We start from the raw sequence: 126,868 nt of genomic DNA, 5'->3' as shown, positions 1-126,868 counted from the left end.
CTAGCAGGGTGAGTTGTGACACTCTGGTTCATCCTAGAATGGTGGTTTCTGACACTCTGGTTCATCCTAGAATGGTGATTTCTGACACTCTGGTTCATCATAGAATGGTGGGTTGTGACACTGTATTTCATCCTAGCAGGGTGGGCTGTGACACTAGTTCATCCTAGCAGGGTGGATTGTGACACTCTGGTTCATCCTAGCAGGGTGGGTTATGACACTCTGGTTCATCCTAGCAGGGTGGGTTTTGACACTAGTTCATCCTAGCAGGGTGGGTTATGCCACTCTAGTTCATCCTAGCAGGGTGGGTTGTGACACTCTGGTTCATCCTAGCAGGGTGGGTTGTGACACTCTGGTTCATCCTAGCAGGGTGGGTTGTGACACTCTGGTTCATCCTAGCAGGGTGGGTTGTGACACTCTGGTTCATCCTAGCAGGGTGGGTTGTGACACTCTGGTTCATCCTAGAAAGGTGGGTTGTGACACTCTGGTTCATCCTAGCAGGGTGGGCTGTGACACTCTAGTTCATCCTAGCAGGGTGGGTTTTGACACTCTAGTTCATCCTAGCAGGGTGGGTTATGGCACTCTGGTTCATCCTAGCAGGGTGGGTTGTGACACTCTAGTTCATCCTAGCAGGGTGGGCTATGACACTCTAGTTCATCCGAGAAGGGTGGGCTATGCCACTCAAGTTCATCCTAGCAGGGTGGGTTATGGAACTCTGGTTAATCCTAGCAGGGTGGGTTGTGGTTCTCTGGTTCATCCTAGAAGGGTGGGTTGTGACACTGTATTTCATCCTAGCAGGGTGGGTTATGAGACTCTAGTCCATCCTAGCAGGGTGGGTTGTGACACTCTGGTTCATCCTAGCAGGGTGGGTTGAGGCACTCTGGTTCATCCTAGCAAGGTGGGTTGTGACAGTCTGGTTCATCCTAGCCGGGTGGGTTGTGACACTCTGGTTCATCCTAGCAGGTTTTTTTGAGACACTCTGGTTCATCCTAGCAGGGTGGGCTGTGACACACTGGTTCATCCTAGCAGGGTGGGCTGTGACAGTCTAGTTCATCCTAGCGGGGTGGGTTGTGACACTGTATTTCATCCTAGCAGGGTGGGTTATGAGACTCTAGTCCATCCTAGCAGGGTGGGTTGTGACACTCTGGTTCATCCTAGCAGGGTGGGTTGAGGCACTCTGGTTCATCCTAGCAAGGTGGGTTGTGACAGTCTGGTTCATCCTAGCAGGGTGGGTTGTGACACTCTGGTTCATCCTAGCAGGTTTTTTTGAGACACTCTGGTTCATCCTAGCAGGGTGGGTTGTGACACTCTGGTTCATCCTAGCAGGGTGGGTTATGCCACTCTAGTTCATCCTAGCAGGGTGGGTTGTGACGCTCTGGTTCATCCTAGCAGGATGGGCTGTGACACTCTGGTTCATCCTAGCAGGGTGGGTTGTGACACTCTAGTTCATCCTAGCAGGGTGGGTTGTGACACTCTAGTTCATCCTAGAAGGGTGGTTTGAGACACTCTGGTTCATCCTAGCAAGGTGGGTTGTGACACTCTGGTTCATCCTAGCAGGGTGGGTTGTGATACTCTGGTTAATCCTAGAAGGGTGGTTTGAGACACTCTGGTTCATCCTAGCAAGGTGGGTTGTGACACTCTGGTTCATCCTAGCAGGGTGGGTTGTGATACTCTGGTTCATCCTAGCAGGGTGGGTTGTGATACTCTAGTTCATCCTAGCAGGGTGGGTTGTGACGCTCTGGTTCATCCTAGCAGGATGGGCTGTGACACTCTGGTTCATCCTAGCAGGGTGGGTTGTGACACTCTAGTTCATCCTAGCAGGGTGGGTTATGGCACACTGGTTCATCCTAGCAGGGTGGGTTGAGACACTCTGGTTCATCCTAGCAGGGTGGGTTGTGACACTCTGGCTCATCCTATAGGGTGGGTTGTGGTTCTTTGGTTCATCCTAGAAGGGTGGGTTGTGACACTGTATTTCATCCTAGCAGGGTGGGTTGTGACACTCTAGTTCATCCTAGCAGGGTGGGTTGTGAAACTCTGGTTCATACTAGTAGGGTGGGTTGTGACACTCTGGTTCATCCTAGCAACGTGGGTTGTGACACTCTAGTTCATCCTAGCAGGGTGGGTTATGCCACTCTAGTTCATCCTAGCAGGGTGGGTTGTGCCACTATAGTTCATCCTAGCAGGGTGGGTTGAGACACTCTGGTTCATCTTAGCAGGGTGGATTGACGTTCTCTGGTTCATCCTAGCAGGGTGGGTTGTGACACTCTGGTTCATCCTAGCAGGGTGGGTTATGGCACTCTGGTTCATCCTAGCAGGGTGGGTTGTGACACTCTGGTTCATCCTAGCAGGGTGGGTTGACGTTCTCTGGTTCATCCTAGAATGGTGGGTTGTGACACTGTATTTCATCCTAGCAGGGTGGGTTATGAGACTCTAATCCATCCTAGCAGGGTGGGTTGTGACACTCTGGTTCATCCTAGCAGGGTGGGTTGAGGCATTCTGGTTCATCCTAGCAAGGTGGGTTGTGACAGTCTGGTTCATCCTAGCAGGGTGGGTTGTGACACTCTGGTTCATCCTAGCAGGCTGGTTTGTGACACTCTTGTTCATCCTAGCAGGGTGGGTTATGGCACACTGGTTCATCCTAGCAGGGTGGGTTGAGACACTCTGGTTCATCCTAGCAGGGTGGGTTGTGACACTCTGGTTCATCCTAGCAGGGTGGGTTGTGACACTCTGGTTCATCCTAGCAGGGTGGGTTGTGACACTCTGGTTCATCCTAGCAGGGTGGGTTGTGACACTCTGGTTCATCCTAGAATGATGGGTTGTGACACTCTGGTTCATACTAGCATGGCTGGTTGTGACACTCTGGTTCATCCTAGCAGGGTGGGTTGTGATACTCTGGTTCATCCTAGCATGGTGGGTTGTGACACTCTGGTTCATCCTAGAATGGTGGGTTGTGACACTCTGGTTCATCCTAGCAGGGTGAGTTGTGACACTCTGGTTCATCCTAGAATGGTGGTTTCTGACACTCTGGTTCATCCTAGAATGGTGATTTCTGACACTCTGGTTCATCATAGAATGGTGGGTTGTGACACTGTATTTCATCCTAGCAGGGTGGGCTGTGACACTAGTTCATCCTAGCAGGGTGGATTGTGACACTCTGGTTCATCCTAGCAGGGTGGGTTATGACACTCTGGTTCATCCTAGCAGGGTGGGTTTTGACACTAGTTCATCCTAGCAGGGTGGGTTATGCCACTCTAGTTCATCCTAGCAGGGTGGGTTGTGACACTCTGGTTCATCCTAGCAGGGTGGGTTGTGACACTCTGGTTCATCCTAGCAGGGTGGGTTGTGACACTCTGGTTCATCCTAGCAGGGTGGGTTGTGACACTCTGGTTCATCCTAGCAGGGTGGGTTGTGACACTCTGGTTCATCCTAGAAAGGTGGGTTGTGACACTCTGGTTCATCCTAGCAGGGTGGGCTGTGACACTCTAGTTCATCCTAGCAGGGTGGGTTTTGACACTCTAGTTCATCCTAGCAGGGTGGGTTATGGCACTCTGGTTCATCCTAGCAGGGTGGGTTGTGACACTCTAGTTCATCCTAGCAGGGTGGGCTATGACACTCTAGTTCATCCGAGAAGGGTGGGCTATGCCACTCAAGTTCATCCTAGCAGGGTGGGTTATGGAACTCTGGTTAATCCTAGCAGGGTGGGTTGTGGTTCTCTGGTTCATCCTAGAAGGGTGGGTTGTGACACTGTATTTCATCCTAGCAGGGTGGGTTATGAGACTCTAGTCCATCCTAGCAGGGTGGGTTGTGACACTCTGGTTCATCCTAGCAGGGTGGGTTGAGGCACTCTGGTTCATCCTAGCAAGGTGGGTTGTGACAGTCTGGTTCATCCTAGCAGGGTGGGTTGTGACACTCTGGTTCATCCTAGCAGGTTTTTTTGAGACACTCTGGTTCATCCTAGCAGGGTGGGCTGTGACACACTGGTTCATCCTAGCAGGGTGGGCTGTGACAGTCTAGTTCATCCTAGCGGGGTGGGTTGTGACACTGTATTTCATCCTAGCATGGTGGGTTGTGACACTCTTGTTCATCCTAGCAGGGTGGGTTCTGACACTCTGGTTCATCCTAGCAGGGTGGGTTATGGAACTCTGGTTCATCCTAGCAGGGTGGGTTGAGACACTCTGGTTCATCCTAGCAGGGTGGGTTGTGACACTCTGGTTCATCGTAGCAGGGTGGGTTGTGGTTCTCTGGTTCATCCTAGCAGGGTGGGTTATGTAACTCTAGTTCATCCTAGCAGGGTGGGTTGTGACACTCTGGTTCATCCTAGCAGGGTGGGTTGTGACACACTTGTTCATGCTAGCAGGGTGGGTTGAGACACTCTGATTCACCTTGCAAGGTGGGTTGTGACACTCTGGTTCATCCTAGCAGGGTGGGTTGTGATACTCTGGTTCATCCTAGCAGGGTGGGTTGTGACACTCTAGTTCATCCTAGCAGGGTGGGTTGTGACACTATTGTTCATCCTAGCTGGGTGGGTTGTGCCACTCTAGTTCATCCTAGCAGGGTGGGTTATGGCACACTGGTTCATCCTAGCAGGGTGGGCTGTGACACTCTAGTTCATCCTAGCAAGGTGGGTTGTGACACTCTAGTTCATCCTAGCAAGGTGGATTGTGACACTCTAGTTCATCCTAGCAGGGTGGGTTGAGACACTCTGGTTCATCCTAGCAGGGTGGGTTGTGACACTGTATTTCATCCTAGCAGGGTGGGTTATGGCACTCTGGTTCATCCTAGCAGGGTGGGTTGAGACACTCTGGTTCATCCTAGCAGGGTGGGTTGTGACACTCTGGTTCATCCTAGCAGGGTGGTTTGAGACACTCTGGTTCATCCTAGCAGGGTGGGTTGTGACACTCTGGTTCATCCTAGCAGGGTGGGTTATGCCACTCTAGTTCATCCTAGCAGGGTGGGTTGTGACGCTCTGGTTCATCCTAGCAGGATGGGCTGTGACACTCTGGTTCATCCTAGCAGGGTGGGTTGTGACACTCTAGTTCATCCTAGCAGGGTGGGTTGTGACACTCTAGTTCATCCTAGAAGGGTGGTGTGAGACACTCTGGTTCATCCTAGCAAGGTGGGTTGTGACACTCTGGTTCATCCTAGCAGGGTGGGTTGTGATACTCTGGTTCATCCTAGAAGGGTGGTTTGAGACACTCTGGTTCATCCTAGCAAGGTGGGTTGTGACACTCTGGTTCATCCTAGCAGGGTGGGTTGTGATACTCTGGTTCATCGTAGCAGGGTGGGTTGTGATACTCTAGTTCATCCTAGCAGGGTGGGTTGTGACGCTCTGGTTCATCCTTGCAGGATGGGCTGTGACACTCTGGTTCATCCTAGCAGGGTGGGTTGTGACACTCTAGTTCATCCTAGCAGGGTGGGTTATGGCACACTGGTTCATCCAAGCAGGGTGGGTTGTGACACTCTGGCTCATCCTATAGGGTGGGTTGTGGTTCTTTGGTTCATCCTAGAAGGGTGGGTTGTGACACTGTATTTCATCCTAGCAGGGTGGGTTGTGACACTCTAGTTCATCCTAGCAGGGTGGGTTGTGAAACTCTGGTTCATACTAGTAGGGTGGGTTGTGACACTCTGGTTCATCCTAGCAACGTGGGTTGTGACACTCTAGTTCATCCTAGCAGGGTGGGTTATGCCACTCTAGTTCATCCTAGCAGGGTGGGTTGTGCCACTATAGTTCATCCTAGCAGGGTGGGTTGAGACACTCTGGTTCATCTTAGCAGGGTGGGTTGACGTTCTCTGGTTCATCCTAGCAGGGTGGTTTGAGACACTCTGGTTCATCCTAGCAGGGTGGGTTGTGACACTCTGGTTCATCCTAGCAGGGTGGGTTATGGCACTCTGGTTCATCCTAGCAGGGTGGGTTGTGACACTCTGGTTCATCCTAGCAGGGTGGGTTGACGTTCTCTGGTTCATCCTAGAATGGTGGGTTGTGACACTCTAGTCCATCCTAGCAGGGTGGGTTGTGACACTCTGGTTCATCCTAGCAGGGTGGGTTGAGGCATTCTGGTTCATCCTAGCAAGGTGGGTTGTGACAGTCTGGTTCATCCTAGCAGGGTGGGTTGTGACACTCTGGTTCATCCTAGCAGGCTGGTTTGTGACACTCTTGTTCATCCTAGCAGGGTGGGTTATGGCACACTGGTTCATCCTAGCAGGGTGGGTTGAGACACTCTGGTTCATCCTAGCAGGGTGGGTTGTGACACTCTGGTTCATCCTAGCAGGGTGGGTTGTGACACTCTGGTTCATCCTAGCAGGGTGGGTTGTGACACTCTGGTTCATCCTAGCAGGGTGGGTTGTGACACTCTGGTTCATCCTAGAATGGTGGGTTGTGACACTCTGGTTCATACTAGCATGGCTGGTTGTGACACTCTGGTTCATCCTAGCAGGGTGGGTTGTGATACTCTGGTTCATCCTAGCATGGTGGGTTGTGACACTCTGGTTCATCCTAGCAGGGTGGGTTGTGACACTCTGGTTCATCCTAGCAGGGTGGGTTGTGACACTCTGGTTCATCCTAGCAGGGTGGGTTGTGACACTCTGGTTCAGCCTAGCAGGGTGGGTTATGCCACTCTAGTTCATCCTAGCAGGGTGGGATGTGCCGCTCTAGTTCATCCTAGCAGGGTGGGTTATGACACTCTGGTTCATCCTAGCAGGGTTGCTTGTGACACTCTAATTCATCCTAGCAGGGTGGTTTGTGACACTCTGGTTCATCCTAGCAGGGTGGGTTGAGCCACTCTAGTTCATCCTAGCAGGGTGGGTTATGGCACACTGGTTCATCCTAGCAGGGGGGGTTGTGACACTCTGGTTCATCCTAGCAGGGTGGGTTGTGACACTCTGGTTCATCCTAGCAGGGTTGCTTGTGACACTCTAATTCATCCTAGCAGGGTGGTTTGTGACACTCTGGTTCATCCTAGCAGGGTGGGTTGTGACACTCTGGTTCATCCTATAATGGTGGGTTTTGACACTCTAATTCATCCTAGCAGGGTGGATGTGACACTCTGGTTCATCCTAGCAGGGTGGGTTGTGACACTCTAATTCATCCTAGCAGGGTGGTTTGTGACACTCTGGTTCATCCTAGCAGGGTTGCTTGTGACACTCTAATTCATCCTAGCAGGGTGGTTTGTGACACTCTGGTTCATCCTAGCAGGGTGGGTTGTGAAACTCTGGTTCATACTAGTAGGGTGGGTTGTGACACTCTGGTTCATCCTAGCAACGTGGGTTGTGACACTCTAGTTCATCCTAGCAGGGTGGGTTATGCCACTCTAGTTCATCCTAGCAGGGTGGGTTGTGCCACTATAGTTCATCCTAGCAGGGTGGGTTGAGACACTCTGGTTCATCTTAGCAGGGTGGGTTGACGTTCTCTGGTTCATCCTAGCAGGGTGGTTTGAGACACTCTGGTTCATCCTAGCAGGGTGGGTTGTGACACTCTGGTTCATCCTAGCAGGGTGGGTTATGGCACTCTGGTTCATCCTAGCAGGGTGGGTTGTGACACTCTGGTTCATCCTAGCAGGGTGGGTTGACGTTCTCTGGTTCATCCTAGAATGGTGGGTTGTGACACTCTAGTCCATCCTAGCAGGGTGGGTTGTGACACTCTGGTTCATCCTAGCAGGGTGGGTTGAGGCATTCTGGTTCATCCTAGCAAGGTGGGTTGTGACAGTCTGGTTCATCCTAGCAGGGTGGGTTGTGACACTCTGGTTCATCCTAGCAGGCTGGTTTGTGACACTCTTGTTCATCCTAGCAGGGTGGGTTATGGCACACTGGTTCATCCTAGCAGGGTGGGTTGAGACACTCTGGTTCATCCTAGCAGGGTGGGTTGTGACACTCTGGTTCATCCTAGCAGGGTGGGTTGTGACACTCTGGTTCATCCTAGCAGGGTGGGTTGTGACACTCTGGTTCATCCTAGCAGGGTGGGTTGTGACACTCTGGTTCATCCTAGAATGGTGGGTTGTGACACTCTGGTTCATACTAGCATGGCTGGTTGTGACACTCTGGTTCATCCTAGCAGGGTGGGTTGTGATACTCTGGTTCATCCTAGCATGGTGGGTTGTGACACTCTGGTTCATCCTAGCAGGGTGGGTTGTGACACTCTGGTTCATCCTAGCAGGGTGGGTTGTGACACTCTGGTTCATCCTAGCAGGGTGGGTTGTGACACTCTGGTTCAGCCTAGCAGGGTGGGTTATGCCACTCTAGTTCATCCTAGCAGGGTGGGATGTGCCGCTCTAGTTCATCCTAGCAGGGTGGGTTATGACACTCTGGTTCATCCTAGCAGGGTTGCTTGTGACACTCTAATTCATCCTAGCAGGGTGGTTTGTGACACTCTGGTTCATCCTAGCAGGGTGGGTTGAGCCACTCTAGTTCATCCTAGCAGGGTGGGTTATGGCACACTGGTTCATCCTAGCAGGGGGGGTTGTGACACTCTGGTTCATCCTAGCAGGGTGGGTTGTGACACTCTGGTTCATCCTAGCAGGGTTGCTTGTGACACTCTAATTCATCCTAGCAGGGTGGTTTGTGACACTCTGGTTCATCCTAGCAGGGTGGGTTGTGACACTCTGGTTCATCCTATAATGGTGGGTTTTGACACTCTAATTCATCCTAGCAGGGTGGATGTGACACTCTGGTTCATCCTAGCAGGGTGGGTTGTGACACTCTAATTCATCCTAGCAGGGTGGTTTGTGACACTCTGGTTCATCCTAGCAGGGTTGCTTGTGACACTCTAATTCATCCTAGCAGGGTGGTTTGTGACACTCTGGTTCATCCTAGCAGGGTGGGTTGTGACACTCTGGTTCATCCTAGCATGGTGGGTTATGCCACTCTAGTTCATCCTAGCAGGGTGGGTTGTGCCACTCTAGTTCATCCTAGCAGGGTGGGTTATGGCACTCTGGTTCATCCTAGCAGGGTGGGCTGTGACACTCTAATTCATCCTAGCAGGGTGGGTTGAGACACTCTGGTTCATCCAAGCATGGTGGGTTGTGACACTCTGGTTCATCCTAGCAGGGTGGGTTATGCCACTCTGGTTCATCCTAGTAGGGTGGGTTGTGACACTCTGGTTCATCCTAGGAGGGTGGGTTGAGACACTCTGGTTCTTCCTAGCAGGGTGGGTTGTGGCACTCTGGTTCATCCTAGTAGGGTGGGTTGTGACACTCTGGTTCATCCTAGGAGGGTGGGTTGAGACACTCTGGTTCTTCCTAGCAGGGTGGGTTGTGGCACTCTGGTTCTTCCTAGCAGGGTGGGTTGAGACACTCTGGTTCATCCTAGCAGGGTGGGTTGTGACACTCTGGTTCATCCTAGCAGGGTGGGTTATGACACTGGTTCATCCTAGCAAGGTGGGTTGTGACACTCTGGTTCATCCTAGCAGGGTGGGTTGTGACACTCTGGTTCATCCTAGCAGGGTGGGTTATGCCACTCTAGTTCATCCTAGCAGGGTGGGTTGTGCCACTCTAGTTCATCCTAGCAGGGTGGGTTATGGCACACTGGTTCATCCTAGCAGGGGGGGTTGAGACACTCTGGTTCATCTTAGCAGGGTGGGTTGTGACACTCTGGTTCATCCTAGCAGGGTGGGTTGACGTTCTCTGGTTCATCCTAGAATGGTGGGTTGTGACACTCTGGTTCATCCTAGCAGGGTGGTTTGTGACACTGGTTCATCCTAGCAGGGTGGGTTTTGACACTCTGGTTATTCATAGCAGGGTGGTTAATGCCACTCTAGTTCATCCTAGCAGGGTGGGTTGTGACACTCTGGTTCATCCTAGCAGGGTGGGTTGTGACACTCTCGTTCATCCTAGCAGGGTGGGTTGTGACACTCTGGTTCATCCTAGCAGGGTGGGTTGTGACAATCTGGTTCATCCTAGCAGGGTGGGTTATGACACTGGTTCATCCTAGAAGGGTGGGTTGTGACAGTCTGGTTCATCCTAGCAGGGTGGGTTGTGACACTCTGGTTCATCCTAGCAGGGTTGCTTGTGACACTGTATTTCATCCTAGCAGGGTGGGTTATGACACTCTGGTTCATCCTAGCAGGGTGGGTTTTGACACTCTGGTTCATCCTAGCAGGGTGGGTTGTGACACTCTGGTTCATCCTAGCAGGGTGGGTTGACGTTCTCTGGTTCATCCTAGAATGGTGGGTTGTGACACTCTGGTTCATCCTAGCAGGGCGGGTTATGACACTCTGGTTCATCCTAGCAGGGTGGGTTGTGACACAAATTAGTCCTAGCAGGGTGGATTGAGACACTCTAGTTCATCCTAGCAGGGTGGGTTGTGACACTCTGGTTCATCCTAGCAGGGTGGGTTGTGACACTCTGGTTCATCCTAGCAGGGTTGCTTGTGACACTCTAATTCATCCTAGCAGGGTGGTTTGTGACACTCTGGTTCATCCTAGCAGGGTGGGTTGTGACACTCTGGTTCATCCTAGCAGGGTGGGTTGAGACACTCTGGTTCATCCTAACATGGTGGGTTGTGACACTCTGGTTCATCCTAGCAGGGTGGGTTATGCCACTCTGGTTCATCCTTGTAGGGTGGGTTGTGACACTCTGGTTCATCCTAGCAGGGTGGGTTGTGACACTCTGGTTCATCCTAGCAGGGTGGGTTATGACACTGGTTCATCCTAGCAAGGTGGGTTGTGACACTCTGGTTCATCCTAGCAGGGTGGGTTGACGTTCTCTGGTTCATACTAGAATGGTGGGTTGTGACACTGTGGTTCATCCTAGCAGGGTGGTTTGTGACACTGGTTCATCCTAGCAGGGTGGGTTTTGACACTCTGGTTCATCCTAGCAGGGTGGGTTATGACACTCTGGTTCATCCTAGCAGGGTGGGTTGTGACACTCTAGTTCATCCTAGCAGGGTGGATTGTGACACTCTGGTTCATCCTAGCAGGGTGGGTTGTGACACTGTATTTCATCCTAGCAGGGTGGGTTTTGACACTCTAGTTCATCCTAGCAGGGTGGGTTGTGACACTCTGGTTCATCCTAGCAGGGTGGGTTATGCCACTCTGGTACATCCTAGCAGGGTGGGTTGTGACACTAGTTCATCCTAGCAGGGTGGATTGAGACACTCTAGTTCATCCTAGCAGGGCGGGTTGTGACACTCTAGTTCATCCTAGCAGGGTGGGTGGTGACACTCTTGTTCATCCTAGCAGGGTGGGTTATGGCACACTGGTTCATCCTAGCAGGGTGGGTTGAGACACTCTGGTTCATCCTAGCAGGGTGGGTTGTGACACTCTGGCTCATCCTAGCAGGGTGGGTTGTGACACTCTGGCTCATCCTAGCAGGGTGGGTTGTGACACTCTGGTTCATCCTAGCAGGGTGGGTTGTGACACTCTGGTTCATCCTAGCATGGTGGCTTGTGACACTCTGGTTCATCCTAGCAGGGTGGGTTATGCCACTCTGGTACATCCTAGCAGGGTGGGTTGTGACACTCTGGTTCATCCTAGCAGGGTGGGTTATGACACTGGTTCATCCTAGCAAGGTGGGTTGTGACACTCTGGTTCATCCTAGCAGGGTGGGTTATGCCACTCTAGTTCATCCTAGCAGGGTGGGTTCTGCCACTCTAGTTCATCCTAGCAGGGTGGGTTATGGCACTGTATTTCATCCTAGCAGGGTGGGTTGTGACACTCTGGTTCATCCTAGCAGGGTGGGTTGTGACACTGGTTCATCCTAGCAAGGTGGGTTGTGACAGTCTGTTTCATCCTAGCAGGGTGGGTTGACGTTCTCTGGTTCATCCTAGAATGGTGGGTTGTGACACTCTAGTTCATCCTAGCAGGGTGGGTTATGGCACACTGGTTCATCCTAGCAGGGTGGGTTGTGACACTCTGGTTCATCTTAGCAGGGTGGGTTGTGACACTCTGTTTCATCCTAGCAGGGTGGGTTGACGTTCTCTGGTTCATCCTAGAATGGTGGGTTGTGACACTCTGGTTCATCCTAGCAGGGTGGGTTGTGACACTCTGGTTCATCCTAGCAGGGTGGGTTGTGACACTCTGGTTCATCCTAGCAGGGTGGGTTGTGACACTCTAGTTCATCCTAGCAGGGTGGATTGTGACACTCTAGTTCATCCTAGCAGGGTGGGTTGTGACACTGTATTTCATCCTAGCAGGGTGGGTTGTGACACTCTGGTTCATCCTAGCAGGGTGGATTGTGACACTCTAGTTCATCCTAGCAGGGTGGGTTGTGACACTGTATTTCATCCTAGCAGGGTGGGTTTTGACACTGTATTTCATCCTAGCAGGGTGGGTTGTGACACTAGTTCATCCTAGCAGGGTGGGTTGTGACACTGTATTTCATCCTATCAGGGTGGGTTGTGACACTCTGGTTCATCCTAGCAGGGTGGGTTGTGACACTGTATTTCATCCTAGCAGGGTGGGTTGTGACACTCTAGTTCATCCTAGCAGGGTGGATTGTGACACTCTAGTTCATCCTAGCAGGGTGGGTTGTGACACTGTATTTCATCCTAGCAGGGTGGGTTGTGACACTCTAGTTCATCCTAGCAGGGTGGGTTGTGACACTCTAGTTCATCCTAGCAGGGTGGATTGAGACAGTCTGGTTCATCCTAGCAGGGGTGGGTTGTGACACTCTGGTTCATCCTAGCAAGGGTGGGTTGTGACACTCTGGTTCATCCTAGCAGGGTCGGTTATGACACTCTGGTTCATCCTAGCAGGGTGGGTTGTGACACTCTGGTTCATCCTAGCAGGGTGGGTTATGCCACTCTGGTTCATCCTAGTAGGGTGGGTTGTGACACTCTGGTTCATCCTAGGAGGGTGGGTTGAGACACTCTGGTTCATCCTAGCAGGGTGGGTTATGGCACTCTAGTTCATCCTAGCAGGGTGGGTTATGACACTGGTTCATCCTAGCAAGGTGGGTTGTGACACTCTGGTTCATCCTAGCAGGGTGGGTTATGGCACTCTGGTTCATCCTAGCAGGGTGGGTTGTGACACTCTGGTTCATCCTAGCAGGGTGGGTTATGACACTGGTTCATCCTAGCAAGGTGGGTTGTGACACTCTGGTTCATCCTAGCAGGGTGGGTTGTGACACTCTGGTTCATCCTAGCAGGGTGGGTTATGCCACTCTCGTTCATCCTAGCAGGGTGGGTTGTGCCACTCTAGTTCATCCTAGCAGGGTGGGTTATGGCACACTGGTTCATCCTAGCAGGGGGGGTTGAGACACTCTGGTTCATCTTAGCAGGGTGGGTTGTGACACTCTGGTTCATCTTAGCAGGGTGGGTTGTGACACTCTGGTTCATCCTAGCAGGGTGGGTTGACGTTCTCTGGTTCATCCTAGAATGGTGGGTTGTGACACTCTGGTTCATCCTAGCAGGGATGTTTGTGACACTGGTTCATCCTAGCAGGGTGGGTTTTGACACTCTGGTTATTCCTAGCAGGGTGGTTAATGCCACTCTAGTTCATCCTAGCAGGGTGGGTTGTGATACTCTGGTTCATCCTAGCAGGGTGGGTTGTGACACTCTGGTTCATCCTAGCAAGGTGGGTTGTGACACACTGGTTCATCCTAGCAGGGTGGGTTGTGACAATCTGGTTCATCCTAGCAGGGTGGGTTATGAAACTGGTTCATCCTAGAAGGGTGGGTTGTGACAGTCTGGTTCATCCTAGCAGGGTGGGTTGTGACACTCTGGTTCATCCTAGCAGGGTGGGTTTTGACTCTCTGGTTCATCCTAGCAGGGTGGGTTGTGACACTCTGGTTCATCCTAGCAGGGTGGGTTGACGTTCTCTGGTTCATCCTAGAATGGTGGGTTGTGACACTCTGGTTCATCCTAGCAGGGCGGGTTATGACACTCTGGTTCATCCTAGCAGGGTGGGTTGTGACACAAATTAATCCTAGCAGGGTGGATTGAGACACTCTAGTTCATCCTAGCAGGGTGGGTTGTGACACTCTGGTTCATCCTAGCAGAGTGGGTTGTGACACTCTAGTTCATCCTAGCAGGGCGGGTTGTGACACTCTAGTTCATCCTAGCAGGGTGGGTGGTGACACTCTTCTTCATCCTAGCAGGGTGGGTTATGGCACACTGGTTCATCCTAGCAGGGTGGGTTGAGACACTCTGGTTCATCCTAGCAGGGTGGGTTGTGACACTCTGGCTCATCCTAGCAGGGTGGGTTGTGACACTCTGGTTCATCCTAGCAGGGTTGCTTGTGACACTCTAATTCATCCTAGCAGGGTGGTTTGTGACACTCTGGTTCATCCTAGCAGGGTGGGTTGAGACACTCTGGTTCATCCTAACATGGTGGGTTGTGACACTCTGGTTCATCCTAGCAGGGTGGGTTATGCCTCTCTGGTTCATCCTTGTAGGGTGGGTTGTGACACTCTGGTTCATCCTAGCAGGGTGGGTTGTGACACTCTGGTTCATCCTAGCAGGGTGGGTTATGACACTGGTTCATCCTAGCAAGGTGGGTTGTGACACTCTGGTTCATCCTAGCAGGGTGGGTTGTGACACTCTGGTTCATCCTAGCAGGGTGGGTTATGCCACTCTAGTTCATCCTAGCAGGGTGGGTTGTGCCACTCTAGTTCATCCTAGCAGGGTGGGTTATGGCACACTGGTTCATCCTAGCAGGATGGGGTGAGACACTCTGGTTCATCTTAGCAGGGTGGGTTGTGACACTCTGGTTCATCCTAGCAGGGTGGGTTGACGTTCTCTGGTTCATCCTAGAATGGTGGGTTGTGACACTCTGGTTCATCCTAGCAGGGTGGTTTGTGACACTGGTTCATCCTAGCAGGGTGGGTTTTGACCCTCTGGTTCATCCTAGCAGGGTGGTTAATGCCACTCTAGGTCATCCTAGCAGGGTGGGTTGTGACACTCTGGTTCATCCTAGCAGGGTGGGTTGTGACACTCTGGTTCATCCTAGCAGGGTGGGTTGTGACACTCTGGTTCATCCTAGCAGGGTGGGTTGTGACACTGTATTTCATCCTAGCAGGGTGGGTTTTGACACTCTAGTTCATCCTAGAAGGGTGGGTTGTGACACTCTGGTTCATCCTAGAAGGGTGGATTGAGACACTCTAGTTCATCCTAGCAGGGTGGGTTGTGACACTCTGGTTCATCCTAGCAGGGTGGATTGTGACACTCTAGTTCATCCTAGCAGGGTGGGTTGTGACACTGTATTTCATCCTAGCAGGGTGGATTGTGACACTCTAGTTCATCCTAGCAGGGTGGGTTGTGACACTGTATTTCATCCTAGCAGGGTGGGTTGTGACACTCTAGTTCATCCTAGCAGGGTGGATTGTGACACTCTAGTTCATCCTAGCAGGGTGGGTTGTGACACTCTAGTTCATCCTAGCAGGGTGGATTGTGACACTCTAGTTCATCCTAGCAGGGTGGGTTGTGACACTGTATTTCATCCTAGCAGGGTGGGTTTTGACACTCTAGTTCATCCTAGCAGGGTGGGTTGTGACACTCTGGTTCATCCTAGCAGGGTGGATTGTGACACTCTAGTTCATCCTAGCAGGGTGGGTTGTGACACTGTATTTCATCCTAGCAGGGTGGGTTTTGACACTCTAGTTCATCCTAGCAGGGTGGATTGAGACACTCTAGTTCATCCTAGCAGGTTGGGTTATGACACTCTAGTTCATCCTAGCAGGGTGGGATATGCGCTGTGTTGTAGGGGGAGCTGGAGTGAATGGTGTATCTTCTCATGCGTGGAATGGCTTTCACAAGAGCTGTGAAGGTCATTGTTCCCTTACTTTTTATATAAAACTGCACAGATAGAGACTTTACTCTACAGTAAATCACTGGCAAACTGTCATTTTCACTGTTTCAATATCTCGAAAGCATCTTGATGAGTTAAACGTAATACTCCACTCTTGCGTTGTTTCTGACTAAGACTTTGCTGTCAATATGGCTCTATATGTCGTTACATATCAAGGAAATGGGCCAAGCAGCAGTTCAATATTCTCCGGTTTACATGGCTATTGAGTCAATCACTACGAAAGATCAATGAGGTTCAAAGGTCACTGCGGACCTTGGCTGCACCCAGAGGCCTGCTAATCCCTATAATGATGCTGTAGTCTAAGAGGCTCAGGCACCTCACTGGCCACGTCAGGTCATTTCACTATACCAGTCTGGTACAAATACTCTTAAAGGGGCAGTGCAGTCAAAACGTGGTTTCCTGTGTTTTATATCTATTTACACACTATGAGGTAAGAATAATACTGTGAAATTACGAAAATTATGATAATTCCGTTTTAGTGTAAGAGGTGTTTGAAAAGACTGCCTGAAATGTCTGCTTGTTTTGCATGGGTGGGGTTTTGGACCTGGTATAAGTTCATAGACCTATAACATAGAGAGTTTGCTCTCCTCTGCTAATAACAGCTAGATCTTTTTTTTGTTTTTTTGTTACAAGTCCTTCGCGTTAGGTTTCTCCAATTAGGCCCGCCACTCAACCACTGTCACGTTCCTGACCTGTTTTCTCTTGTTTTATATGTCTTTATTGGTCAGGGCGTGAGTGTTGGGTGGGAAGTCTATGTTTTCTATTTCTATGTGGGGTTTTGTGTTCGGCCTGGTATGATTCTCAATTAGAGACAGGTGTGTATCGTTTGTCTCTGATTGAGAGTCATACTAAGGCAGCCAGGGTTTCACTGGTGTTTTGTGGGTGTTTGTTTCCTGTGTTAGCATTTGGGCCACACAGGACTGTTGCAGGTTAGTCACGTTTGTTGTTTTGTTAATTTGTAGTGTTTGTTGGTTTGCCATTAAAATCATGAATACCTCCTACTCCACATCTTGGTCCGATCCATGCTCCTCCTCGTCTGAGGAGGAGAACGACATTGACAGCCGTTACAACCACTCCCAGACAGTCCTAGCAAGATTCTTACTTGAGAAAATTGCTTTTAGTTAAGAAGTTATTTCTGTTTATTTTTGACAATCTTTAATGAAAACAGAGTAAGGTACTTCATTGTTACCCAGAAAAAAGGTACTTGAGATAAAAAGAAACAAGGAAAATCTAAATACCCCGTAACATCAGAGATCCACCATATGTGACAGTAGTTTTCTGCATATGCTTTCACATTGACATCAAAGCATGATTCCCTCAAAAGTTCAAGTTATGCATGTAGTACAGCACTGTCTGCAATGAGGCCATATAAGCCCATCTTCACTGTTTCTATTCATATATACAGTATATATGTATGTTTAACATAATATGCCCCTCCTTCCTCCCTCTAGTCCCTGGGCCTCCAGCGGGGGTTAAGAGTGCAGCTGCCACCAGCTCCGTGGTGTTTGTGTCCTGGCTCCCTCCTCTCAAACTCAACGGCATCATCAGGAAGTACATTGTCTTCTGTTCCAACCTTCACCCCCCGGTACGGAGCTCTATTATTATTAACACAGCTCTCACAGCAGCCTTGAATGCTCATTACAACACTGCCTCCAGTTCTCCCATTCTGGGCTGTATTAGAAAGTCCTGTAGGGAGAGAGAAAGCTCATGAAGATTACTCCCCTGTTCAAGTTGTATGATAAATACGTAGACGTGTAACCCCCTTCCCTTTCTCCTTCCCTCTCTTCAGGTGATGAGTGAGTTTGAGGCTTCTCCTGATGTGTATTTCTACAGAGTGCCAAACCTGGCCCGCAACAGGAAGTACAGCATCTGGGTGGTTGCCGTGACAGCTGCTGGGCGAGGCAACAGCAGTGAGACCATCACAGTGGAACCTCGGGCCAAAGGTACGGGCTGCCTGTGTAACAGTGTAACTATTGAACGTTGGGAATCAAAACTGATGTTTCTGAAATATTCGTGATTGCAGTATGATGTTGATTGATATGATATCTAGGATATTGCTTGCATTCTGTTATTATTCATCATTGTTATCCATTGGAATAGAATGGTAAAGTCACAGGGATGCATGTGTGTAACCCCCCTAGCTCCTGCCAGGATCCTGACGTTCAACGGAACAGTGACTACACCCTGGATGAAGGACATCATTCTGCCTTGCAAGGCGGTCGGAGATCCACCCCCCACCATCAAGTGGCTGAAGGGAAAGTAAGTCACGCCATAGAGCTGTATAGAGATCACAACGTTGTATCTACCATTATGGCATCTGTGACAGCGCTATTGAGGCTATCTACATTTTAAAGGAGTCCATTTTATTATTCTTTTGATGTTTGAAAAAAGTGTCAAGCTAATATTGGTAACTTACCGCCATTGGCAATGCTGGAGTCTTGAACCAAATATTGTCATTCATTTGTTGTGGCCACTAGATGGCAGTTAAGCCATTTACAAACTAGGAAAACCAATTTGAAGAAGACAATGCTCTGATCATTGACTAATTGCTCTCAACTCATAGGAATCTCCACCCAGTTGACTACTTTAAAATGATGAAAGCCCTCAATGGCAATGTCTATGCAAAACCAGGTAATTTCCAAGTAATGATCTCTATACATCTCTATGGTCAAGGCCTATCTGTCACATGATTCAACACAATGTAGGTATGTCAAAATCGTAATCATGGTTTTACTATGATAACATTCTCTCAACAGCAATGGTACCCTGCCACTGTTCTGATTGATGGACGCTGCAGTGGCCAAAGCAACGGCAGCTTCATCTGGATAATGAAATCAGAGGACTCTCGGAACTTAAGCTGTGTGGCCAGCAACAACTGGGGCTCTGCAGGTTCAAGGTGAGACAGAGAGAGAGATGTCCAAGGATATTTGTCCAAAACTGTCCAATACCAATTGGTACTAACTAGAGCTGTGGAGGTCATGAAATTTTGTCAGTCGGTGATTGTCAAGCAAATAACTGCCGGTCTCACGGTAATTGATTGTTAATGAACATGAACACATTTAGCATCTCCCGGCTTCCATTAGCCTACAAGCCACTGATGCAGACCTTTGGAATGTCTAAAATGTAAAAAGTGTAATAAATCCATGTAATATAGTCTAAACCACCACAATAAATCCATGATTTATTTTAGACAGGTCTAAAGAAACATGATATGAAGAAAATGTAGTCTATTTCAGAAGAACAGAATTACATACTCTGAGTTGTTCTTATATTAGACCCTGATCTGGCTATGCCACATGGCTGTGGGCTACACTAGTTCATTTAGCCGACAAGAATTCCATAGGTATTATTTTACATTATGAAGAATACAATTGAACAAAGCTGAATAAAATAGAAAGGATATTTTCTCCAAACAATTTCTGAATGAGTGCGCACACGCACTCAAATCTGTGAGCGGTTCACAAAAAAACAGCTCCTACTATATGCTTAATTTGGAGTTATTTATGCAACTTTAGTCGTGACTCAAACGTTGGGCTATACAATGGATTTGGAAAGCATTCAGACCCCTTCACTTTTTCCAAATATTCTTACGTTACAACCTTATTCTAAAGTTGATTAAATCGTTTCCCCCCTCATCAATCTACACACAATACCCCATAATGTTAAAGCAAAAACAGTAAAAGAAAAAACGGAAATATGACATTTACATAAGTATTCAGACCCTTTATTGAGTACTTTGCTGAATCACCTATGGCAGCGATTACAGCCTTGAGTCTTCTTGGGTGTGACGCAACAAGCTTGGCACACCTGTGTTTGTGGAGTTTCTCCCATTATCTGCAGATCCTCTCAAGCTCTGTCAGGTTGGATGGGGAGCGGCGCTGCACAGCTATTTTCAGGTCTCTCTAGAGATGTTTGATCGGGTTCAAGTCCGGGCTCTGGCTGGGCCATTCAAGGACATTTAGAGACTTGTCCCAAAGCCACTCCTGCATTGACTTGGCTGTGTGCTTAGGGTCGTTGTCCTGTTGGAAGGTGAACCTTCGCCCCATTCCGAGGTCCTAAGTGCTCTGTAGCAAGTTTTCATCAATGATCTCTCTGTACTTTGTCTGTTCATCTTTCCCTCAATTCTGACTAGTCTCCCAGTCCCTGCTGCTGAAGAACATCCCCACCGCATGATGCTGCCACCACCATGCTTCACCGTAGGGATGGTATTGGCCAGGTGATGAACGGTGCCTGGTTTTCACCAGATGTGACGCTTGGCATTCAGGCCAAAGAGAATCTTGTTACTCATGGTCTGAGTCCTTTAGATGCCTTTTGGCAAACTCCAAGCGGGCTGTCATGTGCCTTTTACTGAGGAGTGGCTTCCATCTGGCCACTCTAACATAAAGGCTTGATTGGTGGAGTGCTGCAGAGATGGTTGTCCTTCTGGAAGTGTCTCCAGAAGGGGTTCATGCTCACCTCCCTGACCCTTCTCCCCCGATTATACAGTTTGGCCGGGCAGCCAGGTCTAGCAAGAGTCTTGGTGGTTCCAAACTTCTTCCATTTAAGGATGGAGGCCACTGTGTTCTTGGGGACCTTCAATGCTGCAGAAATATTTTCGTACCCTTCCCCAGATCTGTGCATCAACACAATCCTGTCTCGGAGCTCTACTGACAATTCCTTCAGCCTCATGGCTTGGTTGTTGCTCTGATATGCACTGTCAACTGTGGGACCTTATATTAGACAGGCGTGTGCCTTTCAAAATCATTTCCAATCAATTTAATTAACCACAGGTGGTCTCCAATGAAGTTGTAGAAACATCTCAAGGATGATCAATGGAAACAGGATGCACCTGAGCTCAATTTCGAGTCTCATAGCAAAAGGTATGAATACTTAGGGAATTAAGGTATTTGTGTTTTTATTTTTAATACATTTAGGAAAAACCATGATGTGACTATAATGATGATTTGAAAGAAGTTGCATGAAAGGCATGAGCTCTGTCTAGTTTCTTGCACAGGCTGCACACACTTCATCAGTCTCTCATTGACATTTTGACAAGCACTTACTGCCTTGAATTATGCCTCGAATTTCCCAGCAGCATCCACCTTATGTGACTGTAACCCCCCTTGAAAATCCATGCCTTTTGCGGCCAGTGGCTTTTATGCCCTGGGCTGAATATAATAACTATTATTCCCTTCTACCGGCTGCATGCTCTGAAGCAGCTCTCACTCACATGGCTCTCTCAGATATATACATTCTTATTAGCCAATGCCCGTCATGTGATCTGGTCCTCCTCACAGCCATCTCCGCTCTGAAGTAGGCTATAAGTGAAGACAGACACAGCGTGTCCTTATCAAATTCCGAGGCGCATATTGAAGATGTTAGAAGAACTGTCCACATTTACTTTTCGTCAGCCAACAAGATGAGTAGGCCTAACAAACAGCAAAAGCACTAGCCTATGTCAATCTACTATCCCCCATAGTACAAAAATTGACCTATTCTATTGTTCAACTTGTCCTACTGTACGAGAAATAAATACTCCATACATAGTCTGGGACAGTTGTGGGATGCGATAGATCCCAAATTAATACAACCACTCGCATCCCCAAAAATATTTTAAAAGCAACGAGGCTAAAGTTCAGCTTCAGCTTAAGTTCCGAGAGTCCTCCTCTTAAACAGAAAATTTAGCTTAAAATGTTTATGAACTATTTGTCAATTTCTTCACATTATACATACAGCAATGGGAACATGGCAGTCGGCTATAAGCACAATTGTTCCAAAATGCAATCAATTAGAAAACCATTCTCAAAAGTGACCGCAAATGCGCTATGCATGTAATGCTATATTATGATGCATTATAAAGGTGCATTTTAATGCTGAAAATGATCTTCCCCAAACTTGAAACTCACACACTGCCTACGTATGCCAGTTAGGCTCTACACATGTAGTAAAGAAGATTAATGGAATTCATTTTAAGAAGTTATTTCACGACTTTAGTTGTGATACAAACATTATCAAAACATATAGGCCTATGGGCCAGGCTACATGAGGTGTGCGACTATGATATGAAAAATGTGATGTTTCTTGCCTTACTGCACACAAGCTGGGCATCATTCCCTTGTGATAATAGGCTAATATTCTCACCCATCAGACTATTCTTGATTTAATCTTGTCTTTACATAGGCTATACTAAATAATATATGTGAAATTAGTTTTGATTTATGATGGACCATTATCATGCACCTGTCACGGAACAGTGGCAGGGGATAAAAATACATGTAGTCTATGTATTTAAATAGTGAATGGAGGATGCTTTTCCCTGGTTCATTTCCATGTCAGCCAGGTAGCCTATACTCCTGTTGTAAAGCAAAGCAATGAGCTTAATATTAGGAGAGTTGAGAAATAAATATAGTAGGCCTAGCCTATACTATACTGTAGAAAGCTGATGGAATCCCCCTCTCTTTAATAGAGGCCATCAAACTCTGTTTTTTCACTCTATTGCATAGCCTATAGAAATGTTGTGCAACATGAGGTCATCGGCTCTCATGAAGTGTTTATTATAATTTGTTTTATTACACTTGCATTGATGTAAGAGTGATTAGAGGGACAATAGAGTGCTGAGTACCAGGCAGTTAGTTTGGTAGGCTACTAATGACCATCAGCAGCATCAGAGCTTGGAGAAGTCCATTTACCGTGACAAAACAGTCAAGTGGAATTTGACTGCGGTCATGACTAGTGACTGCCGTTGTGGCAATATGGTCACCCTAACAACCCTACTCATGCTTCCTTATTTCAACTCCAAACCCATCACTGGTGTGCGTGGCCAAAGATTTCTACATGTATGTTCATGTCATCTGACCAAAGCACTGGTTCCAATATAAGTGAATATGCAGTTTAGCAAACTCTAGGTGTTTACATTTGTTGTATGAAATGACAATATAGCTTTTTGGCCACACCCAGCAGTGGTGGGTTTGGCATCGAAATAAAGATGCATAAGCAGAAAAGAACCCCATACCTATTTTGGGGGTGGATCTTTGATGTTATGGGGCTATTTTGCTTCCACTGGTCCTGGGGCCTTTGTTAAAGTCAACGGCATCATGAACTCTACCCAGTACCAGGAAGTGTTTGCCAAAAAGCTGCTTACCTCTGCCAGGAGGCTGAAACTTGGCTGCAAGTGGATCTTCCAGCAAGACAATAATTCCAAGGATACATTAAAATCCACAAAGAAATGGTTAATTGACCACAAAATCCCAATTTTTGCATTGGCCATCTCAGTCTCTGGAAGTGAACCCAATTGAAGTCCTGTGGTTTGAATTGAAGAGGGCAGTTCATAAGCTCAGACGAAGGATATCAAGGATCTGGAAACATTCTGTATGGAGGAATAGTCTAAGATCCCTCCCAATGTGTTCTCGAATCTCATCAAACATTTTAGAAAAAGGCTCAGTGTCATTAACCTCGCAAGATGAGGCATTGAAAACTGAGTTGTCAATAATTTTGACCCTTATGTTTTTGAGATTTGTTTTACTATGTTAAACAAAATCTCTTTCTCTGAGCTTTTGCATTAGTACAACATTATATAAGTTCCCAATTGTTTCAGCATACAATATACAGTGGCTTGCGAAAGTATTCACCCCCTTTGGCATTTTTCCTATTTTGTTGCCTTACAACCTGGAATTAAAATAGATTTTTGGGGGGTTTGCATAATTTGATTTACACAACATGCCTACCACTTTGAAGATGCAAAATATTTTTTATTGTGATACAAACAAGAAATAAGACAAAAAAATTGAAAACTTGAGCATGCATAACTTTTCACCTATAAGCTTGGCACATCTAGCCACTGGGATTTTTGCCCATTCTTCAAGGCAAAACTGCTGCAGCTCCTTCAATTTGGATGGGTTCCATTGTGTTTCCCCTTAAACCACTTGAGTGTTGCTTTAGCAGTATGCTTAGGGTCATTGCCCTGCTGGAAGGTGAACCTCCGTACCAGTCTCAAATCTCTGTAAGACTGAAACAGGTTTTTCTCAAGAATTTCCCTGTATTTAGCATAATTTCTTAAATTCTGACCAGTTTCCCAGTCCCTGCTGATGAAATACATCCCCACAGCATGATGCTGCCACCACCATGCTTCATTGTGGGGATGTATTCTCGGGGTGATGAGAGGTGTTAGGTTTGCGCCAGACATAGCGTTTTCCTTGATGCTCAAAAAGCTCAATTTTAGTCTTATCTGACCAGAGTACCTTCTTCCATATGTTTGGGGAGTCTCCCACATGCCTTTTGGTGAGCACCAAATGTGTTTGCTTATTTTTTTCTGGCCACTCTTCCGTAAAACCCAGCTCTCTGGAGTGTGCGGCTTAAAGTGGTCCTATAGACAGATACTCCAATCTCCGCTGTGGAGCTTTGCAGCTCCTTCAGCGTTATCTTTGGTCTCTTTGTTGCCTCTCTGATTAATGCCCTCCTTGCCTGGTCTGTGAGTTTTGGTGGGCGGCTCTCTCGGCAGGTTTGTTGTGGTGCCATTATCTTTCCATTTTTTAATAATGGATTTAATGGTGCTCCGTGGGATGTTCAAAGTTTCGGATATTTTTTTTGTAATCCAACCCCGATCTGTAATTCTCCACAACTTTGTCCTTGACCTGTTTGGAGCGCTCCTTGTGTGTAGTGCCGCTTGCCTGGTAGTGTTGCAGACTCTGGGGCCTTTCAGAACAGGTGTATATATACTGAGATCATGTGACACTTAGATTGCACACAGGTGGACTTTATTTAACTAATTATGTGACTTCTGAAGGTAATTGGTTGCACCAGATCTTATTTAGGGGCTTCATAGCAAAGGGGGTGAATACATATGTGCGCACCACTTTTCCGTATTTATTTTAAAAAATAAATAATTTGAAACAAGTCTTTTTCATTTCACTTCACCAATTTGGATTATTTTGTGTATGTCCATTACATGAAGGCACTGTATCTCAGTAAGGCACTGTATCTCAGTATTTGTATTATTTATTTTATAGTCTTTTTTGCTCATCTTTATCAAGGGATCCAATAATTCTGGACCTGATTCACTGTTTCCAACTAGCTAAATTATTGGGATTTGGAAGGCAGCGTAGCGATGACCCTTCTAAAACATTCAATAGCCAATCAAATATTAATCACAGTGTTCAGGGAAAAGCTCCCAGTTAGTTACGGATTAAGCAAATTGTTTGCAAGTAAGGAGAGCTCTAACAACCATGAGTAAGGAGGAGGACGGAATTGAATAAGGATAATTAATAAATTAGGATTATTGCTCATTGGGATGGTAACACTGTAGAGGGGAGGGAAGGCAACATAGGAGTGGTGCACCTCATTCTGAAGAATATGCAATTTTTTTGAGTTCCAGAGGGATATGACCGAGTCCCCATGCTACCCTGCAGGGCTATGCTAATGCCATCCATCAAAGATAGTCTAGTGCAGGGGTGTCAAACTCATTCCACGGAGGGCCTAGTGTCTGCAGGTTTTTGGTTTTTCCTTTCAATAAAGCCCTACACAACCAGGTGTGGGGAGTTCCTAACTAATTAGTGATGTTAATTCATCAATCAAGTACAAGGGAGGAGCAAAAACCTGCAGACACTCGCCCCCCCCCCCCCCCCCCCCCCCCCCGTGGAATGAGTTTGACACCTGTGGTCTAGTGGCTTACAATAACAACATGCCATGCTTGATACATACCTGCAGGTAATTTACCCGCTTTCTAATATTTTGACATATGCACTTGTCCGCACAGAATGTTTATTTAAATTCAATGTACATTGTTACACAGTAGATCATAGCCTGAGGGTGCCATGCAGATAAGAAAAATGCATTTATATTATAATGTGGTGAAATCATCTTCTATTCTACATGGAGAAACCCTGATAAATACAGAAGGGACGGTGGAGGTAAAAAGCAGAATAAATACATTAATACATTCCTTAACACATTACACAAGCTACACACCATGGATGGACAAAATGGCGGGACAGAAAACCGATCTTCAGAACTTTGCAATTTATTGGTACATCAATCAAATAATAGGTTACGTATGCAGTTTCAGAGACATGTCAGTGATCGACAGGCTTCTGCCTTTCTTTTTCCCCCCCGACCCCACCCCTTGAGTTCGTATGGTATGAATATGTATACATGCAAATGACACCACGCCAAGCCACCCCTGCCAGGTCTCCACAGCTACAGGGAAACCCTGCGGTCACTATGACTTGTCGTCAGTCTTCTTCTTAGTCTGAAACTTCCGGAACTGTGATTGGATGGCGACGGCCGCCTTCTCAGTCTCCGGGGCGTCCATGTCGATGTCAAAGTCCTCTGCTGGGACTTCCTGGGACTTCTTGGATGCATCTGGAGGAAGAGGAAATGAGGCTTGTGACTCACTGGGCTCCACAGAGTGGTGCTCCACTAGTACTCTGGGTTCCTGCAACTGGGAGACCCGCTGTATACACAATACATTATACAAGATACACACGTACAGTAGAATCCTACGTTTAGTTTTTTTGCCCTAGTACTACACAGCTGATGAAAAAAATCTACTCATCATCAAGCTTTTCATTTTTATTTGAATCAGCTGTGTAGTGCTAGGGCAAAAAACTAAACGTGCACCCAGGCGGGGCCCCAAGACCGAGTTTGGGAAACCCTGATCTAAAGCACAATAATGCATACCAAAAGAAAGGGTACCACAATTGTTTTCATTGAAAACAACATGGTCCAGAAGATTATAATTTCCCCTGTAGCTCTCAGGCCTTCATTATGGAAAGGATGGCCATGCAATTCCAGGGGCTGAACAAACAGTGGTTTTCCATGCCTGAGGAGAAGGAACACATTGATCTGCTGTAGCTAATCCCCAGTTCTCTCTATAGACAGACTCAGCTCACACTTCTAACCAGTGGTGTGAGCCAATCATCTCACAACAGGAAATGTTAAAATGGACCTCGACATCCGGTTTGGAGCGAGCGGTCGCATTTGCATTTGCTCTGCAGGTAATATAACTTTTCATTACATTTCATTACATTTCATTATAGTACAACGGTTTAATTTGTCCAACCTTAGCAATTTCTTCTTAGCTAGCTACATAGCCGTCTGTGTATCAAAGATAATTGCGTAATTATCGTATTTCGTCGTCTATCGTAGTCCACACTGCTATCTGCCCAGCAGCTAGCCAGCTAGCAAACGTCCACCGTCTACCGAATAGTAGTATAACTTTTCATTACATTTCATTATAGTACAACGGTCTGATTTTCATTTTCATTACAACGGTTTGATTTGTTTGATCTTAGCTAGCTACATAGCCGTCTTTGTATCAAACATAATTGTGTAGTTATTGAGGTTCGCTAGCCAGCTATTTTCGTCCTAACGTAACGCAACGTAGCCAACACTGCTAGCTAGCCAGCTTGCCACCGAATAGCAGCATTGTAGAAACGAGTGCATTACAACGGAACGACTTGATCAGTGTAGTGTTAGCTGGCTACACAGTTGTCTTTGCTATCTTTGATTTGTTTGATCTTAGCTAGCTACTTAGCTGGCTACATAGCCGTCTTTGTATCAAAGATAATTGTGTAGTTATCGAGGTTCACTGAGGTTCGCTAGCCAGGTATTCTCGTCCTAACGTAACGTAACGTAACGTAGTCAACCCTGCTAGCTAGCCAGCTAGCCACCGATTAGCAGCACTGTAGAAACGATTACATTACAACGGAACGACTTGATTTGTGTAGTGTTAGCTAGCTACATAGTTTTCTTTGCTATCTTTGTATCTAAGATAATTGTGTAGCTTTGAGTAATTATCGGTTAGCTAGCCAGCTATTTTCGCCTGCCGCGCTGCCGTCCTCCTACCTAGCCAACACTGCTAGCTAACACTGCTAGCTAGCCAACTTCTACCGAATAGCAGCACTGTAGAAACTTACATTACAACGGAACGACTTGATTAGCGTAGTGTTAGCTAGTTGTCTTTGCTGTCCTTGTATCCATGATAATTGTGTAGTTTAGAGAAATTTAGAGAAATTGTCGAGGTCACCTAGCCAGCTTCACTTTCAACAACGCAGCCACTGCTAGCCAGGCTACTTCACCAGCCAGCAGTACTATATCATTTTAGTCAATCAGATCAGATTTTTTTGCAACGTAAGCTTAACTTTCTGAACATTCGAGACGTGTAGCCCACTTGTCATTCTAATCTCCTTTGCTTTAGCGTAGCCTCTTCTGTAGCCTGTCAACTATGTGTCTGTCTATCCCTGTTCTCTCCTCTCTGCACAGACCATACAAACGCTTCACACCGCGTGGCCGCGCCCACCCTAACCTGGTGGTCCCAGCCCGCACGACCCACGTGGAGTTCCAGGTCTCCGGTAGCCTCTGGAACTGCCAATCCGCGGCCAACAAGGCAGAGCTCATCTCAGCCTATGCGTCCCTCCAGTCCCTCGACTTCTTGGCACTGACGGAAACATGGCTCACCACAGATAACACTGCTACTCCTACTGCTCTCTCTTCGTCTGCCCACGTGTTCTCGCACACCCCGAGAGCTTCTGGTCAGCGGGGTGGTGGCACCGGGATCCTCATCTCTCCCAAGTGGTCATTCTCTCTTTCTCCCCTTACCCATCTGTCTATCGCCTCCTTTGAATTCCATGCTGTCACAGTTACCAGCCCTTTCAAGCTTAACATCCTTATCATTTATCGCCCTCCAGGTTCCCTTGGAGAGTTCATCAATGAGCTTGATGCCTTGATAAGCTCCTTTCCTGAGGACGGCTCACCTCTCACAGTTCTGGGTGACTTTAACCTCCCCATGTCTACCTTTGACTCATTCCTCTCTGCCTCCTTCTTTCCACTCCTCTCCTCTTTTGACCTCACCCTCTCACCTTCCCCCCCTACTCACAAGGCAGGCAATACGCTTGACCTCATCTTTACTAGATGCTGTTCTTCCACTAACCTCATTGCAACTCCCCTCCAAGTCTCCGACCACTACCTTGTATCCTTTTCCCTCTCGCTCTCATCCAACACTTCCCACACTGCCCCTACTCGGATGGTATCGCGCCGTCCCAACCTTCGCTCTCTCTCCCCCGCTACTCTCTCCTCTTCCATCCTATCATCTCTTCCCTCTGCCCAAACCTTCTCCAACCTATCTCCTGATTCTGCCTCCTCAACCCTCCTCTCCTCCCTTTCTGCATCCTTTGACTCTCTATGTCCCCTATCCTCCAGGCCGGCTCGGTCCTCCCCTCCCGCTCCGTGGCTCGACGACTCATTGCGAGCTCACAGAACAGGGCTCCGGGCAGCCGAGCGGAAATGGAGGAAAACTCCCCTCCCTGCGGACCTGGCATCCTTTCGCTCCCTCCTCTCTACATTTTCCTCTTCTGTCTCTGCTGCTAAAGCCACTTTCTACCACTCTAAATTCCAAGCATCTGCCTCTAACCCTAGGAAGCTCTTTGCCACCTTCTCCTCCCTCCTGAATCCTCCTCCCCCTCCCCCCTCCTCCTCCCTCTCTGCAGACGACTTCGTCAACCATTTTGAAAAGAAGGTCGACGGCATCCGATCCTCGTTTGCTAAGTCAAACGACACCGCTGGTTCTGCTCACACTGCCCTACCCTGTGCTTTGACCTCTTTCTCCCCTCTCTCTCCAGATGAAATCTCGCGTCTTGTGACGGCCGGCCGCCCAACAACCTGCCCGCTTGACCCTATCCCCTCCTCTCTTCTCCAGACCATTTCCGGAGACCTTCTCCCTTACCTCACCTCGCTCATCAACTCATCCTTGACCGCTGGCTACGTCCCTTCCGTCTTCAAGAGAGCGAGAGTTGCACCCCTTCTGAAAAAACCTACACTCGATCCCTCCGATGTCAACAACTACAGACCAGTATCCCTTCTTTCTTTTCTCTCCAAAACTCTTGAACGTGCCGTCCTTGGCCAGCTCTCCTGCTATCTCTCTCAGAATGACCTTCTTGATCCAAATCAGTCAGGTTTCAAGACTAGTCATTCAACTGAGACTGCTCTTCTCTGTATCACGGAGGCACTCCGCACTGCTAAAGCTAACTCTCTCTCCTCTGCTCTCATCCTTCTAGACCTATCGGCTGCCTTCGATACTGTGAACCATCAGATCCTCCTCTCCACCCTCTCCAAGTTGGGCATCTCCGGCGCGGCCCACGCTTGGATTGCGTCCTACCTGACAGGTCGCTCCTACCAGGTGGCGTGGCGAGAATCTGTCTCCTCACCACGCGCTCTCACCACTGGTGTCCCCCAGGGCTCTGTTCTAGGCCCTCTCCTATTCTCGCTATACACCAAGTCACTTGGCTCTGTCATAACCTCACATGGTCTCTCCTATCATTGCTATGCAGACGACACACAATTAATCTTCTCCTTTCCCCCTTCTGATGACCAGGTGGCGAATCGCATCTCTGCATGCCTGGCAGACATATCAGTGTGGATGACGGATCACCACCTCAAGCTGAACCTCGGCAAGACGGAGCTGCTCTTCCTCCCGGGGAAGGACTGCCCGTTTCATGATCTCGCCATCACGGTTGACAACTCCATTGTGTCCTCCTCCCAGAGCGCTAAGAACCTTGGCGTGATCCTGGACAACACCCTGTCGTTCTCAACTAACATCAAGGCGGTGGCCCGTTCCTGTAGGTTCATGCTCTACAACATCCGCAGAGTACGACCCTGCCTCACACAGGAAGCGGCGCAGGTCCTAATCCAGGCACTTGTCATCTCCCGTCTGGATTACTGCAACTCGCTGTTGGCTGGGCTCCCTGCCTGTGCCATTAAACCCCTACAACTCATCCAGAACGCCGCAGCCCGTCTGGTGTTCAACCTTCCCAAGTTCTCTCACGTCACCCCGCTCCTCCGCTCTCTCCACTGGCTTCCAGTTGAAGCTCGCATCCGCTACAAGACCATGGTGCTTGCCTACGGAGCTGTGAGGGGAACGGCACCTCAGTACCTTCAGGCTCTGATCAGGCCCTACACCCAAACAAGGGCACTGCGTTCATCCACCTCTGGCCGGCTCGCCTCCCTACCACTGAGGAAGTACAGTTCCCGCTCAGCCCAGTCAAAACTGTTCGCTGCTCTGGCACCCCAATGGTGGAACAAACTCCCTCACGACGCCAGGACAGCGGAGTCAATCACCACCTTCCGGAGACACCTGAAACCCCACCTCTTCAAGGAATACCTAGGATAGGATAAAGCAATCCTTCTGCCCCCCCCCCCCCCTTAAAAGATTTAGATGCACTATTGTAAAGTGGCTGTTCCACTGGATGTCATAAGGTGAATGCACCAATTTGTAAGTCGCTCTGGATAAGAGCGTCTGCTAAATGACTTAAATGTAAAATGTAAATGTAAATAAGTAGTGACTTTCTGTGCCAAAGTATTGAGCAGTTTATGAATTAAAAGTTTAAATATACAGTACCGTTCAAAAGTTTGAGGTCACTTACAAATGTCCTTGTTTTTAAAAGAAAAGCAATTTTTTTGTCCATTAAAATAACATCAAATTGATCAGAAATACAGTAGACATTGTTAATGTTGTAAATGACTATTGTAGCTGGAAATGGCAGATTTTAAAAGGAATATCTACATAGGCGTACAGAGGCCCATTATCAGCAACCATCACTCCTGTGTTCTAATGGCACATTGTGTTAGCTAATCCAAGTTTATCATTTTAAAAGGCTAATTGACCATTAGAAAACCCTTTTGAAATTATGTTAGCACAGCAGAAAACTGTAGTAAAGAAGCAATAAAACTGGCATTCTTTAGACCAGTTGAGTATCTGGAGCATCAGCATTTGTGGGTTCGATTACAGGCTCAAAATAACCAGAAACAAATAACTTTCTTCTGAAACTCATCAGTCTATTCTTGTTCTGAGAAATGAAGGCTATTCCATGCGAGAAATTGCCAAGAAACTGAAGATCTCGTACAACGCTGTGTACTACTCCCTTCACAAAACAGCACACATTGGCTCTAACCAGAATAGAAAGAGGAGTTGGATTCCCCGGTGCACAACTGAGCAAGAGGACAAGTACATTAGAGTGTCTCGTTTGAGAAACAGACGCCTCACAAGTCCTCAACTGGCATCTTCATTAAATAGTACCCGCAAAACACCAGGCTCAACGTCAACAGTGAAGAGGCGACTCCAGAGTTCCTCTGTCCAGTGTCTGTGTTCTTCTGCCCACCTTAATCTTTTCTTTTTATTGGCCAGTCTGAGATATGTTTTTTCTTTGCAACTCCACCTAGAAGGCCAGTATCCCGGAGTTTCCTCTTCACTGTTGACGTTGAGACTGGTGTTTTGTGGGTACAACAATATGGATTGATTAAGATTTTCTTTGGTGAACAACTTTTTATTTAGTTTGTCATTTTTTCAATGGCCATTACACAGGTATAGGTATAATATTCAGACTAATATCAAATCATATATTCCGTTATCATAATTTCTGTTCATATGTTTCCATATATATTTTTCTACTAATTTTATAATAATACAATACATTCAGGTAACTTGCACCTTCCCATCTGCCACAGCAGACACTGCTAGTACTCAATTACAGTAGCTACTGTGGGTCTCTACTCAGGAAAAAGATTACACACTCTCTAGTCGCCGGCTTCTGGGACTGCCTTGCAGGTGTAGCATAACACCAGGTTAAGCTCATGCGCATTACAGTGGATATACGGTATATCACTTCTGGGCGATTGGCATGGAAATGGGCCTGTACACCAACAACTGCCCTGCTCATGACAGACGCACCATCATAGGCCTGAGCCACACACTGCAGATTCTCAAGGCCATTCTCAAGGCCATTTGACAACAGCATTTGCTCTATTGCTTCAGACTCTGCATCAAAGCCGTTCAGCTTTTTTAGCTCCAGGAAACGTTCCTTTAGTGCAGGGATCGGCAACAGAGTGACTTCTTTGGGCCTCCCAAAGTAATACATTTAGGAAATCTTGTCACAAGGATTCCCATGAATAAAAAAGAGACATACAGTATCATCGTTTCTCAATGAACTTAAGGTATGAAGGTATTTAAGGTATTATTGTTATTTCCATATGCAATCTCTTTTTGGGCTTAGTTGTGTTCAATTTGCAGTGTACAAACGATTATAATTATGTTCCGGCCCCCCAACCATCCAATCCAACAAAAATCGGCCCACGGCCAAAGTCAAATGTCACAACGATCTAAACCGCTCTGGTGACAAACTTTTTGCTGGTCTCCTTTCGCCCACATGGCTATTGGCTGCACTTTGCTTCCACCAAAAATATCGTGAAGATTGCCCATTATTTTGTTTTTTAAAGGACCCAAAAAATGTAGGCAGCGGGAGAACCTATTCATGTAAAAAACATACTTTGTAGGCTAACTCATCTGAGATGCTAGCTAGCTACCGTAATTTCCGGACTATAAGCCGCTACTTTTTTCCCACTCTATGAACCTTGCGGTTTATACAATGACGCGCTAATTTGTGTGTTTTTTTTTTTTTTTAAAGATTCATGCCGCCAAAAAACTGAGCACCGTCACATAATGTGACGTAAGTCGAGCGCGCTCAAACTTGTCATCATTCTGATTACGGTAGTCATTTTGTCACCCTCATCATGGCAAAGACACAGAGAAATGCATATGATGCAGCTTTCAAGTTGAAGGCGATCGATCTGGCTGTTGGAAAAGGAAATAGAGCTGCTGCACAGGAGCTTGGCCTTAATGAGTCAATGATAAGAAGTTGGAACTGTGCAGATCCGACTGAAAGCCATAACAATCGCCACCGCAATGAAGTTTCACTTTCTTGGTAGGCTACTGTTTACTGCTATTTATTTTTGTTACAAGCCGTGTTTCGTTAAAGCCTATTTATTTTTGTTACAAGCCGTGTTTCGTTTAAAAGCCTATTTATTTTTGTTACAAGCCGTGTTTCGTTTAAAGGCTGTGTAAAGTTCATTTGTTTCAATGTACCGGTAGGCACTTGCGGCTTATAGACATGTGCGGTTTATTTATGTACAAAATACATATTTGTAGAAAAATTCAGTGAGTACGGCTTATATTCAGGTGCGCTTAATAGTCCAGCAATTACGGGTAACTAACTTTACACACTGTTTGGCTAAGTGAGGTAAATGTCATCAGATACCTGTTACGGAGTCTAGTTGATAGGTAATCGACTAGTTGGACTGTTCCCCAGACTCCAGGCGTAGGGATTTGTACAATGCTTAACAAGGCTATTGAACTTAACATTGGTGTCTGTCTTTATTCCTTAATCCAATTTATCATACAGAAACATGGTATCAGAAGTGGCTCGGAAAACACACGTTTGTTATTTTTGTAGCTTAGTACAGTATAGGCGCAGTTACGTTCCATATGCGAACACAAGCCGTTTCCTACTCACAACACTGATCAACTCGTTGTTAGCTGGCTAGCTAGCATCACTACCTACCTCCATGACTGAAGGCAAAGAAATCTCCTATTCCATTGCTATGGCAGCGAGCATTCCACCACCAAATCACATGGTTCTCACAGGGGACTGGAATACTAATTGGGACAACTTCAGGGATGAATTCGAGGACTATGCGCTGGCGACCGGTCTACATGAGAAACCCAACGAGGTACAAGCGGCAACTCTGAGGAGTTTAATGGGCAGCGAATGCAGGCATATCTACCGGCACAATCTCACCCTCACGGCACGACAACAGTGTGATGCAAAGGCTATATTGGATGCATTGGAGAATTACTTCAAACCCGCCCGAAACGTAATTTACGAGCGGTTCGTTTTCGGAAGCTGCAAACAGGAAGAGGGTGAGTCAGTACACAACTTTGTAACCCGTCTGAGAGAGAAATCCGCCACTTGTGAATACGGGGGATTGAAAGATGAACTGATTCGTGACAAAATAGTACTGGGAATTGCAAATGAGAATACGCGCCGGCGTCTACTGAGAGAGAGAGGCTTAACATTAGTAACTGCCATCGAAATGTGCCGCACTGCTGAAGTCACTGACATGAGAATGAGAGCAATGGAAACGGAAACCCCACGCTCCGACGTTGATACTGTTCACGCTGTTGCTAGGCAGACATTCAGACAAAACCAATCGGGACGAACGGTGAACACAGAGAGCCCCGTAGCATGTAAATACTGTGGGAATACACACACACGTGGCAAAGAGCACTGCCCGGCCTATGGAAAACCATGCAGAGCTTGTGGAACTAATAATCACTTTGCAAAAGTGTGTCTCAAAAGCAAAAGAAGGGTGAGTGAGGGCAAGATTCACTGTGTTGATGATGTTACTCAATGTTCAGAGCTGAACAGTGAAAGTGACATTTACATGCATGAATCCATTGGGGCTGTACACTCAAGAGGGAAGAAATGGTTTGTGACACTACGATTACACAACAAGCAACAACAATGTCAACTGGATTCGGGTGCTACATGCAACGTAATGAGCTACAAAGACAAAATCAATCTGGCACCTGACACACATCTATTTCCCAGCGATACTAGACTAAAGCTGTACTCAGGAGAACTAATGAGCTCTATGGGCACCTTTGAGACCGAATGTGTTATTCGGGGACGCAAACACAAGCTGGAGTTCGAGATTGTGAAAACCAGTCAAAATCCTCTCCTCTCAGGCTCTACATGCGAACGCCTGGGACTGATGCAGTTCACTGTACCAAATGACCTGCACATTGTGGATCATGTCCAGCATGGACCCCTGTCCAAAGAACAACTACTCAGCAGATATGACGATGTATTCAACATGCCCGTTGAATCAGTGCCTGGGGAGGTACACTTTGAAGTGGATGAGAGCATTACTCCAGTCCAGTGTGCTCCTCGCAATGTGCCCATTGCAATGAAAGTGGCTGTGAAGGCCCAGCTGGACAAGTATGAGGCCGATGGCCACATGACATCTGTGACTGAACCAACTGACTGGATCAGCAATATGGTCATAGTGAAAAAACACTAGAGGATGTCCTCCTATAAGCTTCACAAGGCCAGGATTTTCACCTTGGTGGATGCCCGAGATGCATTCCTTCAATGCAAGCTGGACGAAGAAAGCAGCTTCATGACTACTTTCTGGACCCCCTGGGGTCGGAAACGCTGGCTCAAGCTCCCGTTTGGTGTCTCAGTGGCGCCTTAGGTATACCAACGCAAGCAGCACGAGTTACTGGCTGGGCTCAAGGGCATTGAACCCATCGCCGATGATATCCTGATCGTAGGCTGTGGTGAAACAGACGAAGAAGCAGAACGCGACCACGATGTGAAGCTCCTGGCACTGATGGAGCGCTGCCGATCAGTTAAGCTTCGTCTTGGCCTGAAGAAGCTGCAGTTCAAGGTGAAAGACGTCCACTTCCATGGCCACATTCTCTCGGCAAAAGGCCTGAAGCCGGACCCAGACAAGGTCCAAGCGATCCTCGACATGCCAAACCCGTCTGATGCAAAAGGAGTACAGCGTCTCATCGGCTTTGCAAACTATCTTGCAAAGTTCATGCCACACCTATCAGCAGTCTGTGAGCCTCTGCGCCGGTTGCTGGACAAAGACACACCATGGCACTGGCTACCCAAGCACGAGGCCGCAGTGCAGGAGATGATCTCTGGCTTCATCCATGCCAGTGTTGCGCTACTACGACGTCACAAAGCCTGTCACAATCCAGAGCGACTCTAGCCAAAGGGGACTTGGATGCTGCCTTATGCACGAAGGCCAGCCCGTTGCGTTTGCCTCGAGAGCGCTCACCCCCACCGAACAAAACTATGCACAAATTGAGAAAGAGTGCCTCAGCATCGTCTTCTCCTGCCAGCGATTCCATCACTACTTATATGGTCGAGAGCTGGTCACCACTGAAACTGACCATAAACCACTCATTGCCATATTCAGTAAACCTCTCCTCAACGCGCCCAAGAGGCTTCAAAGTATGCTCCTGACTCTGCAAAACTACAGCCTGAAGGTCATTTACAAGCCAGGACCTGAGATGTACATCAGCGACACACTGAGCAGGGCAACAGCACAATGTACAGGTAGAGGCACTGCCTATCAGCGGCAGGCCATCTGTTCGCTACAGCAGGAACAACAAGATGTTCAACAGATCAATCAGGCAGACTACTTAAACGTGACAGATCACCGCCTAGCCCAGATCAGGCAACATACTGACAAGGACGAACACCTACAGTCACTGAAGTCCATGGCTCTCGCAGGTTGGCCATATCTGAAAGAGGAGACACCTTTCACAGTGAGAGAATACTGGACCTTTCGAGATGAGATCAGTGTGCAAAATGGCGTCTTGTTCAGAGGTCAGAAGGTCATTATTCCCAAATCACTACGTCCAGAGATGCTTACCCGCATACACTCCAGTCACGTTGGAGGTGACGCGTGCTACCGTCAGGCTCGTGAAACATTATACTGGCCAAACATGCAAGCAGAAATTAAAGACTTTGTCAGCAACTGTACCACATGCAACGAGTACGCTCATGAACAGCAAAAGGAAACCATGATGTCACACGAACTGCCCACAAGGGCCTGGCAAATCATCAGCATGGACTTATTCAGCCACAGACAAAAGGACTATCTTCTCCTCGTTGATCATTACTCTGACTTTTGGGAAATTGAACTGCTCCCTGACTTGTCTGCAGAGACGGTCATAAAGCGCTGCAAGGCGCAGTTTGCAAGGCAAGGTCAGCCTGACAAGGTAATCACGGACAATGGCCCACAATTCACTGCACAGTTCAAGCGTTTCGCCTCAGAATGGGAGTTTGACCACGTGACCTCCTCTCCAAGACACCCAAAAGCAAATGGCAAGGCAGAATCAGCTGTCAAGATTGCAAAAAACCTGTTAAGCAGGGCCTTGCGCGACAGCAACGGCCCATGGAAAGCGATCTTACAGTGGAGGAACCCACCCACCGAAAACATGGACAGCAGCCCAGCACAACGCCTTCTGTCCAGACGTCTGAAGACTACTATCCCCGTAGCTAACAAGCTACTTGAGCCCTGCGTCATGGTTGGCGTCACGGACAAACTGCGTCACAGAAAGCAGCTCGCTAAGTGCTTCTACGACCGGACTGCTCGAGACCTACCAGAGCTGGAGGTGGGTGAAACTATAAGGATGAAACCGCTGCCGGGAGACCACACAGGACTTTGGAGGCTGGGCACATGCCTACAGAGAGTTGCACCACGTTCTTACCTGGTGGATGTTGGTGGCTCCCTCTATCGTCGCAATCGGGTGGATCTGCGCGTAGCAGAGCAGACAAACCAGAACATGCCATACACTCACCTAGATGAGCTGGATCACAGTCCAGGCCTAAGGGTAAGGGGTGCAGAATTGAGACATGAGCCAACTGAAGGTGAAGCTTCTACCCCCACCAAACTCTCCAGCTCGTGGCCCTAATCCTACCCCTGTCAGAGCCAATACTTACTCACGGGTGGGTCGGCTGTGCAAGCCACCGGACAGGCTTACTCTGTAAGCAAGAGACTTAACTTGTTGTCTGTTAATTTAAAAAAAATAATAATAAAAAAAAAAAAAAGGAAGATGACAGCTGAAGTAAAAAGAAAATGTCATGCTTTTCAATTGTTATGACTTGACTGTTAAGAACTCAATGTTATGCCGTTATGTTTGCACTTTCTATTGAAAAGGATGATGTTACGGAGTCTAGTTGATAGGTAATCGACTAGTTGGACTGTTCCCCAGACTCCAGGCGTAGGGATTTGTACAATGCTTAACAAGGCTATTGAACTTAACATTGGTGTCTGTCTTTATTCCTTAATCCAACTTATCATACAGAAACAATACCTAGCTAATAAGAAGTTAGCTATCTTAATGTAATCATTGTAAATTAAAAACAGTCTCTAAATGCATTCATAGATAACAGCCATGGAAGAGGGTGTGGGTCACCTAAATCATCTTCTTCCCTACCAGTTGCCACTGGCTGCTGCTGTTCTAAGTGCTCCACTGGCCTGCAGTTTTCATCTGTCCTCCTATTTGGCTCATCTGTAAGGTAGCAAGGTCGAGGTGCAACATGTAATTAGTTCATTTTAAAGTTACTGTATATTGACACGACCAGGGTAACTCAACTGTAATGAAAAATGCAAGTGTGCATAACAGAGCGACACAACTCCAAACATGAAAGATGTGAGACTTTTAGATTACATAACATTTGAGGACACATAACGTAAAGGACAATTCCACCACTTTAAACTGTTATTATGCTGTTAGTATATTAGAATACCATAAACTATCAAAATAAAGAAAGTCGCACACTCCATGTGTAATCTCCCAGCAATTTAATGGGTATTTACCAACGTTTCAGCATCACTGTTTTTTATTTTTATTTCACCTTTATTTAACCAGGTAAGCTAGTTCAGAACATGTTCTCATTTACAACTGCGACCTGGCCAAGATAAAGCAAAGCAGTGTGACAGAAACAACAACACAGAGTTACATGGAATAAAAAAGCGTACAGTCAACACAATAGAAAAAAAGAAAGTCTATACACAGTGTGTGCAAATGGCATGAGGAGGTATGGCAATAAATAGGCCATAGTAGCAAAGTAATTACAATTTAGCAGATTAACACTGGAGTGATAGATGAGCAGATGATGATGAACAGATGATGGTGTGTAAGTAGTGATACTGGTGTGCAAAAGAGCAGCAAAGTAAATAAAAACAATATTTGGATGAGGTAGGTAGATTGGGTGGGCTATTTACAGGTAGACTATGTACAGCTGAAGCGATCGGTTAGCTGCTCAGATAGCTGATGTTTAAAGTTAGTGAGGGAAATGTAAGTCTCCAGCTTCAGCGATTTTTGCAATTCGTTCCAGGCACTGGCAGCAGAGAACTGGAAGGAAAGGCGGCCAAAGTAGGTGTTGGCTTTGGGGATGACCAGTGAGATATACCTGCTGGAGCGCGTGCTACGGGTGGGTGTTGTAATCGTGACCAGTGAGCTGAGATAAGGTGGAGCTTTACCTAACATAGACTTGTAGATGACCTGAAGCCAGTGGGTCTGGCGACAAATACGTAGCGAGGGCCAGCCGACTAGAGCATACAGGTTGCAGTGGTGGGTGGTATAAGGCGCTTTGGTAACAAAACGGATGGCACTGTGATAGACTGCATCCAATTTGCTGAGTAGAGTATAAGAAGCTATTTTGTAGATGACATCGCCGAAGTCGAGGATCAGTAGGATAGTCAGTTTTACTAGGGTAAGTTTCGCGGCGTGAGTGAAGGAGGCTTTGTTGTGAAATAGAAAGCCAATTCTAGATTTGATTTTGGATTGGAGATGTTTGATATGAGTCTGGAAGGAAAGTTTACAGTCTAGCCAGACACCTAGGTATTTGTAGTTGTCCACGTATTCTAGGTCAGAACCGTCCAGAGTAGTGATGCTAGTCGGGCGGGCGGGTGGGGGCAGCAAACGGTTGAAAAGCATGCATTTGGTTTTGCTAGAGTTTAAGAACAGTTGGAGGCCGCGGAAGGAGTGTTGTATGGCATTGAAGCTCATTTGGAGATTAGTTAACACAGTGTCCAAAAAAGGGCCAGATGTATACAGAATGGTGTCGTCTGCGTAGAGGTGGATCAGGGAATCACCCGCAGCAAGAGCGACATCGTTGATATATACAGAGAAAAGAGTCGGCATGAGAATTGAACCCTGTGGTACCCCCATTGAGACCGCCAGAGATCCGGACAACAGGCCCTCCGATTTGACACACTGAACTCTATCTGCGAAGTAGTTGGTGAACCAGGCGAGGCAGTCATTTGAGAAACCAAGGCTATTGAGTCTGCCAATAGGAGTACGGTGATTGACAGAGTCGAAAGCCTTGGCCAGGTCGATGAAGACAGTTGCACAGTACTGTCTTTTATCGATGGCGGTTATGATATCGTTTAATACCTTGAGCGTGGCTGAGGTGTACCCGTGACCAGCTCGGAAACCGGTTTGCACAGCGGAGAAGGTACGGTGGGATTCGAAATGGTCAGTGATCTGTTTATTAACTTGGCTTTCAAAGACATTAGAAAGGCAGGGCAGGATGGATATAGGTCTGTAACAGTTTGGGTCTAGAGTGTCACCCCCTTTGAAGAGGGGGATGACCGTGGCAGCTTTCCAATCTTTAGGGATCTCGGACAAATGAAAGAGAGGTTGAACAGACTGGTAATAGGGGTTGCAACAATGGCCGCGGATAATTTTAGAAAGAGAGGGTCCAGATTGTCTAGCCCAGCTGATTTGTACGGGTCCAGGTTTTGCAGCTCTTTCAGAACATTTGCGATCTGGATTTGGGTGAAGGAGAAGCTGGAGAGGCTCGGGCACGTAGCTGCGAGGGGTGCGGAGCTGTTGGCTGGGGTTGGGGTAGCCAGGAGGAAAGGATGGCCAGCCGTAGAGAAATGCTTATTGACATTTTCGATTATCATGGATTTATCGGTGGTGACCGTGTCGCCTAACCTCAGTGCAGTGGGCAGCTGGGAGGAGGTGCTCTTGTTCTCCATGGACTTTAGAGTGTCCCAAAACTTTTTGGAGTTAGAGCTACAGGATGCAAATTTCTGTTTGAAAAAGCTAGCCTTTGCTTTCCTGACTGACTGTGTGTATTGGTTCCTGACTTCCCTGAACAGTTGCATATCGCGGGGACTATTCGATGCTAATGCAGTCCGCCACAGGATGTTTTTGTGCTGGTCAAGGGCAGTCAGGTCTGGAGTGAACTAAGGGCTATATCTGTTCTTAGTTCTACATTTATTAAATGGTGCATGCTTATTTAAGATGGTGAGGAAAGCACTTTTAAAGAACGACCAGGCATCCTCGACTGACGGGATGAGGTCAATATCCTTCCAGGATACCTGGGCCAGGTCGATTAGAAAGGTCTGCTCACAGAAGTGTTTTAGGGAGCGTTTGACAGTGATGAGGGGTGGTCGTTTGACCGCGGACCCATAGCGGATGCAGGCAATGAGGCAGTGATCGCTAAGATCCTGATTGAAAACAGCAGAGGTGTATTTGGAGGGCAAGTTGGTCAGGATAATATCTATGAGGGTGCCCATGTTTACGGATTTAGGGTTGTACCTGGTGGTTTCCTTGAAAATTTGTGTGAGATTGAGGGCATCTATCTTAGATTGTAGGACTGCTGGGGTGTTAAGCATATCCCAGTTTAGGTCACCTAACAGAACGAACTCTGAAGATAGATGGGGGGCAATCAATTCACATATGGTGTCCAGAGCTGGGAGCTGAGGGGGGTCGATAACAGGCGGCAACAGTGAGAGACTTATTTCTGGAGAGATCCATTTTTAGAATTAGAAGCTCGAACTGTTTGGGCATAGACCTGGAAAGTATGACAGAACTTTGCAAGCTATCTCTGCAGTAGATTGCAACTCCTCCCTTTTTGGCAGTTCTATCTTGACGGAAAATGTTGTAGTTGGGTATGGAAATCTCAGAATTTTTGGTGGCCTTCCTAAGCCAGGATTCAGACATGGCAAGGACATTGGGGTTGGCGGAGTGTGCTAAAGCAGTGAGTAAAACAACCTTAGGGAGGAGGCTTCTGATGTTAACATGCATGAAACCAAGGCTACTTCGATTACAGAAGTCAACAAATGAGAGTGCCTGGGGACACGCAGGACCTCGGTTAGCCTCCACATCACCCAAGGAACAGAGGAGGAGTAGGATGAGGGTACGGCTAAAGGCTAGCAAAACTGGTCATCTGGTGCGTTGGGGACAGATAATAAAAGGAGCAGATTTCTGGGCGTGGTAGAATAGATTCAGGGCATAATGTGCAGACAGGGGTATGGTGGAGTGCGGGTACAGTGGAGGTAAGCCCAGGCACTGAGTGATGATAAGAGAGGTTGCATCTCTGGACATGCTGGTTATACTGCGTGAGGTCACCGCATGTGTGGGAGGTGGGACAAAGGAGGTATCTAAGGCATGTACAGTGGGACTAGGGGCTCCGCAGTAAACTAAAACAATGATAATTATCCTAAACAACAGTATACAAGACCTATTAACATTTGAGAGAGACATAAAGCGAGGCATAAAGCAATCAAAGTGTTGATTGGGAGAGCTAGCTAAGTCAACAACGGGTAAGACAACAACAGCTAATCAGCTAAGTCAACAACAACAGGTAAAATGGCGATGAATGGGCAGAGAGGGTTGGTTAACTACACACAGGGCCTGAGTTCGGGGCTAGGGCCGACAGATAAACAAAGGTAAACAAAGTGGAGTACCGTGATATATGAACAGTCCAGCAGGCATCATCCATGTAGCCAAGTGATCATAGGGTCTAGTGTACAGCAATAGATGAAACAGGGAAGCAGCTAGGTAGTCGTTACTACGCTAGCACACGGGAGACACGACGTTTAAAGTTAGCAGTCCGGGTTAAGTAGAAGCGTCTGCTCCGTAGTCCGGCAAAGGCCGGTTGAAGGCACAGCTGATGGAATTACGTCTGCGGACCAGTCGTGGTGGTACGGCGGGGCCAGATGGCGAAAGAGGTATTGTAGTTGTGAGAGCTTCATTTGCTAGCCGGGAGATGCGCCTGGCTCAGGGCTAGCTTCGGGGCTGGGTCACTCAGTTGAAGATAGCTAGCTGTGATGATCAATGGTCGGCAGGAATCTGGCGTTGTAGTGGAGAAAAACAGTCTGAGGCTGGCAGGTATAATCCAGGCAAAAAAAACGGCTGGTGCCTGAGCAGAGGGTAAAGGCCACTAGCAGTGGTTAACAATGACTAAATGTCTAGTAACTTAGCTAATTAGCTGGCTACCTTCTGATGAAAGTTTTAGCTATAGGGTCTAAAAAAATTGCGGATCCGTGTCACATTGAGTGAGGCAGGTTACCGGAAGGTATATTTCATTTAAAAATGGAAAAAGAGATGTGCCTTCCTCAGACTTTCTTTATTTTAATAGTTTTTAGTTTATTCGCCATTAGTCAGCACCTCCACACAAACTATTATTCTGGGTGTGTCAGCTCATGTTTTTTTTAATCTACTAGTATATTAGAATACAAAATTTATTAGGAAATTTACAGGCAAATCACTACGGAATCCTCGTCTCTCATGATTGAAGCCTGCTCTATCTTTGGTGCTAACATTAGCAAAGAATAACAGCCAAATACAGCCTTAGCAACTGTTCAAGCAACCATTCAAAAACACTGTAGGCCTATTGGAACTAATAAGTTTTAAAAAATGGCTATTTGGAAAGGGTGCAATAGCTGCCGGAGCTGTAAATTCGACAGTGATTGTGGGAGTGGTTTTGGCGAATGGAATCATGGCAGTTTAAGCCTTGAAAAACTATAAATATAAATCTATAGGTTTTTGAGCGTCTATTTAAAATATTTACAGATGTATTAGACAAAGACAACCAGAGCAACATTTAGCAGGGAGTTCCAATATGATCTGAAAAGTTATCACTAAATACTTCATAACAACAACCCAAATGTTAAAAGTGACGGAGTTGCCCTTTAAGGGCCTATGTATTATCCATGTTTGGTTCAACTACAATCTAACCACAAAGCTGGCCATCTATTGCACTCTCTTTCTGTCTGCCCTCCCCCTTTCCTTCTAAGGTCAAGAGGAGTGCACAGTGCTATGAAATGCTTACTTGCAGGTTCACCTCTTGACAATGCAACAACAATAGAAAAAGAGTAATAAAAACAAAAAGGTCAATTAAATATATTCACAGATTTAATAATGGGCAGTTATTTTTACAAAGTTACATAACCTATATGGAAATAACAGACATAAGCCAATCGTGTTTACCTGTAGAATGGAATAGGATATAAGACCTCTATGATTCATTTCGTCACTTCTAACACCTCAACATTGCCAATTTTAAACAGGGTTAAATATCTAGTTGTACTAAAGTTCAGCTTCAGTCTACAGGGGTGCACTGTGTCACTGTCAGAAGATGTGTGCTTAAGTTAGAAAAACATTCTCTCATCTCTTCGGTCTCAGCTAGCTAGCCAGCTACTAGTAGCTACTGAGGTATACACTTTTCCTAATATCATGACTTATATCAACATCCTTAGCTTGCCCATACACTAAATATACTGTTAAATAACTCTGGCGGACAATCAATAGCTTGTGGATGCTGAGCGCTAACACTAGCTTATTAGCATTAGCCAACCCTTATGCTGAGGGACACTAGATAGCTAGCTAGTTAGCTACCATCAACCCTGCACAAACCTGAGACTAACTCGTGCTGCTGCTGCACATTGACTTTCTGGCTGTTCTGCCCTCTCCACCTCATTCACTGTTGCCTGCTTGTGTTCAATCTGCTCACTTTTTTTACCTCTCTTTCAGAAGAAGTTCTGAATATCCATATTTGCTCTTTGAAATGCTGCAGGCTCGTTTTGCTGAGTGATGACTTCAAAGACAGTACAGTAGGAAGATAGACAGAAACTGCTTCTACAATAGAAATCCAAGATCACACTTGTAGGCGATGTCAAGATCATGCGCAGAAACACGTCAGAAGTCTAACGTTCGGCTCAAGCAGAACTGAGCATTGTACAGGCTGTCAAATCAAAGGCACTTCGATATGAAGTTGTTTTTGACAAAAATTAAAACCTGTCAGTTTGTCTCTTTTACGAGGTTGGAGTAATAAAATGTTCAACTACTTAAGTCATTGGCTCGAATCTAGGTTGTACATTTAGATTTTGAGAAAATGAACAACTAAGGAAGCACTTCAATCAATGACTTCTCAAACCCCAAACCCCCGAGTGGTCTGCTTGGTCTGTTTTGCAAGCGTTCCCGGAAGTCACTCTGTGATGACTTGACATCTAACCGGCACTGTAGAGGTGGGGGAGGGGTCAAGGGATGTGAGTGGTCCACTGCGTTGTGAAATCTCGACCAATCACACCAGGCACCGGCGCATCACTCCAGGTGCTTCTTGCTATTGCCTAGCGCAGTATATTGTATTGTTTATTTTTTCATCAAAATGTGTCAATAAAAAAGAAATACAAAAATACTGCATAGTGCAAGTGATGTGGGGTTATGGAAACTCATGTCAGACATACAGCTTGAAATAAAAACATTTATAAAATAAATCATCAAAAGGTTTGGGGCTGGACCAAAAACACAGAGGCCTATCATCGTCACTGGCTTCAACCCCTGCATTAACTGGTATTGAATTTTCCTAAGCTCTAATATGTGCTGTATTCATCTCCCAGCATTAGTCATTGAACGGCGCCCTCCCCGGTTTCGACAACGAGATATATTGATAAGCTTTGTGCTTTGAAGGACAGAGAGGTGTTACCAACCACAACGCCTTCATTTCAGGACTCAAGGCTGATGGGCTAAGTTTGATACCTTATTACAACCTCATTATCTAAACTAGAAATGTCTATATTCAAAATGTTTAAATAAGAGTTGAGGTTCTTGCATGGTAGTTTTTGGGGGATTCTTCATCAAGCTGAAAAATAAATATTTATGGCCCGAATGACAATGATGGATCATGTTCCCTGGGGTAACTTTAGGAGTCATCTTTTCACCATACAGGACAAATGATCTAAATTATTACTCGTGGCACCACTTTCAACGGCCATGTCCTTGCTTTTATGTGAATGTAATGCCTGGTGTCAGGGTGACACTCTGAATAGTCTTTAGAATACTTTTGCCGCAGGATGTTTTTTTTTACAGTATATGTTTATGGCAGCTGGATGGTGGTAACAACTGTTATCAAAGACTATGACATCATGCCACAGTGAATTGATTCACCCTGTCTCAACGCATGGGTTCCTTGGGCCGACTTCAACATACTGTACTGTGACAAAATGGAGCTAGATGGATTTTTGCCATATAACAAATAGTATTTTCCAAAATCTGAAATGGTTCTTCATAAAAGAGGAAGGACAAAAACACGATTGTAGACCTCAAGCAATGAACCCAGGTCCCATTACCTGAACAATATGTGCTCAATGCACAGGCAATAAAATGTACATTTCATTATTACCTACACATGTTACCATCACAAAAGCCTCGCTCCCAATATAATAACAAATTGACAGGTGTGTCTGTGGACTTCCTATTCTCATTCCCATAGGACCATAACTTGGAAAGGAAAAGACAGCCTATCAAAGCAAATCAGGGGGCCTTCTCTCACTCCTCTTTAATCAGAGGAAGTGTGTGTGTGTGTGTGTGTGTGTGTGTGTGTGTGTGTGTGTGTGTGTGTGTGTGTGTGTGTGTGTGTGTGTGTGTGTGTGTGTGTGTGTGTGTGTGTGTGTGTGTGTGTGTGTGTGTGTGTGTGTGTGTGTGTCACATGGGGCTTTACGTGGCTGTGTGTGTGAAGGTCAGGTAAATACAACTAACGCTAGCTCCACCTCTGCGTCTCCACCAGCCACCTGAGGTCCCCGCAAAATCAATAGGTTGGGGCCTTATTGATTGCTTGCCTTTTGTGTTTTAGTATGTATGTATACATACAGAGACATGTCATAGAGACAGGTAAAGTGAACTTCAATATCAATGGAGGCTGCTGAGGGGAGGACAGCTCATAATAATGGCTGGAACGGAACTAATGGAATGGCATCAACATGGAAACCATGTGTTTGATATATTTGATACTGCTTCAGCCATTACCATGAGCCCGTCCTCCCCAATTAAGGTGCCAACAACCCCCTGTGTTCAATATGTACGTTTATTACTCTTTTTGTTTTTAAACAACCATTATTTGTGGCTTTTATTGTTTTGTATTTGTATGTATATTTAACAGAACAAGGTGAATTTATTCTGGGTATAATTGAGTGCAGTAGTGCTAATTATGAGAACATAAGAAAATGGGTCATCAGGCCTCACAATGAAAGCTAGTCCATAGCTAATTATAGTACATGATGACTTTGATCTCAAAGGTGAGGGTGTTGGATTATGCTGTGCCTCATTTGAATACAAATGTATCTGCATAGTTCTCCACTTGGGGATACCTCACACATTTTTATGAACTGTTATAAAATATGTGAAGTATAAACTCTGTGAACTATGTAATTTGTACATGATATGTCTTTTATACATGATCTAACCATGCCATCTCTCACCCCCAGCTGTTTCTATGAGAGGGACAGTCTATGTGATGAGTAGGACTTCATACAGCCAGGGAACATATGGTCTCAGTGTATGACAGCTGGGATTCAATCAACCACTCTGTCCAAACTCATATTACAGATTAACTGTAAATGTTTTAGGTAGATATATTAATATTGTGGTTATGTGAATGAGAAATTCCATTCCATCTCTCCGTAGAGACAGTTATCAGGCAAAGAGCCTTGGCTTCGACAACAATGTTCTTCAGAAATGCAGAGTACAGAATGAATAGGGTGTACCAGTTAATATGAATACATATCTCTCGATCTGTTGGTGTCCTTGGTTTCTGAAAGGCCTTCCTCTATTGGCTAGGTATGACGAGTGGGGGACAGAGTCAATAGCACCGTTGGACTATCTCCTCTGCAGCCTAAGAGCTTTGCCTATGTATTGAGTGGGGATCCAGGATGCTGGGGAAGCATTTTTGAATGGTCAAGGTCAGACAACAAAGGCATTTCAGTATTTTGTGTTGTTGTGTCCGTGTGTTTGTGTGTGTGTGTGTGTGTTTGTGTGTTTTCCATCACTTTCTTTAATTAAGTGAACAAAGACAGCAGGCCTGAATCGTAAAGCACAATAACATTGTTTGCCTGTATACTGTACCAAGTCGCTTTTTCTTCTCAATCAAGAGCCGGAGGTGATTTGGATTTCAGTAATTGCAAGTGTTGAATAATGTATGACAGCCTTTTATAGCAGGGTTTCTCTTTACATTCCACCATACATCGTTGGACCACAGAAAAGGGTTGAATTGATAAGTTCATATCACCTCTTATGAGAGGTCTTATGTCTTTTCAACTCCCACTGTTGATCTCTACACTGTCACTTCACCAATCATGACCTGTAAGTGTATTTTTCATGCTCTCACCTTTGCTTGTTATAATTGTGTCACTAATTCCTCATTATGGACGTTGTATTTCTTCGCTGCACTTTTGTAAAGCAGGGCTACCTTGCAAAAGAGACATTGTTCTCAATGGGACTTCCTTGTAGAAATAAAGTTTAAATCAAGTAATCATGTAATAGATCTGCATTCTACTGATAGATCACTCATAATTCCAGTATCAACACATATCAACATATTTGGCTTCAGTTTGAAGACCACTCATTTTCACTTCCATTTCCCAAGTTTCTGTACTTACTTCACCAGTGAACTTAGCGAACACTAATAATATCTGTGGTCATCTGTTAAGCCATCTGAATTAAGCACATCCCATGCTTATCTGATGAAATAGGGACAGCTTATTCCCTATGATATCATCCTGGATCTAATGTCTTGTCAGCTGGACATGTCCTCCACGTGTGATAGTTTTATAAGCTCCCTATGAGAATTCAGAAAGGCACGTTTCAGGGTTCCCATCAAATCCCTTGGATGACGGGCAGCGGGAGAAATTAGTTTTCCCTGCTAAAGCCGTTATTTCCCCCAGGATTGGACTGAAACAGACCATACATTTATATATCTCTGGTTCAAACAGACAGTCCTCAGAGCTTTAGGTTTAAAATAATTCTAAGGGTTATCCATTGTCTAAAGGTTTCTTACTTTTATCAAATGGAGTTAGGACATTAAAGTTGAATAGTGTCGCAGAAATCCTGTGTTTTGTTAAAGATAGATTAGGAATATTGAATTGTTGTTGAAATACAGTGTACAGTGCCTTCAGAAAGTATTCACACCCCTTGACCTTTTCAACATTTTGTTGTGTTACAGCCTGAATTGTGTCACTGGCCGACACACAATACCCCGTAATGTCAAAGTGGAATTATGTTTTTCAAAATTTTTACAAATTTATATCAAATGTAAAGCTGAAATGTCTTGAGTCAATAAGTATTCAACACCTTTGTTATGGCAAGCCTAAATAAGTTCAGGAGAAAAAAAATAGCTTAACAAGTTACGGTACATTCGGAAAGTATTCAGACCCCATGACTTTTTCCACATTTTGTTACGTTACAGCCTTATTCTAAAATTGATTAAATAACAAAAAAATCCTCAAATCTAAACACAATACCCCATAATGACAAAGTGAAAAGAGGGTTTTAGAAATTTGTGCAAGTTTTTATTGATTTAAAAGAACTGTATACTTATTTACATAAGTATACTTATTTACATAAGTATTCAGACACTTTGCAATGTGACTCGAAATTAAGCTCAGGTGCATCCTGTTTCCATTGATCATCCTTGAGATGTTTCTACAACTTGATTGGAGTCCACCTGTGGTCAATTCAATTGATTGGACATGATTTTGAAAGGCAAACAACTGTCTATTTCAGGTCCAATAGTTGACAGTGCATGTCACAGCAAAAACCAAGCCATGAGGTCGAAGGATTGTCCATAGAGCTCCGAGACAGCATTGTGCTGATGCACAGATCAGGGGAAAGGTACCCAAAACATTCTGCAGCATTGAAGGTCCCCAAGAACTCAGTGGCCTCTATCATTCTTAAATGGAAGAAGTTTGAAACCACCAAGGCTCTTTCTAGAGCTGGCTGCCCGGCCAAACTGAGCAATTGGGGGAGAAGGGCCTTGGTCAGGGAGGAAGTCACTCCTCAGTAAAAGGCACATGACAGCCCACTTGGAGTTTGCCAAAAGACACCTAAAGACTCTCAGACCATGAGAAACAAGATTCTCTTGTCTGGTAAAACCAAGATTGAACTCTTTGTCCTGAATGCCAAGTGTCACATCTGGAGGAAACCTGGCACCATCCCTACAGCAAAGCATGGAGTTTAGCAGCATCATGCAGTGGTGATTCTTTTTCAGGGGCAGGGACTGGGAGACTAGTCAGGATCAAGAGAAGGATGAACGGAGCAAAGTACTGTCACGACTTCCGCCGAAGTCCGTCCCTCTCCTTGTTCGGGCGGTATTCGTCCCTCATGTCCTTGTCGGAGATTGTTTTGATTGTATGTGATGTGCTATTTAGTGGTGGTGTGCGACGGGTTTTGTACCCACGTTGTTATTTTGTACATTTTGGTTGTTTTGGAGTTCTGACAACATTTATTAAACAACTCCGTTTATACTAAGTTCGTTCTCCTGCGCCTGACTTCCCTGCCACCAACACGCACCCCTTACAAGTACAGATGGATCCTTGATGAAAACCTGCTCCAGAGAACTTAGGACCTCAGAATGGGGCAAAGGTTCACCTTCCAACAGGACAACGACCCTAAGCATACAAGACAACGCAGGAATGGCTTCGGGACAAGTCTCTGAATGTTCTTGAGTGGTCCAGCCAGAGCCCGGACTTAAACCCGATCGAACATCGCTGGAGAGACCTGAAAATAGCTGTGCAGTGACGCTCCCCATCCAACCTGACAGAACTTGAAAGGATCTGCAGAGAAGACTGAGAGAAACTCTCCAAATACAGTTGTGCCAAGTTTGTAGTGTCACACCCAAGAAGACTTGAGGCTGTAATCGTTGTCAAAGCTGCTTCAACAAAGTACTGAGTAAAGGGTCGGAATACTTATGTACATGTGATATTATTATTTTTTATACATTTGCAAAAATGTCTAAAAAACAGTTTTTGCTTTGTGATAATGGGGTATTGTGTGTAGATTGATGAGGGAAAAAACAATTTAATACATTTTAGAAGAAGACAAATGTAACAAAATGTGGAAAAAGTCAAGGGGTATGAATACTTTCCCAATGCACTGAACATAATAAGTTGCATGGACTCACTCTGTGTGCAATAATAGTATTTAACATTTTTGAATGACTCATCTCTGTACCCCACACATACAATTATCTGTAAGGTCCCTCAGTCGAGAGTGAATTTTAAACACAGATTCAACCACAAAGACCAGGGAGGTTTTCCAATGCCTATTAAAGAAGGGCACCTATTGGTAGATGAGTAAAATATATATATATATATATATATATATATATATATATATATATATATATATATATATATATATTGAATATGCCTTTGAGCATGGGGAAGTTATTAATTACACTTTGGATGCTGTATCAATACACCCAGTCACTACAAAGATACAGGCATCCTTCCTAACTCAGTTGCCGGAGAGGATAGAAACCGCTCAGGATTTCACCATGAGGCCAATGGTGGCTTTAAAACAGTTAGAGTTTAATGGCTGTGATAGGAGAAAACGGAGGATGCATCAACAACATTGTATACTGAAAAATATAAACGCAACATGTAAAGTGTTGGTCCCATGTTTTATGAGCTGAAATAAAAGATCCCAGAAATTGTCTACACGCACAAAACGCTTACTTTATCTAAAATGTTGTGCACAAATTTGATTACATTCCTGTTATTGAGCATTTCTCATTTGCCAAGATAATCCATCCACCTGACAGGTGTGGCATATCAAGAAGCTGATTAAATAGCATGATCATTACAGAGGTGCACCTTGTGCTGGGGACAATAAAATACCACTCAAATGTGCTGTTTTGACACACAACACAACGCCACAGATGTCTCAAGTTTTGAGGGAGCATGCAATTGGCACGCTGACTGCAATAATTTCCAACAGAGTTGTTTGCCAGAGAGTTGAATGTTCATTTCTCTACCATAAGCCGCCTCCAACGTCGTTCTAGAGAATTTGGCAGTACGTCCAACCGGCCTCATGTCCAACCGGCCTCACAACTGCAGACCACGTGTAACCATGCCACCCGGACAGCTGGTCTGAGACAGCTGATGAAACTGATGAGTAATTTCTGTCTGTAATAAAGCCCTTTTTTGGTGAAAAACTCATTCTGATTGGCTGGGCCTAGCTCCCCAGTGGGTGGGCATGGCTCCTATGTGGGTGGGCTTATACCCCCCCAGGCCCACACATGGCTGTACCCCTGCCCAGTCATGTGAAATCCATAGATTAGGGCTCTGATTCAGAGGGGTTGGGTTGAATGAGGAAGACACATTTCAGTTGAATACATTCAGTTGGACAACTGACTAGCTATCCCCTTTGCCTAATACATGTATTTCAATTGACTGATTTCCTTATAGGAACTGTAACTGAGTAAAATCGTTGAAATTGTTGCATGTTGCGTTTATATTTTTGCTCAGTAGTTACTCCACAACACTAACCTAAATGACTGTACAAAATAAAATATTCCAAAACATACATCCTGTTTGCAACAAGGCACTAAAGCAATACCGCAAAACATGTGGCAAAGCAATAAACTTTTTTTTCCAAATCCAAATACAACACATTACTGAGTACCATTCTCCATATTTTCAAGCATCGTGGTGGTTGCATCATGTTATGGGTATGCTTGTAATCGTTAAGGATTGGGGAGTTTTTCAGGATAAAAAATAAATGGAATGGAGCTGCCTTCTACAAAGTATTAACTCAGGGTGTGAATACTTATGTTAATGAGATATTTAATTTTCAATAAACATTTCTAAAAACATGTTTTCACTTTGTCATTATAGGGTATTGTGCGTAGATGGATGAGATGGATATGTTTTATTTAATCAATTTTGAATTCAAGCTATAACAACAAAATGTGTAATTAGTCAAGGGGTATGAATACTTTCTGAAGGCATTGAAGAGAATGTTCTACATGTCAAGTCAGCTTTGACATTGGACTTTGAACTCCCTCTGTGACGGTCATAACAGGGTTTGACTGACAGCCCTTTGGCCGCTTCTGTTCCTGTCTACGTGCGTCCTTCAGCCCTCATCACCGTCAACTATATGACATCACCAGGAAGAGAGAGAGGGGCAGAAAGTGGGCCTTTTAAAGCTTGTTTAAGGTGCATTGGGCCAGCGTGTCAGTTATGCTCTACCCACCTCTCTCCCTCTCTGTCCACGTCAGCATGCAGCTCTGGCTGCAACCCTGTGGCCAACAATTTTTTTGCAGAAGGGCACAAAAGTCCATGTTTTAAAATGCTTACCAGGCTCTGGCTTCATTTAGTGGCCATAACGCAGATCCGCAGTGTTTCATTGGGAACTTAGTCCCGTGGGGAAACATTAAGTGACTGAACAAGCAGCACTTTTGCTCTGCTGCTAGTGTTGTTGGTGGTGTGGTGCCTCAGTAAATTACTGGTAAGGAAACTCAATGTGACTTCCTATAACTTTTGTTCTCCATGCAAATGGCCAGATGGAGCATATCTAACCCTAGTAGAAGACTCCTTAAATATCAAAACTTACATGCTGTTGTTGCCAAATTTGTAAAAATAAAAAGAAAATACATAACACTGACAGGTTAAAGGCCTTACAAGGACATATACAGTTGAAGTCGGAAGTTTACATACACTTCGGTTGGGGTCATTAAAACTCGTTTTTCAACCACTCCACAAATTTCTTGTTAACAAACTATAGTTTTGGCAAGCCGGTAATGACATCTACTTTGTGCATGACACAAGTAATTTCTCCAACAATTGTTCACAGACAGAATATTTCACTTATAATTCACTGTTTCACAATTGCAGTGGGTCAGAAGTTGACATACACTAAGTTGACTGTGCCTTTAAACAGCTTGGAAAATTCCAGAAAATTATGTCATGGCTTTAGAAGCTTCTGATAAGCTAATTGACATCATTTGAGTCAATTGGAGGTGTACCTGTGGATGTATTTCAAGGCCTACCTTCAAACTCAGTGCCTCTTTGCTTGACATCGTGGGAAAATCAAAAGAAATCAGCCAAGACATCAGAAAAAAAAATTGCAGACCTCCACAAGTCTGTTTCATCATTGGGAGCAATTTTCAAATGCCAGAAGGTACCACAATCATCTGTACAAAAAATAGTACGCAAGTATAAACACCATGGGACCACGCAGCCGTCATACCACTCAGGAAGGAGACGCGTTCTGTCTCCTAGAGATGAATGTACTTTGGTGTGAAAAGTGCAAATCAATCCCAGAACAACAGCAAAGGACCTTGTGAAGATGCTGGAGGAAACAGGTACAAAAGTATCTATATCCACATTAAAACGAGTCCTATATCGACATAACCTGAAAGGCCGCTCAGAAAGGAAGAAGCCACTGCTCCAAAACCTCCATACAAACCATAATCTGGCTTTTTTAAACTGAACATGGGGACAAACATCATACTTTTTGGAGAAATGTCCTCTGGTCTGATGAAACAAAAATAGAACTGTTCAGCCATAATGACCATTGTTATGTTTGGAGGAAAAAGGGGGAGGCTTGCAAGCTGAATAATCATGTTGTGGGGGTGCTTTGCTGCAGGAGGGACTAGTGCACTTCACAAAATAGATGGCATCATGAGGTAGGAAAATTATGTGGATATATTGAAGCAACATCTCAAGACATCAGTCATGAAGTTAAAGCTTGGTCGCAAATGGGTCTTCCAAATGGACAATGACCCCACGCATACTTCCAAAGTTGTGGCAAAATAGCTTAAGGACAACAAAGTCAAGGTATTGGAGTGGCCATCACAAAGCCCTGACCTCAATCATATAGAAAATTTGTAGGCAGAACTGAAAAATCGTGTGCGAGCAAGGAGGCCTACAAACCTGACTCAGTTACACCAGCTCTGTCAGGAGGAATGGGCCAAAATCCACCCAACTTATTGTGGGAAGCATGTGGAAGGCTACCCGAAACGTTTGACCCAAATTAAACAATTTAAAGGCAATACTACAAATACAAATACTAAATAGTGTATGTAAACTTCTGACCCACTGGGAATGTGATGAAAGAAATAAAAGCTGAAATAAATCATTCTCTACTATTATGCTGACTTTTTTTTATTTCTATAAAGTGGTGATCCTAACTGACCTAAGACAGGGAATTTTTACTAGGATTAAATGTAAGGAACTGTGAAAAACTGAGTTTAAATGTACTTGGCTAAAGTGTATGTAAACTTCCGACTTCCATATTGAACAGTCCTCCGTTCCATATTGCAAGACTTTTAAAGATTTATAATTACTGGTACTTTAAAATTATGTTTCGGTTACCTTGTCCTCCAGATGTTTTGCTGTTTCCGCCCGCTGTACCAGATCCTTGTCTCTGTAAAACACACAATGTACACAAAAAAAATATTAGGTTTAGTACTTCCAATCTGTATTAATAGTATTTTTTTTAGAAGCGTTGTTCAAGGAAAACCCCCTCTAGACTCCATCGGGAAAATGTGACAATTCCCATGATCCTCTGGGTTTACAGACACTACCATCACAGTCCTCTTAAATATCATGGGTACACTATAATTAATGTCTTTCCATATCTGATGCAAAATAACAGTATAAGTCACCTACAGTGTGAAATCACAGCTCATCTTGTCTACATTCTGATGGATGATGCTGATTTTAATCACTTTCTATTCCAAAAGCTCTACCTTTCGTCACATTAACTTGCAAATCAGCTCCATGCTCTGGGGAAATACAGAAGCGGTGTGTAAAAGGTATCTTCATCTGCTCTGATTTGGGTAGCAAGAGCGTTCTGGGTAGCGAGGCGCCACTACGAGGTGAACCGGGTTCAGACACAATGTGCTGTTTGAGCTTCTGCGTGCAGGTACTGTCCAGATCCTACAGATATAGGATCTTAATTTGAGCCCATTTGCTACAGTAGGAAAAGTAATCCTGCAGCAACAGGAAATCTAAATTATTATGTGGATTACAACTAATGGACATTTTTTCATAAGGAAAATCAAGTCAAAATTACAAACGTAAGAAGCCTTTTTCTAAACCTCAAATACACTACATGTTTTACATTTCCTGCATTGCAGGAGCTCAGGTTGATCAAAGTAAGATCCTACATCTGTACACTAAAAGACCCAGGCACGGTAAAATCAGATATTACATTAGAGAGGAGTACAGGAGTGACACTCGCTTTCACAATGGAGAGATTGGGGATGCTATTCTTAGAATCATATTATACTCATCCTTTTAATATGCCGCAGCGGTGCAAGTGAGAGAAGGGATATCACAGGGAATGACAAAGGAGGAGACTCTTACAAACTGTAAGGCATTAGGGTTGTTAACAGCAGCAGGCATGTTCTGGTGAGACGTTTCAAATCATTTCAATGTAAATAAATAGTGTAATTAAAAGTGGCAAATGTTTCTATGAATGATGTGTCACAAGATGTTCTCCAAAGTGTGAATGTTTTCCAAAGTGTGAATGATGGGTGTCTCTCAAGCGAGCAAGATTATACAGTAGCTATGCATCTAACCAACCCAATTTAGCATTCGGTCTGACTAAGGGATGATTACACAGTTTGGGACATTTTCTTAATTTATTGCAATGAAAGGTTAAGCATCAACGGACTGTAAATATATATATATGTTTACAGTATAGTCCACTGAAAAAGATCATGCTGTATTACCAAGGCTCATTTACCACAATGAAGGATGTTAAATGCAACAAGAAAAGGTGATTACATCAGATGATCTTGTCGTTTTCTACTCCACCATATCTAACCATGCTAATTCAACACTAAGCATCTCTCCTGTAATTGATGTCCCTGCACCTGTGCTCAGGACTGTGTTGGTGTCTTCATTTATCTTTAGAGTCACAACAAATAATAGCTAGAGGGATTCAATGGAGCGGAGCACGAAGGAACCAAATTCCAATACTCGGTCACTGCCGCAAACATTACCACACCATTCATTCAATACGTACATCATTTACAAGCAACCACCCTGGAGAAACTTCCCTCTATATAAACTTTCATAAGGACTACAACAACTCCACTGCTCACGGTCAACCACAATTGAATTATTCCAGCTGAAATATTAAAAGGGCTATGCCTATCGTGTATTATATGAGTCCTTGCATTACTACAACATTATCTATTTGAAATGGTTTCTCTCATGAATTAGCTACCCAATGGCGTCATAAAGGTATTTCAGATCTTGCAAAGTCACCTTCCTCATCACCATATATCCCAGTATCCCAGTTTGTCTCCCCTCCGGATGGAGGGGTTGTCAGCTCATGTTTCCCTATGGCTAATCAGGGCTGTCTGATGAAGGGAATTTCTCCTCATGAACATAAGTAGAGAAGGAAGGAGAGGGGGATCGATACCTCCTGCAGTTCCAAGACTAGCACAGACAAACATTGGCAAGGAGAAGATGTGCTCAATTGGGTGGGACTGCAGCATCTATGCTTTCCTCCTCTCTCTGCAGGGTTTTCAACTGATTATCCAGAATCTGAGCCATAATGACAGTGTCTTAAGTTAGCCACTGACTGATATTTGTGCTGGGCATGTTTTAAAGCTTGGTACTGAAAAAACAGTCAAATCTGGATGGATCAATATATATTGTATGATTCTTTGTGTCTCATGAAACATCCATGTGTGTATCCATGAAACATCCATGAAACCTCTGTCACGCCCTGGCCTTAGTTATCTTTGTTTTCTTTATTATTTTAGTTAGGTCAGGGTGTGACATGGGGGATGTGTGTGTGTTTTTGTCTAATCTAGGGTGTTTGTATTGTCTAGGGGGTTTTGTAGAGTTTATGGGGTTGTGTTCAGTGTAGGTGTTTATGTAAGTCTTTGGTTGCCTGGATTGGTTCTCAATTAGAGACAGCTGTCTATCGTTGTCTCTGATTGAGAGCCATATTTAGGCAGCCATAGGCATTAGGTAGGTTGTGGGTAATTGTCTATGTCTTGACGTTAGTTGCTTGTGTCGGCACTTTCGTTTGATAGCGTCAAGGTTGTTTTGTCTAGTTTTTATTAGTGTTCGTTTCATCTTCTATTAAAAATATGTATTTATATCACGCTGCGCCTTGGTCCTCTTTCACCCGAAGACGATCGTGACAACCTCCATGTGTGTATCCATGAAACACCCATGTGTGTATCTATGAAACATTTCATGAGGATTTTTCTTCCCAATTCCAAACAAATCAGAGGAAATGCTTTTGGATGGGGAGTTTACACTGCAACACAAACACAGGAGGAAATTGTTTATGTCGCTATCTTGTATTCTGGACTCTAGGGATTCACCCATAGAGCTATTCTCACCAGTACTTTCACCCCTATAACCCATTCCCTTTCGCCCACAGGTTGCCCATTTGGTCATGTCAGAGAGGCTTCCATGCTTTAATAGCCGAGGAGGTGAGGAGGCACAGTGCTACATGTTCTCCTTCTGCACATCTCTTCCTGCATCAGTAATGGAATGCTTTCAATCAATTTCCAACAGTGTGTGCAGTGCGTTGATGCTGAAGGGAGGGGGTAGTTGGAGTGGAGGGGGTGGGTGGGTGGGAAGGGGGGAGGGGAGAATGGGGGATCGAAACGTCCTTACAAGCCTAACAACCCAGCCTTATGGGGAAGCAGTCTAATTCAAGAAAAGTCTCTTATGCAATTTTGGATTTTATAAGACATTATTATTCTACTGGCTGTGAAATATGCAAATGTGAAATCACTGTTGTTGTTTACCTGTAAAAACACTTCCCAGCTCTCACCCGGGACACAATCTCTCATTACCTTGTCACAATACAAGTAGCTGCAACTCCTGTCTCAAAACAGTTATCATAATAGACGGATAGGCTGATGTTTCTTATGAAGTCAGAGTTGAAAGGCTCCCTCCTGCCTTCCTCCCTGCAGCTCCAAACAATCCCCAGTAGATAGGGAGGCTGTTTTGTTCTCGATGGCTGCTAATCCCAGTTCAAAGGGAAGAGCCGTGTCTCTGCATCAGGGCCCTGTAATGCCCATGAAATGAACTGATGCCTGCCTGACTGCCCTGTCTGTATGCCTGGGCTACGCTAACGTGGCTCCCATCACTAGAATCAGCAGCACTCTGATTAGGAGAAGAGAGCACAGCAAAGGCGCCCACACAACAACAACAAAAAAACACACAAAAAACAGATCAAAAGGCACTGAAGCTGGAGGCAGGAGGCAGCCCTTCAGCTCGACCACAACAGAGTATCTGTGTTATTGGAGCAGTGAGGTTGCAGCAACATTGCAGAATCATTGCAAGAACTTTGGGGTAATCTATGCAGACCCTGTATGACATTTCAGCAACATTGTAGCCATTGTGGTTTCTTAACCAAGACTGTGGAGCAGCACAACGCACCTCCTTTAAACATAGGGATAAATAATGGAGTTATACATCCTCGGACAACACAGCACAGGGCTTCAGATCACTCCAGAGGTGATGAGAGACTAATGCACTGAAAGACAGGGGAGAGGAAATACCATTAGGGCTGAGGCTGAGCCAATTGCAATAACAGCAGCTCGGTGAGTGTGATTACTGATGGGGAAAGGGCTATCCTCAGTCTGCAGATTTACAAAAGTATGCACACACACACAGATTCTAATACACATACACACATGCACAGGGGCAGGGATATCCTCCGTACGATGTCACACACACACACAAAACACACACAAGGCTATACTACAGTTAGAGATATGGGGGAGAGCAAGCTGGGTAGAAACCCATCAAGTGCAAAGAGACACTAATTACATTGCAATGACAGGGAAGAGAGGGATACACAGTGGGCCTTTCATTAGGCGTTTAGAGTTACATACTCACACAAACATTAGGCTGTTACACGTGTCTGCACACAGACACACATCCATACACAAACACATACCCAAACGAACGTGCACACTCACTGCAAATTCCATGGTGGCTGCAGCAGCATTCACACCTCTGGGCTGTCAATTACTTCAAGGAAATAAACGCACACACACACAGAAGGAAACAATTCCCTTGACAGGCAGGTGCAGGAATTAATGTACACATGATCAGAAAAATGTAAATATGTTTCCTCCGACTGGGCTGTGGTCTTTGAAAAGGCAGTCAGAATAGAGCTTTACACAGAGAATCTTTTTACATCATTTCAACCTCCTTTCTGCTGAGAGCTTCCTATTTAGTCGTCCTCTGCAGTAGTGTACGTGTTGCACATTCTTAAAGGTCCTCTACCTTTTCTCAGCTGGACTAGGTCTGGGAATCCCATAGAACCTATTCATTCTGTCACTCTGCTGTTACCTGGTGGTGTAGTGGAAGAGGAGGAGGGCTCTGACTGGGTCCATAATAGCCAGTGAGGAATGTTGTCTAGACTGGTTACACTCCTTCATCACCATTAATTATAATCTTGCCTCAGTCCCACCTCCACAATGCCTCTCCACCTGGCTAACATCTGCTGGACAGTAGCCTCACTTGACCAACACAGACACAGTGGTTGGGAAGTTGAGTTGACATCATTTGGATCAATTGAAGGTGTACCTGTGGATGTATTTCAAGGACTACCTTCGAACTCAATGCCTCTTTACTTGACATCGTGGGAAAATCTAAAGAAATCAGCCAAGACATCAGAATTTTTTTTTTGCAGACCTCCACAAGTCTGTTTCATCATTGGGAGCAATTTCCAAATGCCAGAAGGTACCACATTCATCTGTACAAAAAATAGTACGCAAGTATAAACACCGTGGGACCACGCAGCCGTCATACCACTCAGGAAGGAGACGCGTTCTGTCTCCTAGAGATGAATGTACTTTGGTGTGAAAAGACCTCCACAAGTGGACAGTTATGAGAATGCCAGTATGCTGGTTAAGAGATACAGTTTCAAAAAAGACATACAAAATGTAGCTGTGGAAAGCCAGTTTAATCCTCCAGACACCTTATCCTCCTACCTAACATTTCAGCAATCATCATAGTATGCTACTCCCCGTGTTGGCTGTGAAACGAGAGGGCTTCACACGGGGAGGTTCCTGATTTGTTCATCTCTCTTTGTGAGAGAGGCTGTTACATAAACCATGCTGTCATCATGCCTTTCAGGCATGAGGTGGAACATCATCATGTCAGTAATAGGTCTTCATAATGGTTTTTGGTTCTCTATTTTGTATTCATGCATGTAACCAGAAAGGTAGAACTCTCTGCTCTTACTGGGGCTTGAGCTGAACAAATGATTACCACGAAATGTAATCAGTGTTCATTCATTTCATGCTAGAGAGGCCTCTTGGGAGGTGGTGAATGGAAGGCTGTATCATATCTCCTAATATCAACAAGGCAGGCTGGAGGTTCTTGTAATTAGGTACCCTTTGGGGAGAGGTAGAGCGGGACAGTAAGACAGCGTCTCGCTTAAGTTGAAGGGAGAGTGGCAGATTTGGGTGTCATAAATATCAGCTGTTTGACATTGATTGGCGAAGGCTCAGCCAAGGCGCAGTCTGCAGGCATCCCGGGTGGCGCGCTGCTCAGCTGTGTTCCCTGGGTTCTTCTATTTCATGGTAGTAAAGACTCCTGCCGCATTCTGAAGTGAACTGTTCTGTCAGTCCACGTCAAGAGTAACCCCCCCACTTCTCTCTCTTACATCCACCCACACATATACACATGCCATATCTAAATTTGAGCCAGTTTCACACAGCAAGAAAATAATCCCGCAGCAACAGGAAATGTCAATTGCTATGTGGATTAAAATTAATGGAAATTTTTTGAAGGGGTTGATACATATTTTGTTTGGGAAAATCATGTCTGAAATTAAAGGGGAAATTACAAACTTTTGGAGTCTTTTAAAACCTCTAATACACTACAAATGTGCATTTCCTGCTGTGCATGAACATTTCTGCAACAAAAGGATGATCAAATTAACATACGGCATCTGTACACACAGACAACCTCTTTGGCTGGCTTCGGGTGAAGCCCGAACAACAAGTGATGCACACACTGTAACGGCAGCCTTCCTTCTCTTCGTCTGGAGGTGTAGCAGGGATCGGACCAATACGCAGCGTAGTTAGTGTCCATATTTTAATAATAAACAACTGAACATGAACACAATACAAAATAACAAATCCGGAACAGTCCTATCTGGTGCAATGAACACAAAGACAGAAGACAAAGAACACTTTACAAACTAAACAAAACAATAAACCGACGACCGTGAAGCTATATAAACAATAAGTGCAGACACAGGCAACTTAGACATAGACAATCACGCACGAACTACCTAATGAATATGGCTGCCTAAATATGGTTCCAAATCAGAGACAACGATAGACAGCTGTCTCTAATTGAGAACCAATCTAGGCAACCATAGACATACATACACCTAGACTAGACACTGCCCCATAAACATACAAAACCCCTAGACAATTCAAAACACATACATCCCCCATGTCACACCCTGACCTAACTAAAATAATAAAGAAAACAAAGATAACTAAGGCCATGGCGTGACACACACTTTCAAACAAAGAGCATAGACTTGCATATAACAGCTTAAAAAATGTCCCTTCCTACTTTAAACTGAAGGGAGTTGCAGAATGTTTGTGCAGAAATGATGTGTATTACGCAGCCACAGAGCTCATAAGGGAAAAAGACATAAACAAACACACACACGCTGACTCAGACGTCATACCTTTACTATTTCATACTGATTTAATCTGTTTGTGAATTGTGATGCACAATTTCTAAAGAAACATAATTGGTGAGTACTCGTCACACGTACATGGTCAGGAAAGCCATACAAAGGTAGCTATCCCTTCAAAAAAACATTTGTTTTCTTTCTTACACACAACTGCTACAGTAAGAATGCTTTGATTCACGCCAATTACCATGTGCAGGGAGAGAAAAATCAGGTTAACGCTCTTCTTCAAATGATTTCTTCGAACTTGTGTTTATTACACAGCTTAATGAGCCTTGAAATTGGTGAGATTACTTTTTTGTACGTTTATTTCAATAGCGAGCGTCTCCAGTTTCAGTGGGATTGGTTTCCCCCTGGACGATGATGACTGTATACAGTATGTTGCGTGCGTGCAGCTGCAGATCACGTGAGGGAGCATAGCACTGCAGTGCTACAGAGAGTAAGTAACCACTGGTCTGAGACATAGGTGAGGGATTCCCCCTGATCACAGTGCAGTTGAGGGTGCCATTAGCCATCGGATTTACTTCAGGAGCTACATGTTGCGTTGAAGTCCTGGCAAAAAAGATGGTGTCACTTTGGAGGTGCCACTCAGGTGACTCAGGGTCAGATTACTATTTTCAAGACCTACTACTACGCCTGCAATGCTTGATTCGACTTCTTCAATGAAAACCGTTCCTGGTAAACTATCCTGTCCTTTAGAGATGCTGTTCAGACCGAGACAATGAGGACATTCCCACAGTCCATCACCATGTTTACCACTACAGTATGACAACACAGACGATCTGGAAGCCTCCTGGGCTTACTGGATGTGAAAATCAATAGCCTTTTTCCCCTGCCAGACCCCTTTTAGTTTGCTAATCTGTAATGCCTGATGCATAAACACAGTTGGCATTATGAAGAGATGGATATTTTATGGATGTTTGGCTAATGTTACTGGATCAGCTAACACCCACCACTTTGAGTCGCTTTCAGTCCCAGAGAAGCACTCATTTAGAGTCGGACCGACAGACATTCTGTCACACGTCATCGCCACCAAACTCATGTGACTCTTCCCTCATCCCTCACCGTAACCGGACGACCCAGATAGCGCTCTGCCTGTCTTTGTGGGCCACGCAGCAGGAGAATAGCTTGCAAATTAGCCAAAAATAGCAAGGTGTTAAATTTAGGCCCCTGATTATGTGAAATTATGAATCCGTCCTCCAACATGTGCTGCCCCTTGAAGATGGCTGGACCGGAAGCATCCCACATAGTGTCCCCAGGGGAGAAGATAGCCCTCTCCCTGAACTGAGAATGCTAGAGGAAGAAGATGATCTCATGAATCTACAGCAAAATGTTTACATCCTTCTCAAACTCTTGCAATCCTTGAAAGATGTCGTTTTGTTGTTGTTACTATTTGTCGTGTCTGGGAACAAGATAACTATTTGTCATACTATTGTGGTTATACTAATAATACCTAGTGTATAATGCTAGCAAATTCCAAACCTCAGTGGATGGGCAGAAAATGGCACATCTTTTATCCAAATGCACAGCAAATCTAGTGGCAAGGGTGGAATTACTCAAATAAATAAATAATCCCACACAGCCGTTTGTAGTGCTATTTTAAGGCTTTTGGCAGCTTGAGTGGTCTGAAAGAGTTCCATGCAACACTCAATGTCCATTAAGAATTTAAAGAGGAGATGCAGAACTAGGCCACAGAAAATTCAAGAAGAAAAAACACCAGGCTCGATCGCTTCCTCTCCCTCTTGTTCAGTCTGATGGCTTGTAGATAAAAACTGTCTCTGAGACTGTTGGTATCAGGCTCATGCTCAGATACCATCTGCCCGGCAGTAAGGGAGTGAACAGATCGTGGCTGGGGTGTGTGGAGTCCTTGATGATGCTGCCGGCCTTCCTCAGGCACCATTTCAAGTAGATGTCCTGGATGGGTGAGAGCAATTGATGTACTGGGCCTTGCGGTCGTGGACGGAGCAATTCCCGTACCAGGCCATGAAGCAACCGGTCAGGACGCTCTCGATGGTTCAGTGGTAGTATTTGGAGAGGACCCGGGGCGGGATGCCGCATTTCTTCAGCCGCCTTAAGGTTCTATCAGAGTACCAAACGTGTACGTGTATGCACAGCAGTGTTCTGGAATATTGAACCTTTGGCATTCATACTTTTCAAATTCTCAGCGCAGCTCATGCAATTTCTCCAACTGTCAACACATTCAAATGAACAGACAATGTGTACCAGAGACAAGTTGGTTGGGAATTGTGGGGAGGTGCGTTCCCCGCGGATGGTGGTCTCAGCCGCATAGCTATGTCATAATGGGAAGCCGGACTATCGCGTCTCAGTATCTGTAGACTATTATTTATGCATAAGAAAGTAGAAGCGCTGTTGCGCCCTATCGACAAGAGTGGTGGTGTTGTTGGCCCATATCAAGTCCTCGGTGATGTGGATGCCGAGGAACTTAAAACTGCTGACTCTTCCTACTGCAGTCCTGTTGATGTGGATTGGGGCATGTTCCCTCTGCTTCCTGAAATCAACAATCAACAATCAACTCCCTTGTTTTGCTGATGTTGAGGGAGAAGTTGTTGTCCTGGCACCACAATGCCAGTTCACTTACCTCATGTGAGTCTAGCTGTGGGAAACACCGAGAGAGACAGTCAACTCCACCTCCTGAGCTGGATGGGTAGAGAGCTCAATTAAATTCCCATTGACGCCTACTGTACAAACTCAGAGTGGCAACTACCGTGGAATAAGAAGTTCAGTTCAGCAGGGCTCTTGAAACAAGCCATGAGGGGAAACCTTGGAAACCATAAAGATTGTTTAGGCCACTATAACAAAAACAAATCATCAACTTTCCATACAATGACTTTTTGATGTTTGACAATCTACTTTGTATGTATAGCGTTCTGACAGATCACAATTACTGAGGGGCTTTATAATGCACAAATTGTGTTGAGCTACACTGAGAAAACTAGAAATGTCTCACTCCCATCACTTCCTTTGATTAATGATAAATATGTAGTGTTCCCAAGGTATACAGCTTGTATTAGTATTCACTCCAACTCTCATAGGACTATGTAGCCACCTACAAAATAATGCCTCAAAAGTTTGTATCATTTCTGTGACATCCAGAGAGGACGTTATCAGGCTCCTGGCTCAGATGGTCTATTAATCCCAGGGGGGATCCTGACATCGGCATTTCTCAAAGTGACTATGTCAGAGCAGGATTGCAAGAAAGGTTAGAAAGGACCTTTCCGAAGACAAGAGACAAAGCTGTTCTAAGGATCTAAGGTCCTTGGATTTCCCTGACGCAAATACATCATCACTTCTGAGACTCTAATTTCACTTCTGTTAATCCAAACAGTGGAGTGAGTTATTCTACTTCTTGGAAGAATTCACTTGTCTCCATATGGTGAGCATTACGCTCCCATATGCAACTTTTCAGGGAAGTCAGGAACCAATATATACAGTCAGTTAGGAAAGCAAAGGCTAGCTTCTTCAAACAGAAAATTGCATCCTGCAGCACAAATTCCCAAAAGTTCTGGGACACTAAAGTCCATGGAGAAAAAGATCACCTCCTCCCAGCTGCCCACTGCACTGAGGCTAGGAAACACTGTCACCACCGATAAATCCACGATAATCTAGAATTTCAATAAGCCTTTCTCTACGGCTGGCCATGCTTTCCACCTGGCTACACCAACCCCGGCCAACAACAGCTCTGCACACCCCGCAGCAACTGGCCCAAGCCCCCCCCCCCCCCACACTTCTCCTTCACCCAAATACAGACCGCTGATGTTCTGATAGAGCTGCAAAATCTGGATTCCTACAAATCAGCTGGGCAAGACAATCTGGACCCTATCTTCCTAAATTGATCCGCGCATTTGTTGCAACCCCTATTACCAGTCTGTTTAACCTTTCTTTCATATCGTCTGAGATTCCTAAAGATTGGAAAGCGGCCGCGGTCATCCCCCTCTTCAAAGGGGGAGACACTCTAGACCCAAACTGTTACAGACCTATTTCCATCCTGCCCTGCCTTTCTAAAGTCCTCGAAAGCCAAGTGAACAAACAGATCACCGACCATTTCGAAATCCACCGTACCTTCTCCGGTAAGCAATCCGGTTTCCGAGCTGGTCACGGGTGCACCTCAGCCACGCTCAAGGTCCTAAACAATATCATAACTGCCATCGATAAAAGACAGTACTGTGCAGCCGTCTTCATCGACCTGGTCAAGGCTTTCAACTCTGTCAATCACCGCATTCTTATCGGCAGACTCAACAGCCTTGGTTTCTCTAGTGACTGCCTCGCCAGGTTCACTAACTACTTCTCAGATAGAGTTCAGTGTGTCAAATCGGAGGGCCTGTTGTCCGGACCTCTGGCAGTCTCCATGGGGGTGCCACAGGGTTCAATCCTCGGCCCACTCTTTTCTCTGTATATATCAATGATGTCGCTCTTGCTGCGGGTGATTCTTTGATCCACCTCTACGCAGACGACACCATTCTGTATACATCTGGCCCTTTTTTGTACACTGTGATAACAAACCTCCAAACGAGCTTCAATGCCATACAACACTCCTTCCGTGGACTCCAACTGCTCTTAAATTCTAGTAAAACGAAATGCATGCTCTTCAACCAATCTCTGCCCGACCCGCCCGCCCGACAAGCATCACTACTCTGGACGGTTCTGACTTAGGATATGTGGACAACTATAAATACACTCTACTCAGCAAATTGGAGGCAGTTTATCACATTGCAATCTGTTTTGTCACCAAAGCCGCATATACTACCCACCATTGCGACCTCTATGCTCTCGTTGGCTTGTCCTCGCTACAAATTCGTCGCCAAACCCACTGGCTCCAGGTCATCTATAAGTCTTTGCTAGGTAAAGCTCCGCCTTATCTCAGCTCACTGGTCACCAGTGCAACACGCGCTCCAGCAGGTATATTTCACTGGCTATCCCCAAACCCAAAACCTATTTGGTCGCCTTTCTTTCCAGTTCTCTGCTGCCAATGACTAGAATGAATTGCAAAAATCACTGAAGTTGGAGACTTATATCTCCCTCACTAACTTTAAGCATCAGCTGTCAGAGCAGCTTACCATTGCTGCAGCTGTACACAGCCCATCTGTAAACAGCCCATCCAACCAACTACCTATCTCATCCCCATATTTGTTTTCTGCTCTTTTGCACACCAGTATTTCCACTTGCACATCCATCACTCCAGTGTTAATTGCTAAATTGTAATTACTTTGCCACTATGGCCTATTTATTGCCTTACCTCCATACTTCATTTGCACACACTGCATACAGATTTTTCTATTGTCTTATTGACTGTACGTTTGTTTATCCCATGTGTAACTGTGTTGTTGTTTTTGCTTTGCTTTATCTTGGCCAGGTCGCAGTTGTCAATGAGAACTTGTTCTCAACTGGCCTACCTGGTTAAATAAAGGTAAAATAAAAGTTAGAGAACGTAACAAGTCTGATGCGATCAAAATCACAACAGGGATCTCTTCTGTGCGCATCCAAGAGACAGGTAACTCCCAAATGAATTAAGAGTTGAGAGAGTTTGATTGACAGATGTTGACTGTCAGCAGAAGAGATGATTTATGGCCGCCTGTCAGGCAGTCCCCTGGAACAACACCACAGGAAACGCTTCAAATCTCCAACCACATCGTAGCCTGTGTCTACTCAATCTTCGTCTATCGCTAATTCATCCAGATCATTTCAGTCCTGGCAGCAGATTTCTCTTCCACTTTAATGAGTTAAGAAATGAGCACACCAGTGTTGCTCCATTTACCAGTAATGGGAGTTGAAAATGCCATCAATACTACTAACTCTAGCCACCCAACCAGGCCGGCTGAGAATGTACCAGCGACCGTTTGGAGACATCTCACGCAACTTTCTGTTTCACCTCAGTAACCTTGCCTACTGGTAGTTTTAAGGGAGATGAGAGGCCAATGACCCTCAAGAAAAACAGCGCAATTGCATCACCGATTCCACAGCCGTAGTAGACACCAACATTAACCCTCGCCTGTGCTGCATTTTCCAGCTCTATACCTAATTTCTGTGCTACCCTGATATTGGTGGAAAATTGCCAGTAGATTTAGGGAAGGATTCTAAATCTTCTGAGGGGAAGGTCGGTCTGGAGCTCAAGCTGTGCTCCCTCGTCAGAGTCATTACCAGTCGAGCTCAGATAATTTACCACAACATCCGTTACACCATTTACCAGTGTCTTTAAATTAAGCTGGTTGTCAACTCGCAATCAGAATATAATTAATAAAACCCTATTTAAGATAATCTCTCTGACTTTACACTTAAGTTTTAAAATAACTCAGTAGATGCTTTTTAGGCCACTGAGACACAAACAACCCAATGAAGTTCCACCTCTCTGCTGTCAGATTAAGTTAGCTCGTTTGAATGGAGATTACTCCCCATCCTCCCCATACAACAGCAGAGCATTTATTCTATACAATCCACATTACTCCCCATCCATAAAAAGCAAACAGCAATGCAACTCCATTTAAAATGCACAAATCCTCTCAGGCACATCATTCATCATTGTGAATTCAGTGTTGAGTAACGTCCGTAAAATGGATACAAGATAATTAACAAAACTTAAAATTACATGTTTCCCATAAGAACTATTAGGCTAGCTTCAATCCCTTTCCCTGAAAATACCAAAGCGATACTGGGACATTTTCAAATCTCTTGAACATATTTAGGGAAAATTGAAAAGGTGGGTTACATTAAATTCCCTTGCATTGTTATTGCAATGAGAACTACAGAATTGCAAAAGATGCTAGTCAAGTTTTGTTTCTGCCTTGCAACCTATACTGCTGTTTGGAAGATCTGATAAAAAAAATCATGCACGGCATGTGAAGCAAAGAGAACATCTTGATCTGGGCTTGATGTTTTAACAAAGAATGAAAATACAATTCCTGATACCAGTATATGCACATCCAATTAACAGGAACATATGTATACTCATAATTTACTATTCCCAATCACACCCAAACAGAAGAGTCTTTTAAAATGATTCTTTAAATGTATAGTTTAAATGCCGGCCAGACCTTCTACAGAACTGTACATTATGATGTTCCCGGGTGTTGTTTGTCTCCATTACATATTACATTGGTCCGGAGACCCTTGCAATCCCCGATGTGATGTGTTCTGCCCCAAATCCGTGGCGTGTACTGCTGTAATGAATTCCGGGAGGAAAAAGATGTTGTGTATGGCAAGAACTGTCGCTCTGCTAATTCAGCCCCCCCCCCCCATCGCCACCCACCCACTCATCTTGTGTGGTGAGAGACCAGCATACACAGGGAGGGAAATGCAGTGTTGCTGACACAGCTGAAACGGCTATATGATTCACACGCATGTGGTGAGAAGAAATGACTTTGTGGAATTCCATGATAGCTGTTTTCATTTTGCAGTGTTTCATACTGTCAGATGGATACACACTAGTCAAGCAATCCATTGTTGTCAAACCATTTCAAACCTGTTAGTCCTCACATCTACCATGATTTAGGTTTCACAGTAATTCATGTCACACATACTGTAAAGCACTCACATAAAGCACCAGACTGGAACACCATAACATCATCCGATGGGTGAGACTCAGTGGTGTTCAAGAAAACAAAGTGGTGTTGTTGACCACCAATGCATTTCTCCTAAGCAACAGGCTTAATAAATAAAGACGTCAATTTGTTTTATTGATTTAATTTATCAATAGGCATTTCCTCTGCCAGATGCAGAGTGGCATCCATAAGTCTAAATATTCCTGTTACATTGCACAACCTTCAATGTTATGTCATAATTACGTAAGATTCTGGCAAATTAGTTTGCAATGAGCCAGGCGGCCCAAACTGTTGCATATACTCTGACTCTGCGTGCAATGAACGCAAGAGAAGAAGTGACACAATTTCACCTGGTTAATATTGCCTGCTAACCTGGATTTATTTTAGCTAAATATGCAGGTTTAAAAAGATATACATCTGTGTATTGATTTTAAGAAAGGCATTGATGTTTATGGTTAGGTACACGTTGGAGCAACGACAGTCCTTTTTCGCGAATGCGCACTGCATCGATTATATGCAACGCAGGACACGCTAGATAAACTAGTTGTATCATCAACCATGTGTAGTTATAACTAGTGATTATGATTGATTGATTGTTTTTTATAAGATAAGTAAAATGCTAGCTAGCAACTTAACTTGGCTTCTTACTGCATTCGCGTAACTAAGGTTGCAAGATTGAATCCCTGAGCTGACAAGGTAAAAATCTGTCGTTCTGCCCCTGAACAATGCAGTTAACCCACCGTTCCTAGGCCGTCATTGAAAATAAGAATGTGTTCTTAACTGACTTGCCTAGTTAAATAAAGGTGTAAAAAAATAATAATAATCGGCGTCCAAAATTACCGATTTCCGATTGTTATGAAAACTTGAAATCGGCCCTAATTAAATCGGCCATTCCGATTAATCGGTCGACCTCTAGTCTTAACAGCGTGTTTTGCCAAGGCAAGTTACTTTGAGCGCAGCCCTATCCAGAAATCTGGAAGTGGATTCTGATTCAATTCAATTTTCACAGAACCGCTTGATGCAATTTCGATGAGACTCTCTTGTTCAGATATCGGTAAGTGGACTGGAGGAAGGTCATGAAAGGGATAACGAATCCAGTTGTTTGTATCATCTGTTTCGGGAAAGTACCTGCGTAATTGCGTACCCAACTCACGCAGGTGCTTCGCTATATCACATTTGACATTGTCCGTAAGCTTGAGTTCATTTGTACAAAAAAAAAATCATACAATGAGCGAAAGACCTGTGTGATGTCCTTTTTAATGCAGACAGAGAAGAGCTTCAACTTCTTAATCATAGCCTCAATTTTGTCCGACACATTGAATATAGTTGCAGAGTCCCTGTAATCCTAGATTCAGATCATTCAGGCGAGGAAAACCATCACCCATATAGGCCAGTCATGCGAGAAACTCGTCATCATGCAAGCAGCCAGACAAGTGAAAATTATGGTCAGAAAACTTTAAGCTCGTCTCTCAATTAAAAAAAAAAAAGTCTATATTTTGACCCTTGATAACCAGCACACTTCTGTATGTTGTTAAAGCGGTACATGGTCGCTGCCTATATCACAGGGTTGCAAACTGCTGATGGCCCAAAAGGGTGACTCTTTTTTGTTGTTGCAATGAAACATGCAAAAAATCCCTGCTTGGGGGAAATGTAGGTTTAACTAATTAAACAACAAAGAATATGATCTACATGATCAGTCTCTTAACCATTAAAGTGGTTAATGTGAACCTAACTCACAGCTAAAAAATGTATAGAAAGCAATCCAATGTTATTTGTTGCCTAGACTTAACTGCAAATGACACTCAAGTCTTGAGAAAAAACAATACACTAATATTGCAGTTAGCCATGACAGCCTTTATAATAGAATGCTTGTGACCATGACAGCCTTTATAACAGAACGCTTGTTACCATGACAGCCTTTATAATAGAACGCTTGTGACCACACACATCTAAATATATCTTAAAGTAGAAATAGAATGAAATAAACAGGCATTCTATTTTTGCTCTATTATAGTGGCCACTATAGTAGACATCGATCAAGAGCACAAGGCTACATGTGTGCATAAATAACGTTCACCGAGTAAAAAATGTTATAATCACCCCTCACTCGTGTTACTGTCAAGTTCAACACAACAAAAGCAATATCTTTGGGCTACACTGCACATTATTACAGTGTACACTTTCTGGCTTTGGACATCTGTTCTACAATGTGCCAGCAGAGCATGATACCCTTTGTTGGCATAATTGATCTCTTTCAGGCCGAGAGTACACCTGACATACCCCTTTAATTCCACTGTATTGAAAAAGTGAGAAAGAGGGAAAGTGTATTGTGTTCCTTTCAACTCTATAGTGGCATCCAGCTTAAGCCAGGCCCAGCTCCAGCTACACTTGATCCCTGAATCCACTTGTTTAACAAGTAATGCCTCATTTTCACCTAATTCTCTAATTCTGAAAATGAACCATATACTGTATAGGGAAAACATTAGTTCACAGATAGTACTCTAGTTAGTTCGCTAACTTGTTAACATTTCACACAGATTGCCAGGGTCCAGTAAGCAAAGGCAGCTGTCAATGATCACGTTAGGCTGCGTTTAATTTGATTTTTTTTATGCCGATTTAATCGCGGGGGAGGCACTAGTAATGTCTGCAGTTTTCGGTTTGGCTATTTGTTTCAAGTGTATTAGTCTATAAATAAATATCTTTGCCAAAATTCATCATCTCTCCCATGTCTTATTCGACTAGTAGTTGTTCTGAAATGTTTATTGCTTGCCTACATTGTACTCCCTCCTCTATGTTTAATATAACACACATACATTCATTATTATTAATAATTTTGGTTGCCTATCCTGACGTGAAGTTAATTCTATAGAAAGTTTTTGACTTTGATGTGTGCCACAGAAAGTATTTGACTCCTTGTTCAAATCCAATCAAATCAAATAGTTACAAAATTAAGGAAATTAGAAGGGGGGGATTTCGGCCATTTTCTTGTCTGCCGAAATTCTCCCCCTCACCCTTCTATTTTGGGACTGCAAGGCCTGGCACACTTCATAATCATTTTGGTAGCTAAACTGACACGTGAAGAGCAGAAATCTCAACTAGCAAGCAAGTAGCAACAATGAAGAATTGAGTGTGTGTGCGCTCAAGCGAAAGGGGGTGGAGAATTCTGGCAGGGGGGAGATTTTCGGCACAAGAACGGCAATACCAGTTAATACTATAGCGAAATAGTTAGGTTATTAACGTTAGCTTATCTGATGTAGCTGTCTGACCTTATTAGCCAGCTAATTTTCACACCATCAATTATTTGATCAGTTAAGTTGGCTAATGTTGCTCAACATTTCTCTGGATAGCTAACGGAGTATTCTATTCAGCTACTGTAGCAATATACTTAAAAATGCTAACAATACTTGTTCGACCACACTTTCTCCCTCATCTCAAACTTTCCAAATGGCAGTTGTTTTTCGGTTACAGCTCATGAAGTACGGTTCATGACCTTCTCATCCCTGTCTCCGTAGTCAGGCTTCTCTCCTACCTCTAAATTATCGTTCAGTGGACGTGCTGCTGAAGCTGGTAAACTGCCATTCCACCCTCCGCTCTCTCAGCGCTCGCTGATGCTGTAACTGGCACATTGGTTGTCTCATCTCTCTTCAGTCGCGTGCTTCATTCTAATGTTATGTGAATGATTGGATGAACCTTGGATACAGCCAGTATTGCTCCAAAGGCACACCACTCGTTCGCTTACAGCCAGTAGTCATCCAAAGGCCCTTTTCTCAACGGATCTACAAGAATCACCTAGGTCACCTATTTTGGATTCAAAACATGCGAATTTCACCGAAAGGTGACTAGTTTGCATCCCTGTTATCATTGCATAGTGCAGAAAATACACGAGAGTTCAGGGGCCTTGCTTTAACAAAGTTAACCATTTTCACTGTAGTGTCTATTTTTTAGGTGAATCACATTTTTATTTGATGTACCCAAGACGGCATTGCGTGGCGTACCCCAGTTTGGGAATACCTGGTCTAGATAGTTCATATACTATTTACTAAAAATGCTAAAAAACCCAGATAGTGGAAAAACTACACAAATATTGTTTGCCACTAGGTTTAGAATAAGGCTAAATGTTTCCTGGATACTAACCATCTGTGTCAGTTACATCACCCAATATTTCAACAGTAATAATCCAGGGGTGTTCTGCTTAGCTTCCCCATAAATCATGGTCAGGGTAAAAATGTATTCTTGAGATGTTGCACTTTATCCCGGCAGCAGGACGTTGCCATTTGGACAGGCTAAGCCTATTTAACCTGTGTGTCATTAGAGAAGGAAGATCCCTCAACTTGCTCTGCCTGCCTGTTGTACACACTGTCCCGAGTATCAGTCCGGCAATGTGGGAGGCCACACAATACAACAGCAGAGCATTTATTCTATACAATCCACAAAAGTCCCCATAATCCAGGCCTGCAACAAAAGTATCCCCTAAAGCAGCTTAATATTGTAGAGTAGAGAGAAGCGGCAGCCCTCCAGTCTCTTGAAGGCAATCAATCTGGAGAGATTGAGATGTTCTGCTTATCCTTTAACTGTGGCCTGGTCCATATATGCAGATTTGTACCCTAAAATACAGCCTGTGCTTTGAAGATGAAATAACTGCCTTCTGAACTCTTGGTAAAGCCTTCGACTACCAGCAGTCTCCTACTTGAATCGATTACAGTGCAAACCCTTGAACTAGGATGAAAAGTGTTCAGAGAAAATCTGAAAAAGTGCCTTCAAATCTGATATCCCTGTACTCTGTCCTATCTCAACTCATGGTAATATAGGTAGATGAATGCAAATTATTATTCTCAAATTTCCTTTTCCACACAAAATAATAGCTTTACTGATCACAGCTGAACGTCTCTACACTAACTGAGCCAAACAGACCCATTCGGTACAGACCCCTCCCCCCCAACCCAGTTATTAAAAATGATACATCAAACTGTAGCAGGAAGGTAACAGATTGCAAACTGCAAGACAATTGATCTACAGTAGCTCATGGCAGGATGTGTCCAATCTGATTGCTGCTAGCCTGCTCGGTTGCTCTGCAAGGCCTCTTGAGTAGCATAAAGCAATCCAATCTGGGGAATGGGAGTGCAATGATGTGTGAAGATGCCCCCCCAATTATTGGGGGGCTGTCATAATCAGATTAAAACTCTATGGGTCCTCTGTGATTCTTTCCATACAGAAACTATTCACACCATTTGAATATTTCCACATTTTGTTGTGTTCTAGTCTCAATTTAAAATAGATTACATTTAGATTTGTTGTCACTGGCCTACACACAATACGCAATAATGTCAAAGTGGAACTGTGTTTTTTGACATTTTTACAAATAATAACATATTAAGTCTCGAGTCAAAAAGTACTCGACCCCTATGTTATGGCAAGCCTAAATAAGTTCAGGAGTAAAATGTGCTTAACAAGTCACACAATAAGCTGCATTGCCTCTGTGTGCAATAATAGTGTTTAACATTATTTTTTTTATCTCTGTACCCCACACATACAATTATCTGTAAGGTCCATTAGTCGTGCAGTGAATTTCAAACACAGATTCAACCACAAAAACCAGGGAGGTTTTCCAATGCCTCGCAATGGTATCCTTTTTAGCATGGTGAAGTTATAAATTACACTTTGGATGGTGTATCAATACACCCAGTCACTACAAAGATAAAGACGTCCTTCCTAACTCAGTTGCCAGAGATGAAAGAAACCCCTCAGGGATTTCACCACGAGGCCAATGGTGACACGAGGCCAATGGTGACAAAGTGTTATGTTTGGGGCAAATCCAATACAACACATTACTGAGTACCACTCTCCATATTTGCAAGCATAGTGGTGGCTGCATCATGTTATGGGTATGCTTGTAATCGTTAAAGACTGGTGAATTTTTCAGGATAAAAAAGAAACAGAATGGAGCTAACCACAGGCAAAATCCTAGTGGAAAACCTGGTTCAGTCTGCTTTCCACCAGACACTGGGAGATTAATTCACCTTTCAGCAGATCAATAACCTAAAACACAAGGCCAAATCTACACTGGAGTTGCTTACAAAGAAGACAGTGAATGTTCATGAGTGGCCGAGTTACAGTTTGACTTAAATCTACTTGAAAAACTATGGCAAGACCTGAAAATGGTTGTCTAGCAAGGATCAAAAACCTATTTGAGAGCTTGAAGAATATTGTGAATAATCATGAGAAAATATTGCACAATTCAGCTGTGGAAAGCTCTTAGAGACATACCCAGAAAGACTCACTTCTGTTCTGTTTCTGTATTTCATTTTCAATAGATTTGCACAAATGTTTAAAAACATGTTTTCACTTTGTCATTATGGGGTATTGTGTGTAGATGGGTGAGAAAAAACACAACACAATGTGGAATAAATAAGTCAAGGGGTATGAATACTTTCTGAAGGCACTGTATGAACAGTAATGTGATTTTGGTCATGAATAGATAGGGAGGTGGGTATCTAGATGGGTTCATGAACTGAGTGAAATACTATTTCTCCTCGCTGAAAGATCCTATTTGGCATGTCTGCCATCATGCAAACTGATAGTATCTGCAGAAAGGCAGGATGCTTTGATAGATAAACCTATATAAGTGATTCACTTGTTTTTCAAGCAAAGCCAAGCGATTCTAGTAAACCCGCCACGTCTTCCAGCTAAGGTCTCTTAAATTCAGTCCTAGCCTGGTCACATTGTCTGTAGATTTAGGGGTAGTGAATATCGCACGACACCTCTGTCATCCAAGTTTAAATGTTTTGGGGTTATTGAAGACAAGTGTCAAATTCCTATTGTCCCTTAAAGTGGATTTAAACAGCTTTTTCGATGAATGAACATCAAGGATTCTTGGATTTACTCTGAAATAGGAAATAAGGAGAGGCAAATGCAAATTGGTGGAACACGGCATATGGTCTCTTACTGCAGTCCTCAAAATAATTGGCAGCTTTCTTTAGATATTAAGACCTCTAATACTCCAAGGAGCTGGAACATGTGGTAATGACCTGGCAGGATGGATCTGGGCTGAGCGTATGCTAATTTACTGTCACGTAATTAGCTTCCCTATCCATTCTACAGCTGGGCTGACTTGTTCAAAAGTGTTGCAGGTCGTAAAAATTTGAGGTGAGAAAAACCCCCACATAAGAACACACCCAGTTCCTGCACATACTGTACACTGACTTCAGCATCGAACACGTCTGTGTTGCTGCATTAGGTTACAGCACTGTGATACAAGACCTCTTTGATCTTAATAAGCATATACTAAGATGTTGAGGGGGGGTGCTGCGGTAAGATGAATAAGATCCAAGAATATCCTGCAGTTCATTTGAACGTTTTGTTCCGAATAGGAAATTAGTTGGAACCCTGTATGCAGGAGGATAACACCCATGACCACTGACACTAATGATTTAACAGTAAGATGTTACGATTCATGGTGCTACTGTACATGTATGTTGCAATGATATTGGATTACATGCAAATGTGCATTGACGTCTTAATGTGATTCAAAACGGACGGAAAATGAGTCTAGTAAGAAGTTTATCCTCCCTGAAGTAATGTTGGATTTTTTCTAAAAGAGCTTTGTCATTACACACAAACGAGGAGACGATGGTATCTATCTTCATCATAAAACGGGGGCCACAAAAGATAGGAACATGATTTCTGAGGCCAAACAACAGGTTGTATAGGATGTACAGGTATGATTGATTGGCCAATTGCTTGAGTGGGGCTGTGTGTTGCACATCAACCGACACAGCCATACAGTTTATTTTTTGTGTCAGTAATTTACAGTACACATAGTCTCCACTCTAGGTCAGGATTCCAACCTTGTTCCTGGAGAGCTACCGTCCTGTAGGTTTTTGCTCCAACCCTAATCTAGCGCACCTGATTCTAGTTACAACTGGGTTTGGACTGAAAACCTACAGGAGGGTAGCTCTCCAGGAACAGGGTTGGAGAGCCCTGCTCTAGGTAATGGAAAGACTGGGAGTATCGGGAAAGTAGCTACATCAGCATTTCCCAATAATAGTCCTCCATCACCCCAGAGAATGCTAGTTTTCAGACCAGCTTGTCTTTTCATAATTTCATTATTTTGACAAGTCTAAAGCTCTTGATATTCAGGTTATTCAGCTGAATGTTTAATCCCTGATAAATGAAAAGTAGATTCACTAGACTAAAAGCCTGGCTAAGAAATATATTTTTTGACAGGCTTTCACACGCTGTCAAAATAATAGCCCAGAGTTGTGCACTTTTACAATGTGCTGAGAGGAAGTACGTGTGGACGATGGGAAGGGAGGAGGAGGGGGAGAGAGCAAAGTGCTGCATTACTGACCAGTGCTAGGCTATTCCATCCAGAACGTGCTGGCTGCTCTGCTTCAACTACTGGCTTCATGCCAAACTTGGTGGGGGAGAGGCAGTTGACTTTGATTGAGAACAACTCTGCTCTGCATGAGCCTGACAAAACACATCAACTAAGCAGAAAAACCTCTTTGAATTCTGTACACCAACTGCACTGAACGTATCCTCACCGAAATTACACTTCTCTGAATCAGCGGGAGATGGGAGGCTCAGGTTGCCTTGCATATCTTACAAGGGACGTTTAATTTCCCGTAGTTCAGGGCTGGCAAGCTTCCAATAATTCAAAACCCATTATAATTCCTGTTGTGTAATATAAAAATGTAATTTTCATTGTGGTGAACAAAGATAAATAAACAACTATAGCCTAAGCACAATAAGGCAAATTCCTTTAATTTCCTTTCCAAATCTAAATTCTGAAACCAAACTAACAATAAGAAATTAGAAATGAAGAGCACTAGACTGTAAATAAATATGCACTTGAATAACCTCTGCTTGTTCTCGTGTCAACTTGGAGCAGCTTCCTGTCCCAGGGCATTGTTAGAATGGAAGCCTCCCTTAGCCTGTGTCTTAAGTAGAGGTCGACCGATTAAATCGGAATGGCCGATTAATTAGGGCCGATTTTTACATGGCACATAAGGCATTTTTACTTTCTTCTCCAACACTTTGTTTTTGCATTATTTAAACCAAATTGAACATGATTCATTATTTATTTGAGACTAAATTGATTTTATTGATGTATTATATTAAGTTAAAATAAGTGTTCATTCAGTATTGTTGTAATTGTCATTATTACAAATATATATATAAAAATCGTCGGATTAATCGGTATCGGCTGTGTTTGGTCCTCTAATAATCGGTATCGGTATTGAAAAATCATAAATCGGGTGACCTCTAGTCTTAAGAGAGGATCCACAGTGTCTGGAGAGGTTAACAGTCTGCTGCTGATGCAGATTTTCAGGGATTACAGTGCTCTCAGGCAACCTAAACATGCACACACACATGGCTGGACACACCGGTGGACACACACACAAATACACGGTTGGGCACAGGCGTGCACACACACACACACGGGCACACACGCCCAGCGGGTTTCTTCCACAACTCAGATGGTATTTTCAGCACAAAATGTCCGTAAAGTGACAGTGTCATCCTCGCTTCAGTCTACCCCAGAGTCTATGTGCTACCAGCCTAAATGTGTGAGTAAACTCAAATACTAACTTGTCACTCGTGTTCTGAAGACAGAATGTCACAGTAAGAGCACAAAGCCTGTTAATTCCCTGGGTGGTAGAAAAGCTTTCTTTAATCTTTCACTCTTTATTTTTCCACAATTGTGACAGCAGAATTGAGAGCTGAACATCTGACTTTACAGACAATAACCTGACAGACAATTCATAATACTTGTGCCCCAATTCAAACTAACAAAATGTCAGATACTTGGATGGGATATGGCTATAGCTTACTACAGTATGTAAAGAGTATATCGGTGGACAAAGCATGGAAAACACCATTACAACACGGTTATTCAACATTAGGTCAGCAAATATGTGTATTGCATGCTGTCAGTCAAATTACTTAAAGGCCCAGTGCAGTCAAAAACGTGATTTATCTGTGTTTTATATATATTTACACACTATGAGGTTGGAATAATACTGTGAAATTGTGAAAATTATGATAATGCCCTTTTAATGTAAGGGCTGTTTTCAGCCTTTTTTGGTGGGATGGAGTTTTGACATCACCAGGCAGTAAATTAGTTAACAGACCAATAAGAAAGAGAGTTCCAAGCCTCTCTGCTAGTATTCAGTTTCCCCTGCCCATTCAGACCACTCCCAGACAGTCCTAGCAAAATTATTTATTGAGAAATTGCTCTTGCTAAGAAGCTATTTTGGTTTATTTTTTACCATTTCTGGTGAGCGATTAACCGACATTTCGTTTATTGGGGGTTATCAAACTACTAATTGACCGACATCTGTTCAATTACTTCAATTCCATTAAGTTCTGTTTTTTTGTGAGCTCTAGAGAGAAATCAAATCATTCACGACAGAAATCAAGTCAATAACTATGTGGGACGCTGGACTGAAGGGAGTTTTCATTAAGCAAATATTCAACCTAGTTCAGCTCAGAAACAGTCTCGGACGGAGATTTAGTCTCGGACGGAGATGGATCAGAGAGAAAGAGACAAAACGAGAGCTTTCATTCTCGCCCAAATCTGTCCAAAATAAGCCCAATGCGTTTCTATGGGCTTATTTTGGAACTACATTTGTCGCCTGCCTTCCCGTCTTTGGGACAACGACTCCCATTTTTAGGGCGGAGACATGAGCATCCCATCATTATATACAGATCTCTGGACGGATACACGTTTATGCCTGCTATATTAGGTTAGAAACACACAGACCGCATGAGAGATGAATGTACACAACACAACAACGAGAGGGACAGAGACAGTTCGTGAAAGTATCCCTTCTCTACTTTGAAGAATTAATTCAAAAAAGTACATCTGACAGCTCTGCAGCATAGGCTAATTAGGCAGGCTAGCTAAATAGGATGACTAAAGACAGTGCAGTATGGGGAGCACATAGATAACGTTAGGTTTGGCTGGCAGACTGCTACTGCCTGAACAGAGATGAGATGACTTTAAGGAATTTTTGGATAATAAAGTAATCAAATAAAAATTAAGTAAAATACACAACTGAAATATTGTATTATTTTATAGTATTTTCCTATTGATGTCTACCCAATGTAGACCTAACAGAGACAATGGAATATTTTCAAAGTTTTGGCAATTGAATGCTACCTAAAAAAATATCTATATTTCATGCCTTTGATGTAAAAAAATAAAATGTTATACCGAAATCAAAAACCGTAATTATTTTTGCATAATTCAACCGAAACGACCTCAGAAAGCACTAATCGCTCAACAGTACTGAGCATTTAGTGGTTAGTGCGTTGAACTACTAACCGAAAGGTTGCAAGATCGAATCCCCGAGCTGACAGTGTAAAACACTGTCGTTCTGCCCCTGAACAAGACAGTTAACCCACTGTTCCTAGGCTGTCATTGAAAATAAGAATTTGTTCTTAAACTGACTTGGCTAGTTAAATAAAGGCTAAAACGTGTTTTATTGAAAACAATCACAGTAAGGTACATAATTGTTACCCAGAAATAATTTGATATTGAAATAAAAACAGCTGCATTGGACCTTTAACACTGTAATGTGCACAGTGCCAAAGTTTATGGCATCATGACACTCTATTAACACTAAAGTTTATGACATTGTTACATATAGGCAAGCTATTAACACCATAGCTGCAAAAGCGATTGGTGACCTCGACCAGTGTGAATATTCAATAACGAACTTTTGAAACTCTGCCTGATAAAATGTTCTTGCTCTGACAGCAAAAATGGCTATTAATATCCCCCTCCAACCACTTTGAAATGAATCAAGCCAGAACATCTGTGACTAAGGATCAGAGGCCAGTTAGCTGTGGGAAAACCTAACAGCAGTTTCCCATTCCAAGCTGTAAACCCCTGTGAAGTTGGAAGTGCTCTTGTTGCCTATGACCGTGCTGTATATTGAGTAGCCAGTAACCATCTCAATAATCACCTAACATATAGACTGCCAGTGGTACAGTAGCTTATATGAATTGAGAGGAAAAGATAATTCGTTCTTGAATGAATGATAAGAAACATATTAATGGCAGTCATCAAGTTATTTGTTCCTCAAGGAAATGGTTAAGACATGTTTACATGGTGCTATAGTATATTGGCCATTGCAATTCATGGTGAGGAATCATTGACATTGTATCTTAATAAAAGTTATTCTTCATAAGACATTTTGAACTGTGATATTCTCAATACACTCATTAGCCTAAGACTGGAAATTAATTACTATACTCTAGGCACCCGGAATTCACCTGTCCATGCAACAATTACTTAAAACCTGTTCCAATTGGTACAGTTCCCGCTTATATGTCACATTTAATCGAAAAACAATTAAGCTTCTGACATATCTATTGTAAAGTCATAAACAAGAGTTTCGTGGTCATATTGCAACTCAGTGCCCATGAATGAAGATTAGGCTAAAGTTTTTTAGTCCACTCGTAAACCCATTTAAACCTTTGTAAATGGCAGGTGAGTTGAGAATAGTACAGACTTTTATGGTGCAGCATCCAATTCTGCGTGAATCATGTCTGTTCGCAGCATCAGTGGATTTAAGGTAAATAAACCACATCATTTAGTAGTATTGTAGCAATCTGTCGGTTATGGAGCATGAGGAATATTGAAAGATACCTATCTTATGTATTTCAATTTATTCATAACTAGGCTATTCACACAAGAGCTGTGCTCGTGTGTAAATACTTCTCCATTCTAAAAATGTTCATTCAAAATAAAAAATTATCCTACCTCACTCATGATGTACAGTAGTAATCTCGAGGTTGCTCTCGGTTTCCAACGCTTGAGTTCACCTATTAGGAGTTAACTGTCGTCTTTTTCGCAATGGCTCACCACGGACAGAGAAGCTTTATAAATATTATGCCGAAGTCCTCAGTGTCATCACGTTCCCACTAAACCAATAGGAATGCCGTCGGCAAATTTGTCTCACAAGTCACCACCCAACTTCTTGAAATATTCATAGAGTGTGAAAGCTTTTTTTAAACTATAATTAAAAAAACAGGGCTTCTGATTCTTTCTGATAAACGTTAGGTCATGAATTAAAACAGGGGGAGGCAATTTATGAATGTTTTATTTTTTTACATAGAAGTCATTATTTCATCATTGCGCATCGCATCATATGCAGAGCGCAGGAACGACAATGTATATGACTTGACAAATACAATACCAGTCAAAAGTATGGACACACACTCATTCAAGGGTTTTTCTTTATTTTACTATTTTCTAAATTGTAGAATAATAGTGAAGACATCAACACTATGAAATAACACATATTCAAAGTAGCCACCCTTTGCCTTGATGACACTTTTGATCACTCTTGGCATTCTCTCAACCAGCTTCATGAGGTAGTCAACTGGAATGCTTTTCAAACAGTCTTGAAGGAGTTCCCACATATGCTGAGCACTTGTTGGCTACTTTTCCTTCACTCTGCAGTCCAACTCATCCCAAACCATCTCAATTGGGTTGAGGTTGGGTGATTGTGGAGACCAGGTCATCTGATGCAGCACTCCACCAGGTTCCTTTTTGGTCAAATAGCCCTTACACAGGCTGGAGGTGTGTTTTGGACTCATCAGACCAAAGGACAGATTTCCACCAGTCTAATGTCCATTGCATGTGTTTATTGGCCCAAGCAAGTCTCTTCTTATTATTGGTGTCCTTTAGTAGTGGTTTCTTTGCAGCAATTCGACCTTGTCTTAAAGTAATGATGGACTGTCGTTTCTCTTTGCTTATTTGAGCTGTTCTTTCCATAATATGGACTTGGTCTTTTACCAAATAGGGCTATCTTCTGTATACCAACCCTACCTTGTCACAACACAACTGATTGGCTCAAATGCATTAAAAAGGAAAGAAATTCCACAAATTCACTTTTAACAAGGCACACCTGTTAATTGAAATGCATTCCAGGTGACTTCCTCATGAAGCTGGTTGAGAGAATTAAGAGTGTGCAAAGCTGTCATCAAGGCAAAGGGTGGCTACTTTGAAGAATCTCAAATATATTTTTATTTGTTTAACACTTTTTGGGTTACTACATGATTAAATATGTCTTATTTCATAGTTTTGATGTCTTCACTATTATTCTACAATGTAGAAAATAGTCAAAATAAAGAAAAACCCTGCCATGAGTACATGAGCAGGTGTCCAAACTTTTGACTGGTACTGTATGTAGGCTAGTACTTTTCACACTTTTACTTTGATTTCAAGACTAGGCTATAGGTTGTGTTGAGAGGTTTGAACACTTGCATCAGAGAGCTAATGAGAGTAAATTGTACAAAGTTCCGCATGATCTCACCATGCGTGAGTGTTTGAGTTTTATGGCTTTACAGAATCTCTGAGGTGAACTCAGACATAAAACTGTATTTGCCTTCTTTGTTCAGAATCAATTAGAATTCCTTTGGCATATCCTCAGTCACAGGGTTTAGATTAAATTGGTAGAGTCAGAGTGACAATTGTGTTTAAAGGGATCTTTCTTTAGGACAGTTTTCTTGGTGTTATAAGGATATGGTAATTCATATTATGACGAGCTATATCAACTGTTTGACAATAAGGACATTTCCCCAAACAATTCTGCTAAGGGATTGAAAAACTCAGATGTTATTTGTCATATTATTATGATTATTAGTAGGCTAGTCCTCAACGCCATTGCATGTCATTGCATATAGGCCTATTGGCATGAAAACATCCACTATTACTCCACCCCCCCACCCCCCTTTATAATCATTTAATTTGCTTCAAAGCTGTAAATGTTTATCTCTGAACATAATGGACAGAAATGAAGCAATGGCAAATTCCATTCACTCAATAGGGAAGGAAAGATTTCACCCACATTTAGCATGCTCCCCATTCACACTCATCTCTTTGTATCTTTTTCTTTAACAGAAATAATTTTGGACAAGGAGGAATTGCGGATGAGCGATATTCTCAGTGCCTTTGTAGTTGGTTTTCACTGTAAGGGTGTACAGCAGAGCAGGCTGGTGGGAGGAGCTATAAGAGTATGGGCTCATTGTAATGGCTGGAATGGAATTAAATGGAACCGTATCGAACACATCAAACATATGGAAACCGTGTGTTTGACTCAGTTCCATTAATTCCATTCCAGCCATTACAATGAGTCTGTCCTCCTATAGATACTGTAGCATCCTGAGACCGGGACTATCATCAGAGTGCCAGTGAAGTCTCTGAAGAGTGATGACAGATGGAAGGGAGAATGATTACAACTGTAGCCTAGGCCTCTTGTCTGTGTCCTTCTGATGAGGGCATCACCTCATCTAGAGGAAATATCTATCCATTTCCATCCAGTGAGACCCATATGGGCTCCCGAATGGTGCAGCGGTCTAAGGCACTGCATCTCAGGGCTAGAGGTGTCACTACAGATCCTGGTTTGATTACAGGCTGTATCACAACTGGCTGTGATTGAGAGTCCCATAGGGTGGTACACAATTGTCCCAGCGTCTTTAGGGTTTGGCCGGTGTAGGCTGTCATTGTAAATATGCATATCGTCCTTATTATCATACATGAAAATAGAAGCCAAAGGACATTCATATTCACTATGTGCCAATGAGAAACCCCAGATCTTAAAGGTACTAAATGTCTTGCACCCCACAATGAGTTTATAATGATAATGTAGGAGACTGAGCTCTTCATTAATAACTTTGTATACTTATCTTTCATATCTCACCTTTGTGTTTGTAAACATGAAGTGTGACCTCCATAGTGTCTTTTAAGGGATAGCATTGTATTTGATTGTATTTGCTTCGTTAGTTCTGAGCATTGCTCATCCCTCAGTGGGTTGCATAGAGTGTCTATTTCAGAGGTGTGTGTGTACGTATGTGTGTGTGCGTGTATGCGCGTGTGCGTTGTACGTGCGTGTGAGCACTGCTCCTCTCATTCCCAGGTAAGATAAAAGCATTGGTCCCAAGTCAGGTGCTCCTGGCTCAGAATCAATCTCCTCTTTAATACACGAGCCCGAGGAAGCTATTAGACCATAAATAGACAGCTTCTCTTTTTATCTCCAGCAGAAAGAGCTCACCTTACGCTGCAGAAGAGTGGAGGAACAGAGGAACAAAGACAAGAGCTAACTGAGAGAGGCAGCAGGTAGCCTAGCGGTTAAGCGTGTTGGGTCAGTAACTGAAGAATTGCTGGTTCGAATCTCCGAGCCAACTAAGTATAAATTCTGTCCATATTCCTTTGAGCAAGGAACATATGCCTGAAATGTAACTGCATGCCCTTGTTGACAGTGTGGGATGTTATTGCATAATACAACCTCCTGGTCTAACCAGACTCATGCATGTACAGTATGAGCTGAGTTTAAATACTGTAGAAAACAGTTGAATGAACACCCATATGCTGTTTTATTACTATCGTAATTGGTCATAGCTTCCCTGTCATTACAGCGGCAACCTGTCATTCAGGCTAGGTGGGGCACTTTAGCTAAAAAATATAGATTTTTTAAATTCACATTTTTTCTTCTGTTTTGCAAGTTAATTTAGCATTAATTCGTATCACATATCAGTTAGCGAACGATGTAAAAACACATTTATTGACTGAATAAAGCCGCATACAAACATGGTCTCTTTCTTGCTTTCGTGAGTAAGGCAGCTCCAAAATGACTCAGTGTTTTGTATGGTAGAGAGGCAGCCAGCAGAAAATACAGACCGTAGGCATTGGTCATCTTCTCTAGTTGTGCCGTGATTGGCTCAGTGTTCTGTCACTCATGGGGATACAACGTCACCGCAAAATCTACAGGAAGAGCTAGCCAGTTCAAGCCCCCTTGAGTGCTGCCATAGATTTACATTACAAGTTCCCATCCAAGAAGGCCGAAGGTCATTGGCCACATATAAAATTACGTCAAATAACGTTATATCAACCGTAGCTTTGATTGGACGGATCATGTCAACATACTTTCAAAATCTTAGCTAGCAAGCTAGACAAGCAGTCATCGTTAAAAAAATAAATAATTCACCTTTGTTTAACCAGGTAGGCCAGTTGAGAACAAGTTCTCCTTTCCAACTGCGACCTGGCCAAGATGAAGCAAAGCAGTGAGACAAAAACAACAACAGAGTTATTTAATTATTATTTATTTAACAGAGTTAAATTGGATGCAGTCTATCACAGTGCCATCCGTTTTGTCACCAAAGCCCCATATACTACCCACCACTGCGACCTGTACGCTCTCGTTGGCTGGCCCTCGCTTCATACTCGTCGCCAAACCCACTGGCTCCAGGTCATCTACAAGACCCTGCTAGGTAAAGTCCCGCCTTACCTCTGCTCGCTGGTCACCATAGCTGCACCTACCCGTAGCACGCGTTCCAGCAGGTATATCTCACTTGTCACTGTAACGGCAGCCTTCCTCCTCTTCAAGAGAAGAGAAGGTGTAGCAAGGATCGGACCAACACGCAGCGTAGCCAGTGCTCAACATGTTTAATTACGACGAATAAACGTGAACACTTACAAAACAAAATAACAAACGTGGCAAACCGAAACAGCCCTATCTGGTGCAGAGAAAACACAGAGACAGGAAACAACCACCCACAAAATCCCAACACAAAACAAGCCACCTATATATGATTCCCAATCAGAGACAACACAAAACATCTGCCTCTGATTGAGAACCATATTAGGCCAAACTTAGAAACGGACAAACTAGACACACAACATAGAATGCCCACCCAGCTCACGTCCTGACCAACACTAAAACAAGCACAACACACAAGAACTATGGTCAGAACGTGACAGTCACCCCCAAAGCCAATTTCTCCTTTGGCCGCCTCTCCTTCCAGTTCTCTGCTGCCAATGACTGGAACGAACTACAAAAATCTCTGAAACTGGAAACACTTATCTCCCTCACTAGCTTTAAGCACCAGCTGTCAGAGCAGCTCACAGATCACTGCACCTGTACATAGCCCATCTGTAAATAGCCCAAACAACTACCTCTTCCCCTACTGTATTTATTTATTTATTTTGCTCCTTTGCACCCCAGTATTTCTACTTTGCATACTCATCTACTGTCAAATCTACCATTCCAGTGTTTTAATTGCTATATTGTATTTACTTCGCCACCATGGCCTATTTATTACCTTTACCTCCCTTATCTCACCTCATTTGCTCACATTGTATATAGATTTATTTTTCTACTGTATTATTGACTGTATGTTTGTTTTACTCCATGTGTAACTCTGTGTTGTTATATGTGTCGAACTGCTTTGCTTTATCTTGGCCAGGTTGCAGTTGAAAATGAGAACTTGTTCTCAACTTGCCTACCTGGTTAAATAAAGGTGAAATAAAAAATAAAATAAATTAAACACATGGGATAAACAAATGTACAGTCAATAACACAATAGAAAAATCTTTATACAGTGTGTGCAAATGTAGTAAGATTAGGGAGGTAAGGCAATAAATAGGCCAATGTGGCAAAATAATAACAATTTTGCATTAACACTGGAGTGAAAGATGTGCAGATGATAATGTGCAAGTAGAGATACTGGGGAGCAAAAAAGCAAAAATAAAAAACAATATGGGGATGAGGTAGTTGGGTGGGCTATTTACAGATGGGCTATGGGGATGACCAGTGAAATATACCTGCTGGAGCGCGTGCTACAGGTGGGTGTTGCTATGGTGACCAGTGAGCTGAGATAAGGCGGGGCTTTACCTAGCAAATACTTATAGATGACCTGGAGCCAGTGGGTTTGGCGATGAATATCAAGCGAGGGCCAGCCAACGAGAGCATACAGGTCGCAGTGGTGGGTAGTATATGGGGCTATGGTGACAAAACGGATGGCACTGTGATAGACTACACACAATTTGCTGAGTAGAGTGTTGGAGGCTATTTTGTAAATGACATCACCGAAGTCAAGGATCGGTAGGATAGTCAGTTTCACGAGGGTATGTTTGAATGAGTGAAGGAGGCTTTGTTGCGAAATAGGAAGTCGATTCTAGATTTAATTTTGGATTGGAGATGCTTAATGTGAGTCTGGAAGGAAAGTTTACAGTCTAACCAGACACCTAGGTATTTGTAGTTGTCCACATATTCAAAGTCAGAACCGTCCAGAGTAGTGATGTTAGTCGGGCGGGCAGGTGCAGAAATCGGTTGAGGAGCATGCATTTAGTTTTACTAGCATTTAAGAGCAGTTGGAGACCATGGAAGGAGTGTTGTATGGCATTGAAGCTCATCTGGAGGTTTGTTAACACAGTGTCCAAAGAAGGGCCAGAAGTATTGAGACTGCCAGAGGTCCAGACAACACCCACTCCGATTTGACACACTGAACTCTATCTTAGAAGTAGTTGGTGAACCAGGCGAGGCAGTCATTTGAGAAACCAAAGCTGTTGATTCTGCCGATAAGAATGCGGTGATTGACAGAGTCGAAAGGCCAGGTCGATGAAGATGGCTGCACAGTACTGTCTTCTATCGATGGCAGTTATGATATCGTTTAGGACCTTGAGCATGGCTGAGGTGCACCCATGACCAGCTCGGAAACTAGATTGCATAGCGGAAGCCTTGACCAGGTCGATGAAGACGGCTGCACAGTACTGTCTTTTATCGATGGCAGTTATGATATTGTTTAGGACCTTGAGCGTGGCTGAGGTGCACCCGTGACCAGCTCGGAAACCGGATTGCATACCGGAGAAGGTACGGTGGGTTTCGAAATGGTCGGAGATCTGTTTGTTAACTTGGCTTTCGAAGACTTTAGCAAGGCAGGGCAGGATGGATATAGGTCTGTAACAGTTTGGGTCTAGAGTGTCTCCCCCTTTGAAGAGGGGGATGACCGTGGCAGCTTTCCAATCTTTAGGGATCTCAGACGACATGAAAGAGAGGTTGAAAAGGCTAGTAATAGGGGTTGCAACAATTGCGGCGGGTTAATTTTAGAAAGAGAGGGTCCAGATTGTCTAGCCCAGCTGATTTGTAAGGGTCCAGATTTTGCAGCTCTATCAGAACATCAGCTATCTGGATTTGGGTGAAGGAGAAGCGGTTGGGGCTTGAGCAAGTTGCTGCGGGGGGTGCAGGTCTGTTGACCGGGGTAGGGGTAGCCAGGTGGAAAGCATGGTCACCTGTAGAGAAATGCTTATTGAAATTCTCGATTGTTGTAGATTTATCAGTGGTGACAGTGTTTCCTAGTCTCAGTGCAGTGGGCAGCTGAGAGGAGGTGCTCTTTTTCTCCATGGACTTTACAGTGTCCCAGAACTTTTCGGAATTCGTTCTACAAGATGCAAATTTCTGTTTAAAGAAGCTAGCCTTTGCTTTCCTAACTGACTGTGTATATTGGTTCCTAACTTCCCTGAAAAGTTGCATATCACGGGGTTTTTTCGATGCTAATGCAGTACGCCACAGGATGTTTCTGTGCTGGTCAAGGGTAGTCAAGTTTGGAGTGAACCAAGGGCTATATCTGTTCTTAGTTCTACATTTATTAAATGGTGCATGCTTATTTAAGATGGTGAGGAAAGCACTTTTAAAGAATAACCAGGCATCCTCTACTGACGGGATGAGGTCAATATCCTTCCAGGATACCCGGGCCAGGTTGATTAGAAAGGCCTGCTCGCTGAAGTGTTTTAGGGAGCGTTTGACAGTGATGAGGGGTGGTCGTTTGACAGCGGACACATTACGGACCCATCATAATGAATCACGTCGACAATCTACTGGCAAATCCTTGTCAATCCTTGTCATATGAAGAGAAATTATAGATAAAACGTATCGGTGCTCATCGGCCAATAGACATAAATATTACACAACAAGTTGGAAATCGCAAATTCAACATTGAGTGGTTTGGAAGGAGTCAGCGGCTAACTGGAAGAGTTGCAAAGCAATCACTATTTTGCTTCCCCTACCTGCTATTCGGTGGAGAGGATGTGTGGTCCAAGTCTGGTTTTAAGGATTTAAAACATCTGTCTGAAAGGGTCTATTTTCCAAGGTTAAATGAATAAACATTTATATGCAACACCATGGGCCAGAAAAGGTTGAATACATTGGCCATGCTGTCAATCCAGCATGACGTTCTGCCACGTTCAAAACAACTGGAAACTCGGAACTAGGAAATCTCAGACTTCAGTGAGTTCAAGACAACTGGGAACTCGGAAAAACAAGCTCTGACTGTGAAAATGAGTTTTGAACGATCATCCAACTCAGAATTCGAAGTCCGGAACTCGGGCCTCTTTCTAGAACTCCGACCTGAAGATCACTGACATAATGATTCGACCTTGTTTTTTTCCGAGTTCCCAGTTGTCTTGAAAGCACCATAAATCCAGAAAATTCCAGACTTTGATGACACTAGTTTGATCCGCCACGTTCATGTGAGCACAGCACAACAACGGTGAGTCCAAAAAGGTCTTGTATGCTGCTGCATAAATTATGTAATATGCCAGTGAGATATGTATACTGTAGCTAAGAAAGTAATACTAAGTGTATGTTGTGTTGTAAGCTGTTACTATCCCAAGTGCCTCACCATATTAATTTGGTTCTGATCCCCCTCTGAAATTAGCCTACTGTTCTGACTTGGTGGTGCACATGTAGCCTATAGTCTGTTTTAGAAAAATGTCATCATCAAATATTGTAAGGGCTTACTTTGTCTGCTTATATGCCCCCTTTATTTATCCTACGGTTCAATGGACATTTTTGTAGGGAATGATACATTTTTCATATGCGAAAATCAAGTCTGAAATTTCATGTGGAAATTACAAACTTCAGAAGGCTTTTCAAACCTCAAATACACCACACGTTTTCGATTTCCTGCATTTCAGAAAATGTATCCTGCAACAGGCTGATCAAATTAAGATCCTACGTATGTAGTTATTGACAGAAGAGAGTTTAATCAGTGACATCATTAGGGGAATGCTCTTGGCTTTTCTCACAGATAAATACTTGTCTTTGATTAACCAAAATTAACCACTAATGTTATCTTCCTTTAATTCATTCGTTTAGATTAGTTTATCATGGAAATGTATCTCCACTGCAAATATGGTGGGGACATTTGGTCTATAGCAATGAAATTACCTAGCTCAATCATCGATCGTGGAATGGATCTTAATGGTTTGTTGTTGTTTTTCTCATCATAATGAGAGTTTAATTTGTTGGCTTAATCGCTTTGGTTTTACTTATATGGTAATATTCAATGTTCATTCTAGATCTAATGTAATGCTGATGTTTAAAGGTCAAGGGGTAGATTAGTTACTGCTACATGCAAATATTTATTTCATTGATAATTTAACATCACATTTAAATGCTTTTTTGTTGTTGTACCTAAATGATTTTAATAACATTTTTATTTAACCTTTATTTAACTAGGCAAGTCAGTTAAGAACAAATTCTTATTTACAATGATGGCCTACCCCAGCCAAACCCTAACCCGGACGATGCTGGGCCAATTGTGCGCCGCCCTGTGGGACTCCCAATCACGTCCGGTTGTGATACAGCCTGGGATCAAACCAGGGTCTGTGGTGACTTCTCCAGCACTGAGATGCAGTGCCTTAGAACACTGATTGATAAAATTCTGAACATTGAAGGAAAAACATCTCCATATGGATTGACACACAGTGATGTACACAGTCCAGGCCTTATTGCTATCTCTGTCGTCCTCAATATCGGGACAGTTAGACCGGTATTAGCTGAGCATGGTAATATGTCCATGCACTTTCTCTCCATGCCTTCCACATAACCTTGAGGATGGTATGTGGCTGTTTGTGTGCGTTTATGTGCACGTGTCTGTGCATGTCTTGTGTGTGTGTGCCTTAACCTTTACCCTCCCTACATATCCTCTCTCCTCTCTGTATACTGCCCTGCATCCAGAGATCCTACATCCAACACTGGTGTGCCTATCTGTGCACTCTCCAAGTAAACAATGTGACCAAAAAGCCTGGGGACATTCTTAGTGTTTTCATGACTATGGCAGGAAACTTAATTTAATCCTGTGAGCATGGGCACTGCCAGCAACCCCGAGACAGCATAATGAAACCTAATGAAACCTCACACAGGGAAAGCCTGACAGCCCTCCCTGGGCCATGCTGGGCCCAGAACTATTTTAAGGCTCTGTGGGCTGTCTGCTGTCTCTGTCGTTCGCTCTTCCTCTGCCTCCCTTCATCCTAGCCTGTTGCGTCCCCTAATTGCTAGTCGTGTCCTTCACTGTTGTTCAGTCAGATAGACCCCGTTTGGTCAGTGAAGCCCAAGTGTTTTTTGGGCGAAGCTCCTTCTCTGGAGAAACCTCTTCATCAGAATGTGCACAGTGATTGGCTTAACAACTGTTGTTTGGCGCTCTAAGTGGATGGGTGCATCTGCTCCTATTACCTCAAAGCTCATTGAAGGAAAAGTAGGGTGGCTTTAATGCAATGCAATTTGTCTTCCCTCCTGAGTTCATGATCAATACCAATTGTATCACAAGTGGAGCAGTGCCAAGCTTATTTGCACTGTCATCAGTTGTGTATTGATTGATGTGTCCAGAAATATTGGCATAAGCTGTGTATTTCCCCCATCCAAATGGCAGCTGTCATTCCATGCAAAACCCCTCAAATTGTAATTGGATCCATTTCATGTCGGTTTCATTCAGGAAATGCATCGATATCAGTGATTATTGTTGTGTGTGTCACGCCTGCTCCTGGTCCCCCTCCCTGGCGCTCGAAGGAGCCAGTCTCCCCAGCATTACGCACTCCTGCCACCATCATTACGCACAGGTTCCGTCGCCCGTCATGCGCATCAGCAATTATTGGACTCACCTGGACTCAATCACCTGTGTCATTACCTCTCCTATATCTGTCTATTCCCAAGCTCTGTTCCCTGCTTCAGGATTAACGTTCGTATGCCGTTATGTTTCCCGGTGCTGACGCTGTTCCTGTCCTGTTTGATGTCTGTTCTACATTAAATGTTCAACTCCATGTACCTGCTTCTCTTCTCCAGCGTCGGTCCTTACAGTGTGTATGTCTTGCGGATTGTTAACGGGGTCAATAGACATTTTCTGATTGCATTTGAGTGATGATATTGAATTGCCTGATACATCCAATGAGACCTCAGTTCAACAAAAACCCGAACAAAAGCATGCAAACAACAATTTAGAGAGACATGATATCTAACACAGAAAGTCAAAACATATCTTGAAGATATTTCAGAATCTGAATGCAGCTCGACCCACAGGGCACACCCTGGTTGAATCAATGTTGTTTCCACGTCATTTCAATTAGCAACGCGCATACCCCGCCCACCTGAGGATCTGTCTTTTTCAGACATCTATTTCCTGTGTTTGAGGGGTAAAAAAAATCTACTTGTCACTTAAATCTCGCTGGATTGATTGCTTTCATTTTACACCTGCAACTCTCAAACTCTTGCTCGCTTGTCGTTTTTTCAAGTTAACGTTCCAACCACGGAAATGTTGGTAATGACAAAAGTATCGCAATAGTATCTATAAGCCAGAATGTTCAATACAATTATATTTGACATTACTTACATTACCGGTTGTACATGATGTTGGTCCTTTTGGCTTTAGGAGGTGGAGATAGGGTATCCACAGGAAAGTGTTGTTTACCCAACTTTTTGTGGCACTTGTAGTTTCTGTCGCATGTATTTTTTTAATCTCTTCTTGACTCATTGCATGTGATGCACAATGCCGAATGTAACCGAACTTAGTCCACCAAAACAAGCTTCCTTGCAATCAGCTGGATGTGTTTGCCTTTTGGTCTGGTTAGGCCATATTGTGCAAGTGTATGTCACATGCAAATTGCATCAGCATTGAAAATAAAAACCGGAAGTACGATATACAGACCAGCTGTCACGTTCTGACCCTAGTTCTTTTGTTATTTCTTTGTTTTAGTATGGTCAGGGCGTGAGTTGGGTGGGTTGTCTATGTTCCGTTTTCTATGTTGTGTTTTGCGTTTGGCCTGGTATGGTATGGTTCTCAATCAGAGGCAGGTGTCGTTAGTTGTCTCTGATTGAGAATCATACTTAGGTAGCCTTTTTCCACCTGTGTTTCGTGGGTGTTTATTTTCTGTCTTTGTGTAATTCACCAGACAGGACTGTTTCGTGTCATTCTCGTTTATCGTTAGTTTTGTTGTTTTGTTCGAGTATTCGTTTTCATTAAAAGGCATAATGAATACTTACCACGCTGCACCTTGGTCCTCTCTTTCTACCAACGACGATCGTTACACCAGCATAGTGAAAGTCGGGTTAATAACACTACTCTGTGGAAATTTGGTCTAAGTTTGAGCAGCAGAAGGACAAATCACACAGACAAACGGTAGAGCAAGTTTAAATGTAATTTTATTCAACATTCTGGCTTGTAAGGAACATTTACATAATTTTGCACACAAATGTCTCAGGCTGGACAGTATATATCAATTCATTGTGTATTAGAACTTGATTAATCAGACAAGGCTCAATGGAATACATTGTCTGTCCTTTGAATCTATAAGAACACTAAAGCTTCATCAGAAATGTAATGCACCGTCTCCACACTTACAGTACCAGTCAAAGTTTTGGACACACACACTCATTCAAGGGTTTTTCTTTATTTTTACTATTTTCTATATTGTAGAATAATAGTGAAGACATCAAACTATGAAATTGTAACAATCGTCGTAATCCTCCTCGTCTGAGGAGGAGCAAGGATCAGACCAATATGCAGCGTGGTATGTATCCATATTTATTAGAATACTTTTCTAGACGAACAAAACAATAAACAAAACGAAACCAACGACGCTACAGTCCTGAACATGTGAATCTACAAAACAAAGAACGCAACGAACAGGAACAATCACCCACAAACAAACAGTGAACACAGCCTACCTAAATATGGTTCCCAATCAGAGACAACGTAAAACACCTGCCTCTGATTGAGAACCGTATCAGGCTAATTAGACAACCCTAAACCAAACATAGAAACACATAACATAGTGTAAGGGCTGTTGTCCTCCTCTTCCTCGGACGAGGAGAGGAGAGAAGGATCAGTGGACCAATACGCAGCAGTAGGGAAATAAGCCATCTCTTTATTTGATTACGACGGCAAAATGAAAACCAAAACACTTACAAAATTACAAAATAAGAAAACGACGTAGACGAAACCTGAACATGAACTTACATAACTAAACGAAGAACTCACGGACAGGAACAGACTACATCAAAACGAACGAACAGCCAAACAGTCCCGTATGGTACAGACATGGACGAAACAGGAGACAATCACCCACCAACAAACAGTGAGAACACCCTACCTAAATATGACTCTCAATTAGAGGAAAACGCAAAACACCTGCCTCTAATTAAGAGCCATACCAGGCAACCCAAAACCAACATAGAAACAGAAAACATAGACTGCCCACCCAAAACTCACGCCCTGACCATTATACACATACAAAAACAACAGAAAACAGGTCAGGAACGTAACAGAACCCCCCCCCCTCAAGGTGCGAACGCCGGGCGCACCAGCACAAAGTCCAGGGGAGGGTCTGGGTGGGCAGTTGACCACGGTGGTGGCTCAGGCCCCGGACGCTGTCCCCACACCACCATAGTCACTCCCCGCTTCTGTATTCCCCTCCCAATGACCACCCTCAAACTAAACCCCCCTAAATGAACGGCCAGCACCGGGACAAGGGGCAGCACCGGGACAAGGGGCAGCACCGGGACAAGGGGCAGCACCGGGACAAGGGGCAGCACCGGGACAAGGGGCAGCACCGGGACAAGGGGCGGCAGGTCCCGGCTGAGGGACTCTGGCAGGTCCCGGCTGGACGGACTCTGGCGGGTCCCGGCTGGACGGACTCTGGCGGGTCCCGGCTGGACGGACTCTGGCGGGTCCCGGCTGGACGGACTCTGGCGGGTCCCGGCTGGACGGACTCTGGCGGGTCCCGGCTGGACGGCTCTGGCGGGTCCCGGCAGGACGGCTCTGGCTGGTCCCGGCAGGACGGCTCTGCCTCTGGCTGGTCATGGCAGGACGGCTCTGGCTGGTCATGGCAGGACGGCTCTGTAGGGAGGAGATGGAGAGACAGCCTGGTGCGTGGTATAGGCACTGGCTGCTCTGGAGAGGAGGAAACAGCTGGAGAGAGAACCCGGAGAGACAGCCTGGTACGGGGGGCTGCCACCGGAGGACTGGTACATGGAGGTGGCACCGGGTATACCGGACCGTGAAGGAGGACACGTGCTCTTGAGCATCGAGCCTGCCCAACCTTACCAGGTTGAATGGTGCCCGTAGCCCTGCCAGTGCGGCAAGGTGGAATAGCCCGCACTGAGCTAAGCACGCGTACTGGGGACACCATTCGTAAGGCTGGTGCCATGAATGCCGGCCCTAGGAGACGCACTGGTGGCCAGATGCGTTGGGCCGGCTTCATGACATCCGGCTCGATGCCCAACTTAGCCCTCCCAGTGCGGCAAGGTGGAATAGCCCGCACTGGGCTAAGCACGCGTACTGGGGACACCGTGCACTTTACCGCATAACACGGTGTCTTACCAGTACGACGCCCTCTCACTCCACGGTAAGCACGGGGAGTTGGCTCAGGTATCCTACCCGGCTTTGCCACACTCCTCGTGTGCCCCCCCCAAGAAATTTTTGGGTCTGACTCACGGGCTCCCAACCGCGACGCCGCGCTGCCTCCTCATACCAGCGCCTCTCTGCCTTCGCTGCTTCCAACTCCGCCTTGGGACGGCGATATTCCCCTGGCTGAGCCCAGGGTCCTCTACCGTCCAGGATCTCCTCCCAAGTCCAGGAGTCCTGGTTGCTCTGTTGAGCTTTCCCTTGCCGCTTGGTCCTAGTTTGGTGGGTGATTCTGTAAGGGCTGTTGTCCTCCTCTTCCTCGGACGAGGAGAGGAGAGAAGGATCAGTGGACCAATACGCAGCAGTAGGGAAATAAGCCATCTCTTTATTTGATTACGACGGCAAAACCAAAACCAAAACAATTACAAAATTACAAAATAAGAAAACGACGTAGACGAAACCTGAACATGAACTTACATAACTAAACGAAGAACTCACGGACAGGAACAGACTACATCAAAACGAACGAACAGCCAAACAGTCCCGTATGGTACAGACATGGACGAAACAGGAGACAATTACCCACCAACAAACAGTGAGAACACCCTACCTAAATATGACTCTCAATTAGAGGAAAACGCAAAACACCTGCCTCTAATTAAGAGCCATACCAGGCAACCCAAAACCAACATAGAAACAGAAAACATAGACTGCCCACCCAAAACTCACGCCCTGACCATTATACACATACAAAAACAACAGAAAACAGGTCAGGAACGTAACACATAGAATGCCCACCCAGCACACGTCCTGACCAACTAAACAAAGACTGAACAAAGGAAATAAGATCAGAAACGTGACAGAAATAACACATATGGTATGGACTCATGTAGTAACCAAAATAGTCTTAAACAATTTAAAAAAACATAGATTTGAGATTTTTCAAAAGTAGCCACCCTTTGGCTTGATGACAGCTTTGCACATTCTTGGCATTCTCTCAACCAGCTTCATGAGGAAGTCACCTGGAATGCTTTTCCAACAGTCTTGAAGGACTTCCCACATATGCGTACGACGTAAGTTGAGACGCCTTGAGGTAAGTGGGTGATAGTGCTGGTTGGTTAAAGTTTAATTCATAGAATAGGGGTGTGGTATATTGTATATCTTAAATGTATGTCTACATTCAGATATAGATATCTCTGTTAAATATCACTTATCCTTCCATTTCCTGACCAGTTGTCTGAGACAGGGATGCTGTTTCAATGTGCCAATTTATAAGCAAATTCTCTGCATTTGAGGCTACTAAGCCCATGAAACTAGTCTGCAAAAATCTTGATACAGTTGAAGTCGGATGTTTACATACACCTTAGCCAAATACATTTAAACTCAGTTTTTCACAATTCCTGACATGCAATCTTTGTCCCCATGTGCAGTTGCAAACCGTAGTCTGGCTTTTTTATGGAGGTTTTGGAGCAGTGGCTTCGTCCTTGCTGAGTGGCCTTTCAGGTTATGTCGATATAGGACTCGTTATACTATGGATATAGATACTTTTGTACCCGTTTCTTCCAGCATCTTCACAAGGTCATTTGCTGTTGTTCTGGGATTGATTTGCACTTTTCGCATGAAAGTACGTTCATCGGAGACAGAACGCGTCTCCTTCCTGAGCGGTATGATGGCTGCGTGGTCCCATGGTATTTATACTTGCATACTATTGTTTGCACAGATGAACATGATACCTTCAGGTGTTTGGAAATTGCTCCCAAGGATGAACCAGACTTGTTGAGGTCTACAATTTTTTTTCAGAGGTCTTGGCTGATTTCTTTTGATTTTCCCATGATGTCAAGCGAAGAGGCACTGAGTTTGAAGGTAGGCCTGAAATACATCCACAGGTACACCTCCAATTGACTCAAATGATGTCAATTAGCCTACCAGAGGCTTCTAAAGCCATGACATCATGTTCTGGAATCTTCCAAGCTGTTTAAAGGCACAGTCAACTTAGTGTATGTAAACTTCTGACCCACTGGAATTGTGATACAGTGAATTATAAGTGAAATAATCTGTCTGTAAACAATTTTTGGAAAAATGACTTGTGTCATGCACAAAGTAGATGTCCTAACTGACTTGTCAACACTATAGTTTGTTAACAAGAAATTTGTGGAGTGGTTGAAAAACGAGTTTTAATGACTCCAAGTGTATGTAAACGTCCGACTTCAACTGTATATTTAGCAAGCCCAGACTCCATGTCATCATATAAGACCTTATGTGCCTTGGTACTCTATTATAGCCTCTCTTTCACACAGGTACATGTTCATTTTTGTCAATGTACCTCTTCAGTGTCATTCTGTCCATTTTTTCATCCCTTCCTGCTGCTCGAATGGACTTCTTCATTTCTCTAACGTCCTTGGCTGCTCTCTCAAGAACATTAAGGGGGGCTTGACCCCTGCTTCTTTTACGTTTGTATACACTGGGCATGATTAAGTCTACTTTGTAACAATAAAAATAAAATATAAAAATGCACTATCTTGAGTTCATATGCATGAGACATTGCAAAACTACTATGCATAAAACTGACCAAATGTAATCATAAAGTGTGGCCATTGGCTCAACTTACCCCATGGCAAATATTTTGACTATATTAGTCAACACAGCTACAAGGATGCACTTTAATGCTCGGTTTAGGACCTCATATTGTAGATTACAGAGACCCCAAATGATGTATTAAACAATCTTAAATCTACCTTGTCACTCCCTGATCTGTTTCACCTGTCCTTGTGCTTGTCTCCACCCCCCTCCAGGTGGCGCCCATCTTCCCCACTTATCCTCTGGGTATTAATACCTGTGTTTTCTGTCTGTGCCAGTTCATCTTGTTTGTTCAAGCCTACCAGTGGTTTGTGTCTCAGCTCCTTCTTTTTCCAGTTTCTCACCCTCCTGGTTTTGATTCTTGCCTTGCCTGACCCTGATCCTGACTGCCGTCCTGTACCTTTGCTCCACCCCTGGATTACTGAACTCTGCCTGTGCCTGCCTATCATCCTGTACCTTTGCTCCTACTCTGGATAATCAACCCCTGCCTGCCTTGACCTGTCGTTTGTCTGCCCCTGGTGTTACAATAAACATTGTTACTTCAAACAGTCTGCACTTGGGTCTTACCTTGTCCTGATAACCTACTCTGTTTGTTTTTTTACCTAACTTACAACTTTTTCCATTTGGTTTCTTCCTCCACAGACTCCATGAAATTATGACATCTTCCTAAATATTTGGTCACATTATACATTTTGTGTATGGTTTCCTAGAAACAAGGGGTGGGTCAACTTACCCCACTCTCCCCTTGTAACGGATTTCCTCTTCGTCTGAGGAGGAGTAGCAAGGATCGGACCAATGTGCAGCGTGGTAAGTGTACATAATGAGATTTTTAATACATCCACAGAACACTGAAGAAAATAACAAAAGTACAAACAAACAACCGAAACAGTCCCGTATGGTACTAACACAGGAAACAACCTCCCACAAAACACAATAGAAAACAGGCTACCTAAATATGGCTCCCAATCAGAGACACCGACTGACACCTGCCTCTGATTGAGAACCATACTAGACCAAACACATAGAAATATAACAACAGAACAAAACATAGAAAAACAACATAGAATGCCCACCCCAACTCACGCCCTGACCAACTAAAATAAAGACATAAAAAAGGAACTAAGGTCAGAACATGACACCCCTATTGTTCTCCCTCGAAATGAAATGCATTATGCATACCCTAACAGCACTGATGTCTGCATAAATCAGCCCTTGCCCCTACATTATTGTCTAACTGTAAACAGACAGTGTTCCCTTTAGATGTAAACAAACACCCACCACTGTTGAGTGTCCGAACAGCTTTTAAAGTACCACAACAGCAAAGTTCCAGATGAAAGACCATACCCAGAGCTTGATGTTGGGTAACAATTTAAGTTGATAGGTCATTGTTTTAGTCAAAGTATGAAGTATTTGGGCTTGAAGTGGGAATCCAAAGTGGGAACTTTGTGGATATCTGTGTCAATGCTATGTGTTTCCCCTATGAGATGACGTGCAAATACTTTTCAGACTACGTTTCTTTTTAGGCCTGGGTTTTATTTGAATGTCACCACCCACCAGCATGACATTGTTTATTAATCAGAAACACATGCAAAATTCTTCCTCTTTGCAAGTTGTGACTGAGTCAAATATTTTGATAACTAAACCAAGATTGAGCACAACCTGTTGTTTCCAATGGGAACACATGAGTCATGGTGTGCAGAACAGCAAGGAGGTGGGCAGAGCTAAGCACGAGCTAGCGAGATCCTATTGGCAGCATCTGCATATTTACGTTAGGGAACGCCTACTCTGTGAAGTGTAGGTGTTTCCTAAGCCTTTGCACTCCTAATTTAACACGTTTTTTTTTTTAAACCTAGTCCGCTCTGTTCATAAAGATTTTAGTTTGGGAACAGAAAACTGTATTGAGATTAAATATTTAATCGATGAGAAAATTTGCAGAATGTCACCCAAAATCAAGTTCTTTCCATCTTCTCCCAATGCCGCCCAGTGGGTTTCCTCTCACTACCATATTTGGTAGTGAGTGGAAACGCCAAGCAGATGCTTCATATTTATACATCCAGTGAAATATCTGTCTCATTGTTCTATCTGTGACTGAGCTGAGCCAAACGGCCTTTCGAAGTTCACTTTGGCTTATGAGCCCTGGAGCAGATTAAAATAGGGGGTGCAAACATATTTTTTCACCTGCACTTTTTACCAGATAATTAACATAATAACATAATCCATTGGATAATTTTTTAATTTTCACTTATTTTTGAGCTAGTCTGTATTAAAATGATATTTGACTAAATTAAATAATTGCATTCTGTAACCCTGCTCCCCCGTCGCCCCAAGAAGAATGGTTTTGACCACTCCAGTTTTGATTCTCTACACACGCCACTGCTTTCATTGGTGCAGCTAGAAAGCACCATTTCATGATTGTCTATCTTATAATGAAAGGCACCCGTGAAAGAAAATTATATTTGTTGTGCTGTTGTTACATTTTTTATTGGTGTTTTGTCCGATGTGCTCAGGGTGTTATTACATATCATTTGAGCAGTGTGCATCATAAGCAAAGTCATTGTAGCCTATCATTTCACTTCCCCTGTGGGAACCATGAGTACTGGCTGACTTGGCTTTGCAGTACTGCAGCCAAATATCCTACCAGCAGCCAACCAAAAGTTGCACCTTGTCCATTACAATGTATAAAACCGCATGTCTAGCCCATATCGTTCATTAATTAACCAACCACCTCAGAATCTACCTATCTCATCCTCCTACTTTTAGTTCTGGTACAGCTGAACACAAAGCCCATGCAGTGCTGACAGAGAGAAGCAATGACTGCCATCTCCCAGTCAGCATAGTGAGATCAAAGTGAAAGATGGGTCAATGCTTAATTACTGCCCAGTCAGAAGACCTTGGGTTTCTCCACTATCCCAATAGCTTTATTGAAAAACGTTTCTGAAGATTACCTTAAGCAGTTTTTTATGAGATGTGAAAATACTGACGTAAGCAAAGACCCAGACCAGGAGTTAAAAAGCCTTGGGGAGCAGAGGTTATATGACTGATGGTCTACCAATAGCCATTAGCCATTTCTCATTCCCTGATGCCCTGACAATTGTTTTCGCTAAAAAAAGAGGAGAGATAATATATACGTTCTAGAAACAAGGTTAGTCTATTTAGCCCGAATGAGACCTCAGACGGTGAAAGGAACAACACAGAGAATCAATGGCTCCAGTGGGTCCTGTAAAAGGAACGTCACATTTGGGAGTCAATCAGGTCCTTCTTGCCCCATTGCTCAGCCCTTGTCTTCAACAGCTCTGTCCGCTCATCTGTGGACGAAAGGCTATAGGGATGCATGTCTTCAGAGCCAGGGCTGACACCTAGCATAGGAGCCAGAGGTGATGCTAAAGGGAGAGGCCTAAGCTAAGGTACTCACCCCTAGAATCAAATCAAATGGTATTAGTCACATGCGCCAAATACAACAGGTGTATTTCACCTTACAGTGAAATGCTTACTTACAAGCCCCTAACCAACAATGCAGTTAAAAAATACAGATAAGAATAAGAAATAAAAGTAAAGAGTAATTAAAGAGCAGAGACTATATACAGGGGGGGTACCGGTACAGAGTCAATGTGCGGGGGCACCGGTTAGTTGAGGTATTATGTACATGTAGGTAGAGTTATTAAAGAGACTATGCATAGATGATAACAACAGAGAGTAGCAGCAGTGTAAAAGAGGGGGGAGGGGGGCAATGCAAATAGTCTGGGTAGCCATTTGATTAGATGTTCAGGAGCCTTATGGCTTGGGGGTAGAAACTGTTTAGAAGCCTCTTGGACCTAGACTTGGCGCTCCGGTACCGCTTGCTGTGCGGTAGCAGAGAGAACAGTCTATGGCTAGGGTGATGCATACAAATTGTCTATTTAACTATGTGTTAATAATTGAGGCCGATGATTAACTGTGGAGTGGGATTCACCCAGGGATGCTGCTTTCTATCTCTCTTTCTGTCTGCTAATGGCTAGAGATGGGATTACCCCAGCCCCTCCCCTGCAGCCTCACCCTTAGGCTGATCCTTGATGATGGTCTGCATAGTTTAGCAGAGGTGTATTGAAACCAATACCTACATCAACAATGACTTCAACAGCAATTGATCAACCCTCTCTGGTTAGTGCAATAGGTAACTACTGGATCAACTATACACTACCATTCAAAAGTTGTGTCACTTAGAAATGTCCTTGTTTTTGAAAGAAAAACACTTTTTTTGTCCATTAAAATAACATCAAATTGATCAGAAATACAGGGTATGTAACGATTGTTCTCCTCCTCGTCTGAGGAGGAGCATGGATCGGACCAAAACGCAGCGTGTTGTGAAGACATAATGATTTATTAAATTAAGACGAACACGAAGAACACTTGAACAAACTACAAAATAACAAACGAAGTAAACAGACCTGAACATGAGAACTTACAGACAACGAAGAACGCACGAACTGGAACAAACTCACAAACGAAACAGTCCCGTGTGGCACAAACACTGACACAGGAACACAATCACCCACCAACAAACGGTGTGAACAGCCCACCTTAATATGGTTCTCAATCAGAGGAAACGTCAAACACCTGCCCCTGATTGAGAACCATATAAGGCTAATTAACAATGAACCTACACAAGAAACAAATAACATAGACTGCCCACCCAGCTCACGTCCTGACCAACTAAACAAAGCTAAACAAAGGAAAATAAGGTCAGGAACGTGACAGGGTAGACATTGTTAATGTTGTCAATGACTATTGTAGCTGGAAATGTCTGATTTTTAACGTTCTATCAACACATTGCTTGTAGTACTCGCTTAGGAAAAGCATTAGATCACTGCTATTCGCCTTTTCGAAATGACAAGTAATTTAAGTGTGTTAACCCTCACAAGGCTGCCGGCCCAGACGGCATCCCTAGCCGCGACCTCAGAGCATGCACAGACCAGCTGGCTGGAGTGTTTACAGACATATTCAACCTCTCCCAATCCCAGTCTGCTGTCCCCACTTGCTTCAAGATGTCCACCATTGTTCCTGTACCCAAGAAGCAAAGGTAACTGACCTAAATGACTATCGCCCCGTAGCACTCACTTCTGTCGTCATTAAGTCCTTTGAGAGGCTAGTTTAGGATAATATTACCTCCACCTTACCTGACACCCTAGACTCACTTCAATTTGTTTACCGCCCCAATAGATCCACAGACAATGCAATCGCCATCGCACTGCACACTGCCCTATCCCATCTGGACAAGAGGAATACCTACGCCGGAATGTTGTTCATTGACTATAGCTCAGCCTTCAACATCATAGTACCCTCCAAGCTCATCATTAAGCTTTGGGCCCTGGGTCTGAACCCTCGCCCTGTGCAACTGGGTCCTGGACTTCCTGAAGGGCCGCCCCCAGGTGGTGAAGCTAGGAAACAAGACCTCCACTTCGCTGATCCTCAACACAGGGGCCCCACAATTGTGTCTGCTCAGCCCCCTACTGTACTCCCTGTTCACCCATGTCTGCGTCACCACGCACGCCTCCAACTCAATCATCAAGTTTGCAGATGACACAACAGTAGTGGGCCTGATTACCAACAATTAGGAGACAGCCTACAGGGAGGAGGGCAGGGCCCTGGCGGAGTGGTGCCAGGAAAAGAACCTCTCACTCAACATCAACAAAACGAAGGAGCTGATCGTGGACTTCAGGAAACAGCAGAGAGAGCATGCCCATATCCACATCGACGGGACCGCAGTAGAGAAGGTAGAAAGCTTAAAGTTCCTTGGCATACACATCGCTGACGATCTGAAATGGTCCACCCACACAGACAGTGTGGTGACAAATGCTCAACATTTGCCTCAACAAATGCCTCAGGAGGCTGAAGAAATTCGCCTTGCCCCCTAAGACCCTCAGAAACTTTTACAGATGCACAATTGTGGTACGATCTGCCCAACGCATCACCGGGGACACACTGCCTGCTCTCCAGGACACCTACAGCACCCGATGTCATAGGAAGGCCAAAAAGATCATCAAGGACATCAACCACCCGAGCCACAGTCTGTTCACCTCGCTCCCATCCAGAAGGCGAGGTCAGTACAGGTGCATCAAAGCTGGGACTGAGAGACTGAAAAACTGCTTCTATCTCAAGGCCATCAGACATTTAAATAGCTACCACTAGTCAGCTACCACCCGGCTACTCAACCCTGCACCTTAGAGGCTACTGCCCTATATACATAGACATGGAATTACTGGCCACTTTAATAATGGAACACTAGTCAATTTAATAATGTTTACATACTGCTTTACTCATCTCATATGTACATACTGTATTCTATCCTACTGTATTTTGGTCAATGCCACTCCGACATTGCTCATCCTAATATTTATATATTTCTTTATTCCATTATTTTACTTTTAGATTTGCGTTAGATACTACTTCGCTGTTGGAGCTAGGAGCACAAGCATTTCGCTACACCCACAATAACATCTGCTAAATATGTGTATGTGACCAATAACATTTGATTTGATTTATTGATGATTAAGCAGTGTTGAGAAAAAACCCTTACACACTAATTCCACACAGCCTTGCGGTTTGGCAGTATCTAGACTTTCTGTCATTGATAAACCCATTACTCAAAATGCAAGGCGTTAACATTATGATTTGCAATGATGATCATTCAGATAAGGGATTTAAAGATTGTTTCTGCTGCTGAACCAAAACAAATGCCAGTGGTTAGTCAAGAGCGTAATTTTAGCGGACCGGACAAATTTACATTTACAGCTAAAATAGATGCACTTCAAATGAAGTATTGGTGTTGGTGTGCAGAAGAGTGGTTCCGGTCTAACGCACTAACCTTAGGGCATGGCTACCGTCTAGGTGCTTCTAATTGGGGGGTGGGGCAAACTTGGCTTTGGGTTTTGACAAACATGAATTTTGGGCATGTGCTGCTCAAGTGGAGAGCAGAGAGGATCATCAAAATGGACAGCTGTGGCTGCTGATAAAATACTGCCCATTGCTAAGCTCTGCTAGCATGTTGTGATAAACCTGGAAAGCTTCTTTCAGAAACATCAACATTTTCCAGACCAGTGTGAACCTTTTAAAATACCTGACACAGCACTCGAAGTTCAGGAAGAGAACATAGAGTAAATTCATAAAAAAGCTTGAAAACTGTCACCTCGATTGGTACCCAATGTACTGTACTGGCATGTATGCATCCCTATCTTGACAAGACTTTACAGGGGGTGTCCTGCCCAGCTGCCTCCACGGTTTCGTTTCGGTTTGATGTGACAGAACATAGTCTGTGAGAGAGGTTCACTTTCCTAGCAGAGCCAGAGGTGAACTCTCTCATAACCTCCTGTACTAGATAATTCCAATCCAGGTATCGGTAGGTGCCATTATTGGTCACGGTATGTGTCTTTAATCTGTTGCTCATGGGCTAATACCGGAGTTAGCAAACTAATCCACACATACTGTATGAGGTCTAACATTCTACCTAATGCTGTAGGTCTCCATTTGGGAGTTGTTTAACTAAGTTACTTCTATGATGTGGAGTGAACAATGATGAGTCAATGCAGATCTGTTATGAAAAGGCTTTCTGTCAGGGGCTTTAGTATTGCATGTCTTTTGCCTGCTGCCCAGTGACACCTGGGTGTCATTTATCAGGACGAGAGCTGTCAGGGTACGTGAACTGCTGCCCACTTTCTGCCAAAGTCCCTGCCATCTGAGCCCAGCTGTGACAGATGAGCAGGTCGGGACATATGGAAAAGGGTCCACAGAATCTGCAGAGTTCATCGGAGCAACTCTGGGTGGACTCAATGTAAGTATGGGTGGTATGATGAAATGAGATTTCAGTGAAGTGTCCATGCACCCAATCTCACTGTGTTAATATTCAAATGTGTACAGGGTAAAACAAATACAATAGACTGGACATAAGGAGATAACATCTGTTAGATAAAATATGTTCTTATTTTCCCAAAATGGGTGAAATTCAAGTGATAAAAAACAACCGAAAAATGTGAATTAAATGCAGTCTACACTGATATAAAAATGATATCCATCCCTGGTTGGCTGGTGATATAATCGATTCTACACCCTCGTTTGAAACATCAGGTTGCCCTTAGCAACACACTACAAAGCAATTCCCCAAATCAAGATATTAGGGACTGTATTTATTTAATATTTTTGTCTACAGAAACAAAATACTTCTATCCAGTTTACTTCTGCTTCCCAGAGAATCGCCAGGGGTAATATAAAAACATGCTGCAAAAAAGAAGAATAATAACTTGCACTCTTGAAGAAATGAACCAGAACATTTTGGACTGCAAATAATTATTTGAGTGCACATGACATGAATCGTTCCCAAGGCTTAACTTGGGGACGATACCACATAAGTCGAACAGCGCTTTCTTGCCAGCTACCATTGAGTCATTAATGTGATTAAAGTCTGTTGACACATAGGAAAAGGAGAAAAACAAAGCTAAGATGAAAGAGTTGTCATGCAATGATATTGCTATGATTTAGCAATGTACCATTAGAGTATAGGGAGCACTATACTGTATGTATACTGTATATTAATATTCTTCCTAGAATGGCTAAAAGGTGACCTTGACATTCATCCCATGCTCGTTCAAGATGCATCCCACTAGAGGGCTTGTTGTTTTTATTCTGGTGATAACCCTCATGCAGCTAAAAATGTGTGTTTGGCTATGGCTAATGTTAATGGTAGGATATGAAATTGAATCTGACTGAAAGCACTGTGAGTCAGAGACACATACTGGATGTAGAGGGAAGGCTGGGGAGGATTGGAGATGCCTCACAGACTTAAAAGTGGAAGTGCCTTGCTTAGCTAGAAATCAGATTGTGGCCATCCCTTGACCCTGCTCCAAATTCAGCCACAACCAGTTAAAGTGATGCTCCAGAGCTTTTGTATAATTTCAGCCAGTAGCTTTGAAAGTAGTGCTCATGAGCCAAAATGGGTCCGTTCTAATTTTTTGTAAACTTTTTTTGTAATTCGTATGATATGTTACAAATTCCTAAAATGCTTAAGATCCCAGACTGCACCTTCAATCAGCCACTGGGGCCTGGAGGGAAGCGAAGAGACGTGTACCACTCTGCCTCTCACAGAGATCTCTCACAGAGATCTCTCACAGAGAATTGACCACCACATGTAGCTCTCACTCTGTTGCACTCTGGTAAAGGGCTGCCGCATCTATTTCTAAATTGCATTAATCAGCTAATTAAGAGAGACTTGATTATGTTAACAGGGTCACGTCAAGGATGTTTTGCTCCAGTTGCCTTTAATAGCCCAGGCACATAATACAGTAGCAAAGGGCTGGTTTTGGAAGCCCTTCACTCGTGCCTAGGCACAGTGAAAGACGCACTTGAGAGCATTGGCTTTCAATAAGGAGAGGGAGGGCGTGTTAAGTTATTCATCAGCATTGGCCCTAAGAGGCACAAACCGAGCACGATTGTTTTATTTGCCCTGACCAATGCCAAGAGGGCCCATTTAATTCAAGGCAATTATATAAACTCAAGACCCATCCTGAAGAGGCAAAGTATTGTATGTCGCTGTGGTCTAATATGAATGAATACATGTTTATAGAAATGGTGAAGAACTCAGGCTTTATACCCTAGTATTATGTTAATATTGGAGTGACAGAGTTGCACTCTTATCTACATTCATGGATCAATAAGGAGAGATGAATCTGGTGCCATCTTGCCTTGTATTGACTCAATAGAATAATCTGTTTTCCGATATATCTGTGCAAGCCATGTTTCTCTCAGGCAACAGCAGTTCAAGATTAATGAGATACTTACTGTATGTACAATGTTTAAACTGGCCTGACATAGCAGTAAACACAGCTCTAAATGGTACTGTGGCGTTTTGAGGTCACCTGTTTCAGTTTTTCTGTTGCATCAGTGCTCGTCTCTGCTCCCTCTTCACTGACTCAGTCCTCCATAATGGACACAGCAGTCCTACAGGAAGTAAAAGTTCCACATAACAAGCCACTGGAGAGAACCTAAAAAGCTTCAGAGAGCCATTAGCAAAGGCTCTATTTATTGATTCATACATTAGGAAAGGTCTTGGGCACCCTGGGTAATTGCGAGGGTAAGCTATGAAAGGAACCTGGGAGCTGAACCCTTATCACTGCTTCTCCTCATTGGTTGCTTTTAATTGTGGAACATCTGCTGAGATCTCCTGTGTTCTGTTCGAGTATGAGGGGAAAAACAACTGCCGAAATTACAGAAGCCCCTTGAAGAGAGGAGTGTTGATTACGCAAGAGCTACACCCAAAAGCTGAGAGACAGGACGGCACCTGAGAGAGACTGTGCAACGTGACCGCCTCACACAAGAACCTGAGCAGGTGGAGAGCTAACAAAGGAAGGAGGAGAGATGGAGAATGAGTGAAGGAGAGACAGAGATGGCTTTTAACTTCTCTAGGGTAGGGGGCAGCATTTTCACGTTTGGATGAAAAGAGTGCCCAGAGTAAACTGCCTCCTACTTAGTCCCAGATGCTAATATATGCATATTATTATTAGTATTGGATAGAAAACACTCTGAAGTTTCTAAAACGGTTTGAATCATGTCTGTGACTATAACAGAACTTATTTGGCAGGCAAAACCCAGAGGACAAACCATTCAGATTTGTTTTTTTTCAGGTCACTCTCTTTTCAATGGTTTTTCATTGGGAATCCAGATATCTAAGGGACCTTCCTGCAGTTCCTATCGCTTCCACTGGATGTCAACAGTCTTTAGAAATTGGTTGAGGTTTTTCCTTTGAGAAATGAAGAAGTAGCCATGTTCAGAATGAGGCTCCAGTGAAGTGTACTGTTTGTTAGAGGCGCGTGACCAGAAAGCATGCTACACATTGTTTTCCTCCGGTATTGAACACAGATCATCCCGTCTTCAATTTTATCGATTATTTACATTAAAAAATACCTAAAGTTGTTTTACAAAGGTAGTTTGAAATGTTTGGACAAAGCTTACAGGTAACTTTTGAGATATTTTGTAGTCACGTTGGGCAAGTTGGAACCGGTGTTTTTCTGGATCAAAAGCGCCAAATAAATGGACATTTTGGATATATATCGACGGAAATAATCGAACAAAAGGACCATTTGTGATGTTTATGGGACATATTGGAGGGCCAACAGAAGAAGCTCGTCAAAGGTAAGGCATGAATTATATCTTTATTTCTGCGTTTTGTGTCGCGCCGGGAGGGTTGAAATATGATGGTCTGTGATTGTTAGCTGGGGTGCTATCCTCAGATAATAGCATTGTTTGCTTTCGCCGTAAAGCATTTTGAAATCTGACACGTTGGCTGGATTCACAATAAGTGTAGCTTTAATTTGGTATATTGAATGTGTGATTTCATGAAAGTTAAATTTTTATAGTAATTTATTTGAATTTGGCGCTCTGCATTTTCACTGGATGTTGGCCAGGTGGGACGCTACCGTCCCACATATCCCAGAGAGGTTTTAAGAGACTGCCAAGACGTTGATGCTGGAAAGGCACACCTTGCCTGACAAACTCTTGGTGTTTTAGATGGCTCACAGCGAAATGAATACATTGTTTGTGAAGGGTAACTGAAAACCTTGGAGCTCAAGTGAGTTCCAGAAAGGGTAACGTTAGTCTGGAAAACAAAACACAGAACAGGGTCATGTAATAGGCCTCTCATATCACGCCTCCCTTTGTCACTGGAGGATGTTTAATTTATTTAATAGCTGCCGCTTTGACGGTATGGCAGGAGTTTGGTATGTTTGGCGACTTTCCTCTCAGGCACAGGCACTATGTGATTTTTAAGATGGAGAAGATCTGTACTATCACCCATCTGGTGAAATAGAATTACGGTGAACAAAATGTTATTTCAAATCAATTAAAATTATATTTGTCAGATGCGGAGAATAAAACAGGTGTAGACCTTACCGTGAAATGCTTACTTACAAGACCTTAACAAACAATGCAGTTCAAGAAATAGAGTTAATAAAATATTTAAATAGTCAGAGTAGCCATTTGATTAATTGCTCAGCAGTCTTATGGCTTCGGGGTAGAAGCTGTTAAGGAGCCTTTTGGACCTAGACTTGGTGCTCCGGTACCGTTTTCCGTGCGGTAGTAGAGAGAACAGACTACGACTTGAGTGACTGGAGTCTTAGACAATATTTTGGGTCTTCCTCTGACACTGCCTAGTATATAAGTCCTGGATGTGAGGAAGCTTGTCCCCAGTGATGTACTGGGCTGTACGCACTACCCTCTGTAGCACCTTACGGTCAGATGCCGAGCACTTGCCATACCAGGCGGTGATGCAACCGGTCAGGATGCTCTCGATGGTGCAGCTGTAGATTTATTTTTAAGATCTGGGGACCCATGCCAAATCGTTTCATTCTCCTGGGGGGGGGGGGGGGGGGGGGGGGGGGGGGCATTGTCGTACCTTCTTCTCTAATATCTTGTCGTGTTTGGACCATGATAGTTTGTTGGTGATGTGGACACCAGGTATGCGTCCTACCTGGGCGCATACCTGGTTGACCGGGGTGTCGGTGTTGAAAATCAGGCTACTGTTCTGTCTTGCCGATAGAGTGTGTAACCCGCCAGCTGTATGTTCTTAATGTCGTCGTTCAGCCACGATTTAGTAAGACATAAGATATTACAGTTTTTAATGTCCCGTTGGTAGGATATACGTGCTTTCAGTTCGTCCCATTTATTTTCCAGCGATTGAACGTTAGCTAGCAGAATGGAAGGCAAGGGCAGATTAGCCACTCGTCGCCTGATCCTTTCAAGGCACCTGGATCTTTTGCCTCAAAATCTCAGTTTCCTTCTCCAGCGAATCACGGGGATCGGGCCTGGTCGGGTGACTGCAGTATATCCCTCGTAGCCGATATCCAGAAGCTATTTTCGGTCATAAGAGTCTGTAGCAGCAACATTATGCACAAAATAAGTTACAAACAATGTGAAAAAAAAAAAGTATCACAGTTGTTTAGGAGACCCTAAAACGGAAGCCACCCCCTCCAGCGCCATTGTCACATCCTTATTGGGTGGTGTCTGAGGGAATATGCTTCAATAATGCAATGGATGTTGTCACTGCATAATTGACAATAGGGGAAACATATTCCCTCAGACGCCACCCAATAAGGATGTTATGTTTTTCATTTACTTTCTATTAAAAGTTCTCACTCACTCTCTGACACTAAGTGTAATCTTCCAGCTGCAGGCAGCACATATACAATTACTGTACCATTTACAGATAGATCATGTAGACTAGAAACCCCTCATCTGCAAATAAAGAGGTATTAAGGTCAGGGCCCAAACATTTTGCTTTGTTGTGTTTTTAGATCCAATTGAGGTAGTACTTACAATTTGATAGTCTTGGTCATTATTACGCCACTCACCAAAAATGTCAGGCCCCTTGTTCTCCACCAAGGTCACAGGTACTGATAAGTCAAATCAATGTGCTAAACAGGTCTTTAAAAATGCTTACATACACTGAGATGTCGGAGTATTTTCTATTCACAACGCATAAGCCACTGATTGCATTCCTTGTCACTTTCTGCTCCCATGCTGTTAAAAGATGGAGCAAATCAAGCGTCTCTACCTCTGAGATAGAAGTCATAGGCATGTCATTACTTTTATGCATACCGACTATGTAAATGACAGCAACGTATGTGTGACTATAGAATTGCTATGACAGGTTCATATACCCCCACCACTCGCGACTATTGTCCTTCACCATTATAATATGCTGATGTTATATCCTCCCTTCTGGAAGAATATCCACTTTCCAATGCATTGCTGAGCCTCTCTCTCACAGGAGCAGCAGCAGCATACCACTCAAAGCTTTTCCATGGCTGTTGTAGCCGTTTCCTCTCCTCATAAGGGAATTAAAGGAGGCGGGGGTAGAGGTGCTGACACATATTGGAATACGGTTTAGTTGTAAAAAAAGAAAAGATTCTATGAAGGAAAGGGAACAGGGGGAAACAATCCTTTCTGACTAGCTATTGTTGGGGAAAATGGTTATTTCGGCTTAAATGTTTTATGACACTCTGGTTCCTCCTCATTGAATATTTTAGGGACACCGACTGACCAAACACTGTTGCTCTGCAAGTTTACTGGGGTTTGGTTGCTCCTTGGTTGCTTAGCTCTATTAATGGGTAGATAGAGACAGTGAATGTTCTTCCTATTCATGCCAGTAGTGTGTATTGAATACATACATTATTGGATTTTTGAGTTCCAACATGATCATATTGTGTAACATAGCTTTCCTCTCATATAATATAGGACATGCTTTATATCATAGACAGCTTTTGAAGAGCACGTCTGCATATTGCATGTAATAAAAATGTATTTCTGTCTTCCTTTTTGTTGAATGTCTCTTGTATCCATTTTCACTGGAGGGGATAGCATACATTATTAATGTTGGCATCATTCATCGATGAACACAAGAAGGTACAGTTGAAGTCGGAAGTTTACATACACTTAGGTTGGAGTCATTACAACTCGTTTTTCAACCACTCCACAAATTTCTTGTTAACAAACTATAGTTTTGGCAAGTCGGTTAGGACATCTACTTTGTGCATGACACAAGTCATTTTTCCCAACAATTGTTTACAGACAGATTATTTCAGTTATAATTCACTGTATCACAATTCCAGTGGGTCAGAAGTTTACATACACTAAGTTGACTGTGCCTTTAAACAGCTTGGAAAATTCCAGAAAATGATGTCATGGCTTTAGAAGCTTCTGATAGGCTAATTGACATCATTTGAGTCAATTGGAGGTGTACCTGTGGATGTATTTCAAGGCCTACCTTAAAACCCAGTGCCTCTTCGCTTGACATCATGGGAAAATCAAAAGAAATCAGCCAAGACCTCTGAAAAAAAATTGTAGACCTCCACAAGTCTGTTTCCTCCTTGGGAGCAATTTCCAAACGCCTGAAGGTACGTTAATCTGTACAAACAATAGTACGCAAGTATAAACACCATGGGACCACGCAGCTGTCATATCGCTCAGGAAGGAGACACGTTCTGTCTCCTAGAGATGAATGTACTTTAATGTAAAAAGTGCAAATCAATCCCAGAACAACAGCAAAGGACCTTGTGAAAATGCTGGAGAAAACAGGTACAAAAGTATCTATATCCACAGTCAAACGAGACCTTGTGCAAAGTTACTTCAATGACAATGCAAGGGGGCAAAAGAAACTCAGCACCAATCTAAGGACGGTGTAGTTGCCATATCGTTCTCCCATCACCATTAGTGATCATGCAACAACTCTGAACATTCCTTTGATCAATATGCCAATCAGTTACTGTTTTTTATTTCTTAACAATCTTTATAAGATAATCTAAGAAGTTCCATTAACTCATCAACATTGATTAACTAATATCCAATATAAACTGCTCAAAAAAATAAAGGGAACACTAAAATAACACATCCTAGATCTGAACGAATGAAATATTCTTATTAAATACTTTTTTCTTTACATAGTTGAATGTGCTGACAACAAAATCACCCCAAAATTATCAATGGAAATCAAATGTATCAACCCATGGAGGTCTGGATTTGGAGTCACACTCAAAATTAAAGTGGAAAACCACACTACAGGCTGATCCAAATTTGATGTAATGTCCTTAAAACAAGTCAAAATGAGGCTCAGTAGTGTGTGTGGCCTCCACGTGCCTGTATGACCTCCCTACAACGCCTGGGTGTGCTCCTGATGAGGTGGCGGATAGTCTCCTGAGGGATCTCCTCCCAGACCTGGACTAAAGCATCCGCCAACTCCTGGACAGTCTGTGGTGCAACGTGGCGTTGGTGGATGGAGCGAGACATGATGTCCCAGATGTGCTCAATTTGATTCAGGTCTGGGGAACGGGCGTGCCAGTCCATAGCATCAATGCCTTCCTCTTGCAGGAACTGCTGACACACTCCAGCCACATGATGTCTAGCATTGTCTTGCATTAGGAGGAACCCAGGGCCAACCGCACCAGCATATGGTCTCACAAGGGGTCTGAGGATCTCATCTCGGTACCTAATGGCAGTCAGGCTACCTCTGGCGAGCACATGGAGGGCTGTGCGGCCCCCCAAAGAAATGCCACCCCACACCATGACTGACCCACCGCCAAACCGGTCATGCTGGAGGATGTTGCAGGCAGCAGAACATTCTCCAACGTTCTCCAGACTCTTTCACGTCTGTCACATGTGCGTGTGAACCTGCTTTCATCTGTGAAGAGCACAGGGCGCCAGTGGCGAATTTGCCAATCTTGGTGTTCTCTGGCAAATGCCAAACGTCCTGCACGGTGTTGGGCTGTAAGCACAACCCCCACCTGTGGACGTCGGGCCCTCATACCACCCTCATGGAGTCTGTTTCTGACCGTTTGAGCAGACACATGCACATTTGTGGCCTGCTGGAGGTCATTTTGCAGGGCTCTGGCAGTGCTCCTTCTTGCACAAAGGCGGAGGTAGCGGTCCTGCTGCTGGGTTGTTGCCCTCCTACAGCCTCCTCCACGTCTCCTGATGTACTGGCCTGTCTCCTGGTAGCGCCTCCATGCTCTGGACACTACGCTGACAGACACAGCAAACCTTCTTGCCACAGCTCGCATTGATGTGCCATCCTGGATGAGCTGCACTACCTGAGCCACTTGTGTGGGTTGTAGACTCCGTCTCATGCTACCACTAGAGTGAAAGCACCGCCAGCATTCAAAAGTGACCAAAACATCAGCCAGGAAGCATAGGAACTGAGAAGTGGTCTGTGGTCACCACCTGCAGAACCACTCCTTTATTGGGGGTGTCTTGCTAATTGCCTATAATTTCCACCTTTTGTCTATTCCATTTGCACAACAGCATGTGAAATTTATTGTCAATCAGTGTTGCTTCCTAAGTGGACAGTTTGATTTCACAGAAGTGTGATTGACTTGGAGTTACATTGTGTTGTTTAAGTGTTCCCTTTATTTTTTTGAGCATTGTATTATCGACTAACAAACTTTAATCTATATATCCAGCAAATCACATTTTCAACAGTCAGTTAGTTATCATATACAGTACAGTAGGTGTATTTGTATTTATTAGGATCACTATCAGTTGTTGCCAAGACACATTAAGGCACTTACATTACATACAGTATCAAACAAAATATAAAACAGTACATCATATAACATTATTACACCACTAGATATCTACAATACTAAATGTATAATACCACCATACAACAATATTACAATGTGCGTGTGTGTAGAGTGCGTGTGCTAGCGCTTGTGTGCATATGCTTGTGGCTGTACCTGTGTGTGTGTGTGTCTCTTCACATTCCCCGTTGTTCCATAAGGTGTATTTTTACCAGTTAAAAAAAAAAAAATCACTGCTTGCATCAGTTACCTGATGTAGAATAGAGTTCCATGTAGTCATGGTTCTATGTAATATTGTCCGCCTCCTATAGTCTGTTCTGGACTTGGGTATTTTGAAGAGACCTCTGGTGGCATGTCTTGGGAGGTATGCATGGGTGTCCAAGCTGTGTGCTAGTAGTTTAAACAAACAGCTTGGTACATTCAGCTTGTCAACACTTCTTACAAAAACAGGTAGTGATGAAGTCAATCTCTCTTCCACTTTGAGGCATGAGAGACTGATATGCATATCATTAAAGTTAGCTCCCTGTGTACTTTAAGGGCCAGACGTGCTGCCCTGTTCTGAGCCAATTGTTCTGGAGCCAATTTTCCTAAGTTCCTCTTTGTGGCACCTGACCACGCTACTGAACAGTAGTCCAGGTGCTACCAAACTAGGGCCTGTAGGACCTGCCTTGCTGATAGTGTTGTGAAGAAGGCAGAGCAGTGCTTTATTACGGACAGACTTCTCCCCATCTTAGCTACTTTTGTATCAATATGTTTTGACCATGATAGTTTACAATCCAGGGTTACTCCAAGCAGTTTAGTCACTTCAACTTCCTCAATTTCTAAATTATTCATTAGTTGATTTAGTTGAGGTTTAGTGAATGATTTGTCCCAAATACAATGCTTTTAGTTTTAAAAAAATATTTAGGACTAACTTATTCCTTGCCACACATTCTGAAACTAACTGCAGCTCTTTGTTAAGTGTTGCCCTTCATTTCAGTCGCTGTAGTAGCTGACATGTATAGTGTTGAGTCATCCGCATACATAGACACACTGGCTTTACTCAAAGCATGTTGTTTGAAAAAAATAACGGGTATAAACAGCTGCCCTGGAGAATTCCTGATTCTACCTGGATTATGTTGGAGAGGCTTCCATTAAAGAAGACCCTCTGTGTTCTGTTAGACAGGTAACACAATATAGCAGGGGGTGTAAAGTCATAACACATACCTTTTTCCAGCAGCAGACTATGATCGATAATATCAAAAACTGCACTGAAGTCTAACAAAAACAGCCCCCACAATATTTGTATCATTAATTTTTTAAGTGCTGTGCTTGTTGAATGTTCTTCCCTATAAGTGTGCAGAAAGTCTGTTGTCAGTGTTTTACTGTAAAATAGAATTGTATTTGGTCAAACACAATTTTTCCCAAAAGTTTACTAAGGGCTGGTAACGGGCTGATTGGTCAGCTATCTGAGCCAGTAAAGGGGGCTTTACTATTCTTGGGTAGCGGCATGACTTTTGCTTCCCTCCAGGCCTGAGGGCACACACTTTATAGTAGGCTTAAATTGAAGATATGGCAAAAAGGAGTGGCAATATCGTCTGTTCTTATCCTCAGTAATTTTCCATCCAGGTTGTCAGTCCCCAGTGGCTTGTCATTGTTGATTGACACCTCTTCCACAGTCACTTTAAGGAATTCAAAAGTACAATGCTTGTCTTTCATAATTTGGTCAGATATACTTGGATGTGTAGTGTCCGCATTTGTTGCTGGCATGTCATACCTAAGTTTGATAATCTGCCAATGAAAAAACATTAAAGTAGTTGGCAATATCAATGGGTTTTGTGTAGAATGAGCCATCTGATTCAATGAATGATGGAGCCGAGTTTGCCTTTTGCCCAAAATGTAATTTAAGGTGCTCCAAATCTTTTTACTATCATTCTTTGTGATTTATTTTTGTTTCATAGTATAGTTTATTTTTCTTTAGTCACATGAAATCTCAATTTGCAGTACGTATGCCAATCGGTTGTGCTGCCAGACTTATTTGCCATACCTTTTGCCTCATCCCATTTCAACCATGCAATTTCTCAATTCCTCATCAATCCAAGTGGATTTCACAGTTTTTACAGTAATTGTCTTAATGGGTGCATGCTTATTAGTAACTGGAATAAGCAATTTCATAAATGTGTCAAGTTCAGCATTATGAGTGACTCATGGACCCTGGTCAAAACTAGTGCACTATATAGTGAATAGGATGTAATTTCGAATACAGACATTGAGAGTTAACTGTCCCCCGGCAGGGGGAGGATCTTGGTAATCCCTGCAGTCCCCGTCAGTGAGAGGCTGGGAGGTGTCAGGGGCTCCGGCTGCAGTATGGAGACTGACTGCATTATTCAACTGCGGTAAATTGCTCTCTCCCTCTCCTTACCTTGTGAGTGCTGATGGAGCTCATCTGGCTGTGGGTTCCCCCAGTGACAATGAGGTCACTGCGGCCAGCTTCTGTCGAGAGAGAAATAGGTGTTTACCTGACCTGACATCATCTGACCTGACCTTTTCACTGGACCACACTGTATGCTCAGGGGAGGAAGTATAGTACAGCGGCTCCAACATAGAACATGGCATTATGATTACATCATAGTCAATTATAGCCTCTAATGCTGTTAATAGCCTATAATACTTAAAAAAAAAAAACACATATAAAATAAAATAGCCTATCCAATCTGATTTTCTATGCCAACATACCTCACTGATCTCATTAGATGTTGAAGATAATGTGTCCTAATGAGGAGCAGGGGTATTTGTCACACTGACTCTCACCTGAGTGGCCCTCTGTGGTGTATCCCAGGTTGACCTCCCCCCTGTTGCCTTGGCAACAGAGCTTCTCCCACTCTGTGATTCGTCTATCCTGTGGAAACCCAGAGTAACAGCTCAATAGAAAATATGACCAATTCCTACCCTACAAAAGGAAAACGGTGCAACCTTGAAAGAATCAACAGTTTTGGGAGCTTTATGTTGGTACTATCAATTGTCTTGCCGGTGTACAAGCTGATACCTACGAAAAATCCAACATCATTATTCAATTAATTTAGACTTAACCACTCTTAAGTCAGTGTGTTCACTGCTTCAATAGTAAAATCGTATCATGAGGGACATTAAAACTGCTGACAAATGGTATAAAACTAGATCTACTAGCTATGCTTGACCCTGCCTAGAGTATACCGCACCAGCTTGGCACAGCTCCTTGACTCAAGCCCTCTCTGAACATCTCGAGAGCATACAGAAGCATACTTGCAGAATCATTGTTGGCACGGCATATCCTGGATACGACAATGCTCTGCCATCACTATCATTGCCCTCACTTCATGAGAGAAGAGAACCTGTGACTGGACTTTGTTTCAAGTCCCCCTTGAGAGACTGGTAACCTGCCTGCTGGGGACAATGTTAGGAAGTTCCACCCACAGCACACACCTGCTTTCAATTCCACAGGCCAGGACTGACAAATATAAAAAGTGTCCCATTCCATACCTATACAAATTTATTTGAGTCTTCTGAATGTACTGTACATATTGTCATAAATTTCACTTGTTTTTACTGATATCCACATGCAAGTCAATGCCGTCAATGAAACAGAAATACATTGCAGTAACACATTCAAGTTGAATGTTTTGGGGGGTAAACTCGAGTTTCAATCTTAATGTGGATGTTATAATCTAATAACCATCTAATGTTCCAAATAATTATTCTCAATTCTTTATTTTAATTAACTATAAAATCCCGGTATATTTCTCAGACACAAGGCAGACTCGGAGACATTTAAATACATGCCTTTGGGTAGACTTATTTACTAAGATTTATGCCGAGTGCCAGCAGTAACTTATGTAAAGGACTAATGGAATTTTGAATGAATAGGATGACACTGTATTAGTACCCTCTCACAAATGTTTCCAATAAGTCATTTCATGGACGGTTAGTCATATCCTCTAAAGTAGCCATACTTGATCCTGGATCTTCATTCGGCAGCTCTTGCCCCCAAAAAAATGCCAAGGTCTGTACCTTTTCAAATATTGTATAATCCTACATTAACAAGCAAGTTGAGAGGTTGGAAAGAATGGTACAAAGAGCGTCAAACGCTCACCTTATTGTCTCCAGTTGGCTTGATTCTGAAAGACAACCAAATACAGAAAATTACAACAGTCAGTATCTAATGTGAATTTATATTACAGCTCGTACAGGATTTTCACTGTCTCAATGCTCAATCTAGATTAATACAGTAATCCTGACCTTCCTTGTGGTTGCATAGACTACAGCATCGGCTGTCCGCACAGGGTTTGGGTTCCATTTAGAAAGGGTTCTACCTACAACCAAAATGTGCTCCTTTAAGGTTCTAGATAGAACCTTTTTTTTTAAAGTGTATGTATGACAGCTGTAAATGCAGCGTTAATTAGTTTTGGGCCAGCACACACTCACTCAAGCCTGAGGTCACTTTAGAAATGTTAGAGTGAAAGCCTGAGCTGATTGTTAATGAATCTTATCACGCAGCATCATTACCTTTCTTAGCCCAAGGTCCTGGCCAGAGCCAAAACAATCCTATAACAATGGCGGTACAGATGGTGCCAGCCCAGGAGAAGGATAAACCAGACTCTTTACAGGAGGAGAAATTGCCTCTGTCTTGATGTTTTAAACCCATACTGTCCAACGTTATTAAGGTGAATATATTTAATCCCCATTCTGTCCGAATAATTGCAATGCATGCATTACTCTTCAGTGTGTTGGATTAGCCAACTGAGAGCAGTACTGACTTGGAGTCATGCCATTTTGTTAAATGTGAAAAATCCTGATTATGTTGATTTGATGCTTTGCTGCCTGGGAGTTATAGTAAGGAAAGTGGGGAAAGGAACTGGACCAAATCAAGGACAGTGAAAAAGATATCAGACTATTGGGTGAATACTGTAAATGTACAAAGGAGGGCACACCTGCTTTATTAAGATAATCCTACAGCTCCCAATCATGGCCCTGGTTTGCACTGGTCTGAAATTAGTCACAGGGATTAGAGCAGTCTAATGCATGACTCAGGGGCAGGTTTTGTTATCGTACACAAACAGCCAGACGGACGCCTCGTCGCACACAACAACGATCTCCTCTGAGATGGCTCTCCAGAAACTCCTCACCATCCGTCTCTACTCTGAAAGCCGCCAAAGACTCACAAAACCTTCTATTCACTGTCTGCTGGTAACCCAGTAAGACATTAATCCCAGAGGTGGGAAGTTTAAGATTTTTGGGGGTCACTTCAGAGACATGTTTGTGGGTTGTGGCCCCTATTAGAGTCATTATGAATCTGTCTTGGTATTTGTAACACCAGATCATAAGACTGTTTGATGATTGACATAACTCTCAGATTATTCAACATAGCAAATGGAAAGTAAACTGAATATGCTAATTTCTGTCTAATGACATTCTCACCCATATTCATGAGTATGTCTACCTGTGTTACTTAGTGACAGAATAACTGGATTTCCATATAGTGACCACCAGGTGTGTGTCTCTTCTGGACAACTGTCTCTCCATGGAGGTGCTCCTGTGTGTTGTGGACAGGTGGGGGGTTAGGCCAAGCCATAGCCAAAGCCAGCACTTTAGAACTGGAGCATTCTGCTGACACTGGAAGTTCTGTATACGTTCAAAAACCCTATGCCCTTGCCGACGCAGGCGTGGAACACATTGCAGAATCACTGCGCGTGACCGCCTAACTCCTTCATTATACTTTAATCATTGTTCCCGTGAGGGTGGGGGGTTGGACATTTTTCACTGAGCGGTACAAAAAGAAAAGAAAGGCTCTTACTTGCTCTTCTCCTCCGTCTGTAACAGAGGACAATGCAGATGCTTAGCAACAGGAGCAGGAGGACAGCGGACACTGAGGCTGTTACTCAAATCAATTCACATTTTATTAGTCACATGCGTCGAATACAACCGCTGTAGACCTTACAGTGAAATACTTACTTACGAGCTCCCAACCAACAATGCAGTTTAAAAAAAATACGGATAAGAATAAGAGATAAAAGTAACAAGTAATTAAAGAGCAGTTCAACAACAATACCGGTACAGAGTCAATGTGCGGGGGCAACGGTTAGTTGAGGTATTATGTACATGTAAGTAGAGTTATTGAAGTGACTATGCATAGATGATAACAACAGAGAGTAGCAGCAGTGTAGAGGGGGGTGGGGGGGGGTCAATGCAAATAGTCTGGGTAGCCATGTTCAGGACTCTTATGGCTTGGGGGTAGAAGCTGTTTAGAAGCCTCTTGGACCTAGACTTGGAGCTCCGGTACCGCTTGCCATGCGGTAGCAGAGAGAACAGTCTATGACTAGAGTAGCTGGGGTCTTTGACAATTTTTAGGGCCTTCCTCTGACACCGCCTGGTATAGAGGTCCTGGATGGCAAGCAGCTTAGCCTCAGTGATGTACTGGGCCGTTTGCACTACCCTCTGTAGTGCCTTGCTGTCGGAGGCCGAGCAGTTGCCATACCAGGATGCTCTCGATGGTGCAGCTGTAGAACCGTTTGAGGATGTGAGGACCCATGCCAAATCTTTTCAGTCTCCTGAGGGGGAATAGGTTTTGTCGTGCCCTCTTCACGACTGTCTTGGTGCGCTTTGACCATGATAGTTCATTGGTGAAGTGGACACCAAGGAACTTGAAGCTCTCAACCTGCTTCACTGCAGCCCTGTCGATGAGAATGGGGGTGTGCTCGGTCCTCTTTTTCCTGTCGTCCACAATCATCTCCTTTGTCATCTGCAATTAGAACAGTGCAGTCGTCGCATACATTCTCCACCATCACCTCTGCAACTAGACAAAGGAGGTCATTTATGAGGTTAGTCCCAAAGAAGCCGAAAAATGTCATTCTTAATTTAATATTTTAATCGATCAAATCTATTATCAGCATTTGCTGTGATTGTGGCAGGGAGAGTGTCTTGTCTTTTGTTTACACTATTGAATGTAATTCAATATTATCCAAACCACAGAGGGGAAACTCAGTATGCAACATACCACAGTGAAAGTACCAAATCCTGTAGCTCCCAATACTCTATTTATGTAGGATGACTTCAATGGTGATAAAATATGTCTGTCCTGCAATGCCTTTCTTGTTATTCCTCTCATCAACAATAACAAACCCCCACAGTCTGCTTTCACTGATGAATATGAGGATGTAAACAAATCTCAGCTCTGAGTAGAGGGAAAGAGAGAGAGCGAGCAATTTTGTGTTTCTCACCCACTGTCAGATGCACACTGCTGGCCTGAGGCATGGGGAGGGCAGACACAGAGGCTAGGCACTCCACATGAGAGCTCTCTGCTGCCTGGATGCTGAAGTTACTGATCAGGTTGTGGAGGCACTCCACATCAACAGTCCCTTCAGTGCTGATGTTGTACTGACCCTGGTCCACTTCTCTGCCATTCACCAGCCAAGTCAGACTGAGCTCTGGGTACCAGCCTACAGTCAGGTACTGGAACAGGACCTCTTCCCCTTCAGCACAGTCACGTTCCCCCCATGATGGCCACATTACCCTTCTCTGGAAATAAAAGAGAAAGCATTTTGGGATACTGTATGTATTTCTTACAGTTTGCCAGGTCATTCTAGTCCATTGTGCTATTTTGCAAGAGTGTGTGTAGTATTTAGCTGGTTCGGTCACATGCATAGCTGTGTGTTTCTGGATTAGAGGAAGGCGCTGTGTGTAGTACGCCATATGAGTGTGTACTGTATGCATGCCAAGTGTATCCTGAGACGGACAGGGATTCTCTGATCGGAATTGACCTGCTCACTTAGAGGCTTCTTACTCTTCCTAAATGATCAATCGTGTGCCTCGAGGTCTCAAAAGACTGATGGGAGAAAGCCTCTTTTCCCCTATCTCATACACTGGCAGCCAAATAAGCCACTTAGACTGGGCGTTATCTTCTGTGAAGTCTATTGTCTGGCAGAGTGAAAGGCAGAGGGTGCAGTAGAGAATTGCTATAGATAGACGGATAATTACTGAAGCTTTGTCGCTTTGTCTAACCAAATTACATGTCTATGTTGATTCAGGATCAAAGCTCTCAACGTTCTGTGCACAATGATGGCTTCCCTTGTTCCTTATAGGCTGCGTCTTGATATTTGATTTGGTGTCATATGAGTTGATAACTTTTATTTTGCTGTCTCCCCATTGAAAATCTCAGCAGTGCAATAAAGTAAAGAGGATCAGAAGAAGAAAACAGTATCTCACTTCCATGGACTAATAAACTGCTGCAACTAATCATGGATGGAAGATTGATACATTTGAGGAAAGATAGTCAGTCCCTTACAACATGAGGCTCCTCCCCCATCATTCCAATCTAAGTGATCTCTGAAATAAGGTTTCATAAGGTTCATTAATCACAGTAAGCCTAGCCATCTAAGACAGGCTTTGTGACTGTTCCCTGAGAAGATGCTGGTGAGGAGTACAACTCTTTTTAATTCCTGTGATTTTTCAACAGGGCCCTTGGCAGAGAAATTGCCACTCTGAGGGACAGCCTTTAATCTGGAAAAAGTATGGGCGCCTTCTACTCGGATGAGCAGTATTGTCTCTCTCCAACAGCACTAGTAGCTGTCTATGTGTGTCTGTCTGTGTGCATGTGTGCGTGTTAGTGCATTTATTCTGATGAACAGCACACTGCGCCTCTCCAGCCCAATCACCAAAGGCACGCTCACTCACCTCTGATTTACATCAAAGTGGCCTCATCCTCGGCTCTAGCCCTTACAGCACATTCTGTTCATATTCAACAACCCCATACAGACATATTGATTTCTTCATGTTAAAAAGTGAGTGTGAACACTATGTTCATGCATGTATGTGTGTTTGTGTGTCTGCAAGCAGTATGTGTGTGTATGTTCTGTGTGGGCGTGTTTGCATCATACTCATATTAGACAATTAGAACGAAGGAGTAAGACCAGTCTCCAGTGTAGATTTGTGGTTCTCCTCCAATGGAATATTTGGACCAACGGGCCACAAATCACCAGCAGAGTTGCTGATGGTTAAGTGGAAAAGGCCTAGATGCACAATTAATTCAAAGGCTCTGAGATCCTCTGCATCCACACTGGAGGGCTTGATCCACCATGCACTATTGTTAATGGGTAGTGGTTACATACACTGAGTATATAAAACATTAAGAACACCTGCTCTGTCCATGACATAGACTGACCAGGTGAATCCAGGTGAAATCTATGATCCCTTATGGATGTCAATTGTTAAATCCACATAAAATGTAACCTTTATATAACTAGGCAAATTCTTATTTACAATGACGGCATACACCGGACGACGCTGGGACAATTGTGCACTGCCCTATGGGACTCCC

The 126,868-nt window shown here is 43.9% G+C and overlaps 2 protein-coding genes across 2 annotated transcripts; one reads left to right on the top strand and one right to left on the bottom strand.

The window, feature by feature from the left end:
• The first annotated feature begins 17,189 nt into the window (after positions 1–17,189).
• LOC129831566 (cell adhesion molecule DSCAM-like) lies at positions 17,190–17,996 on the top strand. The gene is made up of 2 exons (XM_055894924.1): positions 17,190–17,676; positions 17,875–17,996. The coding sequence occupies exons 1-2, from the start codon at positions 17,526–17,528 to the stop codon at positions 17,994–17,996; spliced, it is 273 nt and encodes a 90-aa protein (XP_055750899.1). The 5' UTR covers positions 17,190–17,525.
• A 7,455-nt stretch (positions 17,997–25,451) lies between these two features.
• On the bottom strand, positions 25,452–83,343 carry LOC129831920 (calmodulin regulator protein PCP4-like). The gene is made up of 3 exons (XM_055895540.1): positions 83,178–83,343; positions 55,511–55,562; positions 25,452–26,068 (listed from the first exon to the last, which is right to left on the bottom strand). Exons 1-3 carry the CDS (start codon positions 83,184–83,186, stop codon positions 25,926–25,928), a joined length of 204 nt encoding a protein of 67 aa, XP_055751515.1. The 5' UTR covers positions 83,187–83,343; the 3' UTR covers positions 25,452–25,925.
• Positions 83,344–126,868: the final 43,525 nt, after the last annotated feature.

Source organism: Salvelinus fontinalis, chromosome 33, assembly GCF_029448725.1.
Source record: "Salvelinus fontinalis isolate EN_2023a chromosome 33, ASM2944872v1, whole genome shotgun sequence".
Taxonomy (NCBI): Eukaryota; Metazoa; Chordata; class Actinopteri; order Salmoniformes; family Salmonidae; genus Salvelinus; species Salvelinus fontinalis.
Note: the sequence above shows the minus strand (reverse complement) of the source record. Positions and strands in the feature narration are given on the sequence as shown.

What these genes read in the sequence shown, in the direction of transcription:
- LOC129831920 (XM_055895540.1), bottom strand. An exon ending in CAAAACATCTGGAGGACAAG is followed by an intron (nt 26,069 to 55,510) that starts GTAACCGAAACA and finishes CTCTTCCTCCAG; the next exon opens with ATGCATCCAAGAAGTCCCAG.
- LOC129831566 (XM_055894924.1), top strand. Translation starts at nt 17,526, where the DNA reads ATGAGTGAGTTTGAGGCTTCTCCTGATGTGTATTTCTACAGAGTGCCA. An exon ending in AGTGGAACCTCGGGCCAAAG is followed by an intron (nt 17,677 to 17,874) that starts GTACGGGCTGCC and finishes TAACCCCCCTAG; the next exon opens with CTCCTGCCAGGATCCTGACG.